Here is a 134982-nt window from a genome sequence, read left to right on the forward strand (position 1 = left end):
ATCACCCTTGACTTGTGACTACTGTACTCTGCAGTCATTGCAGAAACATCAGAGTGGGGACAGAAGGGGGAAGGAAATAGCCTCCATCCCTGGTCTTGAACTTACGGTCATATTTCAACCTGGCCCTCCTTGGTAGAGTTCTTGGAGTTTCTTACTGCTCCTCTCTCCTGAAGAAGATGACACAAATCCAGGAGGGACTGGACAAGGGACCCTGAATTATGTTACATTTGAAAGGCAAGTGAACTGCTCTTTATATGAAACCCTTGGGGCCAAGTATGTTTTAGAATTTAGAATTTTTATCAAATTTTAGAAAAGTGAGCCAGTGCATTTACTGTATGTTATGTAACATCCCCAGCGGGATCTGGGGCAGTACACTGTAATCAAACACATTAATATATCTGCAGCAATTCACATGAATATTCACACTGAGTGAGATAAATAACGACTATAAATAACTCGACTTCCGTGTCGGTCACGTGTTGCCCTCAGATCAGTTCACGTCAGGTCAGGGCTTGCAGCTAAATGATTCAAGTAGGAAAAACTTTCATTTTTCAGAGCTCTTTGGAGTTTGGAATTGTGGACAAGGGACTGTTGATCTGTACTGTGACTGATTAAGGAAGACGATCAAGAGACCCAGTTTGCTTCATGGCCCTGCCTCTTTGCGGCAGCATGCAGACATGTTAGAGAAATTTGTATTGACCCTTCCCTACTGTTTTTCCAGCTATTTTGGTCACTTCTTTTTCCTTCCATGACCTCTGAACACTTTGTCAGATATGCTAATCACTGAGGGCACCTCTTTCTGGATCCTGTGCCTGGTCTCAACCTGCCCCCACCGTTCACCAGGCCCCTGGCTAAGAGTCCCCTCCAGCACACTGAGCATCTTCCCCAGACTTGGGCCCAGCGTAGTCCTCTGTCAGGGGCCTGGACAAAAGCTCATGTTGCCAGCACTGAGTCATCAGCCCATTGGTGGTGGTGTTGGTTCTGCTCCTGTCTTAGCCCCATTCCATCTCGCCTACTTCCTGGTAGCACAGCTCGCACCAGGTACATCACCCATCAGTTAGGTTTTCATCTTGTTCTGCACACCTGGAGCCATGGCTGGGGCTCTTGACCTTGGTGCCTCGGGCCTGAGATCCTACTTTGCCCCCTCAATCACCATGGAAACTACAGGCCTGCTCCCACACCACAGATCCTAGAGCAAAGTCCACCTTCCACACTGAAAAATTCTGCTGAAGGCTGCCACCTTCTGTCTCCTCTCTGGTCCCAGTGTGGGCATCAGAGTTGGCAATATTTGTCCCAGGAAGAGTAGATTCTCAGATAAATGTGACCCACATGATAAGGAGGAGGATCATAGCCAAGACTCAAATGGAACTCCTTATTTTTCAAATCCTACAGAGGCACCTTCTGTCATTTACTGGAACAAATTCCGTGTTATAACGTGCTAGAAGGCATAACAACTTTTGGCACCAAGTAAATTCCACAGCTTAGATTTCTCCAATCACTGTCCAAGGCTTTGCTGGTTAAGCAATTTTCAGTGGAAGAAATACTCACTGTGAAATAAAGTGGTTGAATTCCTCACACCATTTTTCCGGATGAAGTAAAGTAGGTGGAGGATTTCTGAAAAACAAAAGCAATTTTTTTTTCTTACAAAAGAAAAGTGTTCCGTTAAAGACAGACTATCAACTTGCCTACTGATATTGTTCTAAATAGCTCTGATAAAATCCACTCTGTTTCTTCTTGGGTGAGAGTCATTCATTAGTAGTAAATTATAAAGTGCCAGCCCATATTTATTTAGTCCTTCATTTTCATTGATTTGAGGTCTTCTAAGTCAACAGCTTTCGGTAAGACCTGTGAGGGTTACATAGATCAGGAACATTCCTCAGGGGGCAGACACTCTGAGGGGAGAGGCAAGCACACAACTACTCAAATTGAGAACTAAGTATTACTATTGCCATAAGAAAGTTATAAAACTAGTGCTAGGGGCTTTAGAGAAATAGACTTTTAATTTTGCAGGATTTTCAGATCATTATGCTACCATTTGATACATTTAAAGCATACTCATAAATTCAACAGTCACATTGTAAACTATTTCCTAGATATCACACTTCTGCAATAAGCAGTGGAGAAAGCAAAACAACTAAGATAATGTTCCCAGAGAGGTCCCTGGGCAGAGATGGGGACAGACAGCTAACGTAACTAATTATTGGAGGCCCAAGAAAACCAGAGAAGTGCAGAAAAACTGTGGTAACCAGACCACTTCCTGATGAAAAGGCAGGAAAAGGGGGGAGGAAAGGGCCTTTCGTTTGACTGAATATTTACCCAAAGACATTCAATTTTATTTGTTTATTTATTTATTTTAATAAACAATTTGTGTCTTCTTTTTTATTGATGAGAGAGAGCGAAAGAACGAGAGAGAGAGAGAGAGAGAGAGAGAGAGAGAGAGAGAGAACGAGAGAGAGACATCGATTGGTTGCCTCCACATAAGCCCTGACCAGGGATGGAACCCACAAACTGGGTGTGTGCCCTGACAATGAATCAAACCTGCGACCTCTTGGTGTACAGGATGATGTTCCAACCAACTGACCCACCCTGCCAGGGCAAGGCATTCATATAGAGAGAGAGGAAGGGAGAGGGAGAGAGAGATAGAAACATTAATGATGAGAGAGAATCATTGATCGGCTGCTCCATCCCTACTGGGGATGGAATCTGCAGCCCAGGCATGTGCCCTGACTGGGAATCGAACCATGACCTCCTGGTTCATAGGTCAACACTCAACCGCTGAGCAACACCAGCCTGACACTATCTTGGAGGGGGGCCTAAGTTTTGCCACCCCCAAATATGCCTTTTGGGACATTGATTTTAAGCTTAAGAAACAAGACTCAGAAAAAACACGTGGCCCTTCTCCTTTTCCCACCTGGAGAATTCAGATAGAAAAATCTGCTTAAAGGAAGGGAGCATCACCTTAGCATCATATTAGAAACTAAGTGAGGCAGCCAAGGAGAAGCCTAGCCAAGCCTGTCTGTTGAATTTTCCTCTGCGTGCACCTGTTTCTGGGCGGCCCAGCAAACATTTGCTTACCACATGTTTGCTCCTTCTTGTCTACCTGTAAATCGCCGGCTTTCTCTTTAAAACCCCAGACCCCTTCCCACTCTCCTTTGTCCAGTATGGCACAATGCCTCCTTGGGTCTCATATTCTTATGGCACCCCCACATGTCCATCCATAATACATTTTGGACACTTTCTCTTCCTAATATGTCTCTGTTAATGTGATTATTAGCCCAGCTAGAAGAACGTAAAGGTGGGAGAAAAGTTTTGTGGGTTTTTTGTGCTCCCACATGTTAACTGTACATTTTTTTTTCCTAGCCATAAATGAAAATAGGACCTTATGGACAAGTCAAGTTCATAAATGAAGAAAGTTACATTTCTGAACACCAGAAATTTGACTGTAAATCCATTACATGTGATCTTTGTTTTCACCTGGGTTTTAACTGCTTCCTAAAGCCATACGTTGCTCAGCTCCAATAGGTAGAAAAATAAGAGCAGTAAGAATAACCAGAAATAAAAACTGTATCAGATAATGTGATTGCAAGCTGCTTCTCAATAACCATTCTCTTCTTGTTTCTTAAAATATTTATTCTGGCATCATGCTGTCATATAAAGACTACATTTTCCTGACTTCCTTGCAGCTAAATGTGGCCATGTGACTGAGTTCTGGACAATGATATATAACTATAACTGTTCTATGGTGTTTCCAAAAAGTCTTTTTAAGAGAAAAGAGATATGCCATATTTCTTCTTCCCTCTTTCTGCTTTCTGGAGCATAGATGTGATGGCTAGAACTTGAGCAGCCATTTTGGACATGAGGTTAATGTGAAAATGAAAGTATAGCAAAGAATCTAAATATATAAAACCCTAATATGCAAATAAACCGAACGGCAGAACAACCGGTTGCGTGGAACATGGCAGGCGTCGGCGGCAGAGCAGGGAACATGGCGGGTGTCGGCTGCGGCAGGATGGTGGAGCAGGTGAGCAGGGCACCAGACCAAGGTGGGGCACCAGTCGCTGTCATCGGGGTGAGCCTCTGCTGGTTACTGAAAATTCTTTGCTCCTTCACGTCACAGTTCCGGCTGGTGCTCACACCTACAGCCGGCACCAGAGCCGGCGCTTGCACCCGTTGCCGGCGCCTGGCACCGGTCCTGATTGCTTGGCGCCATCAGCAAGTCTGAGCAGTGGCTGCTGGCCCCGATCACCCCTCAGGGCTTCTCTACCTTCCCCTGCTCCTGCAGGGTGCTTGGGGCAGCAGCCGCCGCTGACACCCGCTGATGGTGCTGGCCCTGCTCACACCCGCTGCTGGTGCCAACCCCAATCACTCTGTGCCATCAGCAGGTGCGAGCGGGACCGGCATAATCAGTGCATGGGAACAGCAGCGGTGGGAGTGGGGCTGCCAGCAGATAGGGGACCAGGGGCTGCGGTGGGAGGAGCTGGGCGGGGGCACAGAGGATGGGCCGAGACCCACCCCTGTACCCACTGCAGCCTTGGGGCCCACAGTTCCTTTCAAGGTGTATGAATTCGTGCACTGGGCCCCTAGTATGGACAGAGACTGTATTCCTGATGATACTGTAAAGCTGCCATACCAGTTCTAGACTACTTCCCCAGTCTTCCTTAAAGAAGAGAGAAATAAATTTTCATCTTCTTTAACCCACTCTTATAGGCAATTAATCCTAATTGAGCCCCAAATATTTCAGAGTATTATCCTATCACATAGAACACAATTTGATAAATGATATAATAGAAGCACAAGCACAAAGTTCTGTGGAAACAGAACTAAGGGGGCAATTTATCCAATGTGGAATGTCCAAAGAGTTTATAAGGAAGAAGAACTTGAGATGACCCCTGAAGATTAGGTTGGATTTTTTAAGATAAAGAAGGAGAAGGAAACCATTTCAGGCTTAGAAAACAACATGTAGGAAGTCACAGAAATAGTTTAAAAAGTCTGGTAGATCAAAGAATGTGAGTAATTTGGGAGGCTAGACTATATAACCTTTTTTGAGTCTGGAGAGAGAGCAGGAGGCAAGGACAAGATGGGGGGAAAAATGATAAGAGAGGAAGTATATGATTTCCCTGTACTGCATGATTATTTAATCATCCTTCAGATCATCTGACTCAAAGATGCAATGGAGAATCATCTGTGTACTGAGCTAGAAAGAGTAGCAATTAAAGGTTGCCCTTCAGTTATTCTGGAGGCTTCCTCTTTATCTCATTCATTCTCTTCAACAAGCCTTCATCTTTACCTGTATTTTTTAAATAACAAAAGAACAGTCATGTAACTTCAGCTGCAACACTGGTTGTGCTGACCTGATCTTATTGGCGCCAGCATCTGAGGCTGCGCATCCATGTCCTCCCAGCTCACCTGTGTGGCCCCGTGTGGCATCTCTCAGTGAGCAGGTTGTCCCAGCTCATCTCTACAGCCCGTTCCAGCTCTTGAACTTTCTTTGCTCTTGTCAGGATTTCTGTTCCTTCTGTTCTCACTGAGGCCAGTTCCACAAATAACTACTTAAGCAACTTACTGTCTAACAGACTTAATTCACCCCAAAGCAGTTAACCATGACCAAGAAGTCACTTGTAGACAGAGTACACAGACTTGATTAAAACAACCCTAGTAGGCTTGATATTGGTCAGTGGAGCAGGAGGGACAGCCCTTCCTGCAATTGGAGAATGACTTGGCAAGGGTCCAGTGGAGAAATCATGGCAAGTGTCCACTCTGGGGTAGAGAACACTGTAGCTTCCTGTTTTCAGTCTTTTTCTCAACAGGAACTAAGGACAGGGGTTACCATGTGTGTGTTGGCCGGAACCTCTGCAGCAGGGCACAGAGGAGAACAGAAGCGGATCACCACTCACCACCAAGGCCTGGGGGCTTCACACGAACCCCACACATCTTTTTGAAAGCTTGGCATTACAGGGACTTGGTTTTAGAGAATCTCATTTGACCTTGTAGATGCCCCATCTTTCCTGGAGTCCATCCATCATACTTAGATTCAGTAAATTAAGATCTTTGAAAGATCATTATCTGTGTGCAATGAAAACTAAAAAAAACAAAAATACAGGAAAGAAAAGAAATCGAAGGCTTTAGAGTACAGTAGATCCTCAGGTTACATCGGAGATCCATTCCTAGGGCACAACGTAACGCGATTTTCACAGTAAGTCAGAACACACCTACGTAAGCACCTACGTCACTCACATGGAGCACACACACAGCAGTAATGAATGAAACAGTAAAAAAGAATTAAAAGCAAGGTAACAATTCCTGACCTTTACTTGTGGTAAATAAATAATAAAAGACATAAAGCACATACGTAGATATGTCGAAATTTTTTTTAATATATAAATAAGTGGGAGATGGCGACACAACCACAAAACGACGTTCGTTGAGTTTGATGTAACCTGCGGATTGTCTGTATATTGTCTGCAATGGCAATATAAATTCTAGTTCTCTCGCCATCTAAGAAAACCACCAAATAGTAACAATGGTACATTTTTGCCTTCTCTTAAAACTACAGATGCAAGCCACAGCCCTCCCAGAGGGCCTCTCTCTAAAAGGAGGTGGGATGCTTCATATTCAGTACGGTATATGGGAGTCAGGGCAGCTGCGATGCAGAGGCAGGCAGGTACCACTTGCTTATGTATGGATGCCGAGGGCCTACAGGATGTAGGTGAGTGGCTGGAAGGCCGATGAATCTGAATAACCAGCTCTCAACATTACCAAGACACTAGAAAAGAGATTAGTCAGTGAAGGAAAAGGATTTGGGTTTTGCCTGCCTGAATTTTATTCCTGTGCTTTAGACCCAAAATTCAATTTTTATAAAGATCCCCTGCACGCAGATAGCATTAGGGCTATCTGAGGCTAGAAGCAAGGGGTGATGATGAAGATAAAGGGGTGATGACAGAAAGTTAACCTTCTCCCCCCAAAGTGTATGTGGAACAAAATAATTTGCTGAACAGCCAAACTGAATTCATCTTAGTTCCTGAAACAGAGAGAAAAAGATTGGACCAAGGTGGGCGCCTGGCATCAGGACAGCCAATCCTCGTTTAATTTGGTGACTACAGCATGACTTAAAATAAGCTGGGTCAATCTGATTCTCTTTGGAAGGAATGTTTGCCACCTTGAACTGGAAAAAGCCAGAGAATGAGGCAGTTTAGTAATGGGAGCTGAAGCTGAGAGATGCATGATGACAGGACAGGCCACAGAGCATAAAGCGCAAGCTGAAATTTTAGGAAGCAGAAACTATGAGCAGGCAGAAAATCAGGAATGAGGAGAAAATGGGCCAGACTGAGTAGAAAGAAAGAAATGTGTCACAAGGCCCTGAGACCCCGTGATGGGACGCTGTGTAGATTATTCTGCTCTTCCTGTGATGGGTACCTCTCCTTCTGGACTATTATCGGCCCCAGCATTCTGTTCTCAGCCCAGTTCTCCTCCCGTTCTCCTCATTAACTGAGGGCTCACTAGATGGCCAAGGCTTCCTGATTTGTACCTCCTGCCTTGATTTCTCCTCTTTTATTTATTTAGCCCCGAGGCTTCCCAGTTTTTTGGCTGGTGCATTTAACTACTCACTAGATTGCCCCATTTTTGTTTCTCTGCAGCACCACAAAGTCAACACGTTCAAAACCGAAACCATCTTCCTCCCCTCAAGCCGCATCCACCTGGCTGTTGGAGTCAGAAACCTAACCCACATCCAGCTGAAGAAGGCAGGATAATGGGCCCCTCAAAAAGTCCACATTCAATGCCCAGAACCTATGGACATGCTACCGTCCACGGCAAAGGGACTTCGCTGATACGATTGAGGTTAAGGACCTGGAGATGGAGACTTACCTGGATTAACTCACTTTAATGTTGAATCCTTTAAAGCAGAAGAGAGAGATAGAAAGAAGATAAAGAGGCAGGAGAGATTAAAAATATGAAAGAAACTCTACCCAAGAATGCAGGTAGCCTCTGGAAGATGGGAATGTGCCTCAGCTGATATACAGCAAGGAAATGGGACCCTAATTCTACAAATGTAAGGAAGAAAATCCTGCTAATCCTATATAATAAAAGGTTAATATGCAAATTGTCCCCTCGACTGGGAGTTCTACTGTGAGTTCAACCACCTGCGGCCCCTCCCCCTGGCGGGCCCAAATGGCCCTGATTGGGGCAGGCTGGCCAGTGCACGAATTTATGCACCGGGCCTCTAGTAACTTAAATAAAAAAGGAAGCCAGTTCTCACCTAGAGCCTCCAAAAAGGCCTACAGCCCTGCTGACACCCTGATTTTAGCCTAGGGAGACCCACATCAGATTTTGAACTTACAGAACTGTTAAATAAAAATTTCTGTGCTGCTTTAAAATGTTAAATTTATGGTAATTTCTTATGACAGCAATAAAAAATGAATATATCAATCAAGCACCAAGTCCTATAAATTCTATTTCCTAATTTCCTTTCCCAACACCCCATTCCCTCTTTGATATTCTAGTTCATTCACGTAACATCTCATACCCAGATTACTCCAGGAGCCTCCTTATTTTATTCCCTCTCTCTAACTTCATCTGTCTTTAATCCATCTTGCACTTGGCAGCTAGCTAGAATTTATTTGTAACATTCAAATCTGACATTGTTATTTCCCTGCTCAAAATTCTTCAGTAGATTCACACTGCCAACATGATAAAATCTCAACTCTTTTACATGAAATACAAATAGCCTTGCCTGTTTATCTACCCAATCTCATCTCAAACTCCTTCCTCATGTTCACAGTACTGTACTGCACAGTATCGACAGCTCCTAAAGCAGGTCCTGTTCTTTGGTGCCTCAGGACCTTTGCACATACTATATCTTCAGTTTAGAGCAGCGGTTCTCAACCTGTGGGTCGCGACCCCTTTGGCAGTCGAACGACCCTTTCACAGGGGTCGCCTAAGATCATCCTGCATATCAGATATTTACATTACGATTCATAACAGTAGCAACATTACAGTTATGAAGCAGCAACGAAAATAATTTTATGGTTGGGTCACAACATGAGGAACTGTATTTAAAGGGCCAGAAGGTTGAGAACCACTGGTTTAGAGTGTTCTCCTCAATTTATCTACTTGACAGGCTTCTCTTTATGCTTCATGAGTATCTTTAGTGCCCAGCATAGCAGCACTTAGCAAGGTTTTGCTGTATGACTACATGAATGGGTGAACACAAACATACATATATTGTAAGTAAGACCAGAAATGATTCCAAGACAAAATATGACTTGGTACCCAAAGTAGTATAAAATTAGACTACTAGGCTGTGAGGGCCAAGGCAAGCCACCATGGCTGTGAGGGCTCCTTTCAATATGAGCAAATTGTGACTAAATTTTACAGAGCAAGCAGGGTTTGAGAAGCAAAGGAGTCTCCTTAGGCAGTGACTTGAATTGGACTTGACAATATGTAAGCCTCATTCCTCTACTTTTGAACCCAAATGTTCCCAGGTCCCTGAACATATTGGACCAAAATAAACAAATATATCATGACTTTAAACCTCACTATGGACATTATCTGATGTCAGAATCATTATACATCCTATATAATAAAAGGCTAATATGCAAATTGACCGAAAGGTGGGGAACGACCGGTCACTATGACACACACTGACCACGAGGGGGCAGACGCTCAATGCAAGAGCTGCCCTCTGGTGGTCAGTGCGCTCCCACAGGAGGAGTGCCGCTCAGTCAGAAGCTGGATTCATGGCTGGCGAGCGCAGCGGCGGCGGCAGGAGCCTCTCCCCGAGGGCTTCCGGACTGCGAGAGGGCGCAAACGGGCTGAGGGACCTCCCTGAGTGCACAATATTCATGCACCGGGCCTCTAGTATATATAATAAAAGTGTAATATGCTAATTAGACCGGTCAGCCAAACGACTTTCCGGATGTCCTTCTGGATGACCTTCCGGACAAAGCCAGGGCTGTGAGGGCCAAGGCAAGCCACCATGGCTGCAAGGGCTGAGCCCCTTGCACGAATTTTGTGCATCGGGCCTCTGGTATAATAATAAAAGCGTAATATGATAATTAGACTGCACGTCCTTCCAGATGACCTTCTGGATGAAGCCTAGGCTGCAAGGGAAGCCCAGGTCTCGGGTGCCAGAGGGAAGCCGGTGCCGGCAGCCGGGGCAAGGAAGGCCCACTCTTGTATGATTTTCATGCATCAGGCCTCTAGTGTGTGTGTGTGTGTGTATATATATATATATATATATGTATATATATATATATATATTATATATGTTACATATAATAGTGGATTGGAGATAGAAGAGGATCAATACCAGTAACTATCATGTTGTGTGCTTACTACAACCAACCTCCATATCAAGTGCTTCACATACAAGTCAATGGAACACCACAACAATCCTATAAAATAGTTATTATTATTTCAGTTTCACCAGTGGGAAAAAATGAGCTTAAAGAAAAAATTTTATTAAAAACTTCCAACAAAAAGTGGAAGTCAGGTTTTCAACTTAGGTATTTTTGTCTCCCAAGTCCATACACCTTACTGTTTTCTGTGTTTTACCCCATGAAAGAGTCTGTTACTTTGGAAGATGAATTAAGAGAACATATATGCAAAAAAATGACAGGAAGCCAATTAGCAAGCAACTCCTCCAGAAGGTGCAAAATGAAGTCCTCAAACATTAAAACACGTTCACCAAGGAGAAGCTGAGTAAAAGATTTCTCAATGAAGCTGAGTTAATTAAGAAAGGCTTCTTGGAAGCTATGAATTTCAAGGTGGATCCTAAACAGAGGGGACATAAACCAGTTGATGAGGGGAGGAGGGTGTTAGGAAAGAAAAGATGAAATACAGAGAGGAGATACAAAGACTGAGGTATAATAATTAATGAATGATCATTAGCCTATAGTTTGCTTCTATTGTTTTAAACACACCTGGGACTGTGTTTAAAAGGTATTCTATTTAATAAACAGAAGCAAAAAAGCAAGACATCTGAGCATAACGAAGCATTCTGAGAGTATTGATCACAGCGGTGGGGCTGCCATCTTGATCACAATCGGTAGATTCAGTAATGAGGTTGAATGGTGAGGTATGTGCCCGTGTCTCTTCCCTCATTATTACCACTTAGCCACAGCCAAAGTTACCTTTCTCCCTAAATCACCTCCTACCTGTTCAAAAATATTTAAAAATTTGAAATACTTATAATACAAGATTCCACCAGAATATAAAACGATTCCCCAATATAGGCCTGGCCAATTGGCTTAGTGGTTAAACATCGACCTATGAACCAAAAGGTCATGGTTTGATTCTCAGTCAGGGCACTTGCCTGGTTCTGGGCTTGATCCCCAGTGGGGGCTGTGCAGGAGAAAACCAATTGATGATTCTCTCTCATCATCAATGTTTCTATCTCTCCCTTTCCCTTCCTCTCCAAAATCAATTTAAAAAGAAGAGAAAAAAAGACTGTCCTAGCCAGTTTGTTCAGTGGGTAGAGTGTTGGCCCATAGACTGAAGGGTGGCAGGTTGTATTCCAGTCAAGGGCATGTACCTCAGTTGCAGGCTCCATCCCTGGCCCGGGTCAGAGCACCTGTGGGAGGCAACCCATCAGTGTGTCTCTCTCACATAAATTTTTCTCTCTCTGTGTCTCTCCCTGTCCCTCTCACTCTCTCTAAAAATCAATGGAAAAATATCCTTGGGTGAGGATTAACCCAAAAAATAAAAATTCCCACACATAGGAACATAGAAAGCAAAAAACAAAATTCCTCTTCAATTCCACCCCTAATTTCCCTAATCACAGTCTCTTCCCTATATCAGCAGGACTTGTGTTCTCTCAGACCTTTTTATATGCATTTTAAATATTTGCTGTAAATATATAATATAGACTATTTTGCTGTGCTATAAATATATATACTTGCTGCACTATAAATACTGGGGTAGGCAAAAGTAGGTTGACACATGTGAGTAAATGAAACAGAATTTATTCTTGGATTTTTTTATTGTATTTTCCATAAGAACAACTGTAAACCTACTTTTGTCCACCCCTCTATATAAGTGCAATATAAATTTTATAATATATTAGCTTTTATAATAAATTTATAGCTGGGGACAGTAGAAATGTGATTATACACTACACATAAGTGTCCTGGTCCTAATTTTTCCCTTCTAAAGATCAACCCATGCTACAATGTGGGCATATTATAGTTTGTATAGCCAACACCCATATTCAGGCTGTTTCTATTGTTTTTTTTCCCTATTAGAACATTGAGGATCCTACGTTGTAACTCACATGCAGGAGAGCAGACACTGATTGCCTTGAGCTGGCCAGTGACACTTCCAAGCAGAGGAGGAAGTGACTGCCAAACAGCCCTGCAGGTTGTGAAGGGTGCCCTGGGTCACCACTCCAGAGAACACACAGTGAGTAGTAACCTTATGTTGTTCAGCTCCACCAGAGTCTGGCTTTGATCCCCTGCTCTGGGTTCCATTCTGCCACTTGCAAGAATCTGCTATCTGGTCCTAATGGTGGGAATATCTGAGTAATTACCTTGACATATGGGGCACAGACCAAGATTTACTCAAAACATACATATGGTAAAATTCTGCTAAAGAGGAATCATTTGAAAAATTAAATAGCTGAAGATATTCCTTTAAAATCAGAAAACAGACATGAAGGTGACACAAGTCAGAATCACAGTGCTGTGCATGCACCCTCAGTAAGTGTAAAAGGTATGTCGAGGTTGGAAAAGACATTCATGCTAAATGCTAATCCACCACAAAGGCATCTCCCAATCAGTGGAAGAGGTTTGCAGGAAGAACACTAGAGGCAGAGGTGTTTTGAAGGGAGCAAATACAGAGAAGAAAAAGTATCTATTTTCCTTTACCCTTTAAATTCTCAATTGGAATCTCTGTAACAAAGGACAGATTAACAAGAGAAAAGCATACAAATTTATTTAATACTAGAGGCCCGGTGCACGAATTCATGCACACAGGTGGGGTCCCTCGGCCTGGCTGGCGATCAGGGCCCATCTTGCCCAGTCCTGATTGGGGCCAATCAGGGCTGGCTGGTCAGCCGGGGAGAGGGACCATGGGAGGTTGGCCAGCAACAGGAGGTTGGCTGTGGGAACACACTGACCACCAGGGAGCACTCCTGCATTCAGCGTCTGCCCCCCTGGTGGTCAGGGCGCATCATAGCGACCGGTCGACCGGTCGTTCAGTCTACTGGTTGTAATGGTTGCTTAGGCTTTTATGTAGAGAGATTAGTTTCACATGACATGAGAGGCTTCATAAGGAAATGAAGACTCAAAGAAATGGTTCAGCCTGAGTGTTTTATGCTAAGTTTGATGAAGAGTGGAGAGTTGTGGGAAGGTGCAATGGGACAAAGAGTATGAGCTCAGTGTGGTAACTGGGGAACCTCAGCAAGGACTGTTCAGGCAGATTCCTCTCTGTGTCCATTATCTTGGTCTGGGGAGATAAGGATGCTCCTCTCCTCTGGGTATTGAGAGGGCACCTCTCACAAGAGGGTTTTGTGGCCTGGCTCAGGAGAAGGTCAGGCAGTCCTTTCAGCACATGCCATTTCTCAAAATCCTTCAGCGTGAACTAGTCAATGTTCTAAGGTGTCATATCTGGAGATAGGATGTCCTGAACCATATCACAAAAATAAAATGAACCTAAGTCACATCTCCGCCTTATAGCACCACTGTCTATAAAAGCATAGGTTTGATGATTAATGCCTATGAAAATTTATTCCACAATAACTAAAGAATTATTAAAAACAATTAGAAAAGCCAAGATTTGTACTTAAATTGCAAGCTTGTTGATACCTCAGATTCTGATTTTTAATATCCTGATTTGATGCTGTCCCTTAAATAACACCATTTGCTATAACCATTAAAATGTGAAGTTACCACGTCAAATTATATGGCTTATCATAAACTCATCTCAATCATTAACCACCAGTAAGTGACAAGATGTTCACTTTCTCTGGCTTTTCAGCACAGTGAGGATCTGTTTCAAAAGTCATCTCAGAATCTCAACATTACATTATGTTTCCTGTGTCGGGCGGGTGTTATTACCTAGGCCTATGCTTGAGATGGGGAGTGTCATGAAGCTTTATTAATCCTTAGCCGCTACACCATTTCAAATGTTCACAAAAGGGCCCTGGACGGGTGGCTCAGCTGGTTGGAGTATCGCCCAGTACAGCAAAAGGTTGTGGGTTCATTCTTGGTCGGGGCACCGTGTATAAGAGGCAACCAATCGATGTTTCTCACATCGATGTTTCTCTCTCTCTCCCTCCTCTCTCTCTAAAATCAATAAACATATCCTCTTGTGAGGATAAAATAATATAAAAACATTCACAAAAGGCATGAGTGGTGTTTTTGAGACTGGGGTAGGGCATGCAATGAGAATAGAGCCACAGTTGTCTAATTACTCACCTCACTAACTATAGATAAGAAATTTTCTTACAGACCCTGGGGAACTGGAGGGTGAAACAAGGCTGTAAAAAGATAAGATGCCTCAATGGGTCCATTACTCAGAAAGGAAATACATTTTGAGAACAGACCAAGGACAGGACCCGCTTTGATTTGGTTGCTGTGCCTGGACCCTGACCCCCTCCAGGAGTTTTTCTCAGGACCATTCTCCAATCCCAGGAATGGGCTGAATTTGTAACATCGTAGATTAGCCACCTTGTGATCAGACTTTGAGCTCCTGAAGGCCGGACTGCAGACTCTACTCTCCCCTTTCCATGTTACACTTGTAGCTCATAACTGCACGTAGCCATCTTCTCCCTCATGTGTATATAACCGGCCAAATGGCAAGGGGGGTCCGAGCAGATTTTTGTGGGTAACCGACTGCTCTCCCATACTGCCGGCAGTATTGGAATAAACGCTCATATATGATTTAACCCTGTCTCTGCTTAATTGGCTCAAGTGGTGACAGGCAGCCCAGACCCCTTGGATGTCCGGTTACATTTTCTGTCTCTCTGAAGCACATTGGAGTACATTTCCTTCCACTGTACTCTCCTTATGCAAACACACAGGATACATAAGTAACTCAGCCATGCATGCAGAGTGCAAGAGACAGTCAAGGACAATAGAAGGCTGTGTCAATAGAAATGATGGAGGGGAGAAGTGGTGTGTGGCCCACGGTCTGAGCCAATGTGGTCATTTGCTGACACCCGTTGTTCAATTTCCTCCTTCAACAAGAACTCAGCAATACCATCCAATCCAACTGTTAATGTCCAATGGGCCAGGGAAGCAGACCTTGCCCAGGGGCTGGCTCATGATCCTTCTCCTTCATGGGCCTTCATGCACAGAGTGGAAGCCACAAGACTGTTCTTTTTCCCACAGAGTTTTAAATGCATGATTTGTTAATTCTTGATTTGAAAGAGATGTGTTTCAAATAGGTTTCATTGTTTTCTAAATTTTTTTTTATTGTCAAATTCTGAACTGTTTATGTGGGTTCTATGGCACTGTAGTCCTTGAAGATGACCATTATGGTGTAACAGTATTTCGGACATACAGAATCACACACCAATTATGTTAGCATTTTAAGAAAAATAGCTTTATATGTGGTGGGATGAAAGCCACTCACCAATTATGTTAGCATTTTAAGGAAAAGAGCTTTATATGATGTGGGAGGGGGCGAGGGGATGGGCAAAGCTAGAGTACGTGCTAAACATGCTGCACTTTCTCATTTCTCTGGTGGTAGGTTGTTTTAAAATGTTTTATATGAAAATCATTGGGGTGTTGGGGAGGGTGGGGGGCACAATATAAAATAGGACTTCTCCCTGCCTGGGTTGTGAACTAATTGAGAAATAAGTCAGCAGACTGGGTCCAAAAATAACACCTATATTACTGATAGAGCTGATCTTGGAGAATGTGGTTTCCTCTGCAGGGAACAGGCTTTCTAAATCTGAAAGACAGACTTATCTGGCCAGTCTTGGGCCTGGCTGACTCCCAAGAGAAAAGAAGGGAAAGAGCTCGGATACGCAGGCCCAGTGTCTCCCCAAACTCACAATTAGCACAACATACTTCTGATCCTCTAGGATCTATCAATTTGGGTCCGACCAGCAGACAGGGAACAAACACCAGTAATTTGAACAGGGAAAACTTAACATAAAGATTTATTGACTAGTAATAGGGGATTAGATACTGAGGAGTACAGAGAACTCTAACAATACAGAAAGAACAGATACTGGGAGCAGCTACTCCCTCTGGCTGAGACAGAATGCCGTGGAAAAAAACTAATTTGGAAGAACCCCTGCCCCCAGACCCGAGGCTGGGGCTCAGCCCTCATTGGAGAGGATGTAACCAAGGGTCATGGGTGTGATGTTCTCTGATGAGACAAGCCAGGGCTGGAAAACAGGAAATCACCTGCCGGGCTGCCTTTGCGACTCACAGGAAGCTGCCCACCGAGTGCTGGTAAAACTCTCTGGAGGGTGAGCACCACTGGGTGTCCCAAATGCCTCTGATAGCCAAAGGCCACAGGAGCAAGGTTTCAGAAAGGACACTGAAACCAGGAGGCGGGCCCTTGCCTCCTGCAGTGGCCCTCCACTGCCCTCTACTGAGGAAACTTACATCTGCACATGGCAAAGGAGGAATGTTTAGAGTCCACTCCAGGATCACAAAGCAGAGCACAAAAGGGGAGATTCTGAGCTGAAAAGCACTAAATAGATCAATGGCACAGGAAAGAAGGGAGTGAGAAAACACAGAGATGCTAAGAGTGTTAAAATGTCCGCCCCGCCCCCTCTCTTTTAAAACAAAATACCATATTTTAACAAATTTCTACGTCAGGCTTGCAATGGACAACTTCCAGCCGTCATCAACTGAATGATGAGTCCAGTCTCCTATGACATTAGGACACTTATGAGGTTACCAAGAGATAACAGTTGCCGTCTTCCCCCACTTAGAAAACCTGTTTGGTCATGGTGGGTGAGATGTCCTCATTAAGACTCACTGCTTTCTACCCCAGAAGGTCCCCATTGAAATGGGAATGTGCTGGGAAGCATCCTATTGTAAACCTTTATTGGATAAAACTTTACTTGGGATAAACGGCAGGCAAGAACAGACACTTAGAAAAGGGGACCCAGAACAAGGACCAGTGAGGGGACAGGCCCACAAACACAGGCTTACTCTCTTTGTGGTTTTCCATTTCGATGGCTCCTACTTCGTGTGAGCTGAAAAAGTGAAGTCAGGCAGCAGACGCCTCTTCTCACTCTTTCCTGTCTATCTCTAAGATTTCTCCCAGAATTGAAAAGAAAAGAAATCCATGGAAGTCGGCGTAGTTCAAAACTCTTGCCAGGATCATGGCCACAGAAGGGGAACTCCTTTTCCTTCTGGACCCTTCCCCACAGTCAGGAGTGCCAGGCCCAGAGTTGGCTGAGGGGAGCTGATAATGGCTCTTCCCCCTGTTCTCTCAAGCCCAGTCGGGAACCCACGACTTTCCCACAAGCTGGACCATTTTGTGAAGTATAATGGGCTTTATTATTTCTGGGATCTGAATCCTCAATTTTCTTGAGAGCTTATTATGTGTAAGGACTATGCTAAGAATTCACTCATTTAATCCTCACATGCACTCTGTGAGGAAGGTTATACAATTCCCTGTTTTAGAGATAGAGAACCAAGGCTTAGAGAAATTCAGAAGCCGTAATACTGTGGCTTCCAATGCAGGCAGCCTGATCTGAACAGCAAAACTGTAACCAGAGCACTATCCTGCTTCCCTGCTTGGGAATCCCTCTTGGTAAATCAGAACCACACATTTTAGATTCTACCAGAGCAGTCTATGTCACATTAATGGGGGAATGTGAGCCTGATTTGATAAGCCCATTGCTCTTCTGACATCCCATTCACTTAAGCACAATACTCCTCAGATCACCAAGACATTAGCAAGCAAATCCAAAGAGCATTTTGTTTGGGATGCGGAATAATCAGCAAGAGGGAGTATGAGCTGAGAATGTTTTCATCTGTTGGATTTTATGCATTCTCTGTCATTCCGTTCCCTCCAAAGTCACAGCTGGTAAAACCAAATGGGTCATTTTACCACAATCAGACTAACGTCACAGTTCAAGAAGCACCATTTGTCCTCTAAGGCAAAGCCATGCACCTAATTACAGCACGCTGTTAATAAATTTATAATAGACAAAAGGAAATTGACTGCTGTGGATTTTTTTCCATAGCAAAGCAAAACCGTTTAGGGTCACATTGTGCATCTATTCCCTCTTTTATTGTTTCAATAAAGTTAGCAATATATTCTAAACAGGAAAAATCAGGGCAGGCCTCAGATGAACAGATTGTAGCATCCGATCCTACCACATTGTCTCTAATGGGGGAAATTAGCAGCTGAATATCAACACCTGTCCCCATGAGCAGACCCTGGCTCACACACCAGGTAGGAAGGCTGTGCAGTTCCTCAGAGCAATCTCAGCCTGGGCCACCAGAGACGGTGCAATGCCAATAGCCACACAAGCAGGCTCCATTTAAAATCAAGTGAATATATTAATGCCAGGGGAGATGTAGCAGCAATCCCTCGGGAAGACTGGGCGTTGACAATTGTGAGCTCTAAAGAGATTTTATGGAGACTGCTAACAGCAAGAATGGAGTCACACAGACTTAGGCAGAGAGACTGGCCCCTGAAAACTCATCCCCTTTCAAGGGCACCCCCACTGGAGCAGCACCTCCTCTCACACTTGGGTGGTTTGAGTCATGCCTCCCCGGGCAGATTATGGCCAATTGTTCTCACCAACCTCAAGATCAATTGCAATCATTGCCTCTGAATTGATTATGTCACAAAACCTGGCAGTCGGCGAGCAAGCCCAAGTGAGCAAGCCCATATTTATATTTCTAACGTTGTAAGTGTGTCTTCTCTTTACAAGGGCTTCGGCTATTTTTCAAGCTGGTTGCCTAGCAACCTTTTAAAGGGACAGAAATATGGGAGAGGGATGCTGGAGACATGCTGATAAATGAATTTATATTTATTTCACAGAATCCTTTTTAAAAGTCAATCAGTTAAAACCTCTTGGGGTGGGGTGGGGTGGGGGCGGAGGGACTGGGTTATGTTATCACAGTGCTGCCACTTTCCAGCAGGAACACACAGTGCCAGCAAATGTATTTACACAAGAATGTTCAGCAAACTGAGGGCGGGGGGTTATTACTGGTTATTGCATATTAATAAAGATGAAGAATAAATACAATGACAACAAGTTATCAGAAGCAATGCCCATTTCACTGTCCTCTCTCAAAGTCTCAGATCATGCCTGAGGAAAGCCTGAAATCTCTTTTACTTCATCCTAGTTGCAAGTGACTAGTGGAAAATGCTGTGTTCTGGTCTTCCTGGTATCCTTCCTGTCACTAAATTATTGTTCCCTACAAAGGTGCCCCTTTCATTCAGGTGTTCAAGTTTATTTTCAAGAAAGTGAGCACAGTAGCCTCCCACAATTCTTTTCATTTCCTCTGTGCCTGTGGTTATTTCCCTACTTATTTATTTATTTGGATGTTTCCTCCGTTTTAGTTTTCATTTTGTATGTTTAAACTTTCTCTCTTTTTTCATGGTTATATTACTTAATATTCATCTATTTTTTTAATTTTAAAAAGCTAATGATTTATATTTTGGTTCTACTATTTTCTATATTTTACTTCATTAATTTTTACTTCTATTTATTAATAACTTCTCCTGTTTTACTTGCTTTTAAAAATTTTTTCTAATTGTCTGGGTTGTAAGTTAATTTGTTTACTTTCCTTCTTTTTTGATTACTAATATAAGTATTTAGAACTATGAATTTGCCTCTAATCCTTGCTTTAACTATTTCCCATTAATGCTAATACCTAGTATTTTTATAAATGTTTCCATATATTCTTCAATTTTCATTTAGATTTTCTTTTAAACCTAAGATAATTAAAGATGGTTTTGTTTTTTCATATCTAGGTTGTTGGAAAACTTTTGTTTTCTGTGTGTTTGTTTATTTCTAGTTTGATGCACTCTGGTCAGAGAATGTTGTTTGTACTGTTTACATTTTTAGAATATAAAAAAGCCTTATAACCTATAGAGTAGGTATAAAATAAGTATATATAAGCACTGGACAGGTAGCTCAGTTGATTAGAGCATGCCAAGGTTGCAGGTTTAATCTCCAGTCAGGGCACATACAAGAATCAACCAATGAATGCATAAATAAGTGGAATGCATAAATAAGAAAAATTAATGTTTCTCTATCTCTCTCTCTCTACCCCTTCCTTGCTCTTTAAAATAGATAAATAAAAATTAAAAAATAAGTATACATATTTGCATATATAGTATATTTATATAATATATGCATTATGATATATAATAAATATATAATTATATTAAATATATGTTAAAAATACATATCAAATCTTCTCTTTCAAAAGCTCAATTGTAAATCAATAAAAATTATTTATTTAATAAAGAATACAATGTTATAGTTATTCATTATAAAATCTTTTTTTAAAATTGATTTCAGAGAGAGGAAGGGAGAGAGAGAAACATCAATGATGACAGAGAATCATCAATTAGCTGCCTAATTGTGTGTCAGTGGAATGATTTAGAAAGTAGTACTCTGAGAATTTTTAATTAACTATAGATGTGTCATTAAGATAATCCCTGATGAGCCAAGTAGATCAGATTTTTTAGTCCCTTTTGGGCAGTCTAAGCCAGCGGTTCTCAACCTGTGGGTCGCAACCCCTTTGGTGGTTGAATGACCCTTTCACAGGGGTCACCTAAGACCATCCTGCATATCAGATATTTACATTACGATTCATAACAGTAGCAACATTACCGTTATGAAGTAGCAACGAAAATAATTTTATGGTTGGGTCATAACATGAGGAACTGTGTTTAAAGGGCCAGAAGGTTGAGAACCACTGGAAGTGAAAGACAGGCTCACTCTCCACTCTCCAAACTTATATGCAACACGTTTCCCAATTACAACTGATGGCACTTTACACCTCACAAATCACTTTCACAAATGTATTTTCTTCTATTCTCACAATAACCCTGTGATCTAGTTACAGTCACATGATTCGTCCCATTTCACAGATGAGGAAACAAACTCAGAGAGCATAAAGAACCTACCCAAAGTTACTAAGCTATTTGAGTGAAGAGCTGAGGTTAAAAACTAATTTTTCTTGCTTTCAACTCACTGAGTTTTTCAGTGTGTTCCCTGAATCAGTAGTCCCATGAGAAATTCTATAATCAAACAGTTCAGGAAATGGTTAAGATTCTGTTATGATAAAGTCTCTGGGAAACTCTGCACTAAAGAAATCCGGTTAACTTTGTTTTCCACAGTTTCTCACACTTATCTGCCAATAGAAACTCTTTTTCTAATAGTTGTCAATGTGCTATAGAACTTTGGGCAACACTGTACTACGTCAACCAGCCTCACAGAAAAGGCAGAGAAGGCCAAATTGAGTGAAATTGGGGAGCTCCTTGCAGCGACACACTCCCCTGAGCAACCTCCAGCCTTCCACCAAATATTTTTTCTACCAAACATGATTCCTATCTGCAAGTGGAGCAGGACTCTGGTGATGGGGCAAAGTGGGCTATTAGGATGAGAATAAGGAATCACTAAAAATGTACAGATATACTCATTATAAGTCAGAAATCTCCCAACTCATTGTTTTTTTCAAAATGTAGTTTACAGCACATGTGCACCAGAATAATAATAAAAAAAAAATTGGCAAACATGAAGATACCTAGATAGTACTCATGCCTGATGAAACAAAAGTTCTGGGAACAGGGCCTAGGGATCTGTATTTTAACAAGATAAACTAGGTGATTCTGCCACAACTGGAATTTGAGAAACAATGACTTAGGTAGTCAACAACAGATGGGAGATACTTTTCCAATTAAATCAAAGTCACAAGCCAAAATGAAAATGGCCTAAAAGGCATCCAGTGGGGAACTATTTGGTTCCATGGTAAATAACCACATCCAATGAGACCAGCCTTCCTGGGGAAGACTATTCCATGGTCTATCAGATCTCTTCATTAGGGAACTTCCATGCTATTCTATCTGACTAGCTTTCCTTAATTTGATTCTATTACTCCCATGCTTTATACAAAGCTGAGTACAGCAGTTATATTCAATAAATAAAAATGCTATATACTTGCCACTCTAGGTTCACGTTTTCAACCTACTACTCTAAAATGGCCATCCCTCCCAAAAAGCGAGGGTCAACCTAGTTGTCTAAGGCCAGCTTCTTTATGTCACAAATCTTGATTTGGATGAATGGTGCCATTTTCAAGTCGAGTGTACAGCCATCAATGGCCCCATTCTTATAAACAGATGGCATTCTCACAGCTCCTCGGCCACATTACAAAAACTGGGACTCAGAGGGCTGCTCAAGGTGGAGGCACTTAAGGAAATTGGAATGTGACCATAACCATCAACTCAGTTACAAATGCTGTGATTTCCTGGCCTTGAGAAAGGACCGTGAAAATTATAACATCAGTATCATGACAATCAGATGGAATGAGCCAACACAGCAGGAAAGATATGGATTGCACATCAGAAAATACCTGCTATCTAGATTATTAGGTATGGCAAAATACTGCCAAGATAAGCAGCACGGTATCCTCTGTAGGTCATTTAAAAAAATACAATATTTTAAGATTTTCTGCCCAGGCAGAGGTAGGTATACAAAATGACCTTTTCATATTTTAGAATGAAAATTTATGAGTATTCGGAAGATGCAGTTAGAGAAGATGGTTCTTGGAACAACAACAAGAAAGCTCTTTGTTCGAGTAAAAGATTCATTAGAGATCATTTGAAGAACTTCAATTGTTTTTCTGGAAATACCTTGGTTTTCAGAGTTTCTGGAAGAATTCAATGGATTAGTATACCTAAAATAACTGTTTAAATCAGATACAACTATCATTTATACACACACACACACCCACACACACACACACACGTGTGTGGGTGTGTGTATGAAAGAGAGAGAGAGAGAGAGAGAGAGAGAGAGAGAGAGAGAGAGAGAGAGAGAGAGATTGGAGTTTTGAAGGTTATAACACTGGAAACTGTAAGTATGAAATACTGGCAAGTTAAAAATGCAGTAACAATCAACAGTAATCCTGCCTCTCCCCCAAAAATAATGCTTTGGAATCATCTCTTAAATAGACCAGACATCTGTCATTTTGAAATCACATTTGTGTTAATTTGCCTAGATCCAGGGAGACAGAGAATGTGATCTATCTAGATATCTGTCAGGACCAGAGTTTCAGTCACAGAGAGAAGCTATAGCTGGGAGAGCCCGAAGAGTGTGGACTCTGAAGTCAGACTTCCTGGAATCAAATCCCAGTTCAGCTACTTACTATTTGCATGAGCCTGGGTAATTTTTTAACTCCCTTTTATTGTATGTAAAGTGGGAGAACTTGTATAATTGGGATGAAATGAATGTTAAATTAAAATGATTCATGTAGAATATTAAACACAATTGTCAAATACCTGTAAACATTCAATGTTAAAACTGCCACTATTGCCCCTGGCTGGGTAGCTCAGTTGGTTAGAGCATCATCCTGATAAGCCAATGATGCAGGTTAGATCCCTGGGAAGGGCACATACAAGAACCAACCAATGAATGCATAAATAAGAGGAACAACAAATTAATGTTTCTTTCTCTCCCCCAAATCAATATAAAATAAATAAATAAAATTGCCATTATTATTAAGAACTATAAGTAAATCGTGAGTCTCTATACTCTAACCAATTCTCCAGATTATTCCTGACATTGTATGATAAATTTATGAGGAATCGCTCTTCAAAATAAATCAAATTCTCAGGACTCATAAGTTAAATCCTGCTTCTAATTCCTGAAACATCAGTCTTTTCAGAAGCATAAAAGATGAGGAATTTTGTGCTCCATATGAATCTTGAGAATCAAAAATAACAGCATAAAACAGTAAGAACAACAAAATGTGTGTGAGCTGAAGGAAAACTTGACTGTCCTAAAAGTATCAGTCAAGGGCCTTAACCCCAATACAAATACCATACAGTTAATGAATGGCTGATGCTAAAGGAAATACATGAATATTGATGAACCGCCCTCGAGGCGCATTAGTGTGGAGTAACATAGAGCCTTCGTGTATTCTTTTATGTATTCTAATTCCAGAGATTCACTCCCAGCATAAGATACTTTTCTTCCAATATTTCTCACTCTAGAAGGACTTCCTCTATCAACTAACCCAAATCCTACTCTTCCATTAGGACTTGCCCCTCTCCATAAAAATTCAAGGATATTTAGCTTAAAATACATTGTTCCTTCCTTCAGCTTTCCTTCCTTCCTTCCTTCCTTCCTTCCTTCCTTCCTTCCTTCCTTCCTTCCTCCCTCCCTCCCTTCCTTCCTCCCTGCCTCCCTCCTTTCCTTCCTCCCTCCCTCCCTCCCTCCCTCCCTCCCTCCCTCCCTTCCTTCCTTCCTTCCTTCCTTCCTTCCTTCCTTCCTTCCTTCCTTCCTTCCTTCCTTCCTTCCATACTGCTTGAGAGCCTACAAACAATATAAAACTCTGTGCTCAGAGCTGATGTTGATATATTTGTGTATATATGCTCCCCCTTTCTTAGGGATATTCTCTGTCTCAACAGGTTAAAGATCTAATGAAAGTTCATGAGACAGGGCAGCACAACCAAGGAATTTAGGAGAGAGAGAATGCATTGACTGGGATGAGCAAGTGAATGGCATCCCAATCTCTCTGCTGGGGTTGATACTGGGCAGGGTTGAAGTGGGGAGGGAAGCACCCTTCATTGGGAAGAAGGTAAGTCCAACATTTCCCTCAGAATCCAGTCCTCTGAGGTGAATTTATGACAAGATGAATGGAGGCATGAATTAATGAAATAAAGCCTATTTAACCCTCATCCCAGAAAACAGGCAAATCAGGTTCTGGCTCAAGATTATTGAGATATTCTGGGGAGAGATGCTTGGCAGAATCTGGCCAGAGTACCAATTCTACTAGTAAACTGCACGTTAGGTAAGCATTTAAAAATCAAGATGGGAGGTGAATGGCCAGCAGGATGCTATTTTTCAGGAAACTTGGCACGCAAGTGTCTGGGGGTCAGGAGGGGGCCAGTCGGGAGGAAGCACAGCCCCCTCCTTCCCCTCTTATCCCATAGGCTTCCGGTTCCCTAAAGCCCAGCCAACCCTCGTTTTCCTTCCTGGGCCAATAATGAATGGCAGTAATTATCTGTGCGGAGCTCTGTGTGAGTCACGAGGTAATTCTGGCTCCCCTCTCCTTGCAATTTTGAGCAATGTGTGTGTGTGTTTCACCCACTACTACTGAGGGGTGGAAAATAGATCACAATTACATTCCGGCTGGCTTCTGAAGACTTGACAGACAGCTGGAGAGAAATCTTCCCTGCAGCTGTCAGGACAAGAGGGTGGCCAAGAGGTGGGCGTGGAAAGAGGGAGAGAGGGCCTGTCAGGAGAAGAGGGAACAATACAAAATGGATTCAGTACATTTTCAAAGGCGTATTTTTAAAAGACCAGGGTTGCTAAACTAAAAACAAATCTGGGGTCCAGGTGGCTGGTTGCACATCTGTGGGAAGCAGGCCCCTTTCCGGAATATTTTGACTGTTCAGCTCCAAAGATGTTATCACCCATGAGGATGGGTGCAGCCCACAGCTCTGAGTCAAAGGGCTCAGCTGCATCTTTCTCCTTTTGCATCTGGAATCACTTTTCTAGGTTACAGCAGATATGCTTCTCCAAGAGGTTAGATGAGTTGATTTCTATATCCCTTTCCACTCCAGCTTGTGTGTGTGTATGTGTGTGTGTGTGTGTGTGTGTGTGTGTAGGGGGACTCTCATTTACTTACTGAGCACTATATGCTTGCCTCTAGGTCATACATGTTATCTACATATCCCATATAATACACACCACTCCCCCGAGAGGGAAAGGTGATGCCTTCATTTTACAAGGAGGAAAGTGAAGTACAGAGATGTGAAACAACTAGCTCAAACATGTTCCGTGCCAGTGTGAGCAACCTAGGCAGGTTGACTTCAAAGCGAGGCTCCCACCCACAGTGCAATGCTGACTCTCATCTGGTCACAGGTTCTGTGGTTCTCTAAAATGTTCTCTCATAGGCATTGGAACTTATTTCTGAACCTATTATCCCATTATCAAGTATTAGGTGGCCTGAATGTAAAATACAGGGACAGGCACATATGGAAAAAACAAGAAAGGTCCAGGTACTGGGAATGGTTCTGGGAGAAGGACCTGGGTGAAGCAGTGGAGACAAGGGCAGGAGTTGCATGAGGACTGAAGGGGACAGTCACTATAGGGCAGGTCTGAATGGCGAAGCTGCGCTGCAAAGACAAACTCAACCTACTTCTCCGCTGCCTTAAGCCAGTTCTGACTATCGGCTGGCTTTGCAGTCCCATACACATCCATCTTAGTCCACACCAGCAATTCTGTCCCTACAGACTGAAGATTTTTTAAAAAGGTGGGCAAGGGTACACTGGGTGTGCAGTGTGAGTGTCCACTATGACCTCGTTCCTACAATGTCATTACAAGGTGGGCCTTTTGAACACATGAAGACCATAGGTATATGTTTAGATGGAGCTTGTTCCATGAGTCAGACAGCCTCAAACAAACCTAGGTATCAGGAAATTGAGATATAAGAATTGTCATTCCTCAGACTACTGGAGATCTCATAAGTCTTCCTTCATCTGCTTGGCATGTCTCCTAACAGAATTATACCTTAGCCTCCTACTCACAAAAAATAAATTTTAAAATGATTAAAACAAAAACAAAATATACCCTGCTTTGGAGCAGCTGGCTCATATCTAACCTTTTTCCTGACACACTGGAAAGTAGGCAGGCTGCAGGGTGCAGGTTGCAGGCCTGACCAGCAGGTGTGCGGTTTCCTTTAGTGCCTGACCAAGAACTATGTATTCTTGTTTTGTTTCCAACTTCCTTTGGACAAGGACAGATAGATCTGGATCCCTAAAAACTTGTGGATAAGGTCGAAGGAGGGGAAAGACAAATACTTCTTCGCTTGGTAATGGTCACCCTCCAGGCTAAATGCAAATGTGTCTATGGTGTTTTTCCCAATCATTCCTGTTACTGAAATGGCATGTCCATAAGCATAAGAGGCAGATCAAATTAGGCATCAAGGATGCAGAAGTGCAGCAAGAGACTTTATGTTTAATTTATAAAATTCTCCAATATTTTATTTCTATTACAATTAAAGAACTACAAATTTGGAAAGCAAAAATGTCAATTGCTGAAAGTAGGGGAAGGGAGGCAATGCTAATATATTTGTTACTCTTCTCTAAAGTAGATACCCAACTGTCTAGGTACTGCTATTGCATACTGGTTAAGAAAAAAAATCCATGGTTACATCACAAATGATGTAGCTACTGATTACAACTTGGCTTACATTTTCCCAGACATCTTCTCTTTTCTGGTGTATGTATTTATTTAAATATATTTTTATTGATTTTTTACAGAGAGGAAGGGAGAGGGATAGAGAGTTAGAAAGAGTTAGAAACATTGATCAGCTGCCTCCTACACACCTCCTACTGGGGATGTGCCCGCAACCAAGGTACATGCCCTTGACCAGAATCAAACCTGGGACCCTTCAGTCCGCAGGCCGACACTCTATCCACTGAGCCAAACCAGTCAGGGCTGTGTTTATGCTTTATGCACACTTACATTTTTCTCATGCACATACTAATATATATTAATATACACACTTATTTCTGCTTGACCTCTAACTACATTTCAATTTGTGGCCCCTTTTTAAAGATCAAGTTTATCAGGGTATGTTTGGTTGGCTTTTGATGTTGTTTTTCTTAAAAGCAGGGGTGGGAGGTGGTAGTGTGATAGTCTAATCCGGAAAGGTCTGTAGGAATGTGAGAAGGGGTCATTAGTCATAATACATAAGTTAAGATGTTATTTCTAATACTTTAAGAAATAAAAGGGTTCTTGAAAGAAGGGTGAGAAATGAAATCAACTTAAGTATCTGCACCCAGCTCCCCGGGACTCTACAGCACAGAGACCCACATGTGCCCAGAAGATGCCCAGCATCAAAGACACTATCTGAGCTCAAGGACAAGACCACATGACCCTTACAGAAGTCAAGGTTGTTTTGAGAGCCCTGTGTTTCACACATCATTGGTGAATCCCAGTGTGGAACGTGTGATCTATACCCAGCAGGCACAGGGAGGTGCCTTTGTGCAGAGGAGAAGGGAGGGGCACGTGTCTCACACCCAGCAGCGTGGCCACAGAAACAACAGAGGCCGTGGTCTCTTTGATTTTTTGCTTTCATGTTTCTGCATGCCAGAAAGGCCCCCAAGGGTATCACCACAGCATTACAACATCCCTTGGCAATGTTGCTGGAACAGAACATTCGTGTTTTCTCAGAAACTGAGAGTAGTCCATTATCACAGTATGTTCTGAGACAATGGGGTTCAATAGGGCAATCAAAAGACTGGAAATAGGAGGCCAGTACATTCAAACCATTGCCCTGGCCATTCGCTCAATAAATATTGAGGTCTTACTATGAGCTGGAGCAGGCTAGACATGGGAGACACAGAAAAGAATAATTTCCCATGTTAGCCGAGACAAATCATTCTCTCCATTTGTGACACTAGGGGTCTTGCTTTCACACTTCAAGGCCACTTGAGGGAATGGGAAACTGAAGCTAAAATGGGATTTAACAGTGTTAAAGGGCCACACATAGCGCTGATATGTAATAAGCTCTCTATCATATTGATAATAGCAAAAAGGGTAGCAATGGGGGAAGAAAACTTTTAACTCACTGAACAGAGCATTTTCATTTTCTCACATTAAAGGCACAATTCACCATCTGTTTTGGAGCTCCCTGTTTGTGGTGACAGTGTATAGAACTGTTTAAGTCAGTGTTCAAGACAAAAGCAGACTGCTGTGATCAACTTGAAATCAAAGACCTGGGAATCACAGAGATTTTGAAAAGGAAGAAAATTTTCACCTTTGGGTGAATGAGTGTAAAAGAAAGGTTTTCCCCATTTCCATTTGCCTGAGAACATACAAAACTACTTGCAAAAAATTTTAATTAAAAACGGTTTTTTAAACAGACTCTGTATGTGCATGTATACCTAATGACTTTCTATGCACTAAGATGACATCACAGGCCCTACTTCCTAAGGACCTGGGCTTGTTTTTCCCAAAACGGCCATCTGCCCATGTTGCCACTTGGTACCCAGATGTGCAGTGGCAGATGGGCCAACATGGGGTCAGAACTGCGGGGGGTGTCTTCCAATCTCACAGGAGGACTATGCCCCTAGCCGTGGGGTCATAGCACAGAGCTACAGCCAACTGAACTCTACTTGATAAGGACATTTTAAAAATCACAAGTCACCAGTCACTATCTAATAAGCAATTATTTTCAAGGTCAAATTATTTGAATTTAAACTTCCCACATCACCACCCCCACACACATACATGAATTGTATATGCACACCAATGGAGTTCAGAAAATAATGAAGAAAGACCTCACATTGTTCTGACTTAGTTTCTGAATGCTGTGAAGGCACACCCCAAATAATCACTAGAAACTGTGCACATGCAAATGTTTTGGCACTTCTCCCTTTGAGAGGTGGGTCCATGCCCCATTCAGAAGTGGGATCACTCTCCTTGAATCTGGGCAGGTTCTGTGACTGCTTTGACCAACAGAATCTTGCAAAAGTGATGTGGTGCCAGCTTGGAAACCCGGACCTTAACAGAATGGCAGTCTCCACCTCCTGTTTCTTGAAATGCTCACGCTTGAAGCCTGGGGCAGCTGTGTGAGTGTAACTACCCTGCCGGAGAGGCCACGTGCACAGGGAGAGAGGTCCGCCTGCGCCCAGGCTTCCAGCCATTCCCACCAGGCACCAGACAGTGAGTGAAGCAACCCTGGACCCTGCAGACTGGACCAGTCACCAGCAGAATACCAGGGGGCCAACCCACGTTATGTTATATGGAATAAAAGAATCACTCAACTGAACTCTGTCCAAATTTTTGACCCCAAAATGATGAACTGTAATAAAAAGTTTGTTGTTTTAAACCACCGAAGTTGGGGTAGTTTGTCGTGCATTAATAAGTATGTGAAACAAAAGCTTACAGGATCTCAGGGCTGGAACCACTTGAGTGATGGGCACAGGGAGAAGTGTCGTGGGAAGGTAGTAATTAGCAGACAGAGGGAAATCTACATCTCTTTCTTCCAGTTATTACTTCAGACTTGATATAACGCTCAGTGACAAGGTTAGGAAACTAGAAGCACGAGGGTTGGATCAGGACTAAATATCCTTCCATTCTAGTCCCAGTGAAACTCCCTCTGACACTAGTACTGTCACATTCTACATGGACTTAGCCTCTGGAGTAGTAGATTTGGGAAAATAGCCCAAAATATTTTTTGAGAAAAATGGGGACTCAAACCTGCTAGCTTTTTTAAAAAAATAAAAAACCAACTGTGGTATTTTCAAAATCATAGAACAGAATAGGAAGTACAGAAACAGACCCAAGCATATGTGATATTTTAGTGTGGGATTAACAGGCATTTCAATCATTGGGAAAGACTGAACTATCCTGATAGTGGTAGAGGATGAACAATGTGTCCTATGGTATTGGAACAATAGGTTATTCATATTTTAATAAATCTAATTTCATTCCTACTCAAATTAATCATAAAAATAAGTTCCAAATGAACTAAAAAATCTAAATATTAATGTTATCTAAATACAAAACATTAAATGACAAAATAAAGAATAATTTTTGAATTTTGAGATAGGACAGAGCTTCATTAGCAAAATATAACATTCAAAAGCCTTAACATTTAAGCCTTATGTGGAAAATTGACAGATTTAAGTACATTAAAAATTCAGATATAAACGTCGATGGCTTAAGAGCAATAATACATTATAAGCATCTACAAATTCCTAAGAATATATAAAAACCCCAATAGAAAAATGGATGAAAAACACGAATAAACAATTCACTTAGATGGAGTACAAATGGCCAAAAACACATGTAAATATGTTCAACTCTACCAATAATCAGAATTAATGAAAATAATAATTTTTAACCCACCATATTAGAATAAAAATTTGAAGACTGATAATATCTAGTGTGGATAAAAATGTAAGGAAATGGGTGGAAATGGGTATTCTAATACATTGTTGGAGGAAAATATAAATTGGCACAGCCTTCTTTTAGTACAACTTAGCAATATGTGTCAATATTAAATATATATTTTGACTCATAGCTCCCACTTTTTACTATCCTCCTTACAATTGCTAAACTGATCACATCAATACAAAGATATACAAATATACACACAGTAATATTCACTGAAGTATTGTCTACCATAGCAATGAAAAAGAGAAACAACCAAAGTATTGAATACATTATGAAACTTCTGTACTAAGGAACACAACACAGCCATTTTAAAAGAAGAAGGCAGAAGCATAATAAGCACTGACAAGGAAAGAGATCTTTGATAAAACTGCTAAGTGAAGAAAAAGAACGTTAGTAAAACACAAATGGTATGATCATATTTTGGTAAAAAAGTAAATTTATAAATGAGTGTGTACTAGTATATTAATATATATTACTATGTGCATGAGAAAAATATAAGTGTGCATAAAACATAAATACATACACATACCAGAAAAGAGAAGATGTCTGGGAAAATATAAGCCAAGTTGTACTCAGTAGTTACATCTATTAAAGAAAAGATTTACAGTATTTTGTATTGAGTGATCTTTTTAAAACAAGGACTTACTATATGCTTTTATAACAGAAAAACCACTCAAAGAATTAAGTGATGAAAAGGGAATAATAATGGGTTGAACCAGCTTCTCTTTGTAGCTGGATCATGACACCAAACTGCCTACATTCTTGCCCCACAGTCAATACCTCCATATTTCAGCTTCTTCCTAGAATATGTTTAACATCTGAGAGATCAGCTAGCACGTAAGAGTTGTTTGCAGGACGCATTCTCATAAGGAGTGATCTCAGTGAGTGAGGGAGGGTGAAAACTTTAAAACCACACATGCCTCGTGCCCTCCAGTTAATAAATAACCTTCCCCCTGACCCTGCACAGTGTCTCATGGCCTTTACTAGAATGAGCTTCACAACTGCAGAAAGTCCGTCCTTCTAAAAGGAGTTGGACACACCCCTCGGGAGTGTGGAAGCCAGAAGAAGGCTGGAAACACTGCTCTAAGGGCTGGTGGGTTAATTCCTCTGAAACCCACACCGGAATTGGGGCTATTGCCAATCCTTGGGCAGTGAGGCTTATTTAGATGGGACAGTCCCTACCACTGCCCAGCTCATTTCAGTGCAGAGACCAGAGGATGAATTCATTTAAGGTGAGCACTTCCATCCCATAATGTTGTTTTTTTTCCATTTAAACTCTTCATAATCATATTAACTAGGTATCAATTGTGTGCATTTATGTGTTACCTCTAAGAGAAAATACCATGCGGAGTAACAGTTAAAGACATACAAGACCGCACACAAAATAAGAATCTTTTTTCACGGAATTCCAACTTCTACTGTTACTATTCACTGGACCTGTTCCTTTTTGAAAATCACACAGACCTCATTCTCTTTGGCAGTGTTGCCAGTTTTAGGGACTCGGAGCTGCTGAATGGCAGACACATCCCACTTGGCGGGAAGACTCGCTCTCAGCTAGTCTGCTCCCACACTCGGTCTTGCTTCAGGGCTTCAGAGAAGTATCCAAAGCTCAAGAACACCTGGGCTTAGAATTTCCCAGGGAGGCTTTAATTCGCCTCCTGCTGCTGGCTCTAATGATCTCGCCAGTGCCTGAGAGGGAAAGCCCAGCCTCCTGCTTCCACTCGGCCCTGTGGCAGTTTCCTGTAGAAATTCTCACCTCGCACAGACCCTGACTCACAGAAACGCCCTGAAATACCGGGCCAGTGTGTCCGCACTGTCACCTTCCGCATGACTGTGCACCACGCAATCAGGAAACAGTTACTCATGATAACTACCATTTATTATTGCAAGTATACTCTGAAGATTCATCATTAAACCACCCCAGCAACTCCCAATTGTTTTGTTTTGCTTAATGGAAGCTGGGATTTTGGTTAAGGGCCTTCTCCTTAAAGGATTCCGCCTCTTTCCCCTTGAGACCATTTGAAACATAAATTGAACTTTAGCAGAAGAGTTTGAATGCAGAGAAATTTCTTAGTAACATTATGTGCACAGAAGTGTAGGAAATTAAGATGATCAAACACCATTCTCAATTCATTTTGAGAACTATGAATCCCTCAAATTTCAGCTAAATCATCTGACATATAAAGTAACCTGAAATATCAACATCCCCGAGTTAAACATATGAATGCTATATATGGCTGGGACTCATTTCTTTAAGTCTAGGATAGCTTCATTAGTCAACTAGGATGCTTTCTCCTAGGATTTCAGTCACACAAAAAACAAACAACAAAAAAACCTGGTTGAGCAGTTGGTGCAGATAATTGAGGGTCCTGTGGTCTTTACAGTTGAGCTGAGGGATCAGCACACACTGACAAGTAGATGGCTGTAACACGCAGGGAAATGACTCTCATTGCCATCCGGTTGGCTCCAGCTCCCATTTCTGATGGAGCATCTCTCCTCCGCCGGGATGGCTTCTCGACAGGCAGCCTGCACAGACGGAGCCTGCAAAAGCCTGATGTGCCTGCATGCTGGCACCCTCCGTGGTTTGTCAGCAAAAGAAACCCTCCCTGTAACTCAGCACCTCTCCTCCAGAGTTGTTTAGACTCTCCAGGAGATCTGGCAGGTAGAAATCTGTTTCATATCACTCTTAGCTAATTTGGAGATGGGGAATATAAAAACAAAAGCAAAACACACACACACACACACACACACACACACACACAGCAACTAATTCTCCAGTCTCGCCAAATAAGTCATTTAAGATGTAAGGTGGTGAATTTCAAAAAGCAGAAAAATAGCCTGATGTCTATCTTATTCTGTTTCAGGAACCCTAGCTGACGCTGGCTATAGACTAGATGTGCCAGCGTGAAAACAACCACCAGGAATTGGTTTCAATCTTGTCATTGTTATTGTTCCCTATGATGCTTAACCCTCTTCTTGTTAAGCCCCAAAGGTGACAAGAAAAGGAAAAATAGGTGCCCTTGCACTTGTAGCATTAAGTCTCTTGTTATGCCACTCTGGCCCAGCCACCAAGAGCCCTTATGCCTGATTACGAACCGCCCAGGAGAACGGTACTTTCCACGTTACTGCTTTCCAGAGGGACCTTTTTGGGGGCAGAGCTTGGAATAAGATATGCAGTGTGACGAGGATTTAGAAAATGGCATATCCTTCCACTGAGGGTTGTAAATGAGTCTTCTCTGGAGGCCCTAAACCACCTGCTCTGCTGGGTAAAAGGGTGTTGCAATGCAGATTATGACTCCATTCTTTTACTATGGGCCTTCCCCATATCAAAGCCTACCCTACACTATCAAGAACGTTGTCCATCAGAGTAGCAGAGAAAGAGAACGTGTGAATTGCTTTTCAAAGGCTTCCACTCAAAAATGCCTTGTGCTACCTCCACTCACATTTTCTTGGCCAAAGCAATTTACAAGGTCAGACGCCATTTCAAAGGAGCGGGTGAATGCAATCGGACCCTGTGCGCAGAGGAAGGGAACTGGAATTCTGACCTGCTCTAAGGACTACCAGACCTGCCTGCATACCTCAGAGGGGTTGTGAGGATCGAATGAACCAAGACATGAAAGTGTTTTGTTGTTGTGTGTGTGTTTTTTTTAAATATATTTTATTGATTTTTTACAGAGAAAAAGGGAGAGGGATAGAAAGTCAGAAACATCGATGAGAGAGATCGATCAGCTGCCTCCTGCATGCCCCCCAGTGGGGACGTGCCCGCAACCAAGGTACATGCCCTTGACCGGAATCGAACCCGGGACCCTTGAGTCTGCAGGCTGATGCTCTATCCACTGAGCCAAACAAGTTCGGCGACATGAAAGTGTTTTTAAAAACTGCAAGCGCTCTACAACAGTGAGTTCTTTTATTGAGAATAAAATACCACACCCCCGAGAATATTCAAGACCTTTGCCACACCGAGACTGAATAATCTCACTCAACAATGTAAACATAAGTGCTTCTTTTAATACTCAGAAGATGCTTCCTATTTCTTTAGATCTCATCAAAGACCCCACATAATTCTTGTTCTGATCTCGAAATACACTTTTTCTCTTACTGCCCTCTCCCCACATTTAAAAGCTTTTACCCCTATTTCTGGGATCCCAGAATTGGGATCATTTCCATTTTCACTCAGTGTCCTGAGAACAAATGAGAAAACTTAGACGAGATCGGGCGCGTTCAGGGTGGTATGGCCGTAGACAAATGAGAAAACTTAGAAGCTAAACTGCTTGTTGCTCATTTGGGCCCCAACATTTGGTAGTTATGAAACCTTAGCCAATCGTTCGGAGCCTCAGTTTCCTTCTCTGAAAAATGGGGATATTAATAGCACCTACCCTCCCCGGGGTTTGTAAGCAATAAATGTACATAATAATATGTAACGTGCTCAGCTCAGCACCTGGCTCATAATAAGCACTCAGTTAACACTATCTTTTTTCTTTTCTTCCTTTTTTTTTTAAGGAAAAAAAAAACTTACTGAAAAGTTAGCCCTAAAGGTAACTATTAGGTCAGCTGAGCCAATGGCAATGTCTAGGGACATTGGTCCCAGAAAATGGGACATGAGCCTGCCTTGGTACATTCATTCATTTAATCAATCGCCTAGGCATTTACTTCTATTCTCTGTATTCCAGGCACTGTTCTAAGCCTATGACACCAGAGATAATTAACACAATATCCTCCCCTCCATGAGCTTATAATCTAGTAGGGGAAGCAGATTCATGAACGTGCTGTTGTTCCAAAGCATAAGAAACATTATAAGTGAGATAAATCCTAAGTAGAGACCAAATCAGCCCCAGTCACTAACCATCCAGGACTCCTATGCCAGGTTATCTTGCTTAAGATTCTATTCTAAGAGTTCTAGTCCTGCAGTGTAAGAACTTATCTTTTTTGTTAAAATGAAAATAACCCTAAGAGAAGAGCCTTGCTATTCTCATTTCCTGTCAGTGAGAACCAGCCTTACCAGTCTGGCTGGTCTATTGAGAGGGCTGTCTCCTCAAACACTCCTCCCCAATCCTGCCACGGGGGTCTAATATTTCACTGTCTGAGGTTCATTCATTTGGATCATTCTTTAAGCACCTGGGACCTAATTTGGAAATAAAACAAATTATCTTTAGAATGATTCTAATTCTCTAGAAGAAAACTCCCAGAGAACAAGCCCTGAAATATAGATGGTATCCAATATAATAAAAGGCTAATATGCAAATTGACCAAACAGCAGAAGATTGGTCACTATGACATAAACTGACCACCAGGGAGCAGATGCTCAATGCAGGAGCTGCCCCCTTGGTGATCAGTGCGCTCCCACAGGGGGAGCGCTGCTCAGCCAGAAGACCTGAGCCAGGCTCACAGCTGGTGAGCACAGAAGTGGTGGCAGGACCTTCTCTTGCCTCCGGAGCAGCACTAAGGATGTTTGACTGCTGGTGTAGGCCCACTCCCCAGGCAAGGAAGCGGGCCTAAGCCATCAGTCGGACATCCCCCGAGGGCTCGGAGACTGCAAGAGGGTGCAGGCCGGTTGAGGGACCCCCGAGTGCACAAATGTCGTGCATTGGGCCTCTAGTATATTTATATCACACATATATAAATACACACATTTATAAGCCTTCATCAAAATTCTATCAACTTGACAAACAGTATTTCTAGAACATGATTATCATCACTTCTTTGCCTAATCATTTTTCCTTCATATGGGTCTCATATTGGCACCTGTGATAGGCTAGAGCTGCCTAATTGTTAAAAGTACGCCCACAAGCTATTTCTATAGTATCACTGCTGTACTAATCATGCACAGCAATTAAATATCTTGCAAACAATTTTAACATTCATCAAACAGCTAATGGCAAGAAATAAATTGGAGCCTTTCAGTGTTTTACTAAATGTGCTCTCAAATTCCTTATTACTCTATATATTTCTGGAAATTATTTCTGTACATAAACCAAGCTGAAATGAAAAGTGCTCTTTGCTGCAAAAATAAAAGAACAAGTTTAAGCTGCTTGCCACCCTGAGGATAATCACAATCGCATTAAAATGCAGCTCGATGGCTCATCCTTCGTCTTTCCCCTCTATCAGTCAGTAAATTAATTCCTTTGGAGATATGAACATCAATATTCTATTTTTGTAAAAAGTGCCCTTTTTCAATTACTTGCTGGGAAAAGCAGAGTTACTATGGCAATCTCTGGATTTTGCAGTCTTCAGCTTTAGATGACCACTGTTTCAAAAATGGGGAGCTATAATTTAGCTCAATTCATTTTACAAGGTGTAAGGAGAACACCCACATGTTCTTAACTGTCTGTGGCAACAATGCATGGGGAGGGGGCGGGGGCGGGGGTGTTGCTCAGGGCCATAAAGTGTGGGAGGGGAATGAATCTTTTTCTAAGGTGAATCTTTATATTCCAGCACCAAATAAGTGCCCCAGTCACAAATGGATAGGGCTGGGCGGGGCGGGGGGGGGGGGGGAAGGACACATATGTAATACCCTTTGTAATACTTTAAGCAATAAAACAAAAAAACAAAACAAAACAAAAATTTGTTAAAGATGAAGATGAAATTGTATATTTTCTCATGAATTTTCCCCATGGTTTATTTTTATTAATAATCTTATTCAATGTGTGAAGGAGATCAATTGGTGAAAAGTTTTGAATTCCTTTGAGCTATGAAGAGTTGTCTCGTGAAGGCCCTGATACCTCCCCATGACAAGGCTCTGGTAAGTTCTAGAGCCTCCTTTAAATCCCACAGCACCATGTTGCAGTTTCCCAATAATCTGGAAAGCGAGCATCTTCCATGACAGGTCTGCACTGTTGTGTATATTGGTGGTGGTGGTGGTGGTGGTGGTGGTGGTGGTGGTGGGTGTGGAGTGGGTGGGGAGTTGGAGGGGTGGAGAAAGATTGAACATAGTCTTCAACTAAAGATTAGGGAGGAGAATAGCAAGATAAGCCCAAAGAAAACAGTATGAAGGGGATTTTACTTTTAAGCACAGAAATTAATGAAATAGAAAACAAAGAAATAATAGACTTGATAAAACAAAAGCTATTTCTTTAAAAAGGTTAATACATTTTAGTTCTAGGTAAGATGGAGTAAACACACTGTCTTATCTCTCACCCTGAATGCAGCTACAGAATTTAGACAGAAAGCATGAAGCAGTTATTAGAGGACTCTGAAAAGTAAATGGAATCGGGTAGACTGTGAACAAAGATCAGAATTCTAAGCAACATTCAACCAGTGGTGAATTTATCATTTTCCCCTCCTTATCTCCCAACCTGAAATCCAGAAGCGGATATTGGCATGGATAGAGAAAGCTCTAGGATAATACCTCTAATTCAGATTTACAAAGCAAAAAGAGGGCCTCCTGGAAGCAACTGGCACCTAATTCTAAAGGTACTTGGATCCCCAAAAGGTAGAGTGAACCCTGATAGTTTCTTTCCTCTCTATCATCCAACCAGTTGGCCCCAGACACAAGTGAGGTCACAGAAAGTGTGTAGCAGAGCAAAGTACATAAATACCCAAATTTCTGGCTGAAAAATTGAAAAGGAGAACTCTAGGAAACCAGGCAGTACTGTGGAGACCACAGAAAGGAAAGAGGTTGAGAAAGGACCATATTGAGTTGTTTGTGACCTCCTAGACAAACTTCCAAATTGTGCATTCGTGGATCTGATCCTAAATAGTGCATCAAAATTTTGAGAATTGAAGTAAGAGATAAATCACCATCCAGATCCCAAATTGGCCAGTAGATGATACACCTACAGACCAGATCTGAATAATACGGTAAAGGCTATGAAACTGATGTTAAAATCATAACTCACAGAAGGCTGGACAAAACTTTTGGCCTGATCTCAACCAGGCCAATTGCCTACTAAAACAAAATATTGGCATTTTCCATAGGATTTAAACAAGCCTCTGAATCTCATAACATGATACCCAAAGTGTCAAGCATACAATTCAAAATTACTCAGCACATAAAAAAAAAACAAACAGGAAAATCTTGACTCCCATGGGAAAAGAATAAACAGACATCAACACTAAGATTATACAGATGTTAAAATTATCTGACAAAGATATTAAAGCAACTATTCCTAAAGTAATCTAACAAGTAAGGGCAAATACTTTGGAAATGAATGGATATTTATATGAATAAATAAAATTTAGAACTGAAAAATACAGTAACCAAATTTTAAAATTCCCAAGATGGCTAATTACAGAATGGAGATGACAGAGGAACAAGTCAGTGAACTTAAAGATAAATCAATACAAATTATCCAATTGGAAGGATAAAGAGAAAAAAGATTGAAAAGCTATTTTATTAATATAATTACTAATTATAATTACTAAGATAACTCATTATTACTAGCAAATTAAATGAGAAAAATATGTAATCATCTTAGTAAATGTTTAAAAAGCATTTGAGAAAATTTAACTTATTCATGACTTTTAAAAAAGCAAAACTCTTTTTTTTTTTATTGCTTAAAGTATTACAAAGGGTATTACATATGTATCCATTTTATCCCCCTGCCCTAGACAGTCCCCTAGCCTCCCCTATCACCCAGTGTCTTATGTCCATTGGTTATGCTTATATGCATGCATACAAGTCCTTTAGTTGATCTCTTACCCCCCTACCTCCTGCCCCCCAACCCTCCCCGGCCTTCCCGCTGCAGTTTGACAATCTGTTTGAGGCAGCTCTGCCTCTGTATCTATTATTGTTCAAAAGTTTATAATGGTCTCTATTGTCCATGAATGAGTGAGATCATGTGGTATTTTTCCTTTATTGACTGGCTTATTTCACTTAGCATAATGCTCTCCAGTTCCATCCATGACGTTGCAAATGGTAAGAGTTCCTTCCTTTTTACAGCAGCATAGTAATCCATCGTGTAGATGTACCACAGTTTTCTAATCCATTCATCTACTGATGGGCACTTGGGCTGTTTCCAGATCTTAGCTATGGTGAATTGTGCTGCTATGAACATAGGGGTGCACATATCCTTTCTGATTGGTGTTTCTGGTTTCTTGGGATATATTCCTAGAAGTGGGATCACAGGGTCAAATGGGAGTTCCATTTTCAGTTTTTTAAGGAAACTCCATACTGTCTTCCATAGTGGCTGCACCAGTCTGCATTCCCACCAGCAGTGCACAAGTGTTCCTTTTTCTCCACATCCTCTCCAGCACTTGTCGTTTGTTGATTTGTTGATGATAGCCAGTCTGACAGGTGTGAGATGGTACCTCATTGCTGTTTTGATTTGCATCTCTCGGATGATTAGTGACTTTGAGCATGTTTTCATATGTCTCTTGGCTTTCTGGATGTCCTCTTTTGAAAGGTGTCTATTTAGGTCCTTTGCCCATTTTTTGATTGGATTGTTTATCTTTCTTTTGTTAAGTTGTATGAGTTCCCTATAAATTTTGGAGATTAGGCCCTTATCAGATATGTCATTGGCAAATATGTTTTCCCACACAGTGGGTTTTCTCGTTGTTTTGTTGATGGTTTCTTTTGTTGTGCAGAAGCTTTTTATTTTGATGTAGTCCCATTTGTTCATTTTTTCTTTAGTTTCAGGTGCCCTAGGAGCTGTATCAGTGAAGAAATTGCTTCGGCATATGTCTGAGATTTTGTTGCCTTTGGATTCTTCTAGAATTTTTATGGTTTCCCGTCGTACATTTAAGTCCTTTATCCATTTTGAGTTTATTTTTGTGTATGGTGTAAGTTGGTGGTCTAGTTTCATTTTCTTGCATATATCTGTCCAATTTTCCCAGCACCATTTATTGAAGAGACTATCTTGGCTCCATTGTATGTTCTTGCCTCCTTTGTCAAATATTAATTGAGCATATTGGTTCGGGCCGATTTCTGGGGTCTCTATTCTATTCCATTGATCTATATGCCTATTCTTGTGCCAGTACCAGGCAGTTTTGAGAACAGTGGCTTTGTAATACAACTTGATATCTGGTATTGAGATCCCACCTACTTTGTTCTTTTTCAGGATTGCTGCAGCTATTCGGGGTCTTTTTTTATTCCAGATGAATTTTTGGAGAGTTCGTTCTAGATCTCTGAAGTATGCCGTTGGTATTTTAATGGGAAGTGCGTTGAATTTATAGATTGAAAAGCAAAACTCTTAACAAAGTAAGATAATATTTATAACCTAAGAAAGTATTATCACAAAAATATTTATAAAACAGTAGCATTCTTTTAAAATGGGAAGACAGATGCCCACTATCACTTCAACATGACAAACTCAAAAACATGTTGTTTAGCAATACAAACGCAAGCTGCAAATGAATATGTACCATTTAAAAAGAATCAAACAATGCCCTGTATTATAAATAAAAGTTTCCAAAAGTGTGGGGGAAAGATATACACCAGTTTAAATGTGATGTTCATCTCTAGGAAAGAAGATGGGTAGGGGTACTTTATTATATTTTACTAGAGGCCCGGTACATGAAATTTGTGCACAGGTGCGGTCCCTAGGCCTGGCTGGTGATCGAAGCAGGAGCACCTAGGCCCCTGGGCCCCCACGCACCCGCCTCCACCTGAGTCATGGCACCTGAGTCCCCATGTGGAGATATGGTGAGCACAGCCAGACACCACAGGCCGGGGCAGTGGGGCCTCTGGGCCACCCAGTGGCACCACACAGAAGCCAGGCATGCAGCGCACTCCCTCCTGGCCAGCCTCGCAGACCAGCTCCTGCATGAACCCACGAGGGGTCCCATTGGCCCCTGCGGTCTTGGCGGCTGCAGCCTGGCTCACCCAAAAGATGCCGCAGAGGTGCAGGGCAGGCTCCTCAGGGGCGCCCAGCACCTGAGCACGGTGGGGGGCTTCCCCGGTGCACAAGCCCTGGCATCCTGGGGTAGGGTAGCAGGGAGAGTCAGCGAGCTCGGCAGACACCCCACATTCTCAACACACCTCTGTCCCCGTCATCCCCACTCCCATGTAGCCGGCGAGAGGTTGCAGTGAGTCACCAACACCCGCCATGTTCCGCACCGCCCCCTGGTGGGCAGTGCACGTCATAGTGAGCGGTCAAACTCCCAGTCTCCCAGTTGAACTCCTGATCTCCCGGTCAAACGACCGCCCGAGGGGACAATTTGCATATTAGGCCTTTATTATATAGGATTCCTTCAGAGAAAAAATTAAGTAAATATGCAAGGTTTACAGATATATTACTTTAAAGCTTTTTTGTATGTTTTAAATATTTGACACAAAAATAAAAGCAAAATTTAAATCCCTAGGCCACTCTCTTCAGGAAATAAATTATTTTATCATCAATATCTTTTCCAAAGGTTCCTTTCTCTTTCTTATTCTCTTCTTTATTCACCAAAATTCTATGTAGGTTTCAACTCCTATGAAAAGTTTCCCTGACCCCACACTGTCTGCTTTCCCCCTTCTCTGCACCACCACTGGACAACGCCACTGGACTGGCATGCTTCTCTGTTATCAGAGCTACCACACTGACATGTACTGGGTGGAACCAAAAGAGATTGCTGCTGTGTTAGGTAGAAAACATTTGAATATTGGGAATGTTATACAGTTTGATAGTTACATTTATATATCTGGCTTTCCAACCAGATTCTGGGCCCCTTGAGTGTCCATGTTGAACTCACTGACTCATGCAGGGGTGGCACAAAGAGGGTGCTTAGTAGTCATTTGAACTGAAGTGATTTCATAAGAAGAGATATTTCCTCTATGCCTCTCCTTCAGTCTCTTTCCCATGGATTTTAAAGGACAGATGAATGGCACCAACATTTCCCCACCTACGCGTATATCAGCAAGAGCTGTGGAGTAGTCATTGCTATGGTCTTTGTATCCTGGAGTGCCACTTATGGCAGGGACTAGGAGAAGAATACGTGAGCAAAGAATTCACAAGTGCTGCTCAGCTGCACAACGAAGAGATTCTTGGGAAACTGAGGAGCCAGTATACTGTTGTAACAATGCATGAAAATGCACATTTATGCATCTTTTCATTCATTCACTCATTCACTTGTTCAGAATCAGTATGCAACTTATCCAAACATATCAGGAATGAGCCAAGAATTCAAATATGATGTGCCACTTTACCACTTTCAACACAGGCACCGTCGCCCACCTCTGCCTTTCTGGCATCTACATGGGGAAGTGACTATAGTAGTAACCTTTCAACCCAGGCACTTGTGATTGTTGTGACAACTGGTTCCAGGAATGAGCCTGTTTGTGCCTGTTTTACAAAGGACCAAAGGATGGTCTGCTTGCCTCCTTTCTTCTGTTTCCGTAAAAGGATGTGGACCCAAACTGCTGTTAAGATTAAGAGGAGCTATTCTAGTGGAGGAGAACATCATAAAATAGAAACACTACAATAAATTTTTTTTAGTATTTAGGATACTTGGGATCTTATTTAATAGCTTCAAAAGCATGCAGCTGTGGCCAAAAATAGATGTGTGCTATTTGAATTCCAAAGGGCTGTTTTATAAGGAAGGTGGATTGAATTGTAGAAGGGGTTCTGAGTACAATCCTTTCCGAAATCCTTGCTGTATATAGATAAAACATTCTTAAAATTTCAAGTAGGGAAACCTGCTCTGGTTACCTTGGTGATAAACGGGGATAAAAATTACACATAATTGCTGCTGACGTCACTGCTGCCATGTTGTTTCCAAGGCTACAGATTGTCTCCAAATAATTGGAATGCTTTATGCACTGGAAGCCCACTCGGCAGGAAAAAGCTTAGTATTGCAGTCACTCTTTCTAAATCTATCTGAAAAACCAGCCATGGCCTCTCAGGGACTTTGCATAATGATGGCGATAAATAGGCATTGGAAATATCTCTATCTTAACATATTCCAGGCATATAAACATAATTTGAAAAATCTAATATATGGAAAAGTTTGTGTCTATGATATATCAGAAAATTTCCTTCTAAAATACATTTCCTCTAAATGCTAGCAAAGAAAGCACATTGCAGACATGTATGTGTGTGCCTTCGGCATGAAAAATACTGAATAAAGTGCAACAAACTGTTGACAGTGGTACTCTCTGAGGGATGGTATTAAGGCAGGCTTTGATTCTCTATAACACATACATTTATATAATATCTGAATTTTTGCAGTCAGCATATATTACTTTGTAATCAGATGAAACAGTAAAGGTAACAACAACAAAAAAATCCTTCGTCCCCAGCAGAGCTATCCTTAAATTACCAGCCTAAAATGAATGGTTTTCGAAGTTGAATGAATAGATGAAGCCATTTATGAACAACACATTTCCCTCTGACCTACTTTCATTTGCAAAGCAGTTTTCAGTGAGTTCTTTATGCAATCACACTCGGCCACAGTACAGTTACCCTTATATGCTACATTATGCAAAAATCAAGAATCTCTTTGAAAACCAGTGGAGTTCGTTTGATTTTTAAACCTGTACTTAAAATGGTTGCACTGGAGAAGAAGCAGGTCATTCCGTTAATGTGGCATTTCATCAGAAGAGTCGGGAAATAGCAGGTAAACTAGTCCGTTGAATCCCTAATCAGTGGGATTTTTTAAAACAATTTGTAACAGATTTATCAGATTATTTTTCTTCTGGAGGAGAAATACATTAAATGTACAAACTCCCTGTCATTTAAAAAATGCAAAGGATTTTACACATCTTCACTTATAATTTCAAATTCTGCCCTTAAGATAGATAGATTTCATATATGTGTCTGTGGGAGGATGTGCTGGCTAGCAATCTCTCTTAAGAACCTTTTTTTTTTTTTTTATCAGCTATAGATGTTGACTGCCCAATAGACTGCCATAGAACAACCGTGGTTCATGAAAAATGCCATGAAATTTTACTAGTAGTTTCTTGGGAAATCCTATTAAAAGCAGAACATGCTTAAAAAAAACTTTAGCAATGATGTAATTAATAATAACAACCGTTAGAACAGGCTACGTGTGCTTCCAAAGCCACAAAACCTACTGCTGAACTTGGGCTTCTAGGTGAGGTGCAGCAGCAGCCCTGCATTTCAGATGCTCACTTGACCAAGAGCAGACAGAGCAGGGCCCTCTGCTCAGCCCTCTCCAGGTGTTGCCCTGGCCTCATGCTGCTCAATGACACCGCTCCAGCACTGAAATGTCAGCAGGACTTTTTCCACTAGAGCAAAACAGAGCTGGTGCTCCCTGTGTCTTGGCTGCCATTATGATAACCACAAAAATTATGGTCTAAATAAAGTATAAAGCAGAAAACACAGTCCCTTTGTATCACAGAGCCCTGATTCTTTTTCTGCTGATGAAATTTACATAGGAAATTACTGCTACAAAATAGAGTGAAGATCAAAGAATTCTTTTTACATAAAAAGGTAACTGGCTATATTGGGATGGCTTTACATTATCTACCTATGAAGAACTGATTACTAACACTCCCACTTGCCTTTTTTTGAGGGTCATTTTAGATTCTAATAATGATTTAATGATTTATTTTTGTGCTTCCTTTAATTAGTCATGAACGTGCCTACTCACACATTTATAACCTATTTCCAGCTGCAGATTGTGCAGTTAAGATGGCATGACTGTTAAACTACAGGATTTTTATATAAAATGTTTCCTCTTTTTACCAAAGTGGGTTTTGGAAGCTGTTAGATAACCACAAGCTTATGAGCTCTACTTTAGGGCATCATGAGACCAGAATTAATATAGTTTTGATTTTATGAATAAGCAGTCTATAAATAACAGAGGACCCATTCATATTGCTCGAAGGTTCTCTATATGACCCATTTAGTTACCATTTCAATAGACCATTCTAGGGATAGTTCATTGAAAAACTTAAAGCCACACTGGTTTCCACATCGCCCACTCCTGCCTTGGGTGAAAGTCTCTTTCTACAGCAGGGGTGTAGGTGGGCAATCTATGCCAGCTCTTTGCATGACTTCATTTGTCTAGATCAGGGGTCCTCAAACTATGGCCCGCGGGCCACATGCAAATACAAATATTGTATCTGTTCCCATTTTGTTTTTTTTATTTCAAAACTAGAGGACTGGTGCACAAAAATTTGTGCACTCGGGGGGGAGGGGGACCCCTCAGCCCAGCCTGTGCCCTCTCGCAGTCTGGGACCCCTCGGGAGATAACACCCTGCTGGCTTAGGCCTGCTCCCGGGTGGCAGAGGGCAGGCCCAATCCCTAGGTGCAGCCCCTGGTCGGGCTCAGAGCAGGGCCGATTGGGGAGTTGGGGCGCCGCCCCCTGTCATGCACAGAGCAGGGCGATAGGGGAGGTTGTGATTCCACCCTCAGTCACGCTCAGGGTAGGGCCGATTGGGGGGTTGGGGCACCATCCCCTGTCACACTCAAGGCAGGGTCAATGGGGAGGTTGCGGCGCCACCCCCTGTCATGCACAGAGCAGGGCCAATCAGGGGGTTGGGGCATTTCCCCCTGTCACTCACAGAGCAGGGCCAATCAGGGGGGGTGGGGCACAGCCCCCTGTCACGCACAGAGCAGGGTGGATCAGGGGGTTGGGGCGCCACCCTCTATCACCCACAGAGCAGGGCCAATCAGGGGGTTGGGGTGACGCCACTCTCACACTCAGGGCAGGGCCGATGGGGAGGTTATGGCTCTACCCCGTCACACACAGAGCAGGGCCTGTGGAGGGCGGGGGGGGTTGGGGCGCCGCACCCTGTCACACACAGAGCCGCAGGGCGATCAGGGGGTTTGGGCGCTGCCCCTTGTCATGCTGATCCCGGTGCCGGGAGGCCTCGTGGCTCCGCTGATCCCGGTGCTGGGAGGCATATTACCCTTTTACTATATAGGGTAGAGGCCTGGTACATGGGTGGGTGCCGGCTGGTTTGTCCTGAAGGGTGTCCTGGATCAGGGTGGGGGTCCCCACTGGGGTGCCTGGCCAGCCTGGGTGAGGGGATGATGGCTGTTTGCAGCTGGTCACACATCCTTCAGGGTGGGGGTCCCCACTGAGGTGCCTGGCCAGCCTGGGTGAGGGGATGATGGCTGTTTGCAGCTGGTCACACACCCTTCAGGGTGGGGGTCCCCACTGGGGTGCCTGGCCAGTCTGGGTGAGGAGCTGAGGGCTGTTTCCAGGCTGGGGGTGACTGAAGCTCCCAACCGCTCCTTTTTTTCTTTTTTCTTTTTTATTCTGGGCCAGCTTTAGCTTTGAGGCTTGGCTCCAGCTCTTAGGCCTCCGCTGCTGAAAGTAGGTTTCTGGCCTTTGCTTACAATGTTGCGATCCTGCTGGCTGCAGGTTTCTGGGGTTTTGTTTACCTTCTATATTCGTTACAATGTTTTTTAAACTGCAGGCTTAGAGGCCTGCAGCGGCAGGCAGGGAACGTTGCAGTCCTCCATCACTGAAGCAAGCAAGCCTCATGTTAGTTTCAAGCTGCCTGGCTGCCGGCCACCATCTTGGCTGACAGTTAATTTGCATATTGCCCTGATTAGCCAATGGGAAGGGTAGCGGTCATACACCAATTACCATGTTTCTCTTTTATTAGACAGGATAAGATATGTGCAGTGTGCATAGGAATTTGTTCATAGTTTTTTTTAAAACTAGAGTCCAGCCCTCCAATGGTCTGAGGGACAGTGAACTGGCCCCCTGTTTAAAAAGTTTGAGCACCCCTGGTCTAGAGTGACAATCACCATTCCAGGAATAAAATGCATGTGAACTAAGAATGATCCCTTCCCAGAGATGACACTGGCTAGCCTGAAAAAGTATGAAACTGAACCTACAACGTCATCACTCATTGTACAGAGAGCAGCTTGGAATTACTAAAGTTTACAAAATTCTGCTGTTAAAAAAAAAAAAAACATAAATGGAGGAACCACGATGGTGGTGTAGGTAAACATACCTCTACTTGCTGCCTCCCACAACCACATCAAAATTACTACTAAAATACAGAACAACAATCATCCAGAACCGCTGGAAAGCTGGCTGAATGGAAGTCCTACAACTAGAGAAGTAAAGAAGAAAGCACACTGAGACTGGTAGGAGGTGGGAAGGCACAGAACATGCTGGTCCGGCACCCACATGAGCCACTTTTTTAATCTGGAGTGAGATCGTCTCTGCAGAGGTCACCCGGAGGAGCAAGTGGTCCTAGCCCCACACCAATCCCCCAGCCCAGGGCCCCAGAGCTGGAAAAAGAAGTCCCTTTGGGCAGTAAGAACTATGGGCTATAAAAACCAGTGTGGATTGGGGCTCAGTGACACAGAGGTTGCTGGAGACCCAGCTGTTCTTCTTCAAAGGCCAGCACCACGAACTGAACTTACAAGGTCCTGCTTCCTCTGAGCTCCAGCACCAGGAGGAGGATCTAGGGGACACATTTGTCTGGCATCAGGGCAGGAACTTGGGGGCAGCTTTCTCCCAGACAGACCTCTGGGATCATCGTTCCTATGCTGGGACCTCCCCGGTTGCAGAGCTGACTGGCAGCCATTCCTGTTTGCTCCTCCCTGGTGATTCCCTAAAGCCCTGCCTCATCCAATTTACAACTCCATCCAAGCTGTGTGCAGTGGCTTTTGCATATGAACGGCTTGTCTTTGCTCAGGCTAAAATCTCTCAAACAAGCTACAGCTGGGTCAGGGAGTCCCAAACCTATCAATAAGAGGCCAAAAACCCGGCATATAGCTTCACAGTTGGGCATGGTCTGGGTACTTCCAAACCCGATACAAAGAGGAGGAATCTGCAGATCTCTCTGTAGCTCCTGCTGGGTGGCCCCAAGCAGTGGCTGACTTTGCACCTCCCTGGAGACCAAGGAGCAAGTGTATCCAGTGGTTAGTGTCAGACCATACCAGATTACTACATCCATAAGCGACACACTCAAAGGGCAGACACAGTGAGCACCCCACTGAAGCAAGTCTTGCTCTATAGGGGTGTCCCTGCATAGCAGCTCTTCCATTGTAGTCACAGCTAGTCCTCACAGCCAATTGGCCTGGAGATCAATTCCTCCCAATGACACCAACAGCAATCAAGGCTCAACTATAATAAGACTGTGCTCACAGCCCACAAAGAGGTGCACCTAGAGTTCCCAGCTCAGGTGACTGGGGAGCTGAGCCACTGGGCCCTATAGGACACCTACTACACAAGGCCACTCTACCAATTCAAGGAGACTTAGAAGATCTACCCAATACATAGAAACAAACACAGGGAAGCAGCCAAAATACAGAGACAAAGAAACTCGCCCTTCCTCACTCTCTAAAAATCAATAAAAACATATATATTTTTAAATGATCTCACTTAATACACAGAATCTTAAAAAAAAAAAATCAAGCTGATAAATACAGAGAACAGATTGGTGGTTGCCAGAGGTGGGAATTCGGGGGGTCAAAGTGGGTAAAGAGAGTCAAAAGTGCAAAAGTTATAAAATAAATAAATCATGGAGATGTAATGTGCAGTATAGTGACCATAAGTAATAATACTGTGTTGAATATTTGAAAGTTGCTAAGAGAGTAAATCTTTAAAGTTTTCATCACAAGAAAAAATGTGTAACTCTGTATGGTGACAGATGTTAACTAGACTTATTGTGGTGATCATTTCATAGTGTATGCAAATATTGAATCACTATGTTGTACACCTGAAACTAACATAATGTTATATGTCAATTATACCTCAATTAAAAAAGAAAAATCTTGTTCATTTTGTTTAAACCAGACTTTTCCAAATGCATTTGACCCTGGCAACCTTCCTAAATTGTAATTGTTGTTTTCAATTAGCATGTTTAAATATCCTCTGAACCAGTGTTTAAGTTTGGGAGATGCTAGCTTAGGATAGTATAATCAATATTGTTTAGAGCTCTCAAATCAAACATTTACTAGGAAAAATGTTAATGAGGGCCTAGCAGAAGCTAGAAGCTCAGAAATGTAATCTTAATTATCCTTTAACATAACCTTTTATTTCTATCACTACTCAAAACTAGAAAGTGAGGGAAATATTGCTATCTATTTTGGCAACATTTTAAATAATATCAAACATGCCAAAAACCAAAATTATATTCCACAATCAATATCCCTATTATCTGGTCATGGAAACAAAATTGGGTAAATTATATGTAAAAAGTGTTGAGATTCTTTATTAGAAATTTAATGTTATGAAGAAATTATTATTTTACTTTGCTTTCTGTTTTTTTTTCCTTTTTAACAGATTCATCTTTAGGTTAAGTTTATTGAGTTATAATTTACATTGGCAAAGCTCTCCCTTTGTAGGTGTACATTTTGACAAACATATAGAGCCACATAATCGCCAGAATCAAGAAAGAGAACATTTCCATCACTCCAAACACTTGTCTGGTGCCCCTGTATAGTCAATCTCCCTCCCACCTCTATGCCTTTCAGTATTGATTCTACAAAATAATTTCCTGGGTGCTCTGTGGCATCTTAGTGCCTACTCTTAGTTCATCCATCCAATATTTACTGAGTGCTTGCTAACATCAGGCACTGTGCTGTATGGAACCAAGGATTCAAAGAGGAGAAGCCTGTGCCTTCCCTCAGAAAGCCCCCGTAGAAGGGCTAGTCAAAACTCTCCTGGTTGCACTGAAGAAAAATCTGTTTCAAGTAGCTCCAGTGAAGGAGTTTTATTTAAGTCTCTATAAAGCACTCCAGTGAACCTGGGACACAAAACTAAATTCGAAAGGCCCTAAGTGAACCTGGCTGGGAACAGGAAAGACAAGAAATTTGGATCATATCCCTAAACCATGTTGTCTCTTCAACTCCTAAAGTGAACCTAGTTCTCTCTCCCAGGCTGACTCTACGTACCCTTGTTACTATAGGTCCAATATGACCATCCCAGCCCCAATTCTTTTCAACCTTTCAACCCATATACTGCCATAGACTGAATGTTTTTGTCCCTCCAAAATGCATATGTTGAAATCTAATTCCCGATGTGTTAGCATTTAGACATGGGGCTTGTGGGAAGTGGTTAGGTCACAAGAGCAGAACCCTCATGAATGGGATTAGTGCCCTAATTAAAGATTCCAGAGAGCTGCCTCCTCCCTTCCTCTATGTGCAGACACAGGAAGAAGACTGCTGTCTAGGAACAGGAAGTGGGCTCTCACCAGACACCAAAACTGCTGGCATCTTAATCTCGGACTTCCTGGTCTCCAGAACTTTGAGAGATCACTGTCGGCACTTTATTAGCCATCCAGTATATGGTAGGTAGTTATACCACCAATTGAAATGACCCTCTGTGTCTTAGTTACATTTCCAAGAAAGGAAACTGATTGGCCCAGCACCACAATCTATGGCTTGCCCAGCTGCCCTTCCCATTTAAACTGGGGTCTCCTAGGTCTCATATTGCCACATATGGCCTAGTAAATTGGGGTCATTTCAAGCTTGGGGAAGTCTTATTTATGAATAAGATAATTGTCACAAAAATTTATTAGACAAATCTTAAGATAAATATACACACGCCCATCCCACTTAATGGATTTAAAGAAGGCTTTGCAAGGAGGTGCTACATGAGCTGGGTTTTTAAGGGTGGTCACCCTGTAGCTGGTGGCAGGGTCCAAGCCGAATGTGGAAGATGGAGTGAGAACATGAGGGGAATGAGCATTCCAGGCTGAGGACCCAGTATGTGAAAAAAATAACCGCGAAGAAGCACATTTTCCTTAGGAAACAATTTTATATGAATGGATAGCAGGCTGCATTGGGGCAGTGTCCAGATGTCACCGGCTGTCATCCAAAAAGACTCTAGTATTTCTCAACCCAAACCCTATCACCAGCTATGCTTACTTACAGGAACTGAAAAGGATTCCGAACCACAAGACCAAGGTACTGAGCACAAAAACAAGATGGCAAGGGGCACTGTGTGCAAAAACACCGTGAGCAGAAGAGTTGAGTGCAGTAAGAGAATAACTTTGCATGCCTACAAGAATTTAATCATTCCATGCCACAGCCTGTAAATACGGAAATACCCAGTCAAGAAGGTGCCATTTAGAGCATGAGCTCACCCTTCTCCATTCCTGGACCAAAGAATAGAGTTTCTGCTTTGCTTTACCAAACTTAGTTTTGTTCAATTAGCACAAATGGTACTGGGCAGAAGGGCCTTGGTTTGGGTCCCTGACATGGAAGGATCAGTAACAAAGAGAAAGCAAGTAGGAACCAGAATACAAAGGGCCTTATAGGCTACAGCAAGAGATCTGAACTTGATCCTATGGGCAGTCATGGGTCATTCAGGGATTTGAGGCAAGAGGAAGATCTTAGGTTTATTGGGATGATATACAGCAAGAACTCAGGGTGCCAGAATTCTCAGATCCCTACATTTTCCTCCAGTAACCAGGAGAGTAACACATTCTGCTAATTATCAGCAAGGTTTCAACCCCAAACCCCTGGCTGGTCATTGGGTGAGATGGGCCAGACTTCAGAGCTGAGAGAACCGCATTCGCCTTGGCTCCAGGCAATCCTCAGTCCTACACCAAAAGCAATCTGAGTAGCTCTTTGTTTTCTTCTTGGGGACCCATTTTTGAACCTTTGTCTTCTTAGTCGTAAGTATTACATGGTAAATTAAGTTGATGGCAAGGGAAATGCATACATAACACACAACCCCATCTAAAAGAAAAGGGAGAAAGAGGAGATACCCAATATTCCCTCCTGAAATGGTCCACCTCCACACACATGTCCCCATCACTACTGCGGTCTTATTGAATCCATTACCTGGGCCCGTTCCTTGTGAGGTGAGTGAAATAAAGGGGAGAAATTTGGGATCCCTTTATACTGTTGCATGCTCCACTGGTGACAAGTTGAAATTGCATTTCATTAAGAAGGTGATACAGAGAATGGGTTGAAGTGGTGGACTCTGAAGGTAGGGAGACCAGTTGGGCAGCTGAGGGACTGCATTAAGGCAGTGGTAGAAGGCTTGGAAAGGAGCCAAGGAGAACAGCCCATCTTGATGTTATCAAGCCTTAAGGAGCATCAGAATCATCCACAAGACTTGTTAAAGCAAGGATGACTGGGCCCCACCCTCAAAGTTTCTGATGCAGTAGGTCTGCGGTAGGGCCTGAGAATTTGCATTCCTAACATGCTCCCAAGTGATGCTGGTGCTACTGGTTTAGAAACCAAGCTTTGAGAACCATTAGGCTAGTCCATTCCATATACCACGTCAGAAATGAAGTGTTCTCTTTTGTCCTCATTTAGAAAAAGTGGTAAGTCACTTTGTTAGGGGCATTAAGATAAAATATAGAAAAATAACAGTACCTCACCGGTCAGCTGGCATGAACAAGGTCCCTAGACACAAAGAACTATTTTCACGTTGTTATACACAGTAACCCAGATGGACACAGGCCACTCAAACCTTCTAGTCTCCACCCCAAATTCTGAGACTACATTCAAAGCAACTTGGGAACAAAAGCCATTTTAAGATCATTTTCCAAATCCATTGTAAGCAGTATTAGCGTCAGTGCTAGGCATAAAGCAAGAACTCACAAAATTTGGTTTCTGAGTAGTTGAAATTCTCATTAAGACTCAGCAATTTTCCCAACTTCTTAGTAAGACCAGACAAGTAGCTCTGACATATCACTTCTCACAAGATAACACAACTTAAGGAATTTCTGGGTTCGCTGCATGTTAAAATGCTTAATTCCAGGGACTCTTAGCATTGGGCCATGCTGTATTCCACCCACTGGGCCTGACTTGACACAAGTAGAGGCAGCAGATGGAGGAGGTTAAAAGTATCAAATTCTGGGATCAATTTTGCTAGGCCACCTCCCTTCATAATTTAGACCCTTCTGTTGGAGATTTAAAAATATATTCCAGACAGATGACATGTTACTAGAATCATTTCATGGTTCAGCGTCCTCTCAGTGTGATTTATATCTGTAGGCATCAGAAACCCCTATTCAAGAGATTTATGAGCTACCTACACAATTCTATTTTGTTGAACGAAAATGTGTGCATTGAGAAACAAAATGATAATACTCATTATCATTCTAATTAGAGGCTTTCGAGCTAAAGCATGTTCACCACTTTTCCATTCCCTGTGCCTCATCCATCCAGTTTTTCTACCCCAATAACAAACACTAAAATATGTAATACATGAAGGAAAAAAGGAGGAAGTCCTTCTCACCTCTGAATCCTTTGAGCCTTTTTTCATGAGTTTATATCCATCCAAATATTTATAGTAAGAAGGACCATACTGTACATAATAGTCTGCAACTTGATTTTTCCCATTAAACACTGAGTTTTGAAATAGTTGTTCTCAAAGTGTGGACCCCAGACCAGCAATGTCATTATCACCTGAGACATGTTTAGAAACTCTTCCTGCCCTGTCCCCCAGCAGACTTCTAGGGGTGGGGCCAGCAATCTGTTTTAACAAGTCCTGTGGGTGATTTTAATGCACACTAAAGCTTAATAAGCTGTTTTCAAAGACTTTCCAAGTCATGACATATAGGTCTACACATTCTTTTAAATGAATACATATTATTTCATAGAAAGTATATATCACAGTTGTTTAGCCATTCCCCTACTGACAGTTTTTCCTAAGACAAAAACTGCAGTGAACATTCTGGTACCTTCACCTCGATGAACTTATCTGGTATGCCTACAGATGAATTTCTAAGAGTGGAACTGCTGTGCCGAAGAGTTGTTTTGTATTTTTTCCCAGATTTTGATAGATACTGACAAATTGCTCCCCCAAAGTTTACCACTATTCTCCTTGAGACTGGTAATGCTTTCCCTCCACATTCTTACCAGCACTTGTTATTAACAATCTGTCCCAGTTTTACCGATCTAATGAGTGAAAAAAATGGCACAGTAAAATCACATGGTACTTGGAGGTGGGAGGGGGGGAAGTATAGATTTTAAACAGATAAAGTGAAAACCATGTACAGTCAAAATTACCTTTGAATAACTCTTAGAAACAAACTGTTTTTGAAACCTACATACCCACTCAAAATATGGACACCTCAGTCAGCTATTTTCCTAGGCCATCTAGAGCTCCAGAGGGAATGTCTGTGGGCACTGTCCTATGGAAAGCACACATCTTTAAACACCAGACTCACACTTGGGAGAGCTTGTTTGGAGGTTCTAGCAGGGGAGCGCAGCTACTGGTATACCCTTGACCGAAGACCGTCCTCTCCTGGGGGGGAGGGGGGGGGGAAGGTCGTCCTCTTCGACCGAGCGCGCAGCTTCGGGAGGGACGCACATGGATCGGTGAGGGAGGAGGGGGACACCCGCCTAGCCAGCCAGATCAGCCGAATCAACCCTGGCGATCAATGGGGTGACAGATGTCGCAGCCAGATCGTCCTCACATCCACACTTGGGTGTGGTAGGAATCTCTCACACTAAGAACAAGCTGTGAGATGTGTGACCACCTGAGTAAACATCAAATCCCAGCTTGCATCTCACCTTCACCTGGGCAGAACTGCCCCACCTCAGTTCCTCATTTGAGCTGGATTCAGGTCATGTAGGTGCCCCTATGAAGCAGCTCAACAGTGTCCCATTATTTTATTTCGTATTTTCTTGATTTTTAGTCATAGTGATTTGAACAGTCTGAGCACCTTCTCATATTTTCAATGACCATTTATATCTCTTCGATGCAATGCCAATGTCTATCAGGTGTCCCTTTTTATCAATTGGACGGTCTTTTTCTTACTTAATGGAAAGGGTTTCTTTATATGGCACAAGTATTAATTTTTATCTGCTACATATGTTGCAAATATTTTCCTTCCACTTGAGTATTGCTCAATTGGTACTCCTTTATATCCTCATATTATTTAACAGGTTCCTATGTCTTTCCAACTAGATGACTGAAAGACTAAAGAGCAGCAAATGTGCCTTACATTTTTACATTTATCTCCTCATCCTCTGCAGCGACCAAGTTAGTGGTAGAGTTACAAATAGGCAAGGATGTTCAATAAATTGGATGAATTACTATAAAGAAAAGTTTTAAGCACATAACTCAATATTTAATTTAATAATTTGACCAGTTTCCATTAGGATTCCTTTTTTCAATCACTTTGCCCACTGTCCACTGTTTTTGCACTATTACCATCAAAAGAAATCTTTTAAGAGCAACACAGGGCTACTTAGAGCTTTTATTAACCTTCCTTTAATTACCATGGATGATAATATCATGAGCTAAGAGATATGACCCCACTATAGATCCCTAGTTATTATGACACATAGAACTGGGACCTCCTTCCCTCATTTGTGGCAGTCCTTCCACTCCCCCACTTGACAAAAAAAAAAAAGGATGATGAACACACTTCTATGCACAAAGCTCTTGTTGTTGCTGGTTTGTTTTGTTTTAAGTATTAAGAAATAGATGATCCACAAAAAGGTTTACTTAAGAGAATTCTAAAACCAGTCATAATTTCTGGCAGATAGCCTACAAAAATACATAATTATAACCAACTACAAACCAACTTGATCAGTTATTCAGAAATTCATTTGTTTAACTCAGAGAATAAACCAGAAAATAATATGGATTAAAGCTCATTTAAAAATTAAAATTAGATGCTTTATCAACTTTAGATGTGTTTTCTTTCATTGTCAAGGTAAGCATTTAATCCATTACTTTAGAAAATCCAAAAATTTAACCCTGTATTAGGCCAAGTCACCAGAGAGCTATACATGGGAGTTGCATTGTTTTATTAATTTTGACTGAATTTTTAATAGTCACATATGGTTGATTGATATATCTATATAACTATATTGAAAAACTATTGTTGGATTTACTATAAAGATGATAGTGAAGACATTATTTACTATGTTACCCATCCTGAGCATGCTGCTTGTTTTTAATCTTCTGAATACACCAAATCGTGTCACTGATTGTATTTCACTTTTTGCCTTGGCAGCTAGGAAGCTCAGAAGCAAATGGAATAAGAAAGTTTGATGTGCATTTTGTTTATCAACCTCCCCTTGGCTTAATCTTTTTCCTATCTTTGTTTTCTGGTTCATGCAAAATTCCTTCCCTCGCGTGCTTCCTTCTTGTTGCACAGTATATGTTTGTAAATGGCCGTAAATACTTTTTAAAATGAGCCCAGTGATAAAGAGATAGATACCTAATTAGAGAGAAGAGAGAAATCAAGGCCTAAGAGTGGAAGCTAAAAGTAAACCCTCAGTAGGATCACAGATTTTCTTCAAGCAACAAAGTCTGGCATTGCCTGGCCTGTAATCCAACTAAGTGACTAAAGTCCTTTAACTCCCTATCTCTGTCTATTTTGCAGGTCTCAGTTTTGACATCTCTCTGGTGTGACAGCCCCTTCACTTTGCGTCCTGGCCCCTGCCTGGCCTGACCTGGACTGCCCTCTGCTGTGAACCACCCATACCTTGGTGTGGGCCCCTGGCCCTGGCTGTGTTCCTAATAACTCTAAGCTGCTGATCTTGGCCCAGCCATGCTATAATTATTCCTAAATTCATGTAGGTTTTTATCACATTTACCTTCCAAGTTACACAGAAAAGTGCTTTCTTTGAGACTCTTTTGGAATACATGAACCTTTTCAGAGTTTTGGGGTCTCCAGGTGTGTGATTTATAGACAAAGGATTCAGACTGCTCTGAAATGAAGGCCAAGACTTACAAACCTAGAGGCGCTGCATATTCTTTAAGTGTCTGTTTCCAACTGGAGAAAGACTTCGGGAGCGAAGGACAAGAGAGCCCTCCACCAGGAGGCTAGAAAAGTTAAAGAGATGGAGTGCGTTATGAAAGCAAGCCCCAACAGCTTTCTCTTTATAATCACAACATTGTAAATAGGAATCTTTAAAATCTTAAGAAGCCTTCTTAAAACCTTGCCCTCATCAATTATCTTCTCTCACATGTCTGCATTTTCCACTCTCCACTTGCCCTTCTGCTTAACCTGATTTTCCCACATAACAGCCCCTTCCACTTTCTGTCCCCTTTTACTGCCATGCTGTACTCGCTGCCCTCAAATCCACTTACAGCCAAAACCGGTTTGGCTCAGTGGATAGAGCATCGGCCTGCAGACTGAAAGGTCCCAGGTTCGATTCCGGTCAAGGGCATGTACCTGGGTTGCGGGCATATCCCCAGTAGGAGATGTGCAGGAGGCAGCTGATCGATGTTTCTCTCTCATCGATGTTTCTAACTCTCTATCTCTCTCCCTTCCTCTCTGTAAAAAATCAATAAAATATATATTTAAAAAAAAAATCCACTTAAGCTTAACGTTTGCCACTGCCTTTTGCTCCTCACCTCGCTACTACTCTCTTCCAAAATCAGGCAATCACCAAAGGTCTCTGAAATGTCAAATCCAACAAACATTCTTATCCCAGTTTTCATGGTATGCACCCTTTAAGTACATGAGACATTAGTAATAACAGAGGCTGCTATTTATTGAGTACTTACTGTGTGCCAGGGCACTTTGCCATAGCACAGTGGTTCTCAACCTGTGGGTCACGATCCCTTTGGGGGTCGAACGACCCTTTCACAGGGGTCGCCTAAGACCATCGGAAAACACATATATAATTACATGTTGTTTTTGTGATTAATCACTATGCTTTAATTATGTTCAATTTGTAACAATGAAATTGGGGGTCACCACAACATGAGGAACTGTATTAAAGGGTCGCGGCACTGCCATAGCATCTCTTTCTCTCACAGCGCATGATAACATTGATATTACCTCAGCTAAGAGAGTGCACATAACTCATCCAAAATCACACAAACAATCCATGGCAGTTATAGGATTCAAGTCCAGGAATGTCTGCTTGGTGGATTAGAGACAGATGCAAATTCTCTGCCATGCCTCCCTTCGAGAGGTGGAATCTATTTTCCTCCCCTTGAATCTGGGCTGACCCTGTGATTTGCTCTGAGCAGTAAAACGTAGCCGAAGTGACATATGTAAAGTCCATGGCTGGGCCTTAGGAGGTCCGCAGCTCTGCTCTCCTGTGCGAGAAACTGAGAAACCCCGCGGCCTTGTAGGAAATCCAACTAACAGGGAGGGGAGGATGGAAGTGAAGACTTCTTGGACCTCCCAGCCCAGTCACCTGCTAGCTGAATGCCGCAGCGACTTCCTGCCCCCGCAGATTCTCACTGTGTGGAGCAGAAGGACCATCGCCCAAGCCCTGCCTGAAGTCCTGACTCTGAGAGTCATGATAAACCGGGAGTTATTGTTTAAGCCACTCGGCATATACAGTCACTGTGTTAGGGCTGTTTGTTACATGGCAATAAATAACCAAGAAGTCTGGTTCTAAAAGCCTATGCCATTTGGCCTGATTTTCACTGCCCCCTCCCTACTCTCCAGCAAACCAATTTCTCCTGTATTTTCAGACTTATTTAATGATACACCCATCCTCAGTTACCTCAAAATCCCTTCTTATTTAAAGCCACTTATCACTTCGTGAAGTTCTATTTAGTTGAAACTGGGTGGCTTCTGCCATGTAACCACTTAACGAGGCACCCTTTAACTTCAGTGCTTTCCAGGACTCTGAAATTGAACCCACAAGTGCGGCCTCCTTGCCCCTTGCCTGGGAGCTCTCTGCAATCCACCTGCAGATCAAACCAGACAGGGCCACCCAACTTTTGTAGTGCAGGAAGGCACCAATGTCAATATTTATCCTTGGTAACAGGAAAGCATAACTTGTTTCTTGTTTTTACATTAAAAATACATGGATATAGGAATGCTAATATTTTCACTCTGCACCTGAGTTTTTGTTTTGTTTCCTCCACCTTGGAGACCACTGGGACAGTCAGTATCTCTTCTTTATTCCTCTTCTCCCCCCAAGTGCATATTGATGTGAATGTTAATATGTGATGAGGCCAAAAAGGTTGTTTGGGGCAAAAAAAAAAAAAGTGTGGAAGAAGGTACAGGGTGTGGTGTGGGTTTGTTTCCTCCTTGGATGGATTTTAAAATGAGAATAAAAATACAAGGACCAGAGATTTGATGCTGCTCCATCAAGAGAGGAGAGCAAGAAGCTGACCCAAATGGTGAGGCTCTGGGCACAAGTAGAGTTGCTCAGGGTCCCAAGTAACAGAGTGACTCAGAGCTCAGGAGAGGGGCTACTCTTCTCATTGGAACTTACTGGTTGGGCATCCTGAGACTGGATGCTTTGGGAATAACAGAACCAGCAGCCACACAAGCAGGAGTGTTCTGATGGTGGGTGAGTAGGCAATAAGTGGGCAGAGGCCATATAATGATGGTAGCTCACAATGGGTGGGGGGGGGTCACAAATGGAGCACACCCTTGAGGATTTCTAAGAATTCCTAGACAATATTTTTGGGGTGTTGTAGGCAAAATAATGGACCCCGAAGATGTCCATTTCTTAATCCCCAGAATCTGTGAATATATTAGGTTACATGATATGGGAGAATTAAAGTTGTAGATGAAATTGTGGTTGTTAATCAGATTATCTGTGTGGGCTCAGTATAACCACAGTGTCTTGAAATGGGGAAGGGAGAGGAAGAAGAGTTGGAGTGATGCAATGTGAGGAAGACTTAACCAGCCACTGCTGGCTTTGAAGATGGAGGAGAGGGCACAAGCCAAGGAATATAAACAACCTCTGGAAACTGGGGGGGAAAACACAAGAAAACGGAGTTCCCCAAGAGCCTCCAGAATGGAACTCAGCCCTGATGACTCCTGGGTTTTGCCCAGGGAGACCCATTTCAGACCTCCTACTTCCCAAACTATGAAATAATATGCCTGCATTCCTTCAAGTCACTAAGTTTGTGATAATCACTTGTTAAAGAAGCAACAGGAAATTAAGACAGGGAATGTGCAGCAATGGCACCAAAGAAAGACATTAGTCTGACATGGCTAATTTTAGTAAACCCATGCCAATTCCTATTGATCACAGCTTTTTTTCCCCTAAGAATTCATATACTATTTAAGGGGGAAGAAGAAGGAATCATAGTAATTAGCCATAATGAAAGTGAAGCTCACCAGATGGTAATTTGCAGATTCTGCTTTCTCCCCCTTTTTTTGAAGGATTGAAGCACCTTCCCCCTCTTCCATTCCTCTAACACTGTTCCTGTTCTCCAGGACTCTTCCAAGATCACTGACAGTGGGTCAGTAGTGTCGCCTATATATTCTCTCAGTACCTGGGGTATCACTCCTCCCAGCCAAGAAACCTGAACTCACCTGGAACAACTACGTAAGCGCTCTCCTTACCATCCCCTCGCTGGCTTGGGTTTCTGTCTCCCTTTACCAAAGTTTTTAGCACTTCCAAGTCGGACTGGGAAAAATATCATTCTCCTTAGTGGGAAAATGGGAGCAAAATGGAACCCAATCTCGCATCAGTGCCCTGTGTCTAGAACTCCTACTATGTTACCTTTACCTGGGGACAAGAATTCTTCAGAACCAAGGGAAGGTGGTACCTGCCAAGGGGGCTGAAGTGACCCGCAAGAGAGTCAGCCAAGCCCCATCACACAACTCATCCACCAGCTGCAAAGCCACCACAAGGGTGAAGGTGATCAGAAAGGAGAAGCACTGCAGCCTCCATTCTCTTCAGAGGATGACAGCATCGCCATTCACTGCAGACACAGTGGGAGTCGGGAATAAGGCCAGCTTTGCTTCCCAAAGGGCCGTTCTTGTCATCACATTCAGGGTGTGTATGGGGGCAGGGGGAGTATTCCCATCTCTTAGGAATCTGTCTGTTAACAAAGAAATTGTAACATTGGATATTTATGACAGAGTCTTTCAGATCGGTGCAGTGGAAGCAGCGAAGATTTATTGAGACATCAGTCTTCCTTCTCTCCCAATTCCCCACACAATCATCTATCAATCAATTAGATAAAGTTTCAAGTGATTGATCTCATAGCTCTTTTGCATGGACGTTTTTACTTCTTGAGGTACAGGGAAAAGAAAACCCTTTATATCAGAAATATACGCTTGAGATTTGTTCTTTGGTAACACCCGGCAAAAGCCAAATGCTTACTATGTACTGTTCTGAGCACTTTACATTAATTGCTCACAACAACTCCATGAGGCTGATAATATTCATATCTCCAGTTTACAGAGGAGGAAACTGAGGTCCAAAGACATTAAGCGACGTGGTCAAGTTCATACAGCTCGAAGGTGTGAGTGGTGCTCACGTTTGAGCCCATGCAGGCTGACTGTAGAACACTGTGGTTAACAAACTGCAAAAATGGTCCAACTGTACACCTCTTCCTGCCTCTATGCGTGGAACCTGTCACCAATGTGAGACTAGCCCTGGCTAGCCTGCTGGAGGATGTGAAACCACATGGAGCAGAGCCAAGCCATCCTCATCAAGGCCATCCTAGACCAGCTGGTCCCTAGCCACATCCCTAGCTGACCACACATACACGAGTAAGCCCAGCCAAGAGCCACAGACTCATGAGACATAATAAGTGATCACTGTTTTAAGCAACTATATTTGGGGGTGGTTTACTACATACCAGTAGAGAACTAATACAAACACCACTGCACTATATTTCCTTTCTGATGACTGGCTTCATCCGATTCTCCAGGAATGGACAGTTCCAGCTATGAAGAGCCTTCCTCCAACCACTTTATCTCTCTTCATCCTTGTGTTGCCCCTGCCCTACCACCATGCCAAGCCATGAAGGCAGTTTATAACTGTTCCTCACCTTTATTCCCTAGTTTTCTCTGGCAGCAAGAGGAAACTAGGGTGCCTCCAACCCTTTGGTACTATTTTGAGCTGTGTTTCCTTGCTTACCCTCTTTGCCCACCTTTCCATCATTTAGGAGCCAAGTTGGAATTAGCCAAAATGAGTGGTGCCAAAATATTGAAATCAGGGTAATGAAGGGAAAGCACCGATAGTGCAGTAAGTCAACACGGCTCCTCCGGCCTTTCCCTTCTCTCAGGGTGGGTTTCTTACTCAGCACTGATGGCCAGGACTAGAAGTCCTGAAGGCACGCTCCTGCTTTGCCACCTGATCCCCAAGTTAAAGCTTAAAAAGCTAAACTCTCCCTGCCTGCCAGGACTCAGGGGGGCAGCAAGCTGTACCTCCACAGGAACTAACTGCCCCAGCTGCTCAACTCAAATTAAAAGAGTTTGGAAACACGTTCCACAGAGTGAAAACCTTCTGGGGCATTTCTGCCAACTGCCTCCAGATACTGTGTTCCCAAGGAAATGGAAAGGATACCCCAGGGGGAGGGGGCACCCCCTGAGACATCCTGAGGAATAGGGACCACAATCCATTAAATTCCACTAGAAATTTCCCAAAGAAAAGGGAGAAGGATGCTGGATTGTTTTTCTTTTAGAGCACTGCAAAACTTTTTTTTTTCTTTTTGCTGTTAGGCACTCAGTATATGCTGAATGATGCTAATTCTTCTAGCTCGTCTTGCTTTATGAGTGAAGCTGGGATTGAGAGGGTTTGTTACTCAAAAGGCCAATAGCTAAGTGACCTAGGTTGGTGAAGAGAAACCAGAATTCTCCGGGGCAAATCCAGCCTTCCTGTGCCATTAAACACCACCCCCCTCACTTATTGCACTTTAACAACAATAGTTTAGTTTTAATTTCTTTTCCGTGTATTTCACAGCCCTAGGGGAAAATGTCCTGTGACAATTCTGTAATAGTAAGACAATTACTGGTGACTCAGGGCTCCCTGCTGCCTCTGCATCCTCCCTCAGCTGAGTGAGGAGCAGGCTTCCCATGTAGGAACAATTTCGTTTGTGAATTAGAAAAGTCAGAATGAAAGGAATCTTTACCGTAGAAAATGATAGACATTCAGAAGAAATTAGATGAAAATTCAACCCAAGGATTCTGTTTCAGAACAAGAGTTCATTATAGGCACTGAGTCCCTGAAGAAACCTTTCATATAGACTCCCAATGTTTCAAGTGATGATTCCTCCTTTCTGAGCCCTGCCACCCACTTCTTTTATAGTCCTCCTCCTTATATCCCTTTTTTGCCATCCAACTTCTTCCCAGTATACCTTTGCTATTGGATGGGGGAGTGCTATTGGATGGGGGAAGAGACAGTAAAGCTATGTTCTCCTTGAGAGAAAAACCCGTCTTCTTCATCTTGTAATTCAAGCACTCCACCTAAGCCTGATTCAGAGTGATGACCTGGGTTAGAGGGCACAGGCATGCCCACCTTCCCAGTAGGTTGTGTTTCAAAGCACTTTGGTAAATGGGTAGTTTAGAGCTTGGAAAGCATTTTCCCCCATAAGCATAAAGTTCTAGAGCTAGGCTAAGTCCTCAGATTCAACCACAAGACTCTGAGGGGCTACAAGAGTCTAAATAAGGTACCCGACGTGAGAACTTTAGGTGTTTGCTATAGAGCAGTGATGGCAAACCTTTTGAGCTCGGCATGTCAGCATTTTGAAAAACCCTAACTTAACTCTGGTGCCATGTCACATATAGAAATTTTTTGATATTTGCAACCATAGTAAAACAAAGACTTATATTTTTGATAGTTATTGTATATATTTAAATGCCATTTAACAAAGAAAAATCAACCAAAAAAATGAGTTTGCATGTCACCTCTGACACGCGTGTCATAGGTTCACCATCACTGCTGTAGAGCCTCCTCCTAAATCATCCCTTAATATAGTTTCCATGAGAAAAAGCATTCCAACTCTGGAGCCAGAGGCAGATTTCCATTTACCAGAGAACCAAAGTGAGCTTTTCCCACTGAGAAAGTAAAAGGAAGGTGAAGGGGGAAGAGGTGCTGGCTTTGCCAGAAATGGCCCTGACCTGGCAGGTGCAGGTTTTGCAAGGAGGGTAGGGTGGGACAAAGACCTCTGGGTACCAACAATGGTAACATGGAATTCCTCTCTGCTTTTATAGAACACATGCTCTATAATTTTTCAGTTCAAACACTTGTCTTAAGTGTTCTAAATGAAGAACTGAAGGCGGTTTCTTAAGGGGAGTCTGGAAAGGGAGGGATTTCTGGTTTAAGGGTCATAAATCAATGAGCAAAGGAGGGCCTGTGTGCACCTATGATAATACTCTTGATTTCTATTCTTCAGTTCCTTAACTGACACAATTGCTGATGTTAATACAATTCTAACTCTCAGATTGACAGTGTCTATTTAAAATTGGAGGCAGGGAGAAGGATGCTGGACTGTCAGCTTCTTAAAGGCTTACATTGCTATTCATTTCTATACAGTCCAGTCCCCTTCTTGCTCAATTCACAATTCATCAATAAATAAATAAATATAACTTAAGGAAAGGCTTTAGTTTTTCAATCTAGTTGCAAAACATGTGGGCCTGGGAATCAAACTTCTCAGACTTGCATCATTTTCCCCTATAGGTGCGTGACCAGGAGCTTCCTCCTCGGGCTTCCAGTTTCCTCCTCTAGAAAAAAGGATGGTGATAAAACCGACCTCACAAGGTACTGTGAGCACTGAATGCATTTATATTTTTAAACACATAGCGCTGTGCCTGCCATACCTGTACATTTCTCCTAACTCTTGATAAATCTAAGCTAGTATTATTTTTACATCATCATTTGGCTGATTATCTCACACTTTGTACCCAAATTAGTTTCTCAGAGAAGCTGGTAAACATTAAAGCTGGTTGGGATAGTAAGTTGAACTGTGTAGCCTCCAAGAAATATGCCCACTCAGAGCCTGAGGACGTGTCCTTATTTTGAATAAGGGTTTTTGCAGATGTAATTATGACAAGGATCTCAAGATGAGTTCATCCTGGATTAGGATGGGCCCTAAATCCAATGACAAGTGTCCTTATTGGACAAGACAAAACAGAAGACACAGAGAGACATGGAAGAAAGCCACATGAAAATGTAGCAGGGATTGGAGTTATGCTGCGACAAACCAAGGAACACCAGAAGCCACCAGAAGCCTCCAGAACCTGGAAGGGGCAAGGAGGAATTCCCCCCTAGAGCATTCAGAGGGAGCATGGCTCTGGCAGCTTCTTGATTGGGATTCTGACCTGTAAAATGGGAGAGAATACATTTCTATGGTTTGAAGCCACCAAGTTTGTGGTATGTTGCTGTGGCGAAAATAGTTGGATACAGTTTGGAACAACCTAAATTTGGTGAGGAAAAAAGTCCAATTGTGAGTTGGTATTTATTATGAGGTCTCTTTTTCTCGAATCATGTACTGCAGGGAAACTTCTCGTTAGGAAGGGAAAATCATGGACCATTCTGTCCCACCCACTTCCAGCCAAAGACATTTCTGCTGGGGATCTTGAAAGCATTCTGCATCTTCACACAGGAATGAAGTGGAAATACTCAACATGCAGCAAGACCCTAGGCAGAGCTGGCCACTATCTGGCCAAGAATGAACGGGCAGGAGACACAGCTCTCAGTCCTTGTTGAATTAACATACCCACACTGGTCCCCACTGCCTTCTGGGTCCCCTCCTGTAGTGATCGAGAAGGTCATTAGACAAAGACTCCAACTTAAGAAAAGATACCTGGTTGCCAAGGAACCAACATAACTGTACATTTCTCCAAACTCTATGGGTTCTTGCAATTACATCTATGAAACAGATCTCCTTTTTAAGAGAAAAATATATCCAGGTCATCTGCAAGATCCTTCTAAGACTGGAATTTTAAAGGAGTCCTCAGGAGAGGATGTTGTCAAAGCCATGGAGACCCAGAGAAACTGTTTCATTCTTTTCCTGTCTTATAACTCCCGGAGAAAAATACCAGCAGCCAGAGCAGCAACTGCCAGGAATGAGGTGACTCTTTCGGAGCAAAGGCATTAGCCAAGATGACACATGCTGACAGGTTCAGTAAATAGCAGACGCTCTGCCAATCAGAAGATAATGTCTGCGTGTGTGCAACGTAGGAAAGACTGCGAGTCCCACAGGATTTCAAAGTCAGGTCACAATCACTCCATGTGTCATCTTCTAATGTGAAGGTCAAAGGAAAGGAGAAGGTGGGTGGAGGCAGAGGGGGGAAGAGCAAGGAGACCCGTGTGCCTACGAATCAACCACATCCAGGCAGGCCTCGCTTCCTATTTCCTGACTGTGCCCGGGGAACCTGCGTAATCACCTGCTTCGTAGACTCTGAGGCTCCCACCTCACATGCAGCCAGCACTTCGTTAACTCCCTAGTCCTTCGTAACTCCTGAAAGTCACTTCCTACCTGACTCGGGAAGGTTTTCTTTCCTTCCCTCACTTGGCAATTCATTGCAGTACGGAAAGGGTTTATAGAGAAGAGGTGGGTGAGGGAGGCCAGAGGAGAAGCCACACGGAGTACCCGGGACCCAGAGTCCTCGGAAGCGGACTTCACTGTTCAATGGGAAGGAATTACAGAACCCTGAAAACACTCAGATCCAAATAGGAAGAAAAGATTCTGAAGCCAAACGGATTCCAAGGATTTTTGTGATTGTCCTTTGCTTTTCTCCTTCAGGAAAGAAACAACAGAGGGAATGAGAGGCAGAGACAGAGGTTCTCATGAAACACACAGGTAAATAACCTGAGTGCCTATTTTAAAGATGTGTTTATCTCTCCACTCTCCATCAAAGGGCTTGTCTGAGGAAAGGATACATTTTTAGCATTCAAAATTAAGATAGTACACACACACACACACACACACATATCTACGCTGCCTCACATTTATCACCATCTGAAATATAGTTGGTCTGTACACAAATACATACTAAAAAAGAAAAGAAAAAATATACCCAAGTAGATGACCTCTTACAAAAAGTCCATATATATATTTGTATATAATCAGAAGCCACACCTTAATTGTGATAGTTGGGAAACTATGTAGCCACATTAAACAAATGATGACGAGTCAACCACTTGACAAATATCAAAGCACACACACAAGTCATCCCAGACACGGCTTCTATTTTCTGACTTATTGTGTATACAATGCTGTGGTGTGGTCGTGCATTTCACATCCTTTTAAACCTTCAGCAGACTTTTTCCCCCAGGAGGCTATTAATTTTGAAAGCCATTAATTTTGTCTGCCCTTCTAATCCCCAGGACCTGTTGTTGTTGTACTTCGGGAAAAGCAAAAAGACCAACCCTGTCTTGAGTGGGGAACCATCTTTGGAATAATGGTGGGTGGTTGTTCACATCTGGATTAGGTAGAAAACAGCATCACAATGATGAACGCCCCAGAGCCTCATCTGCATATAAATAGACCTAATCAGAAATGCAAATTGCAATCGGGAGAAATTTTTCAAGGCCGTGATAGCTACGGGATTGTGCAGACAGGGAAGGTAACACTTGTATTAGCCGAGTGGTTGAAGGCTCCCAGCTGGCCCAGAGCTTTCCCCAGAAAGAGAAATGTGAATGGTACAGAGCCCTCAGCCTGCAGCCTGTCTGGGAATGAGCTCCCTTTTGGCTTCTGCAGCTGGCTGAGCGTGGCTGGATTCTGGTGGAAGACAAACCACCCACCTCTTGTACAAACCCTCAGTGAATATACACAACAGGAAACACACCAGCATTTAACACCAAACTGACCTCTTTCAGCACCATTTCCCATTGAGGCAGCAATTAAGGGATGGAAAGACAGTCATATGACTGATGTAACATTTTTAAAAATATTGTTTAGTGTTTGTCTGAGTAAATACAAAAATAGGATACACATTTTTATTCATCCCCAAATTTTCCTGAGTACTCGAGAAAGATTCACATTAAAAATGAACAAACATATATAATTATATAATTAAAAACAAAACACAATACTTAGATTACTTAACCTAATATTGCATTTGTAGCCTTCTCATGCAAAGCACCAAAAATGAACGTCTCAAAAACTGGAGTACGTACTGAAAACACGCAATTGTTACAACAAAGTCCCATTATTCCTTGAGATATGTTATCTTTCAGGGACTTTCTCTAACCTTGTTTTCCCTCCCCCCGCCCCCCCCCCCACACAAAGAAATACTGTACATTTTACAGTCAGGCTTTCACAGATTTGGAAAGAAATTGTTTATGATCTATTATCCCCACTAACAGCCGCTTTCACAAAGAACTTATGAGCCAAGAGCGCCATCGTGTGTCCTACCTTGGAATTTTAAAGAGCGTTTTCACAGGATGCATGTCAAAGAGGGGAGGGTCTCCATCCCCCAGTTCAATAGCTGTAATCCCCAAGGACCAGACGTCACAGCGAGCGTCATAGGAAGAGTCATACTGCTGTTCACAAGCGATAACCTATCAGACAAAAGCAGGACACAACACATCAACCCCACTGCCACCTCAGATGTCCTAAAAAGCCCTTGGCCGACCTTAGCCCCTTCTCAGTTCCCTTGGCTATGCTGACATTGAAGTCCAGTAATAGCAACATGTGTGCGTTCTAGGTCTTATGTGTGTGTGACTGATTTATCATCTGATGTGGTCATCAACTTTTTTTAAAAAAATTTTATTGTTTAAAATTTGTCTCCTTTTCCCTTCATTGACCTCTCCCAGGTCACTCCCACCCCAGCACATACCCTCAAACCCCTAGTTTCTGTGTCCACTGGTTATGCTTATTTGCATGCATACAAGTCCTTTGGTTGATCTCTTAAGCCCCTCCCCTCCCCTGCCTTCCCTCCCTTCCCTTTGAGGTTTGACGGTCTGGTTGATGCTTCTCTGTCTCTGGATCTGTTTTTGTTCATCAGTTTGTGTTGTTCACTATATTTCACAAATGAGATCATGTGATATTTATCTTTCTCCAACTGGCTTATTTCGGTTAGCATAATGCCCTCCAGGTCCATCCATGCTATTGTAAATGGTAAGAGTTCTTTCTTTTTTACAGCAGCGTAGTATTCCATTGTGTAGATGTGCCCAAGTTTTTTATCCACTCATCTGCTGATGGGCACCTAGGCTGTTTCCAGATCTTAGCTATGGTGAATTGTGCTGCTATGAACATAGGGGTGCATATATCCTTTCTGATTGGTGTTTCTGGTTTCTTGAGATATATTCCAGAAGTGGGATTGGTCATTAACTTTTTTAAATGTGTCAGTTCGGTTCCATAAGCATGCATTGAAACACTCTAGGTACCAAGAACAGTGCAAGAGGAAGCACAAGGGTGAATACCTCACTGCATCTGCCCTGCTGACATCCTTTAAGGAAAGGCTTTGTCTGCATCCTTCACCTCATTCCAGCTGCTGAATCAACAGCAAACAACATTCACTCTCAAAGGTGCTTGCCTCCTGCACAAAATCCCCAGAAGTGGCCAGTGGAGCAGAAAAATGTTGGAAGGTAGATGTAGTTAACATACAATAGGAACCGCGCCCTCCCGTCCCCTTTTCTAAGAAGTTCTGTTTCCTCTTCAACCCCCCACATCTGGTTTGCATTTCAGCAGCAGCTGCCACTTCAGTTAAGGCCTGACTGGGTACAAGAACAGCAGAACCAGAAAATGCTTGTCACTGCTTTGTTCCCCAATGGAACCTTGCAGGGAAATCTCTTTCTATCATTTTTTTTGTCACACAGAAAAAGCCCCTCCACTCAGACTCTGGTGGCTACCACATTGAGGTTGTGAGAAGGCAGAGTGAGCCAGAGGATATGGAGGGACAGGTGCCCTATTTGACCTGAAATCTGCCTCCATGACAAGGATGGCCCAGGGCTATGGGCAGGTAGGAATCTTTGAGTTCCTGATGGTGAACTGGTCCAAATAGCTTATGAGATAGACAAGCACCGGGGAGAGGGGCAGCGAGATGGGCCTACCTGCCCTCTTAGGTCATCAGAAGGTCTTTGGCTGGGACTGAGCAAAGTGAGCCAACTGGGGAGCAGAGTGACAGATCTGGCGTACATGTTAGCAGGAGCGCTCTCGCTGCTGTGCAGAGGATACATGAAAATGGGACATGAGGAGAGGCAAAACCAGTTTAAAGCTACTGCAGGAATCCAAACTAGAGGTAGTGAGAAATAATCAGATTTTGATTATGTAATTTTAAAGGTAGAGCCCATCAGATTTGCTGACTTATATAAGAAAGATGAGTTGAGGAAGAGGCAGGAGTGTTTGACCTGGGCAATTTCAGAATGGAATTGGTATTTAATGAGATGAGGGAGACAGGAAAAGCAGGCTTGGGTTGAAAAGCAGGCTTTCAGTCAGAGAAAGATAAATACCACATGATCTCACTCATTTGTGGATTATAGAGAACAACATAGACTGATGAAAAGGGACAGACCCAAAGACTGAGAAACAGCGATCAGGCTATCAATCCCCAGAAGGAAAGTAGGGGAGGGCGGGGGTAAGGGGAAGAGATCAACAGAAGGACTTGTATACATGTATATAAGCCAAACCAATGGACATGGACAATGGGGGGATGGGAGCATGAGTTTGTGTGTGTGGGGGGGAGGTTGGGGGTTAATGGGGGGGATGAGGACACATTTGTAATACCTTAACTAATAATAATAAAAAAAAAAAGAAAAGAAAAAAGAAAAAAAAAAAAGAAAAGCAGGCTTTCCATTGGGGACATACTAAGTTTGAGATGCCTATGAGATGTCCAGATGGAGATTTCATTGTAGCCAAATGACCTTGAGAATAAATATGTGTTGTTTTGAGCCACTAAGTGTGTGACACTGTTATGGAAGTGACAGAAACTAGTACATCTGCTCTCTGCCAGACCCAGTTAACTGGACTTGCAAAGACAGCAAATGTGCCTAAGACCAGGTGCCCTTCCTCCCATAATTGCCCTCTACACTTCCTTCTGGTTTCTGAATTGAAGAATGTTTCTCCTTGTATCCCTATCCTTGGTCTGACCTCAGCCCCACCCTCTGAAGAGATTATCCTGACACAGAATCTCCTGTCCTTTTAACACATTATTTTCAAACATGCATTCAAGCTAAAGTTCAAATAATCCGAATTTCAGGAGCAGAGACTATTTCATTGCCCCTGAAGGCCTCATTTCCATCACCCGATCATGTGAGAAAGTGCACTATTTTTAAAGATCTCCAGAAAAGCCTATCCAACACCATTCCTTTCAGCAATGACATTTCCAAATGTGAGGGACAAACATAATTATAGACATATCAACCAGCAAATAGTTGACCATTTTAATACGTTTTTGTGAGGGAAAGAGAAATAAGACTCTTTCCCTCCTCTGCAAGAGCTACGGCCAACTGAAATGTAAAATGAACCTATAATAATTAAATGGCAACTACAAATGTCCTAAGACAGTGTATACTAGCATGCCCAATACAGGATACGGGCTCCAAAAGCTTGGGCTATTAGAGGACACCACTGTAGGTTAAGCGAGACAATGAAGAGTGTCTACTCCCGAAGTCCATGACATCCGGGAAGAAATTCAAATCAGCTCCCAGCCACTTTAGAGGGGACACAGAAGACAATTCCAAGGATCCATCCTAATGTGGGAACGGAGATAACCTAAGGTTTCTCAAGTGCTGTCATAAAATATTCAAAACATTTATCCGGTTTCAACTTCTCTTTACAGATAGACACTATCTTCAGCTCATTCTGATAAATAGAAAAGTATCCTTTGGCCAAAACTCAGCTTTGTAGCGTGACAGAAAATTTCTTTAAGCTCAGTCTTCCAAAGAAGTTTATAGAAAATCTCACTAGTAAAATAACTTACAAATAACTTATTGAGACAGGCATAGTATTAGGTCCTAGGAAGAGAAAGCTAAATGCACCCTTACTTTGATCTTCATAATCATTCTGTGAGGTAGGTGCAGGTGTAGAAACTGAGGAATAAATAACACAGTTAAATAGCTGACCCAGAGCCCACTGCTAGTCATTGTCAGGGACAGAATTTGAATCCAGGCAGAGGAGAGGCAAGTAAGCAAATCATAATATGATAAGTGCTATAACTAATGAAGATTCTGTTCAAGGGACGGTCTAATTATCAGCTTCTGCACTCATATTCTGACCAAACTAACTAGGCTTTTTTTAGAGTCCTATTACATAAACTCCATCTTCCCTGAGAGAGCCTCTCCTTCAGGATTAGTTCTTATCAGGAGTAAACATGCGTGATGAGATTTGAAGAAGCACTCTAAGAGGATGCATTGAAGGTCAACACACCCTGGAATTGGATTCCCTATCAACCCAACACCAAAGTCAATGACTTCTGTAGGGAGAAAAGTGATCTCATTCTCCTTAGCTCGGCATTGTCACCTCTAGGGAAAATAAAGCTGAATTAGGAATGCACAGATGACTGATCGGTCTTTGATTCCCTTGCCCCCACAAGAAGGGGACCTCTCAAAGAGCTCTCTGAATCAGTTGTTGTGAGGCTCCACTAAGAAAAGGAGAGAGTGGGGCAATGGTTTCCCAGGTTCTCTAAGTCATATTAAAGGGATGGAGAGAGATAGGTTTAGATGTCAGGGACACAGGTCCAGGACTCAAACTACCTCTCTTCTCACACCTCACCTCCACCACCCCAAAGAGCAGCCATGCCCAAGGCAAGTGCATACTCTGCTTCACCTGAGCAGTCCGAGAAGTATGAAGATGTTGGTTGCAGTGGAATGAATAGAGATGATAAAATAGGTGTGTAAGAGAGTTCACGGGAAGAGTTGCAGGGCGTGGAGAAGGCTTTAGTGTGTGAATTTAGGGGAAGGGACACACCAAGAAACACTGATATTTTCATCCTGGGTGACCAGGGAAATGATGGTGCCATTTACAAAAACAGAAAAGTCAGTGTGATAGGCAGTATAACAAGTTCAAACTGGGTCTGAGCTCTACCCTTATGCAAGTACAGAAAAAAATCACTTGTGCTAATAGGGCCTGTGTCCGCCCCCCACCCCCCACCTCGGCCCACATGTAGATACACTAAGGAAAACAAACTTCCGTTAAGATCAGAAGTAGAATGTACTAAAGGGTAACAATAAAATACTGACATGTTTCCAGTGACTACCTGGAGTTTTGCATTACAGTAAATGTATTTTACAATTCAGAACTCTGTAGATTTTAACCTTTCTATTGTTGGCTGCCAACATAATTACTCAAAATGTGTAGTTTTTATACATAGGTTTAAGTACCAGAAGCAGATACCAGGTTGTATATCAGGACTTGATCAAACTGGTATATTTATCTTAATCCAGTGTGGTGAATAGAAAACCTAGTACATGTCAATTCACAAAGTACAGATTCTCCAAAGTTGAATTTAAAGTCCACAGCATGTTGGAGGTTGATATGAAGAGGATGTATTTTCTAGAATGTTCCACAAGATGTGTATATAGACTGTGATAAAATGTTTAATGTACCTTGCAAAGGCTAAAAGAATAGCAGTAAATGAATCAAAATAGAGACCGAGTCCTGCTGTAATGTATCGCTAGTGGCCAAATGGCACCAAGATGAAAATACTGTCTTGTGACCTCAGTGAGTTTCAGAGACATATAAACCCCTACATGCTTCTGCAGAGTCACCTTTAACAGTCTGGTATATCAGTAAGGTTTACACTGTTTCTGAATTTGTTATTAAATATATTTTTATTGACTTCAGAGAGGAAGGGAAAAAGAGAGAGATGGAAACATCAGTGATGAGAGAGAATCATTGATTGGCTGCCTCCTGCACATTCCCTACTAGGGGTCGAGCCTGCAACCCAGGCATGTGCCCTGACTGGGAATCGAGCCATGACCTCCTGGTTTATAGGTTAAAGCTCAACCACTGAGCCATGCTGGCTGGGCTGTTTCTGAGTTTTAATGAATAATTTTACCTATTTGATGTTAATCTATCATTAACCTCATCATTTCTTCTGTTTTAGAGGGGCCAGAGCCTTGATGAGCTCATCAAAATGACCCCTGAGGAAAAAGGAGACTTATGTAAAACTTTAGACAATAAATAAAAATTTAAAAATGACACCTGATGTAAACAGACATAACCCAGGGTAAGATTATGTCCACATCAACTTTCGGTCCTCATCAGAGAAGCTATGTTTAAAAATCTTTGGATTCAAATTTTAAAAAGTCCGAACTACATTATTTACCATCTGGATGCCTTAGCTAAGTCCCTTCGTTGGTTATAGGGACCTCACTTTCTGGCTGTATAAAGTCACAAGGTGGGAATGAATAATATCTACTATCTCTTCCAGTTCTAATATTCTATGACCTCATGATTTCCAAATAAGTCATTCTGGTATTGTATCTCACACTGAAAGGCTAACCCCTCCATGCACATTAGCTAGAGTAAACAGTAGATGGTTCTGGGTATTAGCTAGATGGCTGGAATCTGGTGGGGTTTTATTACCAATATTTTGTAGACGTTCTTAAGGTCTATAAAGAGAAGCTGGTCGCTGTGATAATGCCTCCGCTAAGGAAGATGAGCTCCAGCGACAGCAATTGTTTGGATGCTGGTTAATGGAGCATGTGCAGTACGTACCTTGAAATATGAGCGTTTGGCTTTTCTAGGTACACGTACACTCCCTGCTGCTCAGTGCAGGAAGACTGGAAGCACTGATGCTCGACTACTAGCAATCTCTATGCACAAGCAGTTCCAGTGCCCATGCCAACAGCTGTTTTACCCAGAGGTGGGCTTGAGCCTCCCACATGTCGATCAATGCCACCTTGGCTGCCAAAAACTTTTCCGTCTGGAGGGGACTGAGGTTAATAAGTTTTCATTAGCAGGTTAGCTCTACTGTCTTTGGAGCCAAGAGTCGCGGTCAGCTTTCTGTGATTTCAGGGCAGTTCTCTGTAGCCTTCTTCAGAATAACAAGTCCCAAAATTCCGAACTTCCTAAACCTGCCTCAGTCCCTCCTTCCCGCCCCACAGAGAGAGCACATTCCTCCCTCCTGAAGGAGTTGGTGAGGTGGAACTGCACCCACAACTTGATAACACAACTGCCAGTGGTTCTCAACCTTCCGGCCCTTTAAATACAGTTCCTCATGTTGTGACCCAACCATAACATTATTTTCGTTGCTACTTCATAACTGTAATGTTGCTACTGTTGTGAATCGTAATGTAAATATCTGATAGGCAGGATGGTCTTAGGCGACCCCTGTGAAAGGGTCGTTCGACTGCCAAAGGAGTCGCGACCCACAGGTTGAGAACTTCTGGCTTAAACACATACCATCTCCCCACCCACCTGGGGCATGGCCAGGTGAGTTCTGTGGAGGCCAGTTGGCCCTTTGCTCAGCCACCAGCTGGGAGTGGCAGCGAAAGAACAACTGTCAGTAGCTCTTCCCCTGTAAAAAGAATTGCATCTCCGGCTGCTGTGAGAAAACTCCCAGAGCCAGGCATCTTTGTTTTGGTTTTGCCACCCCCTCACTGGGTAACTTTAGCAAATTACTTAGTCTTCCTGCACCTCTTCTTTCCATGCAAACCGAGCAACCCTCTCTCAAGGGCCTTGTCTGACACACTGTCTATGACAATGTTGCTTACCCAAATGGCTCCAAAATGTTAGTAGTAGATGACAATGGGCCATTGCTGTATCGGTAATATCTATTTTTTTTTACTTGCTACTTTGAACCTTTTTGCATTTCCTAAAATGTCTACAGAAAGCATGGTTTTTGTCTTGAAAATGTAAATAAGTATGGGAAAGTTTGCCTTAACTTCCAAGGGTGTGTTTCCCTCCTCCAGGGTCATTTGTTGGCTGATGGGATTCTTCACCAACAAATTGGCAGGTTAAAGGTGGTGTCTTGATTATAAAATTAGGTTCCCCTGAGATTCACGCAAGAAAATGAAAGAAATTCCCTTCAGAACTATATCCTTTCCTACTGGAAGCGTAAGGCTAATAGGGGTAGTACTTTCACTTTCTCAGGTCCCCCTGATCCCATGAAATGCCACATGGTTACAATGTCATTTCAGCCTAGACCAAGGGCAGGGCTTATGATAAAGCTCCCAAGATAGGGGTGAGATTCGCCCTCTACCTCTTGCAGAAAGATTTGGGCTTATATGAGCCTGAGAGAACAGTCCCTCCTCACCTCACGGTCTTCATTATCTGAGAAGATCATCTTTGTTAGACTGGATGTGAAGGGGATTTAAAAAAAAACAACAGTCAACACATGTTCTCTGGCTTCAGAAAACCTAGGTTTTCCTAACAAGTTATTTAACTAGAGCCCTTTATTAAGTTATATATCAAAGAACCACTGAGATGAAATCTCTTAATAACATGATTTTAATCAATACTTTCAAGCAAATAATATTATAATAGCACTATCTACCATAAGGAAAAATATGTTTTGCTCTTATAATAAATAATTTACTAAACTTAAAAACAATAGCCGAAACCGGTTTGGTTCAGTGGATAGAGCACCAGCCTGCGGACTGAAAGGTCCCAGGTTCAATTCCGGTCAAGGGCATATACCTGGGTTGTGGGCACATCCCCAGTAGGAGATGTGCAGGAGGCAGCTAATTGATGTTTCTCTCTCATTGATGTTTCTAACTCTCTATCTCTCTCCCTTCCTCTCTGTAAAAAATGAATAAAATATATTTAAAAAACCAATATTGTTATGCAGACTATTTCATTTTTTCACTAATGTTTTAAGATGTCATTAAAAATGCAATTAGGTTTGCCTTATATGTTCAAATTCTTCACCTTATTAGAATTGATCGTGTGATCCAAAATAATCAAAGGCCAAAATTAAAATTTCACTCAGTACACAGTCAAAATGCTGTTATGTCAAGAGCTAAATTCAGCTTTCAAAAGAGGATAGGCAAATAGACCTAAAGCTATTACTCCTTGGCTGACCTTGAGCCCAAAAATACAATCCACAAACTGTCAAATAAGATTGGCTGAAAGGCAGGAAGGCAAATAGGATTCTTAATTTTGTTTATGTAATTCATGAAGCATAATTGATAAATGTTATTAATGATAAAGGCGTCTAAAATAGAACTTCTCTGGAATTAGAATTGCAGTTATAAATACAGTATTCCAATGGCAAATATTATTCATCAGTTTTACATACAAACATCTTTAAAGCATTACAAGCTGAGATACTGAATAAACCAATGAAGTATCTTCCTTTGGATGAAATCTAACCTCAAGAGAGGATATATTTGAGATTTGTTTGAGTGTTTTTGCAAAGGGGATGTGGACTAATATAACTGAAATTAATGGCGGCGGGGGTTGGTTCTTTCATAAAACTCAACTTAAGGCTAGAATTAAGTCTATACGTTGCATACTAAATCGTCAGAAATAATTTAAATTATACTGTTATGAAATTCAGAAAGGTCTCTAATTAACATAAAATATGGTGTTCTACAAACTTTTCTCAGGATTGTAACATTCAGCTTATGCCTTCAAAGAAATCAAACAAGCTTCGAATTAAAAACACAGAGTACGGTCCCACAACACCAACTTCCCACACGGCTACTGGAGGGCAGAGCGGGACTGGAACTGGGGGTGAGGCCAGCACACAACACTGATTTCTGCACGTAAATTCCCTGAAGCCCTGGGAGCATGTCCCTTATACTTAACCATATGGTAAGCCTCGTTCTCAAACCCAGGACCGATACCCACGGAATTCCCCTGTGAAAGGTAAATCAATGTGCCCAAATGTTTACATTTGTCCTTCGGACTCAAAAAACGCTGAAGGAGCACGTTTGCTTGGAGACCCAGGATAATCCCACTGCTCTCCCTGCTCCGGCAGCTTCCCCACCGGAGGTGGATGCTGGAGGGGACCTTAGAATTCATTCATTCACAGAGGAGGAGACTGAGGTCCCGGGGGAGGGGTGACTCGTTTAGAGTCATACAGCTGGTATGTGGCCAAATCGCGAGCGAGGTCAACGGCTCTGCCACTACCCTCCCAACTGAGGCATCTCCTCGGTTCTTTTTGTGGTTTTGTTTTTATTTGTCATTTGACATTCAATTTTAGATTAGTTTCAGGCGTGCAGCATCGTGGTTAGACATTTATATACTTTACACAATGACCGCCCCCCCCATAAGTCTAGTACCCACCTGGCCTCGTTCATAGTTATTACGATATATTGACTCTATTTCCTAGGCTGGGCTTTACACCCCCGTGACTGTTCTGTAACTGCCAATTCGTACTTCTTCATCCCTTCGTCTTTTCCACCCAGCCCCCAACCCCCTCCCATCTGGCAACTATCAGTTTGTTCTCTGATCTATAAGTTTGTTTCTATTTTGTTTGTTTACTTTGCTTTTTAGATTCCATATATAAGAGAAATCATACGGCATTTGTCTTTTTCTGTCTGACTTATTTTGCTTGGCATAATACTCTCTTGGTCCATCCAGGTTGTCACGAATGATCAGATTTCATTCTTTTTTATGGCTGAGTAACGTTCTATTATATCCATATACCACAGCTTCTTTATCCATTCACCTTACTAGTGGGCATTTAGTTACTTGCATATCGTGGCTATTGTAAATAATGCTGCAATGAACATCAGGATGCACATATCTTTTATAATTTCTTTGGATAAATACCCAGAAGTTGAATTGCTAAGTCTTAAGTTCTATTTTTTTTTTTTTTTTTTTTTAGGCACCTCCATACTGTTTTCCATAGTAACTGCACCAATCCTGGGAATTTTTATAATACAAAGAATGATGGGCCATTGCCAAAGAGATTTCACATTCCAGCAGCCATAGCCACAGTAACTCCCATATATGAGCATGTGAGCACCCGCCAGTTAAGCCAATATAGTCCTGCCGCCTCTCACTTCCTCTCTCCCCTCACTCTCCTTTCCTTGCTGCCCCTTTTCTTTGCCAACCAGTGCCCCACTTCTCCCAGAGTACATTTAAGGAAAGAACAAGTAGGGGTTCTACGATTCAGTTCATTTCACAGCTTGTTAGGTCGGGTATTATTACCCCAGGTAAGGAAACAGACTCAGGAAGGTTGGAGAACTACACCTAGGTCACACAGCTAGTAGGTAACAGAACTGATGCATGAGTCCACAATAAGAAACTAGTGAGGGGAAATGTTTCTCTCCTCTGCAACACATTTTTTAAAAAGGGAAATAGCAAATCAAACAGAGTATCTGAGTGTTTCCACATGGTCAGAACCCCTCCTCTGCAAGCAGTCTCTGGATTCTGTCCTCCCTCAAGCTGATGTCACCATGCAAACCAGGATATGCCCTTGGGAATGTACATTCCCATCGGTGAGTAATTTCCTTTAACTTTCTAGAACTAAAGAAGGTGTGGAAATCACCTGGGGCATAACAGCACCGTGAACACTAGCCTTCCCACCCCCACCCGCCCCTGCTCCGCCCCCACCCCACGGCTCCTCTGGGCTCCCCTTCCTAATGCTGACTGCCCAGCCGCCTTTGCTTTCTTCTGACAACCCAGTGACCATGAGTCAGAGGCAGAGTTTGGCTTAGGGGTGGATTCCCTCTTCTGGGGCTGAGCCCCTGTGCCCGGTGCAGGGTAGAGAGGTACTGAAGCACCAGGCAGGTTGGGACTCGGAGCTCAGGAGGAACCGAGGCTGGCTCTGACATTCCTGCAGCAAACACTCCTGCCGCTGCGGTAACGCCACCCGTTCTTCCTCTTTGATGGATGAAGAGGGTGGGCAAGCTGACGGGTGGCAGGACAAGCTGGAAAGTTCCAAATGCTCAAGGAGGCCATTGTTTGGACACTTCTTGTTTAATACTGAGCAGGGGTGGGAGGAATATAAGGGCCTCGCGTGCTTCTGCCCATATGGGAGCTTCAGCCCTGTATTTAGTCCCACTAGGAGGAGGGTGACGACATGTCACCACCCCCACCCCCGGGGCCAGCCTCCCACCTCCACACTGACACATGACATACGACTCAATTGCCCCAGAGTTCCAGCTAAGAAGGGAGCTATCACTGGAGCAGAAGTTACAAGTTGGGGCTGTACCCAGTCATTTCACCTTCGCCCTGGGCCTTCACCCACCAGGAGGCTAAGCACCTGGGTTGTGCTTCAGGGCCCTCGAAAGCAGAACCCCTCTGGGAATGCAGGCAGGGTCTGCTTCTCAGAGGCGAACATAAGAGACAGAGGGAACCCATGAGCACAAATGGCTACGGAATTTCAGAGGTGAATGGCTTGCGGGAAGACGCACGGGTCTCTTGGCCAGTCATCTAAGGTCCTAAACCCCTTACTTGAATCTCCTGAGCAACCAAAGCTGCCTCACAGTGACATGACTGGCAGATGGGGTCCCAAGACAGTAAAGAAAACAGACCCTGAAGGCTCACCAGTGTCATCACTGACCTTTCCGGGAGCTGAGGGAGAGCCTGCCTGCCTTCCCTGAGCAACACCAGAGCCATGGACTGGGGGAGCTGGAAGAGGCGGGGAACCGTCAATGTTCTCTGAAAAGTCGGGGGGACCTTGGAGGCAGAGACAACCAAAGCCAATCTCGTCTTCTTACAGATGAGAACAGGGCAGGGAGGGTGGGGTCCCGGCAACATGAGCCCCTGTTTGAGAGCACGGCGCTGTGCCAAACACTTTCAGTGCATCATTGCATTTTGTCCTTTGAGGCTGTTTTTCTTTTCCTTCTCATCCTACCGCTTTTACCTTCTCCCCATCTTACTACTCAGAGATATTCAGAAACGTGCACGAGGTCCTGGATTAGGTGTGTAAGCCGGTATCTACAAGCTGTTCCCAGGTCTGACTCCAAAAGTTGTGCTCTTAACTTTTCTACCAAAACCAAAGCCATATTAAAATAAATTAACTACAATCACTTTTTAAAAATAAGTGGCAGAACCAAAACTAAAATACAAATCTCCTAAATTCTAAAGAAGTGTGTTATTTTATTTTTCCAGGTCCTTCTTTTGGTTGGAAAAAGCCAGTAATTACATTGACTTCTGGAGTCATGTTGAAATATTACATTTTCCTCAACATATAAGAAAGGATAATTCTTCATTTAAAATAATTTAAAAATTGGAGAAAAACAATTTACATCTTATCAGGTACACTGGTGGTCACAAATAAGTTGCTCTAGTATAGTGGTTAAGAGAGAGGATTTTGAAACCAAATTCCTGGGTTCAAATCCTGGTGGCATCACCTACTAACTTGTCCAAGGACAAGAACCATGCTTTCTATGATGTATTTACTTTATCTAAAACATTGGACTAGAAATAACACTGACTTTATAAGGTTGTTGTGAGGGTTATAAATGAATTAATTCACAGAAAGCACTTCGTGTTGGGCACATAGTAAGCAGTCAATAAATTCTCACTCTTATTTGGAAACCAACCCATAGTTAGAGCTCCGGGAACAAAATGGTAATGATGGCAATAATATTTCAGCTCTGTCTTTTATGGCTTTTTCAGCCCTTTGACACAAAATATCTCATTTGTCATCTCTAGTCCTGGCAGTGCCAAACAAAATAGCATTATTGTATCGTTTAGCTAGGAGTGCCATAATTAATGAAGGCGGGAGTGGTTGCAAAAAGCCTGCATTGGTGTAAGCTGGTTGTTATGGCAACCATCCCCTGTCAAGGACCCTTTGTCAGGCAGAGAGCTGTCACAGCACATCTGTTTCTCTGCTCAGCTGATTAGCTCTTGTTTGCAACAAGAAGCAGATGGAAGTAAAAATGAAAAAATAAATTTTTTAAAAAGCAAATGTTTATTTTATTCACAAGTCTGCTTTCTAATACAAAAAAAAAAAGCAACAAAAACAGACCTTTGGCTGTTTCGGAAGATGCCAAGATCCTTAATATATGGGCTGCTTCTCTCATTGGTGAGATTGCAAGTGTAGTCAACCTAAAAATTACAGGTGATAGGTCCCTTCATGTACGTCTTTTTAATGATGTGTCTCACACCCCAATGTCAGAGTATTCTTGAACCCCGTCTCCGCATGTCTTTGTTGTATGAGCTGTCTCAGCACACATGTTCCACACTGAACATCCCATATGAACACATGAAAGCAAAGAGGACAAGGCCCGGGGGAACCTGAATTCTGGGCCAAGTCTGCCCTGAACTAGCAGGGAGAGTGTCCTCTCCCTGTTCCAGTTTCTTCGTCTGCAAAATGGGCCCTGCACTCTCAGGCTCTCTGAACAGCACAGCAGCCCCCATGCTCACTAGGTATGCGCATGTCGGACGATGTTTCCTACACCTCTTTGGGCTCATTTTCCTCAGTGATAAAGTGGAGAAAATAAATCTGCTATAGAGAGCATTTGTGAGAATAAAGTACTTAAAAAGCACCTTTCCCAGTTCCTGGTGCATTAGTGGGTCCTTAGGTAGTGAAAGTTCCTCCCACTGCTCATTGCTTAGCAGGCACAGTGTTCTCCTATCTGACAATCAGCTGGCTCCCGGCGCTGGAGTTGGGCTTGAGTTCCCTCTCGCCAGCCATCACCCCTGTCGTTACTGGACCATTCAAAGGTCTGGGTGTTGCCAGGAAACAGACACGTACCTCTGGTGGCTGAGAAACACTTCTGGGCAGCAGCCATTCACCTTCCAGAATAGAAGTACTGCAGCACTTTAACAGTCAGCATGGCCACACCAGTGCATACAATAACTTTAAGGTCTGACTCCAAAGATATGTTATTTTAACGTAGTCTGCAAATGTCCTCAATAAAAACAATAATGGTAACGTTGGTAACCTTGTCTTGGGTTCCAGTGACTTACAAACATTCCGTTTAATTCTTATGTATGTGTGATGGTGGGAAAGGATCCACTACCCTTAAACCCCTGCCATCAAAAAAATACATATAAATTAAGTTTGTATCCCTGTTTGCTACAGACCAGGATATTATCTGGTATGTGTCTGATGGCAAATACTAGCTGAGCAATACCAATATGACAGTGGGTGTGGGTTGTTTTGAAAACCCCTTAGTTCAGTGAGTTACAACCTATAGATTTCCGTTACTACTACCCACGTATCCACTCAGTGTCCCTGGGCACTTAGTTTGGCAGAGCCTTGGATCCCATATGTGTAAGATCAATGCAAAGATGCCTAACTGGCATCCTCACAGGTAGGTGTGAGCGCTTAAAATATAACATTAGAAGTTCTATGCAAATGTCAGACACCACTATTCATATTATTTACTATAAGAAATTGGGTGTTAAGAGACAATGGAGGAGAAAAGAGATAATAAACATGGCTAATGGAAAGACTGTGTGTATGAGTATAATATAGATAGATATAGAAATAGAAATAGATATAGATATAGATATAGATATATAGACATAGACATAGCCATAGACATAGACATAGACATAGACATAGACATAGACATAATATATGTATTACAGGCTAAAGTCACAAGCTGGGAGACCAGAGGCTCAACATACACAGAAGGTTGAGGGAAGTAACCTGGGTCAGGCATCTCAGGAGATAATAAAAAATAAATGCCAGAGAGAAGGTAGGACAGAACAAAATTCTGAAGGCTTTGAGGGCCTATGTGGGAAGGCAATTTGTTGTGCTTGGTACATCCAGAAAGAACTGTGTATGACTCAGACACCTAAGGCAGAAAGAGAGAGAGAAAGAAAGAGAGAGAGAGAGAGAGAGAGAGAGAGAGAGAGAGAGAGAGAGAGAGAGAGAAGACAGGCAAGGCTGAGCTCTCCAACTAAGGGAGCACCTGTAACATGCAGATCTGTAGGACCCAAATGACTGGCTGATTACCTTGGAAACTGGAAGTATTTACTGTAGCTGAGAGCTGCTAAGTATTTGGAGAGAGTTGTTATGGGTTGAATTGTGTCCTCCAAAAAAAAAAAAAAAAAAAGATGTATTAAAGTGCGAACCCCCAGTACCTCAGAATGTGAACTTATTTGGAAATGGGGTTGTTGCAGATGGAATTCGTTAAGATGACATCATATTGAGTAGGGTGGACCCCTAATCCAAAATGACAGGTGTGCTTATGAGAGCCCGGCGTATGAAGACAGACACAGGGAGAATGTGTGTGATGACGGAGGCAGATACTGGCGATTGGCTGTGACAGCCCAAAAGGCGAAAAACTGCCAGCAAACGGCCAGGAGCTGGAGAGAGGCAAGGAAGACCCTAGAAACTTTAGAGGCAACAGCCCTGCTGACACCTCGATGTCAGGCTTCTAGTCCCCAGAACTGAAACAATAAATTCCAGTTGCTTTAAGCCACCAGTTTATGCTACTGTGTTCTGGCAGCCTAGGAAACTAAGACAGATTGGGCAAGGCTTCGACCCCAGGACCGGAGGAGAACCCACTTAACTCCTCCACTGGCTGTCAGAGCAGCCCACAAAAGTGAAAGGCGGCGTCTGTTTGTGCCTGGCACTTGCATGGTGGATGTTGGAAAGCTCAGCCACTACCGCCCCTCAGATATTCACAGGTGATGTTGTCATAACCGCCCCAAGTCAATGCCAAACAACACCACCATGCAGCTCGCAGGGGTCACACCAGGGAAATGAAGAACCTGGGGTTTTGATGGTTTACTGAGCTGCTGAATCAATCAGCCCTAGAATCACCGATCTCTACACTTACCTGAGAATTTTAATTTCCTATTGTTTAAGTCATTTTGTTCAGGTAATCTGTTCAATATATAGTTTCTACATTGCCCATTTTTCTTTCCCTCTTAAAATAATCTTCCCTGTGTCATAGTGTGCTACTGACATAGTCAGTTTGTAAAAAAAAAAAAAAAATTGTACTGATCTTGACTTTTACATTAACCCTTTACTATGCCACACAATATTTCCCCAGTAGCATTGCTTCAAAGTACTATCACACAAAGTCCCGGGCAACGCCTAGGATTTCTCTCCTCCTACACTGCTGAGAGGATACCACTTTTACCCAGCATTTTTCATCTTTAGTAGCATCCAAAGGAGGCGGTGAGAGGAAATAGGTGGAAAATGTTAACCATATGAGAGTCCATTCAAGCTGCAGCTTCGAGCTGCCCCAGTGAACTGTGCACTTGGACCGCTCGTCAACAATTGATTGTGGTGTGGTCACATTCCATTAACTACCTGGTTTGCAGCGCAGCCTATTTGAATTAAATATCGCAGTTACTCCAGCTGGTGAAACAAAAATGGAAATGGAAATGGGAAAAGAATAATTTGGTTCAATATCTCAAAAACAAAATAGAATCAAGGATGTTTCAGCTGCATTTTCAACATGAAAGCACTGGTCGCCTGCAATGGTTTTATTCCTCTGACATTGGCCTTGTGTGCACTGTTGTCATAATTAATCTAAGTGGCAGTTATTCACACAAGCAGAAGTGGAAGCATAGTAAGGTCAGTACGCTCTGTAGGCCATCACATCGAAGGGAAGCAGGGCTTGCCACCCCAAAACATGCCTTTTGGGAAATTGATTTCTGTTGATTTTTAAAAATCCAAAGACTCAGAAAGAAACTTTAACCTTCCCCCCAACTGCCTAAAAGGCATTTAGATAGACGACCTGCTCCAGAAAAAGATATATCACCACAGATAACTACAGCTCAATCTGAACCAGGTAGGCAGGGAGGAACCTAGCAAAGCCCATTTGTTCAGCCCTCTCTGTGTCCCCCTGTGATTCTGAGAACACCCGCTTCCTATGAATTAGAAGAGAAACGCCATCTTCCTGGTTAGGTCACCCACATTTGAGCTGAGTAGCCTCAGTTATGCTTTCCTTTAATAATAATTAAAATCTATAGCCCTAGCCAGTTTTCTCAGTGGTTAAAGTGCCTGCCTGTGGATTGAAGGGTCCTGGGTTCACTTCTGGTCAAGGGCATGTACCTCATACCTCGGTTGCAGGCTCCTCCCCCAGTCCCTGGAGGGTGCATGCAAGAGGCAGCCAGCTGATGTGTTTCCCTCACATCGATGTTTCTCTCTCTCTGTCTCTTCCCCTCCCTTCCATTCACTCTAAAAAAATCAATGAAAAAAATATGCTCAGGTGAGGATTAACAAAAAATTGATTGATTAATTAGTTAGTTAATTAAAATCTACAGAGAAATTTGCTAATACCAATGTCATAAAGCTGTCCTCAAATAACCCTCCAAATTCATCTTCTCCTTTGGCTGCTTTAACAATGGATAGATTCCTCCAACAGATGCTCATGAGCACCTACCTACTCTGTACCGAGCACTGTACTGAGTGCTGGGTGTCCCAAGTCCCCGCCAGAGCGTAGAGCCCAGCTGGCGGACCTGCCTGCTCACAATTCCAATAGGATGGCCACGGTGCTGATGGAAGGTGTGAAGACTGCGGCGGTGATTTAGGAGGAGGAGCCTCCGTGTCAGCCAGGGACCAGGGACGGTTTCCTGGGGGAAGATGCATTTGAGCTGAAACTGAGGAGGAAAGTTCCAGGGTTCTCAGGGCCACTCCAGGCAATATGACAATACACAGGAGGGTCCAAGGGAATAATATATCAGGATGAACTTGGAGAATTACTTGGTGTTCACTACTGTTGAGTCATTAAGCACAGGTAAGCTGGAGAAAAATAACCTGAGATGAGGCTGACAGCAAGATAAGGGTTGGAACTAAAGGGCTTTGTTCACTGTCCAAACGAGTTTTGATTTTGTCCTGTGGTGTTTCTCAAAGTAAGGTTCACGAGATCCCTATGAAAATTTTTATTTTGTGTTTTTTTCCAATGATCATTGTATTAATAATAATAACATTGGAGGGATAGTGGTAAAAACACGTTCCAGATCATCTGGGTGACCATTTGCCACAGTTTCAGTGACCAGACTTAAGTTTATTGTTAAGCTGGTACCAAGCCAGAGATGTGCCAGTTAGAGGCCAAAGGAGGTCCTATTTGAACAAAGAGAGCACCCCAGCTGAAATAAAGTGGTGGTGAGACGAGGTCTCCACATGGGACAGGGTAGTAAGTTTGACAAAATAACTTAAAGTAATCTGTGCTGTCAGGCTCTGAAACATATTCACTTTGCAAAGGACAGCCAAGTCTCGGAAAACAATGTCATTCATCTCAGTAAATTAAAGGTGCTTACTTGAATGTTTCTGGGTTTGTCGTTTTTTCATAATACATTTTTTCTTTTCGTTTTATAGTTCTATAAATATAAGTGATTAGGAGTTTATTTTTTATTTTTATTTTTTTAAACCGATCTAAGAAACATTTAAGATTTAAGTAAACACTGGAATCTGAAGGGTTTTTCTTTTTCTCTAACATGGGCCTGTCCATTACCCAAGTATGAAAGAGAGGGACATAGAGAATAGGGAGCCACTGAAGAGAGGTGAGCAGACTGCTGTGAGCCAGTTACCATGTAGGAGGTCACCTTGGCAGACACACCGAAGAAAGACAACCACGGGGGCAGAATGCAGATGGAAAGAACTCTAAAAAGGTTATTGTAAGGACTTACTCTTACTAAAAGAACCCATTGGCTTTATCCCTGATGGCTGCTCTCAGGCACAGGCCAGAATACTGTGGAATTAAATGCTGAAACTGTACAAGGAAAACTGTACCTGTGTGCCATGGTATGCCTTATCTAGCTGGGAGATTCTCCAAATTTCCGCATGCATCATCTCCCGGAGAGTTCCATGATGATGCCAAAACTAAATTAGGACCAAATCCCAGGTTTAATTGGGAAACAAAAACATACATAAGACTAGCCGCTATGTATCTGGTAACAACAACAACAACCCCACAAAAGAACAGCCAGGAACACTGCATGTATTTCTAGTTGGAGCTGAAATCTGTCCCTTCATCAAGCCATGTATCGCTGAGGCTGCATCTCTCCAGGGAAGGTGGCTTTTTCTAATTTACATAAAAGTTGGGTGAGTCAAAGCCATGACCCTTGGAGAGAGCTGCATTTTCTGGAGGGGGCACCTTTTTTAATTGCATGAGGCATCCTATTGGCTAGCTGTGACTTAATCTTGCTTTTCTGAGATTAAGTGTCATTGTTGTCACTCATCAAACCATAACTCCAACAGTTCAATGAGGATAAAGGATTTTCTTCTTTCTGAACATTTTTTAAAACATATGAATTTCCCATAGAAAGTCATAGTATCAAGGCCCTCAACACAAAGAAATAGATGCCCCCTCCTTACCTCAGGAGCCATCCAGAAGGGGGTGCCAACAGATGTGTTTCTCCTTAGACGTGTACTGGTGAGTTGAGCTGACACACCTATAAGGCAAGGGCGTCAGAATTGAGCAGTGAGCAGAGGATGATGCTAGACCAGGGGTTGGCAAACTTTTTCCATAAAGGATCAGATAATAAATAGTTTAGGCTTTGTGAGCCATATGGTCTATCTCAGCTTCTCAATTCTGCCATTATAGTGCAAAGCCAGCCACAGACCACACATTGACTAAAAATTTACTCATAGATGCATGCAATTATCACATGTCATAAAATATCCTTCTTTTGATATTTTTCCCAACTATTTAAAAATGCAAAAAAAACATTCTTAGCTCAAAAGCCATACAAAAACAGGAGGCAGATGAGATTTAGCTAAACCCTAGTTTGCTGACCCTATGTGGGAGCACTTATCACTCTATCTACATCACCAGAATTTTTTTCCTAAAAAGCATTTCTACCCGTATTGCTGCAAAATTGGAATCAAAAGAAAATATTGACAACCAGGATCAACCAAAAATATATTTATATCATATTTCCAATATATTTCAGGTGATTTCTTTCTTAAAATGGTCTTCATTCTATGGAGAAAGAAAACTGGCATGTGTTATCTATAACAGAGCATCACTATGGACATAAAACGTTTTCAGTGCCTATCTTACCTAGAAAACTAACGAGAAAACTGTTTGTCAAATGGGAAAAGAAATTGACTAAGTTATTATTATGTAAGGCTCAGTGTTGAGGACCTGAATTTCAATGTAATTCCAATGTACTTTATCTGTCTTAGCCTTGAGCCACTCTCGTTATATTAACACATTTGTGGAGTTATACCATTCCTTATATAGAAAGAGGAGTATAAAACTTAAAATGCACCCCCCCTAGTTTCCTTTGCTTGCTCTTTAGTAGTTAGGCCACTACATCTAAGTAACTTCATTTATTTATTTTTAATTTTTTTATTGATTTCAGAGAGGAACAGAGAGGGAGAGAGAGACAGAAACATCAATGATGCGAGAGAATCATTGATCAGCTGCCTCCTGCACACTCCCTACTGGGGATCAAGCCCACAACCCAGGCATATGCCCTTGGCCGGAATCGAACCCGCGATCCTTCAGTCCCCTGGCCGATGCTCTATCCACTGAGCCAAGCCAGCTAGGGCTAACTTCATTTATTTTTGAGTAATTTCTTCTGAGCAAATGATTTGCTGATATATTTTAACATTGAATTTTTTCTTACCAATAAAGCAAAGACTAGTCAAAATCATTGGTCTTTTCTCTCATTACATTGACATTGTTAAAGAACATTTTCAAAAATGCTTCTGTAGCCCTAGCCGGTTTGGCTCAGTGGATAGACTGTCGGCCTGTGGACTGAAGGGTCCCAGGTTCGATTCCAGCCATGGGCACATGCCCGGGTTGCAGGCTGATCCCCAGTAGGAGACATGCAAAAGGCAGCCAATCAATGATTCTCTCATATCATAGGTGTTTCTATCTTTCTCTCCCTCTTTGAAACCAATAAAGAAATATATTTTAAAAAATGCTTCTGTAAATTTATTCTCATTATTTGTAACAATCATGCTAGAGTACTAGCTGTTGTTGAAATCATTTAGAACAGTGGTTCTCAACCTTCCTAATGCCACGACCCTTTAATATAGTTCCTCATGTTGTGGTGCCCCCAACCATAAAATTATTTTCGTTGCTACTTCATAACTGTAATTTTGCTACTGTTATGAATCGTAATGTAAATATCTAATATGCAGGATGTATTTTCATTGTTACAAATTGAACATAATTAAAGCATAGTGATTAATCACAAAAACAATACGTAATTATATATGTGTTTTCCGATGGTCTTAGGCGACCCACCCACAGGTTGAAAACCGCTGATTTAGAAGATTAAACCATTCAATAAACTTAAAAAGGAAAACCAACCGGTTTGTTAGTTTGTGACTATCAGTACATGAGTGTTGCAAGGGGATATTTAATAGTCTCTGGCCTTAGGTCATTTTGCTTGGAATTTCTTCTCACACTTCCATTTCCTGTCAATGTTTCCAGTTCAACCAGCCTCACGTGTAGCAGCAATAATCACAATTTACAGGGAGGTTAGTTCCCAGACCCAGAGGACTAGTTTACCTTCTGCTCCCTGGGAATACGTATGCCTAAGGCTAGAGAAAGTCATTTGAAAAACCAAACTGCTTTCTCTTTTCATATGCAAATGAAGAAATAACAAAATGTAAATGATGGACAATTGCCCTAAGACATGAAATTTTTCCCAGAAAAGCAAAAAGGTTTTCTGTCAAATTCTTGTTTTGAAACACTTTTTATTTTCTCTCTTTAATAAAATTGCTTCTAAAGCTGAAAATAGATTAACAAACAGCCTCTCTTAGGGTGATCCATCTGGTAAACCCCCGACTCGCCAGCCTGTGTTGATGGGAAAAGTCCCTCAGCCTGTGGCGTAGCACAGAGGTCCCAGTCTTCTGAGACTGCAATAAATTGCTGCCTGTGGGTAACTGCACACATCAAGAAAACAAACGACACACAGTCATTACCAAAGTCAACGAGCTTAACTCCTCCTTCTGTTGTCAGAAGAATGTTATTCCCCTTGACATCACGGTGGATGATTCGGTTATTGTGCAAATGCTGAAGGCCCTGCATGGCATCCCACCACCACCAAACAACAGGAAAGAGAAAGGGAAATTTTGCATGGTTATTTTAAAACAAGTACAGTCCTATTAAGAATCTAACACCCCTGCTGTGATACACCTTTTATATTATGGGGCCGTTCCCCTTTGTTAATATGAAATGAGGATCCAACCCATGACAAATTGCCTCTTCTGCTGTCATCCCCAGAACACTGGACTTTCTTACCAATAAGGCTCCATATAAGATGTATGAGATCACTGCTTCGTCCAAGCGCTGGCCGAACATGAGTAGACCTTTGACAAGCTCGGTGACTGAGCCCCCGTTACACAGCTGAAGAGGAAATGCAGGGGAGACAGACAACAGCGGAATACATACAAAAAGAAAAAAGAAAAAGAACATAAGAATAAAAGCCTCATGTAGTAAAATAAATTTGCAGACCACAAAACTCCAGGTAGAAATAATTAAACTTCAAAATTCCATTACACAGCTAAATCTAGTTGTGTGTGTGTGTGTGTGTATTCAAGATAATGATTTATGAGTGAAAGTGCATGTCCAAAAAGTTGATTTTTTTAGTTGTCAAGTGAAATGTAAAAGTACAGTCATTATTTAGAAATTCAAAAGAGATGGCGTGGTGACTTATTGGATATTTTTCATTTTACATAAATACTGTTTTTTAAAACATGCATTTTGAGGATAAGAACAGACCAGGAGAGGCAACATAGATGCCCTTGATATTTGGGTGGGAATGCATTGCATTTCCAATCTTCCTGTGTGCCATCCTGGCACCACAGGCAGCAGTTCTTTCTAGAGCTGCCATTGCATGTCAGATTTATGGAGTGGAGTAGCAGCATTTGTGTACTCTGGGATTATAACAATTCCCTACAGCCTGCTCATGACTTGCAGGAGATTCAGAACTTTATGCTCCATTTGGGGACAGGGGCAAGGCTAACATCTGAATGAGAAGGTCAAAGAGAGTGAGAGCCTCATGATAGGAAGGAGCATCAGGGACCAGGGACATGGGGTGACATGGAAAAGCAGACAGTACAAGGACCTGGGGGTCACCACACAATTTGAGGCCCTGCTCTCACTGTCATGGCTTCACATGAGCATTTGCTTATATGCAGATCCAGGTGCCACTCAGGGAGAGGGAATGGGAAGAAAGAAAGGCTCTAAAAATACTAGTCCTTGTCCAAATGGTTGAGCTTTGAACTGGACTGTGAAAGTGGGATATAAATACTAGAATTTGCCTCTTCCCCAAAAAGTCACTCAGTGGGACTGAGTTTAACAGAATGAGTTAAAATCGGTTGTCTCCTCTAGGCAGGCCAGAGACTCAAGAACAAAGTTGGGTTCCGTTACTGAAAAGAAAGTTACCTCTTTGTTCTCAATACTTTGTGACTGCCCAGTTCAGACCCATTACTCAAACATGAGTATAACACAGTCTCTGCCCTCAAAGAGCCCACCACCACGAATGCACACATGAGTAATTAGGAGTGTGGCATGTGGAACTAGAGGTGTGCCTGAGGGAGTAGGGTGACCCTGAAGAGGGAATGGCAACCTCTGCTGAGGTAGGATGAAGGGGGACAATCTGAGAAATTGCCCTGGAGGATTTAACATTCACAATGAGTTTGAAGGACAAATGAGTGCATGGAAAGTGAACACGAAGGGGAAGGGCATCCCTGGAAAAAGAACATGGTGTGCAAAGGGAACATGAAAGAATGAGGAGTGCGTGTGTGTGTGTGTGTGTGTGTGTGTGTGTGTGTGTGTTCTAAACATTCGGTTATTGTTGGGACAAAGAGTTCTAGGGCCCTAGGGCAGGGAGATGGGGAAGGAAGGTGGGAAACAGGGAATGACAGGTCTGCCCTGCTAAGGGGTATGGGCTTTATTGCGACACACACATATATTATAGTAGCAAAATATACCATTAGATAAGAAGAGTACGCTATTGACAGGTTTTACTGGTAGGCAGGACGACTCTGTTCAGACTTGTATTCTAGAAAGATGACTTGGACAGCGGATTGGAGGGTGGACAGAACAGGAAGACACCAGAAGCTTGACCTCTGTTAGGAGGTATTGAAGCCATCATGAGAGGCAGGGCCAAAAAGTCAGGAGTCATGGGGATGAAGGTCGGGGACAGAGGCTTTTATGAGTCAGGATAGGCAGGGACTTCTGACCAACCATATGTAGAAAGTCAGGAAGAGACAATCTAGGGGTCATGTGAAAATAAGGGAAATATTAGTACAGTTCTTGATCTTCTAAAGCCAACGCAGTTATAGGCATGCAAGACACTCTAACACCTGCTTCAGAGCCACTCCTCAGCTTGGCTCCTCTCAGGGAGGCAGGTGCTTTCCATAATCACAAGCGCACTGTTAAAATCCTACCCAGAGAAAGTTCACGTTGAGTACTGCGTGACGATCCAAACTAACTCAACTCTGGAATTTTCCCTTGAAACCTCATTTCAGCCTCTCTCCTGCCCTAGTTTAAACGTGGCCATTTTGCAACAGGAGCCTATTCAGCCATAGTTTATATAGGCAGCCGACTTATAAACCTTCTTCTTAGCTCTAGCACCTGTGAAGGGATTCAGAACAGCCATTTTGTCAGCGGGATCAAAACTAAGCTGTGGGTTTAAAAACAACAATAGGATCTTGACTCAGTCGGTGCCTTTGGTTCACTAAATGTCAGGGTTTAAAAGCTGTCTGACTGCCACACAAAAAAAGCATATAATTAAACTGCTCAGGGAAATTTTAGAGGAAATTGTTCTGCTAAGTTGATAAGCCGCCCAGCAAAGTTTTAAAGGGCAGCCCGTGGGTTGTAGAGAAAGCACTTTGGGTACTTGGATATAAAAAGGAAATCGGGTGCACACTTACAATTGTTGGACCAGGGTAAATGTTCAGTGAAGTGGACTGAGCATTTTAAAAGCCTGGCAAAAAAATTGTATTTAAATGTATCAAATATTGCCACCCACTCTGCCAGCCTTCAGATTCAAATAGAGGTGTGTCTCCATGTCTGCATTCCTCCCTACGCCCTCAGCATTCAGCAAATGCGGCAGCCGGATGCATCTAGAATTTAATGAGCATTTTGCTCTGAACCAGGAAAAATAGAAAATCATTTACGTACCACATCCATTTTCCAAAACATCATTGACTATTGATTCAATCACAGTATGTGCATTTGCTAAGATGGTCATAATTTCAAGCAATACAATGTTCCTTGCTCAATTAGCCATCAGCTTTCCTCCATGTTATTAAAAAGGCCGATGCAACACAATCGCCAGACCTTTATTCTAGTCCAAACTCCAACTTATAAGTAGATTCTGCACCGGCACGCTGACTTGACCTAGTCCGAGTGCAGAATGAGGAGGAATTTCTTGTCAGTGTCCTTTTGTTCAGTGGACTTTATCTGGTAGCGATGTTAGGCTCCATTCAGGGCATAAAGCGAAAGTCAAGGGTCATCAAAATCGCCCTAGAAGCTGCCTTAGGAAGCATGCGCTGGACGATGTCCACCTCTCAGGAAGGCCAGCACAACTTATATTTTCCCTCCACACTGTTGGGAACAATTGTGTTTGTTTTGCTGATACCAGGTGAGGCCACTGGTTTGTACCTAAACGAATGAAAACGATGTCCCTGGCAACCCTAGAGTTCTAGTCAGAGTGGGGAGATGCTCACACCACAAGCGGTAGATGGGCCCCAGGATGCCCACCTCCCATCTCAGTTTCTCTCCAGGACATGTGCTCACTGAGCAGAACCGGGGTGGGCAGAACCACTCTACTCCTCAGCTTCTAACTCTCTCTTGCTTTTGCTGAACACATACAGCACATGTATGTAGGATGCAACTCTGTTCCATTTCACAGTCCCTCCCTTCTTCTCCACTCCCAAGTGTTCTGTGCCTTCCTCCTGGCCCCCAGTACTCCAGTGACTCTCATTCTAGAATCCCACCAGAACCTACAATCTGAGTCAGTGCTTCCTAACCACCTCTGGCCAACCCTACGTTCCAGACCATCAGAGTCCTGCTGTGACCCCGCTTTGTTAATGTGATCAACTTGAGTCATGCCACAGTATCAACGGATGAAAGTGGTTTAAAGTACAACACTTGCAGTGATATTCAGGCCTATAATGGGCTTTCTAGAGCCTTACATTAAAGCAAATACTGGACAAAGGTGTCCCCCCTCTTACCCCTTCCAATCAGCTTAGATCTCTGGGAGGACAAAAAAAAAACAGATTAAAAATTGTTTTATCTGGTTTAAAATATAAGAAATTTTTGTTTGTTTTTTATTTACGTTTCAGCCTCATTTACTAGTACCCTAGCCTCCAAACTATTTCTTTTAAGTTGAACACATGACTCATCCTGAAATTAATAGTATCTACCTGATGAAGATTTTATGCTAAAAGGAAAAAAGAGAAAATTTAGTTCATGTCTTAGTGCAAACTAAGTGTGTTTTCCTTAAAGGTCTAAATTCTTATTATATTTAATTTAGGTGAGAGATCATCAGACTTATAGATTTTTAAAAATTTAATATTAACTTAGAATAAAAGTTACTCAGAAATTCTCTGAAACATTATTATGTGTGCGGGCCTTCTCTGCCTCTTTCTGATACAGAAGGTGCCTGTCATAAAGGGAGCTTTGCTTTACTTTCTGCCAGCAATTAGCAATGAATTTCAGAAATGACGTTTTTATTTGCTTTTGTTTTCAGAGCTGTGGTGATTTAAGGGGGCTCTTTGTAACATTTTTCTATCCTTTAGAATTGCTCCGTGGAATAGCTGCTCACTGGTCCTATCAGCTCACTCAGCAAGGAAACAGCAAAGGCGACATAAATTTAATCTCAATATGCATGATGAGGAGAACAATATTAAGCACATCATAATCTTATTGTGTGAGTCTCCTAAAGCACTCCTATAAAAGCTGCTGAGGGCCCTGGCTCAGTGGGTTGGGCATTATCCAGTGCACAAAGGGTTACCGGTTTGATTCCAGGCCAGGGCACATGCCCAGATTTCAGGCTAGATCCCTGGTGTGGGGCATGCAGGAGGCAGCTGATCAATGTTTCCCTCTTTCATTGATGTTTCTCTCTCTCCCTCCCTTTCTCTCCCTCTTTCTCTTAAAAAAAAAAAAAAAAAAAAAAAGGAAAAAATAAGATTGCTGCCAAGGAAGCAAAACGGTCAAGGTACTGTGTGTGGACGTCATGGTCTTCCCACTGTGTGTGTGAGAGAGACCAGAAACTGTGATCCCAGCCAGAGAGCCCAACTCTGTTTTTTTGGGTTTTGGTGTTTTTAAAAAATATATATTTTTATTGATTTCAGAGAGGAAGGGGAAGGGAGAGAGAGAAACACCAATGCTAAGAGAGAATTGTTGATTGGCTGCCTCCTGCATGCCCTACTGGGGATCGAGCCCACAACCTCGGAATCAAATGGTGACCTTCTGGTTCATATGTCAATGCTCAACCACTGAGCCACACCAGCCGGGCCCAACTCTGTGTTCTAGGACCACAGACAGCAGCATGTGATGGGAGAAAGTGCCCAAATTCAGTGCTCCCCTGAATTCTGCAATCTAGCTCGTTACGTGACTGGAGGCATGTCACTCCTTCTCTGGGCTCCGTTCCTCAATAGAACACGAGGGGGCTGTCCTGAAGGAAGGCCAAGGTTCCTGCCAGTTCTAGGAGCCCAGAAATCCCTGTTTCTATCTGCATATTGTGGGCACTGGACACTCTTAGCCACCCGGCAGGCTGGCATAGAGGCCCGTTCTGGGACAGAAAAGACCTGAGGACATCTGCTTCCCTCTACCACCAACTTTTCAGGGATCAAAACAATCTGCAAGAGCCATAAACGTCAGCATATTGTATTGCTGAGGTATGCATAATTCAGTGTCTCAGGGCAGCCTCATTATCTGTCCGTGGTCACTCTGAAAAAGCAAAAGATAGCCTGCAGGGGAGCATATGCACAAGGCTAAGTACATAGTTCTGGGCTCCATCTCATCTGCAGACCATGCGTGGCCCTTTCCGGCCACTTGGTCACGCCTGGAGGGCCTGCCTCTGGTCACTCCTCATAGGGAAGAGCATTTATTCTCCAGGTGGCCACAGGTCTGAGCAGCCCCCCTACCTGCCTGGTCACATCAGGTGGGGGAGAGGCCTCTTTTCAGGCCCTGGAAAGTTCCTAGAGGTTCCAGTTCTCCATATTTAAATACAGAGCCTTTTTGAGTCAGGGATGAAAATGAACAGAAACTAAGATTTCTTGGTCACTGTCTCTCCATTATTAAATTATAAGGAGGTTTAAAACATGGAGATCTTATAGAGCTGAAGAAGGATATAATCAGAGACCCTAGAAACACTCCTTTCTATGTCCCAAGAAAAGCAGCATTTTAAAAATTAGTGTTATTCTAGAGCTTCATTGGCAGGATAAAATCTGTAACGTTTTCAGGGCAGGGAAGGGGAATAATAAAATCTGATACTCCGAGAATGTGTTAGATGACAACCAGCCAACTAAACAAAGACGATTTCTGAAAACCAAAACGCCTTACATCTTCATGTTCTGAGGAAGGCAACTGATGTGACAGAAATGTTCAAATTGGTTTTCCTGCAGATTATCCCATTTGAATATAACAAGTGAAGTCCCCATACATGGTTGCCACGGAAACCAGTCTATGTTTCCCCAGACCCAGGCCCTCTCAGAGCTAGGCGGGAGACGCGAACAAGAGGCACTAGACCGTGAACTGAGGGCTGGGCTCTGCTCTGGTGCTTCCCTCTTACAGCTCCCACGTGTGTCCACGTGCCCCTGGTTCACTGGGTGACCCTAGGCACAGAGGCACGTGCTGGCTCCGAGGGGCAGGGTCCAGAACAAAGCAGGGTGAGCTCTGTGAGTAGGAAGCGGTAACCTCTCCTAATGTACTAATTTCATAGATTGTCATGATTGTGTCTGCCATTTTAGCCCCATTGGGTTTGTGGGGAATTGCCTCCTGCGCGTATTCATTCCCACTAATGAGGGAGAAATAAGGCGGACACGGTGGGTACAGCGGTGCTCCTTTCAGCTTTCCTCTTCAGATTCCCTGCTGGGAATAATGGCTGTTCCCCGCTCCCAGCTCCTAGTAGCACATTTCACAAGGAATTGCCCCCCGCTACAGGAAATTGCCCCCTGCCACCCCCTCCACACACACACACACACACACACACAACCCTCAACCCAAGGCCACCCCGCCCCAGCACAGCAGGCAGCCAGGGGTTGGCTGATGTAGAGACGCAATCCAGGCAGCTCTTCACCCCCCAGAGGATGGGCTGAAGCCTCTGTTGCAACCACACTGCTGTTCAGTGTCTCCTGGCCCAGTCCCTGCCTTCCTCTCTCCCTTCCAGGCCCGCCTCCTGCATGACCTCACCATTAACCCTGTTACACAACCCTCAGAATCTGTTTTGAGAAAACCCAATCTAAGCTGAGGATTAATACACATAAACAGGCTAATCCAAACATGGTGAGCCAAGTAAACCTTGGGCTAACAATTTTTGAAAATGAGCTCTAATCACGTTTCCTGCAGAACATCCCCAATATAGGGAAGAAAATAGCCTTTTCCAGCTGTGTTCCTGTAGTCACTCAGGAGTAGAAGACGCGATTATTAAAATTCTAAAGCAGAGAAGCATGCACATTTTCAGTCCACACCCCACCTGTAAGGACTGTGGAGGAGAATGCCACACCTGGTAAGGTACCCGGGACACACAGGAGGGACTGACTTCTCAAATGTGTGCGGCACAGTATTCAGGCAAAAACATCTGCGTGCCCCGGGAGCTCTGTCCGAGTGGAGAGTTGCCCAACGAGAGCCTCTTACCTCCAGGACCAGCCACAGCTGTCCTCCCACACACGCATCCGCTTTGTAAAACATCCCGTAGAACTTGACAACGTTGGGATGATTAGGAAGAAACTGCAAGATGTTGTATTCTGCTTCGATCTCTTCATCCATGTCCTACACAGGGTTAAAAAAATGCTGGATTCAGCCTGACGTGTGAGGAAGGGCACCGGCAGGAGGTCACGATCAAGCGATCAGCGAAGGAAGCGCGTTTACTCTGCATTTTTAATGTCATCACTACCACATCTGGAATACATCAAGCTTGAATAATTATTACATCAATAAAATGTCTTCATTATATCTTTTTTTTGTTAGCACTATTATCATAGATTTTTTTTTTTTAATTTAAAAATGTCCAAATTTTCAAAGCAGTTAAGAAGAAGTCGCTTGAAGGGACCCGACACAGGCTAGGACACCTATAACCTCACTGTGCAAAACGACGTCCAGCATTACAGCCTCGATGCTCCGGGCTCTGAAATAAGAGGCCAGGCTAAGGTGATTAGGTACCACAGGTGTGGGTCCCTTTGTAACTTAGAGCGAGAGCAGCCTCTGCATAAGCCTGGGGAGTGAAATACATCACTCTTTTCAAAGAGAATCCCTTTAGAAGAGCCCAGAGGGTCAAAACAATAGTAAACTGGACAAGAAACAGAAAGTCAAGGAAAGTTTAAACTCCCAAAGGAGTCCTGTCACTCCGATGAGTTGACAAACAGCGACTTATTTTGAGATTTCATGCCAGCTCTCGTGAAAAGTATCCCTACACCTAGGAAAGAAGTGGGAAACTCAGTGTGCGTGAAATACTATATTGCGGTAAGGATGGACCACCGTTACTTACACTGATTGGATCCAGAATTTTTACTGCAGCCAGGCTCCCATCTCTCTTGTTAGTTACCTTGTAGACCTTGCCATAGGTGCCTTTACCTATGGTCTCTATAATTTCCCAGGTATCCGTGGGGTCTGGAAGCGACTCAAACCCAAGCATGGTGAGGTTGTAATGAAACAATCCATAAAGATGTTTCCTGGTGAAGAGAAAAGCTTGTTACAGGCAACAGATCACAGCACTGAGGGCAGTGGGCGTTCAAAACAAGAATATTTTTATTTCAGAACCAGCAACCTTGTGGTACTTTTTCATTTTTCCCTTTCTATTTTAAGAAAAAAAATTAAAGGGGATTTGAAGCCTCTTTAAGAAATGAGATATAACTTAGAGGGTTGGCAACATGACTCTACAATACCTTTAAAAACACAACTTTAACAAGAGGGGGTTATATAAACACAGCAGGGGGGAGAAAACGGGCTAAAGAGGCCGTCTGCGCTTGGCTGGACAGTTGTCATTCTAGGCTGCTGCCAGGGGAAGCATCTGCAAGCCAAAGGTGTTAGATCTCCATGCCTCTCTGATGATCACTGGAAACCAACCTCCAACCTCCATGTGCGAAGTCTGGGCTGCTGGGAAGGATCTGATGCCTGTACCAGTATCAGTCAATGCACAGCAACCACTGCCAACCAGGTCTTGAGTCCTACAAGGATTGGCCGAGCTCAGCCCCTGTCAATTCACCAACAGCCTAGTGTGGGAATCACGCTGAGTGGTTAACCAGGAACCACAAACTCACTTTGCCCATTTAATAAGGACACAGCCCTGTGCAGTTTAAGTACAGTTGGCTCTTGAATAATGTGGGGGTTAGAGGCCTCACCCCACCCCTCACCTGTGGAGTGGAAAAACCCATGAAAACCTTTTAACTCTCTAGTAGGCCCTTCACATCTTTGATTCAACCAACCTCAGCTGGGAATGCAAAAATATGATTTCAATCTGCGGGCAGTTGGCTGAATCCATGGATGCAAAGCCCACAGATACAACAGGCTGGCTGCATTCATTGAAAAAAAAATCCAAGTATAAGAGGACCCATGCAGGTCAAGCCTGTACTATGCGAGAGTCAGCTGTACTTCAAGCAGCAGCAGCACGCTTAGCAAGCAAGGTCACCCAAGACTGATCCCATGGCAAAGCCCCCTCAAGTTCGGTCGCTCCCGGGCTGGATGAGGGGTCCCAACCCCATTCTGCTTCAACCCCAGGGGAGAGGCTGTCAGGCTCCAACAGCAAGAGTCATGGCCTCCAAGCCCCACACAGTGGCTTGGTGTCCACCAGGGAAAACACTTCTGCCCCATGCCGGGCATTCCAATTTGCACTTCTAATTATTTTCCAGGCTGCATTCTCCCCAGGCGCAGCCTTATGCCCTGGCACAAGAACCCACTTTTTATCTTTACCCTTTCTGATGGGGGCATTTCAAAGATATTGAAAACCATTACCAAAAGAAAACAAAATACTATAATCCCAAAGGCTGAGGGGCTGACACTGGAAGGGAGCCTGTCTTCCCGGAGCTCATTTGGCAGGCACACCACGCTCCGAAGGAGCCGGCAACCAGCACCCCAAGAGCCCAGGCAAGGCTCCCCCTGGGCTGAGGCACAGAACCCAAAGGGCCGGCTGGTCAAACAGCTCCTGCCCTCCCTCTGCTGGTTTCCAGATGCTCATGAACACCAACCTTTCCTCCTGGCCCGGGTTTCACAAAGTCAATCTTTCTCCCCACAGGCGTCCCAATTGTTGCCATGTCTGTACTTCACCTGTGCTGCTAGTTACCAAAAACATGTAAAATAATTGCTTTTTCATATGAATAAATATCTTTAAAGGCACTTTTGGTCACTACCCTAAATGCAAAAACCAGTATCATCCGCCATATTTCAAAATTAACTGCAAAAAGATGATTACACTAAAAGAAACAGTTATTCCAATCCTGCCAGATACTGCTGTCCCTGCCCTCCCTTGCTGAAAAGGGAGATCATCGAGTGATGGGGAGGAATTAAGACTAGCACCAACTTCTCCCTTCATGTCATCGGAAGACCTGAAAAAGAATTGGCAAGGAAATAGCTTTGTCACTAAGCAGTTCGGTGTTCTTTATTGTGAGATCCCCCAAGTCTCTCAACGCCTTGAGAACTGCTCCAAGCTTGGCTTCTACAATAACAAAATACAGGACCAGCCAGGGGTGCTGGGCAAGGCCAGACCAGCTGGTATGGGGAGGGGAGGGTTCAGAGATATGCTTCCTAGAGAGAAGAATCTGGCCCATCAGCCTAAATGGAATTGCTGTACTCTAACAGCAATCCCTGTTTCTCCACCAGCAGGTCACCTGCATCTGGGCGCAGGGCAGGGGCACAGCAGCACGCAAGTCAAATTGCCTGTGGGATCCTGGCCCTGCCCTGAGACTTGGGCCAGCTACTCATCGCTCTGTGCCTCAGTTTCTTCATCTGCATCATGGGGCTGCTGCTCCTGGTGATGCAACCCACTTAATAGGGCTGCATTAAGGATCAGGAGATGATGATACACTGAAGTGAGCGCAGTGAGCACTCAGCAGCGTCATCTGTCATCACAAGAGCGCAGCCCCAGGTTCTGCTTCAGAACAGGCAGAGATTAGCAGTTTCCTGTGCTATTTCACGTTCAGCTACAGACTAAACAAGGACCAAATTAGTTTTGCTCCAATCGGTTAATAGTTTCCAATGAATGGCTGGGCTTTGGTGTAGGCAAACGAAATTAAATGATAGAATGTGGCAGCAGGAGAGGATCCTGGAGGCCATTGAATCAAGTGGTTTTCTAGTGATTTTTGACCTCTAACCCTTTTGTTAAACTTATTTAGGATGCTGACATATAGGTTTAGAGAAGCAGGGCAGCTCTGACTGAGAGAACCAAGTGCCCACCCTGTGTCCCCAGTGGGAGGACAGATATTGTAACCAATCATCCTGGTTTGCCTGGGGCTGCCTTGGTTTTGGCAATGAAAGTGCCATAGCCTGGGAACCTCTCAGGACCGGGCGAACTGAGATAGTTTGTCACCTAGTATCTGGTGCCTTCTCAGAGAAATATTAGAAAACCACTGTTTACATACCCACACCTCACCCACCTTGCCCTCTGCTATGGGCTAAATTATACCTTCCCCCAAATTTATATCTTGAAGCTCTAACCTCCAGTGCCTCAGAATGCGACCATATTTGGAGATAGGGCCTTTAAAGAGGTAACACAGGTAAAATGAGGTCATATGGGGACCCCTAGTTACAATATGATTGGTGTCATAAGAAGAGATTAGGGCACAGACACGCACAAAGGGAGGACCATGTGAAGACACGGGGAAAATGGTCATCTACAAGCCAAGGACGGCAACCTCAGAAGGAATCCACCCTGCCAACACCATGATCTCAGACTTCCAGTGTCCAGAACTGCGAGGAAAAAACGTCTGTTCTGTTGTTTAAGGCACCCGACCTGTGGTACTTTGTGTGGCAGCCCTAGCAAACGAGTACACTCCCTTTTTACAGACGAAGCTGAAGCCCAGATAGATAGGTGACATGACGGTTTAAGAGAAGGAACGAGAATCCGACCCTTCCAAAGGAGGCCAATCCATGACCTTCGTTCCACAGAATAGAACGGAGGGAATCCGCTAGTTAACAATGGTTACCTCTGACCAACTGTACCAAATACTGAAAAGTTCTGTGTGGGAAAACCCCAGTCAGATGGAGGCTGAGTGCCCCCACAGACCTAATGGATGGAAATATCCGCCCCGCCCCCAAACAAGAACTCCCCAGAGGGATTCATCCGCAGTAGGTGCCAATGATGGTGAGTGGGAGGCAGGTCAGGCAGGTTCCACTGCCATGCCCATGACTTCCACCTGAGGCCCACAGACAAGGTTAAAGGTGCAACTGAACAGGTGTCCATTAACAGGGTTGACAGTCTTCTCTCTTTAAAATCAATACCCACCTCTATCAACGCTCTGACAATTGACTACATAGTCAGCTCGAACTATGGCTGCTTAGACAGCCCTGGGAAGGTGATGATAATCTGCCGGGGAGGCAGCTGGGGCAGCCCTTCCGACAGCCAAACAGCTGCTCCTGGCCAGAATGTCAACCTTAAAGGTCGGCCGCCCTTCTGCCTATGCCTGTGTTTGGGGTATGACAGAGCTGGAGCCTCCTGGAAATAGCCAGGGTTGACGAAAAAAAAGAGCCAGGAGCAATCTGAAATGAAAAGGATAAACTTGGGACCTCAGGACTCTGCAGAACCCTCAAAGGCCACGAGGAAGCACCTGGGCTTCCTGCAGTCCCCCCAAATGGGGCCCCATTATTTATTTGAACGTGAAATGAAAGAGTGACCTTGGGAAGTGAGGAAACTCAGGTTGCATAGGCTACTCTCTCTGAGAGACAAATCGAACTAGGTCTGCCTCGGCAGAGTAAGCCATGGCGTTTGTCAGTGTGGGGAAGGCTCGTGCAGTTTACAAACCAATCAGAAATCCTATTGGCCTGGAGTTGCCTGTGTGTGCAGTGGCTGTAAAGTGAAGACTCGGTGAACACTGCTTTTTTCGTGCATAGCATTACGTAACTCAACGCCACAAATAATTTCTCATCAAAGTTGCTGCTCTCTGAGAGCGAGATCCTGCTGCCGTCCATGTTCCTGTGGCATCCAAGCCCTTCCACTACCAGGAACACCAATCAGCAAGGCAGAGGGCATCACCTAGGAAAGATACCCCCATTCAGTAAAGTGTTACCTAAGTGTTAAAGGAATATTTTCCTATCTTTACCCACACATCACTACTAACCAAATATCTAGGGAATGCCAAAACTCTTCATTACATAAGCTGATAGAGTAATAGATAGATGACAGATAAATAGATAGATATAGATATTTAGTAAGAGATTTTCTCCTTGCAGTAACATAGTCCCTTGGAAGTTGGAACAATTGTTTTTTTCTTGTCTGTTTTGTTTTTAGAAGACAAACTCTTAGAAGGCAGGAGCCAGGCCTCCTTACGGTGGTGAGAAAGCAGGCTCGCCATGTTTGTTCTGTTGATGAGTACAAATGAACTGGGCATGACTCCTGCTTGCAGTTAGCAGCAGGGCAGGCCATGCCCACCAGAACACTCAGCTCCAGCTCCCTCCCACCAGAGGGGAGGGCACTGGCCTGGGTGACACAGCTCATGTCCATTTCACATATGGCTGTAAACTAATACCCAGCTTCTGCTTTATCTTATCAGGATTGAATGTCTAAAGACTTCCTTAGGAGTTTTGGTTTCAAATATCAGCAGAGGACATACCTTTCAAAAATAAACCATGAACTATGTTAAGGTTTGGTTTTGTCAAACATTATTCCACAGCTTTCTAGCATTACAAAACGTCAGGCATTATGCTCCCCAATGGAAGCATACTCCACTGCCTAAGAAATAGTGCTGCAAAAAATAAAATAAAATAAAAAATAAAATAAAATAAAATAAAATTTAAACCTGAATCTGATTAGCTTCTAGATTATCAATGACGGAAAAAAAAAGGATAGGGCAACAGGTTAGACAATACCACATGTCTGCGATAAGAGAAATCCAGACTCCGAGTCTCTCAAAGAAACTCTCCAAGAAAAACAACCCAATTTCTCCAAAAAATAAATCGCAAATAAAAACAAATAGATTGAAAAGGGTAACCTCAGGATTCAAAGAGGCTTAGAATACACATCATCTGTGAAATCAAGTATGGAGTCACAAAAACAAGCTAAAAATTACAACATTTATGAAATAATTAGATCAAATAACTGGCTAGTTATTTGATGATATTAAGAAAGCATTGTTAACTATGTTTTAGTTGTGATAGTTGTATTTGTGATTATGGTTTTTAAAAGGTCCTTATTGTTTAACAACACATACTGAAATAGGTACAGGTGCAATAATATGCCTGGGGATATATGAGAAGAAAAAGCAGGAAGAGCCATAGTATGAAATAAGGTTGGCCCTGGGGAATAATTATTAAAGCTGAGAATATGGGGATTCATTTTATATTTTGTTTACTTGTGTATGTTTTTCAATTTCCATAATAAAAGGTTCTATAAAATTCTGCAGAGCTAATGTATGTCAGTATACATTCTGTTATTCATACACATGATCAATCCCACCTCCCTGAAGCATTTCATCACCACCACCCTGGATAATACTCTAAAAAGTCTCAAAGTGCCTGGCCAGTGTTGCTCAGTGGTTGAGCATCGACCTATGAACCATGTAGTCAGGGTTAAATTCCTGGTCAGGGCACATGCCCAGATTCTGAGCTGCATCCCCAGTGTGGGGCGTGCAGGAGGCAGCCAGTCGATGATGATTCTCTCTCATCATTGATGTTTCTATCTCTCTCCCACTTCCTCTCTGAAATCAATAAAAATATTTTTTAAATAAATAAAATATCTCGAAGTCTTATGTGTGCTAGCACTGTACTTACGTAGGAAACAGTAAGCCACTAATATAAGACCAACAAAAACACCCAGGCATTTGATTGTCAGAAAGTCACCTTCCCAATCCACCTCCCACAGAGTGAGGCCCGGTCAGTCCCACTCTGTGGCCGATGTCCCAGCCCAAACCGCTCTAAATACAGAACTGTAGTTAGGAGAAACTAATGGACCACTGAATGGCACCGGAAAATCAATAGGCAGAGAAGGCAAGTGACCTTCTCCTGCCCATCCAACTCCTGCTCTTTCTTTCTGAAGAGGGAAAAGAGAAAGGACATCAATATACAGATGCCAAAATGGACAAAAAGATGATGACCACAAAAATCTGTAATCTTTTGCATCTTGTCCCTGAAAGAGAAACTGCCCAATGACATGGAAGCTGGTCTGCCCAAGGCTAAGCAGTCACATCAGGAAGAGAGAAAAGCTTGCACATTAACCAGCTGGGTGGGCGCCTCCCCTGGCCCCGCCCAGGCAGCCAGTGAAAGGAAAAGGAAGAAGAGTCCAAGTTGAGCCTTGACTTCAGCAATAAAAGGAATCCATGGAACAAATTTCACATGTTGTCCTTAAAACGGATGTGTGTAGTGAAGAAGACAGACAGACATTTCCTGGTAATGTTACTGAATGTCAAGGCAGAGAGAGAACTTCTCAGGTACACAGAACACACACACCCCAAAACAAAATAAAAGGCAAACAAAATACTCCGTAGTCAACACAAGAAAATATGTAATCTATGGGTTCTGGGGAAGAAAAAGTGTGAACAAAACCTCTCTACAGCCAATCTTTTTAAGTATTAACATTTTTCCAAAAACAAACTAGGAAAAAATATTTACATCAAGCGTTAATTTTTTTTTTATCAAGCATATATATAATAGGTTAAGAAAAAAAACACAGCCTAATAGAAAATAAATTCAAATGTGTAATACACATAGAAAAGATGCTAAATCTTACACGTAAATTTTAAAGTACTAATTAAAATATTGAGATGCCATTTATCTCTTATTAAGCTGACATGATTTTTTTTAGTTTATAATATCCAGTATTGAGAGGAATCTGGAGACATGAGCACTTAAGACAATATGAGAGTATAAATTGGCCCAATATTTTTTAAGACAATAGTCACAATCTTTCAAATACCACTATTCTACCAGTAGGTATTCTACGTGTGTAACAAAAAAACAAAAACACACTTAGATTCATCATATTAACAGACTGAAAAGGAAAAACCATTTAATCATCTTAATAGGTGCAGAAAAAGCACTTGACAAAATCCAACATCCATTCAGGATTTTTTTTAATGCTCAGCAAACTAGGAATAAAATGGTATTTCTTCAACCTAGGAAAAACCTAAAGTTAACATCACAGTTAACTGTGAAAAAATTAATGCTTTCACCTTTCACCTGAAGACCAGGAATAAGGCAAGAATGTCTGCTCTCACCACTTCTACTCAACAGTGTGGTGGAGCTGGTGCAATAAGGCAAGAAAAAGAATTTAAATGTATCCAGATTGGAAATTGAAAAGAAGTAAATAAAATAGACTTTATTTGAAGGTAATATGGTTATCTATATTAAAAATCTGATGAAATTTACAAAAATAAGCTAGCAGAATTAATAAGTGAGTTTATAACAATTATAGGATACCAGGTCAAAATTTTAAAATCAGTCATATTTCTATATACTAGAAAGAAAAATCTTCTCATTAAATAGTGCTAAAAGAAGTGTATAGCCACATATAGAAAAAAAAGAATGTTTACCCTCTTCAAACTTTTTTTTAAAAAGTTATAGTCCTTTCTTAAAAAATTAATGAGAATAAAAAAAGAATCTCTACCCTTTCCTCATTCTACATATAAAAATTAGCTTGAAATCGGTCATACAACAAATGTAAGAGTTAAAACTCTATTAAACTCCTAGCAGATAGATATACAAGCATATTCATTGCAGCATTGTTTCTAACAGAAAATTACATATAACCTAAGAGCTCATCATTACTGAGAAATTATCTAATAAATCATAATGATTACATAAAATGAAACACTAGCCATATGTAACCACTTAAATAAAAGCAGGTAAGCTTTGTGTCAACTAACATGGAAAGAATGGGAATATACACAATCACAGTTTTTAAAAAGTATTGAGCAATGTGCAAAGATTATATTTTGTGAAATTAAAAAGAACATTTACATTTATAGCCATTTTATTTATTTGTGTATGTCTTATGTCTCTCTATATATGTGTTTACCTTACTAAATATTTTCCAAAAGGCTACAAAAAAAAAACAACCCTCTTGAACATTAGGGAAAGGTAGCAGGAGTCAGAACAGTTGGAAAAGGGAGAAATTAATGTAATTTTAAAAATTTCATGCCTTTCTATACTAGTCATTTATTTGCCGGTGCATGTAGTATTTTATTTTAAAAGATAAATAATTTAAAAAAAAAAGTAAGAGAGCTCTACAGAGCATTTTTCTGGCCCAGAGCCTTGTTGAAGTCACGGGAGAGCAGAAAGCAGGTGCACAGTAGAAGCCCACCTGGAGAAGAGGAGGAAAGCAGAGAAGAAAGAAACCAAAAGGGCCCACTGGGGAGAGGACTGGCAAGTGGGTTCACTATGAATTCCACACCCAAGCCGCTGAGGCCGGCTCAGCCCTGTCGTCTGTCCCTCTATCCGTGAATCCCCATGAAATTTCCTCCTGCATTCTTCTAAGAAGCCCTCCCTCCTACCCTCTTGCAAGCTGGTCCTTATGCCTAACAACCCCAAAGGAGCCGGTGTGACCCCTGCTGAGTGCCCTGCATTACCCCACAGCGGAGGTGCGGCTTACCTTGCTGAAAACACAGCGATCTGAGGCATGCACCCCGTCAACCCTGCAGTCGGTCAAGCCGAGCAAGTACAATTTAAATAGAAACTTGTCCAGCAACATTTGATACTTGTGAGAAAATTCATGATGAAGATTCCCATTTGTGAGTATGTTACTCGAATATTTTGTCTGACTCTGATCATACGTGGTGGGCGGAAGGTCTGTTGGGGTGAGGGAACAGGGAGGGCACGACAGGATCCCCTGGAGGAGGGAGGCAAGGCAGGCAGGAAGCGGCCACAATCCTAACCCGGAGGTCTCCTTCCCCTACACCCAGGGCATGAGGGGAAGGGGCCCAGGGCTCTGCTGCTGCCCGAGGGGCAGACGGTGCCAGGCTCACTTTAGAGCCTGAAAAAAAACAAGGATTTCGTCTCGTGGATGGTGGGAAATGCGCTGAGCTGGAAACCAGGAGACCTGGTCTCGAGGGGCAGGCTTGTATTCCTACGACCCTGGCAACCGTCTAAAGGTCTCTTCACCTCTTTGTGCCTCCGTTTCCTCGTCTGAAAAATAGACATGGTTGAATTAGTCACTGTTTCTCAAAGTTTGGTCCAGGCACCCCTCACTGCGCCTGTTCAGACGCAGAGCTGCTGACACTGAATCGCCAGGTCAGAGACGGGGAACTGGCATTCGACAGAGCTCCCCGGGCGACTCCAAAGATCTCTAGGTTTTATCTCTAAGTTCCCTTCTCTCACATTCTATGAATTTTAAACTTGAAACCTATACAATTATGGGAGGAAAAAATGGTGCCATAAATGAGTGTATCTAATATTCAGATTGCCATGTTATCAAATGACAAATCAGTCACGATGTTGTAGTCGCTAGAACAATACGCGCCCCCAGCTATGACAAATGATTAACTAAATGATCAGATTTTACACTTCCTCACCAAGGCAAGGGGGAATTTATCACAACCTGAGCTGCTCTGAACCTCTCGGAGTGAAATACATTAAAAATAGCTGCAAATTACTGATGACTAATGCCCTTCAATTTGGCCTCAAGCTGAGAAGTTCTGTGCAGAAATAAAGTGGTTTATAATCCCACAGGTCCATTCTATTATAAACTGCAGGTGGCAAATTAAGTGGCTGTGGGGTGTGTGTGTGTGTGTGTGTGTGTGTGTGTGTGTGTGTAAAATAATGCTCATGGGGGGTGTTTCTGCACTCCTTTAATGGGAATTTAACAGCCCAAGCAAAAGGTAGATGCTATGGTGAGGACCAGGAGTCTGGGTGGTGCCCAACAAGGGCCTGAAGCTAGAGTGGCCGTCACCCCCCTCGACTGCCTACCAGCAAAGGCGGCTGTGTCTGTCGTTTGCAGAAAAGCAATCTAGAGCAAGCACAGAAGAAAGCTGGAAGGAAAAGAACTGCAACGCACATCAATGACCTATTTTCCGAATCCAGCTCATCTGAGATTGGATTCTCATTCCAACAAAAACAGCAGAACACTCTGGCCCAAGATATGGTGTCTTTGAGGAGGGCACGGAGCAGAATGCACGACACAAGTCTCCTCCCAGCACAAGCAGCAAAATCAAATCCATGTGCACGTTGTGAAATATTTCTGATTTTATATTCCCTCGACTTTAGGCTGCATTGCTCCTTCATTCCAGACATTGCACCATCAAACTAATCACCTCTTTCTGAGTCAAGGGCTCAGTCAAGGCCAGTAGGCAGTTTCACTTTTCTGAGCTGCAGATGCACCCAGGGACACGCCATGAGTTGCTGATCTGGATTCCCAAGGACAGAAAAACGACTGTTCAACGGCATTCAGCACCATGCCCTGGGCTGTGAACAGAGCACTGTGCTAAGAGGACAGAGGGCAGCTAGGAACAGGAAGCTTATTTTATAGCCAAAGAGATGGCACCAAGTCCTGCAAAGTAGCAGGTAGCAAGAGCCAAATAACCTTGAACTATCTGCATGTGTAAATTCTGAGCAAGAGTCTATTCAACCCAGGACCAGGACTCCAGTGAGAATGCTTCCTGGAGCAGGTATGGTCTTGAAGGAAAAAGTGGAAAGAATTAGAGTAGATGAGGCAGGAAGGAAATTCAGAGCCAAGAAAGAGCACTCAGAGGATGCAGATTAAGAGTGTGGTTTAGCCTGGCCGGTGTGGCTCAGAGGTTGAGCACTGACCTAGGAACCAGGAAGTCATGGTTAGATCCCAGTCAGGTCACATGCCTGGGTTGCAGGCTCAATCCCCAATAGGGGGCATGCAGGAGGCAGCCGATTAATGATTCTCTCTCATCATTGATGTTTCTATCTCTCTCCCTCTCCCTTCTCTGAAATCAATAAAAAAATATCCTATATAATAAAAGGCCAATATGCAAATTGTCTCTTCCACTGGGAGCTCGACAAGGAGGCGGGGAGCACTGGCCAACCACCAGCAGCTTCTCCCCCCAGCTGTCCCAGCCCGATCAGCCCCAATTGGGGCAGGCCGGCAGGACCCCACCTATGTACAAATTCATGTGCCAGGCCTCTAGTTTTTTAAATAAAATAATTTTTTTTAAAGAGTGTGGTTTAGAAAATAAAGATATTGCCTCTGCTGGTGAACACAGATTTTGTGTTTCCATTTACTGCCATAAAAAGGACTAGGAGTAATGTGTTCTATGTTCTTGTGTCCCCCACAGTATTTGCACATAATAGATACTCAACATGATAGCTAGTAGAATCATAGCATATTATAGTTGGACTGAAATTATTGAGTATCCCATCTATTTGCTGAATGAATAAATTAGTGAATGAATGAACAGTATATGACAAAGATCTGGTCCCAGTAGAAGGACCATAGACATCAAGAGATGAAGAAGAATCAGTACACAAGAGGAATCAGTTGATAGCAGAAGTTTCTGGAGAGCTGGAGGGTTAAAATTTGATCCCAGAGGTGATAAAGAACCACACCAGATTCTTACTAGTAAACAGTGCAGTGAAGTTGGGAATTTTCTTTGAGAAAGATTGCCCTGGCAGCCTTTCACAGGAAAAGGCAGAACAAGAAGGCTAGCAGGATATGGTCTTAAAGGTCACTGACAGCCTGCTCAGGCCCCAGCAAAGGAGGACTGCCGAAAACATCTTTAGCAGGGATTAGTCCCAGGTCCTTCCAGATGATAGAATCCCAGTAACTTATCCTACTTTCCTTCCCCACCTCCCCAACCCCACCTCAATTCTGACAACACTTATTTGCTCAAAATGGACCATCTGATGGCAGGGACATGCTCCTGCAAATGGCTGAGAGCCTGCTCTACTTCAGGGAAGCATCTCCATCAAAGAGAGGAGTTACTAGTGTAACACATGCCCAGTGTGAGTACAGTAGCAAGAGACTGACAGCCAATTTCTCCTCTGTAATAGGCTTCAAAAATAACAATAGGCGAACAAGATAGAATCTATTCATTTTAAATTTGCCTGAGCTGCTAACTTTAATGGAGGTCACTACTAAAGCACCATGAAGATTTTTAATCCACGAATTATATAGCATATCATTTGTTCTCTCCAAGGAGACCTATGGCAGAATAGACACTCAATTTATGTTACTATAGAATCACCACCTGATTCTGGGATGTCCAATTATTCTGGGATTTTTTTTTTAAAGGTTGGGAGGTAGGTTGTTTAGAAAATTAATCTAAGAATGTCAGGTAAAAGTGGTATCAAAAATAATAATATATAATAATGGTATCAAGATACTAATTGTGGTATCAAGAATAAGAGCTCTAGCTGGTTTGGCTCAATGGATAGAGCATCAGTCTGCAGACTTGAAGGGTCCTGGGTTCAGTTCCGGTAAAGGGCATGTTCCTCAGTTGCAGGCTCAATCCTCAGCCCTGGTCAGGGCATTGGCAGGAGGCAACCAATCGACGTGTCTCTCTCACATGTATGTTTCCCCCACTCTGTCTCTCCCCCTCCCTTCCACCCTCTCTAAAAATCAAAGGAAAAATATCCTCAGGTGAGGATTAACAAAACAAAACAAAAAAAAGAATAAGATATATACACATGAAGTCAGCAATGAGTCAAGAACCCAGAAGCCAATGAATGTCATAGGTGATGTTTGCAGGTGCTGACACCACTACATGGCCAGAAATACAAAGACAGGGACCATGCCTATCAGGTCATATACCCCAGGCCCAATGTTGAAAGAGATAACCAACTGGAGAGAGGAATGGATGAATGAATGGATGAATTAATTAATTAATTAATTAAATTTATTTATGTAACAAAGGCAATTAATATACCTAAGAACTTTATACATACTACTCATTTTTCCAAAGAGCTGGAAATAGTGAGAATTTAATTGTGTTCATTCATAAGCGAATGTGCTTACATGTATGTGCAATACACACACCTCAAGTAAAAAGATAAGCACATCAAAAAGAAAGATTTTAATCTTTAAATTCTTTCTACAGCAGAAACATTTCAAAGCCATTAAGGCACTTTGCAGCATTTTAAAATGAATTCCTGCAGGTTAACCTTTTAGTCGCTTCCATCTGTTTGGAGTGCCAGGCCCTGTGCTTGGTGGCCGATGAATAGCTAAAGAAGGGGAAAAAGAGCTAATTTTGGGGTTTCTTGGCCCCTGGATAATTTTTCCAAATAAAATCCTATTAAGTTTTACTCTAAACAGATGTATTTTTAGCAAGACCAAATAATCCATTTTCTGCTCTAGTTTAATATCCATTTTTTCATTTCATGGGTTTTATCCCTCAATTCCAAATGACATTCTAAGTCAAATCAGAACTTAACCGCAGTCATCAGATGCAAATACTTAAAAACAAAACAAACAAACAAAAAAACACACCCAGATCTTAATGGTAAAAGGAGATAGGATATTAAGTCTGCCCTGAATAGAGCAGCCACTGAGAAACAGGGCAAACAACGTGTTCAATTTGCGATTTTAAAAACTGAGGGTCTGGAGTTCACCTGTTTTATGATGCACAGACACACACACACGGCACACACAGAGCTCACCTGTGTCTGAAAGGATATGAGAGAAAGAATGCCTGAAGGGAGAGAGGCAAAGGCTGAGCTCTTTGCCTGGTTGTGATGTGAGTCATGTTTCCTGGGAGTGGGGGAGGGGGGTGTTCCTGCATTCTATACATCTGTCTGTGTGAAGGAGCAGCTTCCTTCACTGCGAATTCTGTGGAATTACTATGAATTGCCATATTATTGCCGCAATCATGTTTTGGATAAACACCACGTTGATTTTTTTGGTGTTAGTATTTTTAAGTCAATCTAACATACCTTCTAAGCAAAGCAGGTATGGATTCATTCTATCACCACCCAGTGGTGCCATGGTGTGACAGGTCCTGGTGGCATAAGGCAGACTTCTTATGCTCATTAGCGTCACAGAAGAGAAGTACCAGGTGTCCTGGGAGCCCAAGACAAGCAGAGCTAACCCAGCTCACGAGGTGATTGGAGTCACGTGGGAAGATTTTAAAATACTGATTTCTGGGTCCACCCCTAGAGCTCGTGATCCAATTGTTCTGGAGTGTGGCTCTCAGCACCTGCCGTTTTCAAACTTCCCAGATGCGTCTAACGTGTAGAAAAGCTTAAGAATCATAGCTGCAGTGCAGTGGTTCTCAAAGTGAGGGCTTATGAAACAGATTTCTTGTCCTCAAACCCAGAGTTTCAGACATGAGTTGTAGGGAAGAGCCCAAAATGTGCATTTCCAGCAGGTCCCCAGGTGGTGCGACAGCTGCTGGCCAAGGACCACACTTGGAGAATCGGCGATGAGGTGGTGAGAAGCAATGGGGGAGGGAGTGCTCCTGACAGAGCGAAGCACAGGTCATTCTTCTCCAGAGAAGAGAGAGCACAAGGACAAGCACATTCCCGGAACTGGGAGATTAGCGGTATGGCCGGAGCTTAGGAAGCAGGGAGAGAGTTGTGCAAGTCAGGGCCAAGAGGGAGGTGAACACGCACCTTAGTGCTGCCATCTGTGCTTTTGATGGAGGGTGACATGACTCCATGGGGCAAAAGAGGCTGCTGCTCCTCACAAGGGCCGGCCACAGCAGCTGACAATCGACAGGCCCCTTAAATCTCAGGTCATTAAAAATCTGGGCTGGGTTGCCATTAAAAAGTAATACCCTAGTCAGGTATAACATTTTATAGCTTTCAGAAATCCTGGATGGCAAGAACAAAGACAAAGGTATTAAATAGTGGGGCCAGGTCTAGAACCCAAGCAGTCAGCCCCCTGGCCCACCAGTGATCTTCTACAACTCGTCATTCTCAAACTTTTCATCCTTCCCCCAAGAGAAAAGTCAAGTCCCCTGGGAAAACTGTCTTCAAAGTGCTAAGAGGAAAAAGGGAGAGGCAGAAGAAAAGCCAGCGCCCCACATGCGTGGTGGCATACACACCTGCCTGTAGCATTTGCACATGTGTTGTTATAGAATGTTCCAGAGGGCCCTGGCTATGCTTGGACAACTATTTTTCTCTCCATAAATTTACTCAGATCCAAAGTTGACCTGAAAGGGAACTAAGGTGTTTGTCATCACATTCTAGGTGATTCTCTTAGTCACTGGTCAAGAAATCTGGGTAGCTGCTGTGAGAGGGCTGTCATGTTTGAGTTTGGTTCTCCTGTAAGCCAAACAGCTGGGCTTCCCTAAACTATGGACAACTGAGAGGCAGCACACGAATAATAAGCAATTCAGGGACTTCTTCCTTTACTGTTTTTTTTTTCTGCCCAAATTACTAGTAATACTCTTCAGAAAAGATTGACTCCTACTTTAACTTTTACATCCTTTTGAAATCCAAGAATGTGTTATTTTCTTTTCTCTGATTATAAAGTAGTACAAGTTTGTAAGCCAGATGTTAGGAAATACATAAGAAAACAGAAGTGCAAATAAAATCACCCGTAATCTTGCCCCCAGAACAAATCACTATCAAAATTTTTGTATTCTTCCTTCAGACATTAAAAAAAAAAGTGTTTTACCAATGTTGACTATCTACTGTGTGACACTTCATTAAAAAAAAGTACACTAGCAAGTTGTACATCATTTAAGTATAATAGAGCTTCTTAAAAGTGCTTCTCACCCTTTCTCTTTCCATTATGTGGCTCCACCAAAACAACCAGTCCTTCATGAACATTTTGTTGTTTCCAATTTTTCCAGATTTAAGAACCACTACAATCAACATCTTGACATTCTTGAACAAATCCTTGCATACATACTGATGACTTTAGGTTAAAGTCTTGGGTATAGAATTGCTATTTGAATATTTTTAAGGTTTTTAGAAAAAGATATGGCATAGACTAGCGAATATCAAAGTAAATAAAAACATTTACATCTAATAAGAATATTTATCAGGCTGAATGAGTTGTTTTCCATCACTGGCTCTTCTTCGAAGTAACAGACAACCATAGTCATCACTCTTTCTTATTTAGGTGTCAGAACACTCCAGGTTTCATGCATGCACACAGCTCCCTGGGAAGCTCTCCCATTTACCTCCACTGTGACCTCAGATATGCTTTGGCCTCTGAAGTCTAACTACCCGCTTACTCCTTCTCCGAAAGACCATTAAATAGCCTCCTTAATTCTCGTAAGTACCTCTGGCACTCTCTAACTGCCTGTCAAGGGGAAGCCTTCAGCCTCCTTTCCTCTCAAAGTCAAAATAGAAAGGCTAAGTATGATGCTACGCATGTCTGCACACCCACAGCCACACGCCTATTATTTTTTTCAACCAGGGAAGGTTTCCTTGGAAACCATCTATATCACTGCTCCAACTCCTCCTGCTCAGTAAGTCCCTGCCTGATATTAGCAAAAAACAACAACAACAACAAAAAAAAAAACAAAACAAGAGTCTTTCTCAGTAAGCCAGTCAGAGAAAGACAAATGCCATATGATTTCACTTATATGTGGAATCTACAGAATAAAACAAATGAACAAACAAAATTGAAACAGACTCATAGACACAGAAAAACAGACTGATGGTTGCCAGAAGGGAGGGGACTTAGGGGTTTGGGGGACTGGGTGAAAAAGGTGAAGGGATTAAGTACAAATCGGTAGTTACAAAACAGTCATAGGGATGTAAAATACAGCCTAGGAAGTAGAGTCAACAATATTGTAATAACTATGTATGGTGCCAGGTGGGTACTGGAAAGATGAGGGAGAACACTGTAAAGTCTGTGCATATCTCACCACTATGCTGTATACCTGAAACTAATCCTACCTAATAAAGAGGGAATATGCTAATTGACCCTCATGCGGTCGCAAAGATGGCAGTGCCCACAGCCAATAAGGAGGGAATATGCTAATTGACTGCCATGCCCTCAAAGATGGTGGCATCCAGTCCCCTCAGTCCCGCTGGGGCAGCAGGCACAGCCCCACCGGCCGCTCCGCATGCCTGCCTCCGGAGACCCCAGTCCCCTCAGCCCCGCAGCTGCCCAGGGCCGCCCGAGGTGCAGGCAAGCCTCGGATGGAGGCTTCCCAGCTGCCCAGGGCCGCCTGAGACTCAGGTAACCAGGGCCGGCCGAAGCTTGCGCTGCTGGCAGTGGCAGCAGCAGAGGTGTAATGGGGCGTCGCCTTCCCCTGATAGCTGGGTCACCTCCTGCCCCTGAGGGCTTTCGGACTATGAGAGGGGGCAGGCTGGGCTGAGGGACCCCCCTCCAGTGCATGAATTTTCATGCACTGGGCCTCTAGTACAAAATAATATTGAATGTAAACTGTAATTGAAAAATAAAATAAAAAGATCCTTTCTAGGGATCTGGAGTGTCTTAATTTTACTACTGCTGCCCCTCACCCTACCCCCCAAATATTTCTCCACGCAGACAGGAGTAGGAACTGTCTTGTTTACCATCAGTTGCTGATCTCCCAGGGCCTGGCATTAGTTCTCAAAGCATGTTTGCTAAACGAATAGATGAGATTGCAAGACTTGTGAAATTCCTAAGCACTTTGAATATTTAAAAACAAACTTAGCAAAACAAAACAGTTTGCAAACAGCCATATGATGGTTTTCTCACAAGAATTGTTAAGAACGAAATTACTTTAGTTCCTCTGATTTGATCGGAACTGAATCAACAAGGCATCCATTAGAAATGACTTATAAGAACTGAAGAGGAGATATGCTGTTTTCCCAGCTGGATTACCAAGTGGGGATTGTTGCTACTAGTAAGGGTGGTTAGGGAGGTTGTATAATAAGTCATCCAGCCAAGGAGGCAGCAGGAGCTGAAATCCAGCTCCTGCTCTGCTCGCCAGCACATGGGCCCTGGTGTGGGGCTCACCTGCCCCGAGGAAAGGAAAACTTTTTCTAATGGTCACAAAGGCACAGCACTCACCAAGTTGTACAGTGTTTCATAATTTACACAAAAACACTGGATGGGTCCTCAGTGCCTTTTTAAAAAATGATTTGAAAGAGAAAGAGAAAGAGAAAAGAAAGGAGGGGGGGAGAGAGAGAGAGAGAGAGAGAGAGAGAGAGAGAGAGAGAGAGAGAGAGAGAGAGATTGACTTGTTGTTTCACTTATTTATGCATCCATTGGTTGATTCTTATATGTGCCTGACCGGGGATCAAACCCACAATCTTGGTGTAATAGGACAACACTCTAATCAACTGAGCAACCTGGTCAGAGCTTTCTGTGTCTTATATTTATTTATATTCATCAACTGCATGTAACAAAGTCCTTAAATATGGCAGATGCTCCATCAAGATACATAAACTAGATTAAGCCCAACCAGTGTGGCTCAGTGGTTGAGCGTTAACCTATGAACCAAGAGGTCACCGTTCAATTCCCAGTCAGGACACATGCCCAGGTTGCAGGCTTGATCCCTAGTGGGGCATGCAGCAAGCAGCTGATCAATGATCCTCTCTCATCATTGATGTTTCTATCTCTCTCTCCTTCTCCCTTCCTCTCTGAAATCAATAAAAATGTATACAATAAATAAATAAACGAGATTGAGCAATTAATTCTCAATAAATTGATAATTGAGAATTAATGATAATTTTAAGACTACTCTGAGGAGGGGGTGGGTAAATGCCAGAACTATGGTTCACTCATTGGGGATCAAATACCATTTTAACAATTGAAGAGAATTAAGAAAACATGTCCTTCCATTTAATAGGAAAAAAGAAGCTCAAAGAGGTCACGTGGATTACTGGACTTTAGCACTCTTAGGCCACCTCAGTTATAATTGAATTCTCCATTAATTGAGGCCCTAAACAGCTCTTCACACCCAGCAGCACCAGCCCTTGGGTCTCCAGCTAGACAAGTCTAATGATAAGTGAGCAGCTTTGCCATTTGATTGGGACTTTGAATTCCAACAGGGTGATTATATTGCATGAATGGTTTTTCGTATCACTTATTATCAAGATATTTTCCTAACTTTCAAAATGAACTCTGATAGAAAGGAAATAAATCAAGCTTTTTATAAGATCTAATAGATGTCAGAGTGTTCCTTCTCTGTCAGGAGTTCTAATTCTTTGTTTGAAAAAAATGATTAATCATCAAAGCAACTTAGTATAAAATTGAAGTTCTTCATCTACATTGCATTAAATTTATATTACTTGCCACTTCTATCAACTCTAAAGGGGTAATTTTCTATATTGAATTATTTATATTTTCTTGTAATCAGATACCTGATAAACTTTTAAACATTTATACATCCACCTAATTCAAAGATGGCAAGTGAACTAATACTAAAAATGGAAATCTGCCTGACTGATCTACACTACAGTATTTGTGTGTGTCTGTTCATCTATCTACATCCCTACACATATGATTATTGCTGCACAGTAGGCATCGTTAAACGAATGATGACTAAATGTAATAAATATTGGAACTAAGATGGCAAGTCAGATAATGTCCACAATAGTAAAGAAAGAAATTATCAAACTATTTGGTACTCTCATGAATCTTAATGCCATCTACCTTGTTGCCATTTCTGTGGAAAAGTGTTGATAATGTTGGATTTTTCCTACCGTACTAAGACTTTTATAATACAAACATTTAAAACTGGTATTAGCCATAGGATTTCTAATCAAGATGCAACCTATTAAAAAAGAAAATTAAAGCCCTGGCCAGGTGTCTCAGCTGGTTAAAGCATTATCCCATACAACAAAAGGTTGGGGGTTGATTCTCAGTCAGGACACATGCCTGGGTTATGGGTTCAATCCCCAGTCAGGGTGTGTATGGGAGGCAACCAACTGATGTTTCTCTCTCACTTTCTCCCTTCCTCTCTCTCTCTCTCATTAAAAAAAAAAAAAATCAATAAAAATGTATCCTCAGGTGAAAGATAATTTATGTATTGCTTAACTGCTCTGCCCTTCTGTACTAGTTTCCTATTGCTGCTGCAAATTAACACAAACCTAGTCGCTTAAAATAATACATATTGCCTTACAGTTCTGGAGGTCAGAAGTTTGAACTAGGTGTTCCCTTGCCTTTTCCAACTTCTAAAGGCCACCTACGTCCCTTGGCTGTGGCCCCGTCTCCATTTTCAGAGCCGGCACATACCATCTTCCAATCTCTCTCTGACAGTGACCCCTAACTGTCCTGCCTCCCTCTTTTCCTTATAAGGACCGTTGTGATTACATGGGGCACACCCCATAATCCAGGGAAATCTTCCTATCTCAAGATCCTTTACTTAATCAATCTTCAAAGCCTCATTTGTCGTGTAAGGTAACATATTCACAGGTTCTGGGGGTTAGGATGTGGACATCTTTGGGGGGTTATTATTCTGTCTATTGCCCCTGCTAACACTGTGGTTGGCATTAAGCATCAAGCGGGATCCTGGAACACATTTGGGGAACAAAGGAGAGCAGTGTTTGAATCCTGGGTTCAGCCACTTACCAGCTGTGTGGTCTTGGCCAATATACCCAAACTCTCAGACCATCCGTATTTTCACTTGTAAAATGGGGCCAGAGTACCTACTTCCTTTTGTTGTTGTAAGGATTAAAAGAGAACTCAAACACAAAGCATCTGGCTCCCAGCCCGCAGTAGGTGTTGAGTAAAGATGAGTCAGTTCCTCTGGTCTGTACATAAAAGGACACAGCAGCATCAAAGCCAACTATTTGCTGATTTTTATTAACTTGCCATGTGACTAGTTACTAAGAAAGTCAGTGGAGAGAGGGTTTCTCTGGCCCAGGCAGTTAAGGATTGACAGCAGAGAGCAGGCTTTCTTTGTTAGCCAACACTGTTAAACATCAGCGGGGCTGCCTGAACGTCTGCTCTACTCAGTAGCTCCAATGGCAACCTGAATTAAGACGGAAAAGGATTTCCCTTTATCTCTGATTCTCAATTACCTCCTAGGTGAGATACCGGTAGCCATAGAGAAAGCCACAGAGAATGCTGCATTATGGTGGAATTCATACTGAAGGGTATTTAAACAAGGCCAAGTTTCTAAGTAATTTTATCACACTTTTCTTAAATTTGGAACTTATATATGCATAATACATATATTCAGTTAACAAGATTGACCAAAGAAAAATGCAATAATCGTTTGAATGTCATAAATTGGGATTTAATGGATTTGGCATTCAGTTTGGAGTTAGATGATTGCGATTATCAGGAGGACCATGTCCCAGTCCTGCCTATACCACTTCCTGCTGTGTGACCTCGGGTAGCTCACATTATCTCTCTGGGCCTCATTGATAAAGTCACAGGGTTACTATAGGGATTAACTAAGATTATGAATGTGAAACCATTATCTGAGTTTAGGATATTATTACTATTTACTTATTCAATAAACATTTACTTCATCTTTACTCTGTTGTAGATACTGAAATAAAAAGAGAATAAGAAATGAGTAAGACCTTCTCAGGGGGAAGAGATTGGACAAAAATCTTATACCTACAGATGAAGACAGTGGGGGGTGGGGGTAAGAGCATGGGGTGGGGTGGGAACCAAGTGCACGGGAGCTATGGGGGGGGGGGGGGAATGAGGAACTGTAATAATCTGAACAATAAGGATTTTTTTTTTTAAAGCCTACCCTCAAGGTAATGGAGAGATAGAAACATATTATTATTTTTTAATTGAGAGGATTTTTAATTTTTTTTTTTTTTTTTTAGAGAGAAAGGAAAGGAGAGGCAGAGAGAGAGAGAGAAACATCAATCAGAGAAAGAAACATCAATAGGCTGCTTCCCGCATGCTCCCTACCTGGGATCAGGCCTGCAACCCAGGCACATGCCATGACCTGGAATCAACCAGCGACACTCAAACGACTGAGCCTCACCAACCAGGGCCAGACACATTATTTTTATAAAATTTCTCCTTTAATATTACTTTTAGTTGAAGTATAATTTACTTAGAGAGATGGACACAGGAACTCTGAATCGGAGAAAGGTAAATCTGGAACAGCATTCATACGCACAGGAGCAGCTCCGTGGCACCCGGAGTTCCATAGGTGGGTCCCAGAGCAGGTGAAGCCCCACTGCCATGGCCAAGACATACAGAGACTTCCTCCTTGGAGCTGAGCCTGGGTGCACCTGGCACAAAGCAAAACTATGATCTGTAGCTGTGTTTGCATTTTAAAAATCATTTACAGCCGCCTTCACCGGAAGGAGAAATCTATTCTTTAGGAGTCAGGTGTAGAAACAAAATGGGTTCATTTAAATAAAAATGCATAGGCCAATGAGACAAGGGAAGAGGGAGAAGAAGAAGCCAAGAGACCTTTTCACAGAATTTTTAAGTTCTTTCCACTGCAAGAATGAGGAGAGCCAAGCACACAGAATGCGATCAAGCAGAACAAAGTGTTCAGGAAAGATTGAAGCAACATGGTGAGCCCTCCAGGCTGCCCTGGCAACAAGACAGCACTTTTTGATATTTTAATGAGAAAAAAAATGAATTTTTTTGAGAATGGAATGATATTTTAATGAGAAAAAAATATGAAAACAGTGTTTAGGAGCAGAGACAACATTTAGTCTTAGCAATTAAAAAGTAAATATATTTTATAATCTTTTAGAATAAGTCACATTATCTCTTATAATCTTACTAGAGGCCTGGTGCATGAAAATTCATGCACTGGAGGGGGGGGGGGGTCCTTTAGCCCGGCCTGCCCCCTCTCACAGTCAGGGAGCCCTCAGGGGTGAAAGGCGACCCAGTGATCAGGGGAAGGCGATTCCCCATCACACCTCTGCTGCTGCCACTGCCAGCAGCGCAAGCCTTGGCCGGCCCTGGTTACCTGAGCCTCAAGGAGCTGCCATCTGAGGCTTGCCTGCAACTCGGGCTGGCCCTGGGTGGCTGGGGGGCTGAGGGGACTGGGGGACTCTGGAGGCAGGTGCACCAGCGGGGCTGAGGGGACTGGGTGCTGCCACCTTGTGGCTGTGGGCACCGCCATCTTTGAGGGCATGACAGCCAATTAGCATATTCCCTCCTTATTGGCTGTTGGTGCCACCATCTTTGAGGGCGTGGCAGTCAATTAGCAGATTCCCTCCTTATTGGTTGTGGGCACCGCCATCTTTGCGACAGTGTGAGGGTCAATTAGCATATTCCCTTTTTATTAGATAGGATTTTTGTCCATAGCTCAAAACTTTTGTAAATCCTGCCCAGACTTCCCCTCAAGGAGAAACTGACAATGCCAGGGGTTCTCAACTCTGTCTGCACGTGGGAATCACCACAGGAGCTTTTAAAACAAGACCTGGCTTCAGCCTTAGCAATTCTTATTTGGGCCAGAGTGGGGCCTAGGGACCTGTCCACAGTGGCTGGTATTATTAATAACAATAATAACAATAATAGTATCTTGATCATATACAGATAATTGTATTCAGTGGGTCACTGAGACTTGCAGCAGGTTTACTGTTATTTACCATGCAGTTAGCAGGCCAGATGCTTAGAGCTCAGAGCTACCGCTATATGTGAACAAATTAGAAAAAATGAGGGGCATCATGCATTTTATGTTATTAGCATAACCTGAAAGACAGCATATAATTGGTTCCATATTAAAAATCCTGTACAGTGAAGTCTACTGCTCTCCTCCCAGACACCAGGGTGGGGATTGTGGTGCAGATCCAGGGCAACTGATGTGCTTTTGTAAACAGTGCAGAATTAAGGGTCCTACTGAACTTTTTTTAGGTCAAAATCATTGTGAGGTAGCTCTGGCCCGTGTGGTTCAGTTGACTGGGCATCATCCCTTGCACTGAACGGTTGCTGGTTCCATTCCTGGTCAGGGTGCATTCCCAGATTGCTGACTGTGGGCTCCATCACCAGGGAGCATGCAGGAGGCAGCTGATGTGTATTCCAATCTCACTTTGTGGGGCAGAAGGTGAACGCTGGGCTGAAAGTCAGGGGACTTGCGTTCTACTCCTGAATACCTGCCGAGTCATCTCAGGGAAGTTACTTGAATTCATATTAGGAAAAGAGATGATGAAGGCCCTGGCTGGGTAGAGTTGGTTAGAGTGTCATCATGATAAGCCATGGCTTCAGGTGTGATCCTGTCAGGGCACATTCAAGAAGCAACCAATGAATCCTATATAAAAAAGATGTAATATGCAAATGGTCATTACGCCATGAAGCGTAACAACCAACCGCGTAATGACCAACCACACAACGACTGGATCATGGATCAGCAGGAGGGTGGGGCAGTGAGCTACAAGCGGGCGGCGGAGAGCTACAAGAGGAGGCAGGGCAGCAAGCTAGAAGGGGGGGGGCAGGGGGGATGGCAGGGGGGATGGGAGGGGAGCGGAGGGAGCTACAGGAGGGCAGGGCAGCGGGCAGAGAGCTACTGGAGGGTGGCAGCGAGCTACTGGCGCACAGATTCATGCACAGGGCTACTAGTACATAAATAAGTGGATACAAAAATCAATGTTTCTCCCTTCCTCTCTCTCTAAAAATCAACAAATAATTTTTAAAAAATACTCATTTAAAAAATTACTCATTAAAGAAAAGGGATGATGACTGGATTAATTTATTTTATAGAGTTAATTTTAAAGGATAAATGAAAGCTCAGAGTTTTCATAGGATGTGAAAAGCATTGTGTGGCTCTGTGGTTGAGCGGCAACCCATGCACCAAGAGGTCATCAGTTTGGTTCCTGGTTGGGGCACATATCTGGGTTGCTGCTTCGATCCACAGTGAGGGGTGTGCAGGAGGCAGCCAATGAATGTTCCTCTCTCACTGATGTTTCTATCTCTCTCTCTCCCTTCCTCTCTAAAATCAATTTTTAAAAAATTTTAAGAGACCTCAGCTAATGCAATTAAAAAAATAAAAAGCATTGCAGACAAAGGGAATTCTAGGGGGCAAAGGAAAGAAGCACCAAATGGCATAGGTTGCTTGGAGAACCACAGGTACTTCAGCCAAGCTGGAGCCAACATATCAAGGAGCAGCAGAGGCAGGAGTGTGGGGACCCAGGCCTCCAGATTCTGAAGGCTCTTGAGTGCTTCTTTCTTCATCTGCAATGGGAGCAATTCCAGTAACTGAGATCATGTAAATCAGGGTTTAGCACAGCGTTTGACAAGGAGAAAGGTATAAGCTGGCAAGCAAGGTTGTTCTTCAAACATCCAAAAGTCAAAACAGAAGACCCTGGGCAGTAATGGCCTTGTTCACACAGCCTACCTATGAAATAATACAAGAAAATCTATATATTGTTCTATGTCCCTGGTTCCTGGCACAGAGCTCCTAAAAATCTTATAATTTCCTAAATCATCAGAATACTAGGAGTATCTTTTGTTCCAATATTTGGTCTTTGACCTTGGTTCCTGACACAAAGCTCCTAAATCTCTTGGAATTTCGTGGGTAATAGGAGCATCTTTTGTTCTAATGAGATGACTCTTGGTGGACTCCTGGATGGCTGGTCACCAGGAAGACCAAACCATGATTAGAAGCTTAGAATTTTTAGCCCTACTCCCCATCCCCTAGAAGGGGTTGAAAATTGAGTTGATGATTGGTTGTGTCTACATGAGGAAGCCTTCATAAAAAGCTCCGAAACATGACCTTTGGATGGCTTCTGGGTTGGTGAACACATCTATCTACTAGAAGGGTGTTGCACCCCAGCTCCACGGACACAGAGCTACTGCACTTGGGACCCTTCCAGACCTCGCCCTATGTATCTCTTCATCTGGCTGTTCATCTATATCCTTTATCATATCCTTTCTTATATAATAAGTAGCATAAATGTTTCCCTGAGTTCTGTGAATTCTAGTAAATGATCTAATCCATGAAGAAAGTCACGGAACCTCTGATTTATAGCTAAATCAGACAGAAATTTTCGGGAACCTGGGAACCTAGAAGCCCACTACTTGGGATTGGTGTCTTAAGTATAGGGTGGCAGTCCCCTGGGACTGAGCCCCTTAACTTGTGGGATCTGTGTTAACGCCAGGCAGTTGGTGTCTGAATTGTTTGATGTAGAAAACCCACACATCTGGTGTCAGAAGTGCTGTGAGTGTGGTAACAGTGTGAGAGTGAAGGAAAAACAGGGGACTTTTCCAAGTCACTACCCCACATGAGGGGTCTGTCCCACATCCAGCACCCAGGAAAAGCCCAGTGCGTACCCCAGACAGCCAGCTGGGGGCCTGCTTTCTCTCCGTCCTAACAATCCTATTTCCAAGGCTGGGCTCATTTCCTGATGGTCCTTTCTTTAGCTCTGATGATTTGACCAAACACAGCCTTATTCTGCACCTAAAATTCTATGCCTGCACACCACCCTCTCAGAGACGTCTTCCATTCTGTCTCCTAAAATACTGATGTGGGCATGGAATTGGACTGGAATTTTCCATTGCCTTTCAGCCTGGGTGTTCCATTGGCCTTCTCCTGGGAAGGGGCCCCCACTTCTGCCCTAGCATTCCGCTTACCCTCTTAAGCCCAGTAGACCCTCATGCTAACATTTTGTATTTTGCCGTCTATGTTAATCTTCTTCTGGAAAATATTTCTGGCAGAGAGGTTAATGGGGATCCCAGCCAAGGTGAGCAAATTTTCGAAAAGAGTGGTCAGTAAGGTTAAAGGTTATCAAAATACTGAGGACCAGAGAAAATCCATTTGACTTAGCTAGTGGGAACTAACGTTTCAATGGTGCTAAGCAATGGAGCAGAGGCCACATCCAGGGGTGAAGAACAGAGATGCTATAAACCACTTTCTCCCAAAATGTGACAATGACAGGAAGGGAAAAATAAGATGATGGTGAAAGGAGCCACATGATCAACTGAAAGTTTTTCTCAAGTTAGAAAAAGAAAAACAAAAACAAAAAACTAGGGTTATTTTCCAGCAGAGGATCAAGAAATAGAATATGGAACCAAAGTCTAAGGAGCAATCTCTTGTTGATGAAATATTTATATCTGCTGTCATCAAGAATTACCTTCCCCTCCAAAAGCTCTAGTAAGGAAAGTATATATCAATATAGGTACTTTCTCACTTGGCATTTTGAACAAGATGCACATAAAATCCAATATATTCAAATCCTTTTAAAATTATCAGCCTGTACTCTCTGACCCCTTTGGGTTAAATTCAACTGGCATAAGAACAAGTAATTGAAGTATTAAGAATCAATTAACAGCGATCTGGCTGATTGTCATTACACCTTTAATTAGCAGGATTGGTTTCAGTATCACAGTGCAATGGTTAGTGCCTATGAATGCATTGATTGCCCAGCCACCAGCTGACATTTTGAGAACCTTGATACATCATCACTTTTCCCTGCTGCTAATTAAGATTTATATCTTCCGCTGCATTAATATTGCACAGGCCTTTGTGCTGGAGGCAGGGTTTTTCCACTGCCTTTGTGTCAGTGGATCTCATCAGTTACAGGCACACGCTGGGATTACAGGCTTGTAAACTCTCTATCCCAGGGACTCCATTCAAACTGGATCCTCTGCTGGTCCATTCAGTGAACATTTTTAAAAAGGACAACCACATGCCATTCACTGTGCTAAGTGCCAGGACAGAGGAGAGAGAGGAATATCAGGATGAATGAGGCACTGGCCTGAATTTAGGAAGCTTGTCATTTCCGGGGGAGACACACACACACGGTACTCACTGGAATACAGTACAATGCAAATTACCGTGGACTAGAGATAATGCGAGTGGGGCACAGAGGATGAGGCAATTAGCTCTGATTTCCAACAAGTGACCTTTTTTAAAAAATTCTTATTGTCACAAAGATTCAAGGGTTCATTCAACAGGGAAGGGGACTTAATTGGGTAATTCCATGACCAGTCTAGACATTCGTGAAAAAGGCAGCTTATTCATTTCTAGCCACACTTCCCACTCTGCAGGAAGAGGGACCAGAGCAGCTGATGTCTGATCTGGCTGGACTTTCCACTCACTGGTCAGAGGGTCAGTGCCTGTGCCTCCCAGGGCATACCTTCTCCCTTCCTCCCAAAGTAGCTCGTGCCAACTGCTGCTCATTTAACCACACAGGTGTGCTACGAATAAATCGGCATGCCTAAGAATCATTTAGGAAGCATTTTAATTTAATTTTTTAGTGTTTTTGTTCTTTTATTCAGAAAGAAACAGAAAGGGAAGAAAATAAAAGAACATTTGATTAAAAAGCTATTGCAGTTTCAAAGGCCCTTTTCCAGGCCCCACCCTAAGGGATTTCATTTAAAATGACAGCTTGTGTTATTTTGATGCTACAAGTCCCAGACCACATTTTGAGAAATATGGCCTCTAACCCAACCCTCTAGCTTTAACAGTTGAGGAAACTGAAACCACAGAGGTAACTGCCCTAGGCCCTCGTAGAACAGAAGAGCAGCAAACATTTATATAGCATTCATTATGAGCAGATGTTTTACACATGCAGTAGTAACTCCTTTAATCCCCACAATTCCACAAGGTAGATATGGATATCATCTTTTTACAGATGAGGAAACTGAGGCACAGGAAGGTGAACTAAGTTGCCCAAGGTCACACAGCAAGACAATATCAGTTCTAGCCTTTGAACCAAGGCTGCCTGTCTCCAGAGCCCACCATAACGACTACCCACAGGGGCACATGTGGGTTAGAACCCAACACGTCTGACTCCCCGGCCAGGCACTTTCCCCCATGCCTCACTGCCTTGAAGGCTGTGATTCCCAAGTAAGAACCTGGGGTTCTGTTGGCCACTGAGGGCTCTGGTTATTTCTCTTTTGGGGGAAGAGCTGGCTGGTTTCAGAGACTGTCCCACACCACTTGTTTCCCCTGCCACGTTCCACACACTTCTTTGCTTAAGAGCAGTGGTTCTCAACCTTGGCTGCACATTAGAATCACTTGGGAATCGTTTTTAAATCCTGATTTCTGGGCCTCATCCTCCGGAAATTCTGTTTCTTTGTTATGGGTTGAGGCCACAACATTAGTAACAAAGAAACAGAATTTCTGGAGGATGGGGCCCAGAAATCAGGATTTTAAAAAGATTCCCAGGTGATTCTAATGTTCAGCCAAGGTTGAAAACCACTGGCTTAGAGCATCTTGAGGACAGAGGAGCTAGATTCAGAGCTACAGGTAAGCTTCCCTTTAACTGACACATTCTTTGAGCAACGAGACATGTGCATTTCAGTAGCAATAGGGCCAGGACAGAAAGATGATCACATACCCATCCTTGAGTGTGTGCTGGAAATTAGAACCCCCAAATTATACTACCAACTTTGTCTTTATTGTTGAACTTTCCTTCCTTCCTTCCTTCCTTTCTCTCTCTCTCTCTCTCTCTCTCTCTCTCTCTCTCTCTCTCTCTCTCTCTCTCTCTCTCTCTCTCTCTCCTTTTTTTGCCTATACTGAGAGATGGAACTTCTTATGCAAGAGCCTGGGAAAATCCAAAGTTTCAGGCCATTAAGAAGAAAGCATGGAGAGTCCTGTTGACAGAAATAAACCCAACAGCAGAAGAGTCTGACTATAGATTCGAGTATACCCATCTGCAAGAGGGAACAACCTTCATGAGACACTTCTCTTTAAGACTCTGCTGTTTGGAACCTCTGGCAGGTTGCAACATTAACTAAGCAAAGCCTTTTATTTCTGAACCCCTCTGTTAAAAAAAAAAAAAAAATCCGCCTGGTCTCTAGTGAGCCCTTTCTTGCTGCTTTGTTGCTGGTGCTGATAGCGAAAGGTTCTCATTCCAGCTGGTTCTGCAGCTCTAACTCAACTGCTACCGACTACTTCCTGACTTGCAGAAATCTCATTTCTAGGTCCCTGCTGGTTTGCGAGTGAGGCTGATTGCTGGCTCTGGTTGCCAGGAGGCTCCCAGGCTTAGCTGAACTGCCAGCTTCCTACCACAACAGCCTTGTTCTCAGAGCCTTTATCCTAGTTCACCAAACTGCTTCTCCGCCAACCTACTGTTCTTTTTCCTTCCCATTCCTGCACGATGTTGTCATGATAAAACACCCAGGTGCAGTGCCACACAATACAAGAAGCAGAGCTCACGTTAGCTGCACGCATGCTCTCACTAACTGCTGGTCTCTGGATTGTCACAACCAATAAGCATAATTTGGAGAATTGTCTGGGATCTAAGTAGTTTTCATAGGTTTTCCCACATTCAAGGCTTTTGGAGATGCCCTTTGTCTTGTCTAGGAAATTCTCTTATATTCCTAGATGCTGCTAGTCAATGTTGACAATTTTTTCAAATGCCTTTTCTGCAGCCATTGATATGATCATGTGTTTTTCCTCCTGATTTAGACTGTTGATAGGGTAAATTACTTTGACTGATTTTCAAACACTGAATCAACCTTGCATTCCCAGGGTAGACTCCACTTGGTCTTGGTGTACTGTTCTTTTTGCATGTTGCTGGATTTGATGTGCTAATATGTTGTTGGGGACTTGGGTGTCCATGAGGACCTACCTGATTCTGTAGAAAGAAGTTTGTCAACCCCTTATATCCTGAGATTGACAGTGACAATGATGGGACCTAGGTGATAATGGAGCTAGAAAATGAAAGGTGCCTGGGTCCTTAAATCACTTCGTGAGAAAAGCTACCTTCCAACCAGGAGCAGTATTATTATATGAAAAAATTAGTTTCTACTGCATTTATTATATGTCATTATATGCTTTGGAAACTTATTTGTTACAACAGTTTAGTTTACCCTACTGTGAACAAAAAGGGGTGGGGGACTCTGTAATAAATTGGTGACCAAAAGTAACCTCAGAGGGTGATCTGGGCAATCATGCCTCAGGCCTATAACTTTCCTAGTAAAAGATTATCTTTGCCTTAACCAAGACCTGTCCACTGTTTTTTGTGCATCTAGATTAACACACCTTTGAAATGCCTCTTTTTCAGACCCCTCAGAAGAATAGCCACCCACAAGAGAGCACATAATCCTGTTAACTATTTTATAATCCAATCACAGCGATTTCCCTGCCTTGCTTTCTCCCAGTTCATGCAATCTTCCATACATTCCCTCTCAATTCCAAATGTATACAAAAAACTGAAAACTGTCATTTTGGTGTGGGGAGCCACTGTAGGGTTAAACCTCGGACTAACCTGTTGGCAAAGTCACAAACAAGTCCCCGCTTAGTGGGCACAGTCCTCTTAAGCATAATTAGGCTTGACCTTATGACGCTCCCTAGATCTTACCTGGGAAGCTAATGGGCTGAGGGAAGTGCAGCAAGAACAAGAACAAAAACAAGTGGAACTCACAAGAACAGTGTAAACAAGTGAAACTTACAAGAACGGTGTAACTTTGGTAACCACTACCTTGTTTACCTCTGACTATAAAATAAAGGCTCAGTTTGCCTTGGGATCTTTCTCTGTGGCCTCAGCCAGGCACAGGAAGATCCACGGAGACTAAAGAAAGCTAGAGAGTTCTGAACGCTGTCTCCGTGTAAAACATTCTTCCCCGGCTCCATCCACACCTTTGGGAACCCCTGGACCGCCGGGGCTGGACCCCGGTATTTTGGGAGGCATTTTTTTTTAGTCTGTTGAGATCTTGCTTTCAGGTATATCCTGTTTATCTCTAATAAACTCTTATAAAATTTTTCAACAGGTTTGGACGTTCTTACATTGACACTACTGTGGCAGATTGATGGCAAAAATGCCTCCAAATCCCTACTTTTCCCTAGATCTCTTTTCTATATAACTTAGCAGTACCTTTGCACTGTGGGTGGGGCTTTCTGTCCCAACCCTTGACTCTGGGTTCAGTACTGAGACTTGGAATATTAGCAAAGATAATGCAAGCAAAGGCTTGAAAAAGCACTAGCACTGCTTTCTTTCTCTTGCTCCACTGACTTTGGAATGAGAATAAGCCCAAGCTAAACTTCTGGAGGATGAGGCTCATGGAAGAGAAGTGAGTTGGCAAAGTTGTCCCAGCCAAGACCCCACACATGTAAGAGAGCCCAACCAAGATCAGCAGAGCCACCATCCAACTTACAAAATCGTAAGCAAAAAGAAGTCTTTCTTGCTGTAAGCCACTAAAAGTTTGTGGTCATTTGTTACATAGCACATCATTGTGATAATACATAACTATATGTCTACTAATACATATATGTACTAGTATGTGTTGCTTACTCTGTTTATAAGCAGAGATCCCCATCTAGTATAAAACTTTCTCAAAACCTTATGAGGCAGCTACCATATTCCCTTGTTACATATGAGGAAAGAGACTCAAAAATGGTAAAGTGACTTGTCCAAATTGCCCCAGTTGGAAAATGCCATGGCTGGGACTTTAGCTCTGATATTCACACTCAAAGTCCAGTGGTTTTTGCCACAAAAATCAAAGCAGCCTAACATCTTCCTCAAGTGTCATGAACTCTAATGTACCCAAGAGCCAGGCAGGCCACATGAAAAGCTAAAGGGACCACTCACATTGTCAGAGTGTTGTCAGGGTATGGTGGAGATTGAGCAATCTGAAAACCGTGTGGTCCATATAAAGGGTCCACCACAATTCAGCTCAGGCCAAATTTTACCCCACAGAAATGAGGTCCAGGTTGCTATATGGCATGGTTTTTCAAGAGAAGTCAGAAAGCCAAACTTGTATATAAATTGTTCTATTTTTAAAAGTTAGCTCTATTTTTAAAAGTGCAGTGCAGGCCAAAAAATATGTGTGCAGTATCTGGCCCCGAAGCTGCCAGCGTGTCGGGACTGCCTTATATTAGTACAACGCTTCACAGTTTAACAAGTAGTTTTACACCCATTATGTCATGTTTCCCATATAGAGACCCTATAATGACAGGTAAAGAACCTGCTATGATTAACACTTTTGGAGATGAGGCTCAGAGAAAGCAAAAAGTTGAGACGAGCATCATTGGCCTCAGGTTTCTGTACTGGTCATTCCTTTTTCACATCAACTGCACAGGACAGATGAAAACTCTCCTGTGTCTGAGGCACAGGGGGGATGGGGCCGTGCAGAAGGCTCCATTATATCAAGAAGCCATGCTCCTGTCAGGCCTCCAAAGCTCTGTACTGTGGGCAGATCTTTGTTTAAATTTAGCAACGGATTATAGTCACTCCCCCAAATAGTTTACTTTCTCTGATTATTTTCTTCTTTTTCTCTGTAAGTGAACCATATCTACTTATTTAATTTATAAAATTCTGTCTCCCCATCAAATAGCCTTAGGCTACAAAAAAACAACAAAGAAAATTCCTAATTAAAGTATTAAAAGAGTTTTAAAAGCTAGCAGAAATGATGACAAAAACATAAACATCAAATCTACAAATTAAGCATGAAATGACATTAAGAAATAATTTCCTCCCAGTATCCAATCAAGGTGGCTCAGCCGACTGCAAAGATAATACAACATGCAGCAAAGCATGTAATAAATAAAGGGCCCTCATCAAAATGAGCATGTAATTTCTGCACAGGAAGCGGTACTGTGCTTACTTGCCTGTTCACTCTCCAGCCATTTTAGCAAGCTTATATTTCAATGAGACGAGGCAGGGAAAGTGTAGGAGGCAGGGAAGATGAATAGATGCCTTTTCACAGTTTGCAGCTGGCCAGGAGTGGCCGCAAAGGCTTTGGAAGGTCAAGGCATCCCTGGAATCATCTGTCTCTATTGTGAGGGCTCTGGCTTTTCAGGTGGGCCTGAAAGGCTGAAGTGAAGAATATAGGAGGCACACAAGGATGAGGACAGCAAGGACACACAAGGGCACCCATCCAGACCTGGCAGGCATCCATCTTTAAAAGAAAGACCCTTCACCAACAGTCATATTTCCATGAATGCTAATGACACAACAGCTTATAGACTTACAACAGTCCACAGATTGCCCGCATAAAAGGAAACACGTTTAGTTGATGCTGAACATTAAATGTGCCTGAGAAACACCCTTGTTGAAATTTCAGTCTTTTTTCATATTATTCTGACATTGAGAAATATATTTGCTTTGGCCTCACTCTGAAGAGAAGAAAAAAAAAAAGTCTTTTTATAAGATCAAAATAAATAAAGATTACTCTCTCACAAGATTGTTTTCATCCTGCCAAGTAAATAAAGTGATGACTCAATAAGCAGAAATTGCACCTCAAATCCTTAAATAATCATGACCAGTGTAAGCTCTGTTAGCTATTACTGGTTGCTTCCTTTTTTCTTTTTTCTCTAAGCAACTCACTCAGCAGAAAATATTCTAACAACATCAGAGTGATCGCACTGAGTCCTGAGAAGACCTGACAACTGGGTGAGCGGCTTGAGGAGAAAGACTATGGGTGTGGATTCCCCACCACTACAGTTTCTGGAAAGTTCCCTCCGACAGAGCTTGGACTTTTCCCATCAAAGCTATGGTCTGGTGAATCTCCTGTTTGAAGCCGCATAGCATTTTCTAACTTGCTACACGTTTGTGGTCTTTAGATCAGATATTTGTAGGCGTCGCTCCCAGGGAGTTTGGAAGCTGCCCCAAGGGCACTTTGCTGAGCCAGGCAGGCTCCTCGAGTCCCGGCTGGCTGCACACCCACATGATGTGGAATGGGGAGACTATAAGGTCAGGTGCCTCCCTCCATTCGCAGGTTTGGCACCAGATAAATCCATTAGTATTTCCCCTTGAAAGAAACAGGTTTGTCAAACAAAGAGATGGAGCTTCCCCCACATCCCACAATTGCTGTTATAGGAATTTTTAGTGAGTGACCAAATACTAGTAATTAGGATTCCCACAATGGATTCTCTTGTTTAAAAAATATATGCCGCCCTGAGCTGGTTTGGCTCAGTGGATAGAGTGTTGGCCTGT

General features: G+C 42.8%; 1 protein-coding gene across 1 annotated transcript; it reads right to left on the bottom strand.

Moving 5' to 3' along the window:
• Positions 1 to 68808: 68808 nt before the first annotated feature.
• Positions 68809 to 99955, bottom strand: LOC132237972 (myosin-IIIb-like). Its single transcript, XM_059702496.1, has 6 exons — positions 99785 to 99955; positions 98935 to 99069; positions 91363 to 91467; positions 91044 to 91143; positions 88476 to 88552; positions 68809 to 68958 (listed from the first exon to the last, which is right to left on the bottom strand). The coding sequence occupies exons 1-6, from the start codon at positions 99929 to 99931 to the stop codon at positions 68809 to 68811; spliced, it is 714 nt and encodes a 237-aa protein (XP_059558479.1). The 5' UTR covers positions 99932 to 99955.
• Between the last annotated feature and the right edge of the window lie 35027 nt (positions 99956 to 134982).

The sequence above is a fragment of the Myotis daubentonii genome, chromosome 7 (assembly GCF_963259705.1).
Source record: "Myotis daubentonii chromosome 7, mMyoDau2.1, whole genome shotgun sequence".
In the NCBI taxonomy this organism is placed as follows: Eukaryota; Metazoa; Chordata; class Mammalia; order Chiroptera; family Vespertilionidae; genus Myotis; species Myotis daubentonii.

Excerpts from the sequence above, each read along its gene's own strand:
- LOC132237972 (XM_059702496.1), bottom strand. The coding sequence starts at position 99,931 with ATGCTTGGGTTTGAGTCGCTTCCAGACCCCACGGATACCTGGGAAATT. Across the intron at positions 91,468-98,934 it reads AGCTGTGGCTGGTCCTGGAG|CTGTGTAACGGGGGCTCAGT; the intron begins GTAAGAGGCTCT and ends TTTCCTCTTCAG. Across the intron at positions 88,553-91,043 it reads AGTTAAGCTCGTTGACTTTG|GTGTGTCAGCTCAACTCACC; the intron begins GTAATGACTGTG and ends CTTGCCTTATAG.